Raw genomic sequence first — 121,896 nt, forward strand, 5'->3', positions numbered from 1 at the left:
GTAAACTCAATAATCAACACAGAACAAGCCTCCAGAACAGCTCCAGGGAAATAAGCCATCCCTCCTTCCTTGTCATTTTTGCTCTTTTCATTAAAAAATGCAGCTTCTTCTTACCTCTGCCACTGTAAAGATGTGCTTCTAAACAAATGCTCTGTTTAAGCAAGCCCTTGGAGATGAATGAAGGCTTCTGGGGACCCAAGGGCACACGGTGACAGGATGGGCTTTCTTCCCACGAGTGGCTTGCTGTAAAGCTTACCTCTAGCTCCACCTCCAGCCTAGGTGGAGAAGCACAGTCCTGGTAAAAGACACCATGTACTGGAAGATCTTGGCTATGATTCCAATTATGTCCTTTTTTATAAAGGCCCCATTTTATTTTTTTTAATTGTAGGTGTTTCAGGTATCTATTCTTTTTTTTTAATTTATTTATTATTTTTGGCTGCGTTGGGTCTTCGTTGCTGCATGCTGCCTTTTCTCTGGTTGTGGTAAGCAGGGCTACTCTTTGTTGTGATGCGTGGGCTTCTCATTGAGGTGGCTTCTCTTGTTGCGGAGCACGGGCTCTAGGCGCATGGGCTTCAGTAGTTGTGGCACGTGGGCTCAGTAGTTGCGGTGCACAGGCTTAGTTGGTCTGCAGCGTGTGGGATCTTCCCGGACCAGGGTTCGAACCCGTGTCCCCGGAATTGGCAGGCAGATTCTTAACCACTGCGCCACCAGGGAAGCCCAAAGGCCCCGTTTTTAAGGAATAAAAGACTCATGAGACCCCATTCTTTGGAGGGCTGCTAATGCTGCTCCCTCTCCAAGTGCAGCGCAGGTGGCCAAGCACAGGTCTTCAGAGATGGGCGTGCGGAGCGCCCCCCTCCAGCCTCCCCACCTCACTTCTCGCCAGTCCGCCCAAGCCTCCAACTGGTTCATCAACACCTCTCAGCATTCACAACACTTACTTCCCTTCGAGAAATTATAGAGTACAGCTTGATGGCAATTTTTGTGGCAAATTTAACAGAAGAGTATGAATGAGAATCACTCTTTAATTCCTAAAATCAAAAGGTCAGAGGTGCTAAAAGTCCTTATCGACTGAATGTCTGTGTCCCCTCAAAATTCCTATGCTGACATATAACCTCCAAAGGGATGGTTTTAGGGGGTGGGGCCTTTGGGAGGTGATTAGGTCATGAGGGTGGAGCCCTCATAAATGGGATTAGTGCCCTTATAAAAGAGACCCCAAAGAGCTTCTGTGAGAACACAGCTGTCTGTGAAGCAGGAGCAGGCCCTCACCGTACACCTGATGTGCTACAGCCTTGATCTTGGACTTCCACCTTCCAGAACTGTGAGAATCAATATCTGGTGTTTATAAGCCATTCAGTCTGCGGTATTTTGTTATAGCATCCCGAACGGACGAAGACAAATACTTATTGCTATTCAGATTAACAACTCACATGTGGTATCCCTGGGTTGGCAGTTTATTTTAAAAAAGCAACACCCCGGTTATCTTTTCTTCCTTGTCCATCATTTTTCTTAACAGAACAAGTTACAAAAAATTGGGGAGGGGGGGTATATTATCTTTGCAGACTGACATATTTGCAGAGGACTCATGAATAATAATGATGATTCAAAAGCTCCTAGGTTTACGCCTGAATCAAGCAAAGAGCAAAGGACAACATAAGAAGGAATTGTTTACAGCAATCTCATCGTACAACATTGATTATGACAGTGCAGTGGTTACAATTACGTTCATGATAGGATATTCCTTGCTCAAATACCAGACATGCTAAAATCACCAGGCTGCTTACAAACTGGAGGAATCAGTGCAAACAGTCATCTGAAGAGCAAAAACCAGAATCGGGAAGGCTTTTCTGGCAGTGAGATTCTGCCAGCGGCTTCCTCGCATGGGCCACCCTCACTTTGAGTCTTGATCTTTCTTTTCATCTAAGAGGGCGGAGCGGATCCCCAGCTTTTTCAGTTCTTCCACCAGGTCCCCATTCTGGTGCATCTGCAGAAGAATGTCACAGCCCCCCACGAACTCGCCGTTGAGGTACACTTGCGGGATGGTGGGCCAGTTGGAATAGTCTTTAATGCCTACGGGGAAAGAACATTTAAGCGTCATTTCAGTGGTCAAATACTTGTACGGCAAAATACGTTTCCCTGCTCCTAGGGACACGCCGTATCTCTTCCTGGCTCCCCATCCCTGGGGGACCGTGTATTTGCTACAGAGAGCATAAGCTTTAGGGTTGAATGGACCGCTGACTCTTCCAATTATAAACAGTGAGGCCTCCATCCTGTTTCCGCCCTCATCTCACAAAGTTTTTATGAGAATCAGGTTAAGTAAGGCTCTCATAAACTACCTGACACACAATCGACCCCGGATTAATGGCAGAGAACTTGACTGGTTAATGCAAGTGACACAAGATACACAAGGCTATACTCCCCATGCTTCTGCGGGCCACGTTTTCAGCAAAACAAACAAACGAAAGAAATGCCACTCCATTCCCAAATGGACTACTGAACATGGATCCGTGGATCCATCATGGTAACTCACTGGCACGCTGGGCAGCCCACACCTAATGTTTTCCGTGCCTTCTCCGCTGGTGAAGTTACAGACACTGAGTCATTGGCTTTCATCTTTAATAATTCTTTTACCCAAAGAAAAATCCCTCTCCTGTGGCTAAACTGTGGCCCTCGTCCTATTCAGCCCCTCACATGAGCTCTCCATGGCACAGCCGATCTGGCTCAGCACAGAACTCGCCAGGACTGAGTGAAATGAAGGAAAGGCCCAAAGCTCATGAAGGGCCACGTCCTGGGCCAGGCGCAGGGCCACGGGGTGAGTGAGACCCACTCCCTACCCTAAGAGACGATGGCTTTGCGAACACACCAAGATGAAGTACATTCAGGGACAGTGCAGCCATGGGATGATTCTGTTCAGTGCTGGGCCACGAGGATGATGGCTATGAAGGAAATGTGGTTTCAATCTTGAGGCAGAAAAGATCACTCTTTTCTAAATTCCTCCTTACCCTTTACTTCCTTTTCTACTCAGAGGTTGAGATGAAGTATACTTTTTTAAATGTACAAATAAACGAAACAGAAAAGTTAACAAATTCTTCAGGCAAAAGACAGTATGACACAAATTTTAGAAATCGGTCAAGTGGTGGTTTTTATCTAAACAAACTAAAAATACAAAACCTTCTTCTTGATGCCCTATCATTTATTATCAGATGAGTTTTACCAAATAAGATTACCAATATGAGTTATATTACAAATAACAGTCCCAAGATACCATGTGTTTTTCTCTTTTAAGTCACTGCTTTCTAAAAAACAGCGACTTTGCTGTAAACGACAGCACTAGAGGGGGCCCCCAGTAGAGAGCTTTATCTTTCTTCTGCAGGCAGACTTTATGGATAGAGAAATGGTTACAACGTTATAGGCCCTGAAAAGCTCACTTCTAAGCCACTCTGGGTTTCTGTTTAAAAAAAAATCAGCTAGAGGTTTGGAGGTTACCAATAAAGGGCAAATTCCATTAACCATCAGAATGTCTTTATACTTGAATACCCTGATGAATTCAAATTTTTTTTTTTTTTTTTGAATTCAAGTTTTTCATCACTCTGTTGTTTGGTGCTACATAAACAATTACTTAGCATGTAAGCTGTATGCTTTGGATTTTTTTTTTTAAACTCTATCCTCAAACACAAAGAGTCCATCAGAACTTAACTTTACATTTCCAATGACACATCTTTTTTTACTTTATGGTGGGGGGAGATTAAGAAACGTTTAGAATAAATATGAACTTTTTACTTCTTCTAAACTTTCTTAAATATCTGTTACATTTATGTACATGAACCATTTATCTGCACAATATTATATCTGGGGTTTTTTTTCCAATTAATAATACACTGCATTAAGCTTTCCATGGCAATGAATATCTACTGATTCTTTTGGTGAGTGCCTACAGTTTTTGAAACACACCAAAGGTGAAAACAAATTTGCTATCTGAGGGCCACCCAAAACCACATGTTTAATCCTAAAAAGTACAATTTTTTAAAATAAAATCTTTGTTGACTTGCTTTCATCAATCGTTTTTATGGTACTACACTCAACCAAAGCATTAGGCTTGTCCTATTTTATGGTAGCACACTCAACCAAAGCATTAGGCAACAACTAAACATTACGGTGTTGCAGACCATACGTCCCAACTATAAGGGAAGGAAGGAAATCCATCCTAACCACCAAAACTACCAAAATAAGTGGGCTTTCCACCATCCTGAACATCCAACATACAGTCACATGCAAGGGAGGCTAACTCCTTCCAAACCCCTTGGCCTGCGACTGTCCTAGTAACTTCAAGAACTCAGAAGAACCCACCTCAGAACACATGGCATTGTGACAGCAACCAAGGTGCCTACCAGCTGATAGTTTATCAAAATTAAACTTAACTACTTCTTTAATTTTTAGATTATCAAGTGTTACAGGCGGCTGTTGTCAAAGCAAAGCTCTGGCATCTCTCCTAAAAACGATGCCATTTTCCATGTTTAAAAAGTCTGATTACAAGTTTAAATATTTAAGGAAATACCCAATTGCTTCCTACAGAGTGAAGTGAGAAACTTCCAGTAAGACTACATTCATAAATTGAAAACTAAAACAAATTCTATCAATTCACAATTAATTGTTTAAACATGGCTAATTTTTCTCACCCTTTAAATTTTCAGTAACTGCAATATACAGTGATAATTCTTGTATGTATCACATGGAATAACTCAGAATCAGAGAGCAACTCTTGAAAATGAGAAAATCATACCCAAGAATGGATTTTAATGATAACCGTATTTTATAGATGACAAACTGCGATTCGGTTTGGGACAGAAAATGCTGACTGCCAAGTTATATAACAGGTAACACGAGGACAGGGAGTTAGGAGGCTGTCTTACAAAATCAGTTCCACATACACCTACTGTCCCACCAAAACAATGTAATGTTCCAAAGTATCAAGCCAGAGGGGAGAAAATGTTCTGGAAAATTCCCTTCCAGAACTTTCAAAAGGTACTTTTCAAAATTCATGACATTTCAGAACACTGGACCTCGTTCCTGGTTTGGACAATTATCATAAGAGCACCATGATTATAGTTTTCTTTGTTCCTGGTAGATTTTCAGTACACGAGCTTCAGAGTCTGATGCAGGTTGATGCCAGCTCCGCCACTTAACGAGGCTCTGTTCCTCGGGCAAGTCATGTCACCTCCTCCTGGAATCACATATTTCTCCATCTTCCTTAACTTAGAGAACGATGTTAGCACTGCTTGACAAAAAGTAAACCGCGGTGCCGAGAGGGACAAGGCGCTGGTTTAGGGGTCAGCAGACTGTGGCTTGTAAATACCACCTCAGATAAATCTGCTCACCTCTCAACTTGTTTCCTTTTCTGTAAAATGGAAATAACTCTATGCCTCACATATTTGTTATGAAGATTAAGTAAGATATAATTGGTGAAATGAATTAAGCTCCCACAGCGCCAGGTGCACTGTGGTTACTCTCTCCACATCAGTGTCCTCTACCCCACCCACCACAGGAATGCTTTCCTGACAATATACGCAATGGGGAAAACAGAGGGAAAGAATGTAGGAAAAATACCAGTGAAGTATGCCATGCAATAATAAAAATACCATTTACTGAGCTAAGGGTTCCTGAGTTTCATACTCTAAGTTTTTCACATATCTAATCTCATTTCATCTTTACAAAATTCCTACAAGGTATGTATAATTATCCCTATTTTACAGATGAAGAAATGAAGGCTCAGAGAGGTTAAATAACTTAACCAACGTCACAGTGCTGGCATACGGTGGAGACAGGATTTGAGTCCAGGTGTCTAGGAGTCCAAAGGCCAGGTTCTTGACCACCAGAGGTGGTCTCTGTTCAGGGGCTGGCATCTGTCAGCTGGCATCTGCCCCCCCCCCCGTGAGCCCCACCTGCACGACACATGGATCTGCAATCCATGGGACTGTTCCACATCTTTAACATTTATAGACACAAACGGCGTTAAGCCACAATTACCCTTTTGCAACTTGTTTTTTGACTAAGCATCGCCTTTTTTGAGATTCAGTCATATTAAATACATCTAGATCTAATTCTTTTTTTTTTTAATTTTTAAAATTTTTGGCTGCGTTGGGTCTTTGTTGCTGTGTGGCTTTCTCTAGTTGTGGAGAGCGGAGGCTACTCTTTGTTGCACTGCACGGGCTTCTCATTGCGGTGGCTTCTCTTGTTGCCAAGCATGGACTCTAGGCGTGCGGGCTTCAGCAGTTGCAGCCCATGGGCTCAGCAGTTGTGGCGTGCGGGCTTCAGTAGTTGTGACTCGCGGGATCTAGAGCACAGGCTCAGCAGTTGTGGTGCATGGGCCTAGTTGCTCCACAGCACGTGGAATCTTCCCAGACCAGGGATTGAACCTGCGTCCCCTGCATCGGTAGGTGGATTCTTAACCACTGCGCCACCAGAGAAGTCCCTAGATCTAATTCATTTTAACCACAATTTAGTTTTCCATCATATGACTAAGCTACAGCTGCTTTCTTCAGTCTGCTGCTAACAGACCAAGATCTGTTCTTGCCCACTTTTCATTATTACAAGGAACACCGCAGTGCTCCCCCTTACGCGCATCTCCCAGCTCACATGCAGGGGACGGTCTCTCTGGACAAAGGGGTGGCAAACTACAGCGTTCGGGCCGAAGCCGGTCCACATCCTTGTTTCTGTAAATAAAGTGTTACTGGAACTTCGCCCCGCTCATTCGTCTCTGTGTTCTCCCTGCCTGCTGTACACTGTAACAGCAAAGCTGAAGAGGTGTAACAGAGACCACCAGGCCCCCAAAGCCTAAACTTTTGCTCTCTGGCCCTTTACAAGCTTGTCGATCCCTGATGTAGCCTAAATACCCGCGACTGAAACAGCTGGGTGTTCAGCTCTGTTCACCTTCAACTTGACTGGGTACTGACAGTCACTCCTTCCAAGTGTGGGCACCACTTTATACCCCCATCTGCAGCATACAACCTGCCCACCAGACACCTACGCACACTTGTTACCTGATTTTTAATGCTTACCAACGTCATAGTTCTACTATTGCCTTAAATTCCTTGATAATGGAAAGGCTGGGAATACTTTCAAATGCTTAATAACCATTCAACAATAGGATGATGGGTATTCATTCAACAGACGCTGTTCCCGATTCGAGGAATACAGTGGTGATCTGAGTAGGCAGAAATTCCAGAGTGTCTATAATGTTTTTAAGAGCAGGGAAGAGAGTTTATGATAAAATGATAAATAAAAGAAGCATTTATTCATTCATTAAAACACGCATTGAAAGCTCGCTTTGCATAAGTATCACACACAGTGCTCAGGGAGTCGCAGAAGACACGTTCCCTGCTCTCAGGAGGGCACAATGCTATATACAGACATGCGTGATCTCAACTCTGTTAAAAAAAAAAAAAAAAAACTGTTAGAAACTAGATCCAAATGTTAATAATAATGGTTTATGGTTTATACGGAATTACAGGGGATTTTCATTTTCTTTAGATTTTCAGTGTTTTCCAAATTTCTCCCATGAGCACGTGTTACTTTTGCAACTGAAAGTAAAGATTAGTCTTTGTTAAGACCAAGAGCAGGATATGGTGACATCCATCCACCGTGACCCTATCCCTTTGTCTTGTGTGTGCTCCAGATTTTTAAAAAGGAACAAACCTTGAGGAAGGCCAAAACGCAAAGCTGCCTCAGTCAGCTTGGTTCTTTGGGTCTCAGGTCTCAGGCTGACACCTCTGTGCATCATAATCCCTGGACCCAGTGCCCAGAACTAGGAGACAGTGTCTGAGGGTCTTCTTCCAACTTGGGTCCTTTCTAAGACTCAGCCTGCTCTGGCACAAGAGAACAGGAAAGGCCAATTTTGCAGAAGCCCCTATCCTGTTACTAGAAGTGACCTTGGGTCTGGGAAAAGTTCACAGACGTATCTTTAGTTGGCGAAAGCAAGCATCAGACAGCCTGTCAGTCTCTCTTGGCAAACCTGAAGGTGTGGAGAGCAAAAAGGTGAAGAATCCTCATGTTTTACAGCCTCACCCTGGCTAAACTAATCCCCACTCTAATAACCTGCTTACACCACCCTGCCCTAGTCTAGAGGTTAATACTTACCCTAACGTTTACTTTTCTAGGCAACGAAAGACGTGTTATGTTCAATATATATGCAACACATTAACTTACTAAAAGTAATGGTCTGATGAAGCTCAATGGTTAAGAAATTTAAGGGTTAAACTCCTGTTGCTATTGTTTGAACACTTAAGAACAGAAGACTGGAAGTCAGATACATAAGTGCTCTCGGCAAACATTCTTATTCCTGCTGTTACTTTCAGATTACTGGCCATATTCCAGTATAGCCCATCTCTGGTCATATTTCAAAAAAATGTTTTAATTCAAGTATAGTTGATGTATGATGTTTCAGGTGTACAGCAAAGTGATTCAGTTATACCATCTCTGGTTGTATTAAACAGGAGAACAGAAATTCATAAACCAAAGACTCTCAAAACTTTAAGCTAAGCAAGGTATCAACAACACAACGTTTTACTAAGGACCACAGTGGCAATTTGCAAGCGGCCTGAGGCAAGGTCCCAGCAGAAAGATTACAGAGTAGTTTCTCCTATCTTATCTTTTAGGCAGAGACGCCACTGCTGCTGCATGAAGACGGCAGATCACCCTGTATGTGAAAAAAGCCAGCAACTGGAAGCATTCCAGTAGTCCAGGAAGGGAGAAGGATCATGGGGGCATAGCACATGGTAATACTACATATGCCTCCTGGTAACTCTAAGCTGCCTTCACTCCTTGTTTCCATCCACCAAAACCGAGAGTTCTATAAGGATTAGATTCCATGGAAAAGAATACTTTTAAAACCATAAAGTGCTAATAATAAAATAGCTACCATTTAATGGATGCCTTCTGAGTGCGAGATAAGAGGACAGGCACTTTCTAAAAGTTTTATTTTCCCTTTTTTCCTCACAAAACCTTTGCCAAGTGTGGTTTCATTATCCTCATATTATCAAAAAGGAAAATGCAGTCACGTGACTTGCTTCGGGTTGCACAGCTGACTGGCCAAAGGAGTCTAATCCAAAGCCCTTCCCTGACGCCAGCCTGTCGCATCTCTGTTGGAATGACTATGATTGACAACTTCAAATGCAGAAGAGCAAAATACAGAATTCTGAATGTAGACTACCATAGCACTTGATGCCCTAAAACACTTTTTAGAACACTGTCACTAAACAGCAGCAGGAAACTCAGGGAGAACTCAGTCACTGAAAGTCTGGAATGCCACCCTTCAGGGGGTACAGGCACGGTCCCCCCATGCCTCCGCCAACCCCACCCACCCCAGCCAAGGAGCAGACCCGGGTGTTCTGGCCTCTCTCTCCTCCCCCACTAAGATGAAATAGAAGAATGCAGGTAAGGTTCTCAGCAAGGCGCTCATCAGAAAAGATGCTGGTTAACTGTCAGGGCCCTCCACCCTCCCCTGTGGGCCACTGAAAAGTCACAGACACTACTGTGTCTGCCCCAGACCCTGACTGGCTCCTGGAGCTCCAAGCTTGAGTGAGCTAGGGCCCAGGAGTCATTCCTCGTCCCTCTCCCCACAAGCCTCTCCAATCCCTAGTCCTCACAAATCTCCCCCATCCTTGAGTATCTAAAAATAAATTTAATGTCTTTTTCTCCCACACCAGATCCCAACTAAGACCTGACCAAAAGCTGTGTCAACCGCTCCTGTAGCAGCAACAGACAACGGTCCCTGACACCCCGAGCCTTGAGGCACGACAGGCCAGCCTCTGACCCCCTAGCCTCAGACAAGGGCAACCTCGACCCTCCCCCCCGCCATCGACAGCACCTGCTCCTTACCCACGAGACAGGGCGGCCCCTCAAAGTGTCCCCAAAGTGCCTACCTCTTAACGGCTCTTCCTGTATCCCTCTCTGCCCACTTCCCCAGCCCTGCAGAGCAGGGAGTCACGCTGCTGACCACGCTCCTTGGATTCAGCCGAAGGGCACTGGCCCCGAAATGCCTTTTTCAGCTCCGAGTGAGGACCGGGGAACCGTTAGGACTTACTCCATTGCCCAAGTTGGCCCAGAGGCCCAGATCCTCGAGACCCAGTTCAAGTCGATCGTGCCCCCACCCCAGACCCGTGTGGAAGCTCGTGTCTGCACTCCCCTCGAGCCCCCAGACGGACCTTGCCCGACAGACCCTCGGCCCCGCAGAGTGGCCTCGGCCGGTCGCCCCCCAGCCCCGCCCCCGCCCCCGCCGCCAGCCGGCTCTGACCTTGCCGGAGCTGGGGGTCGTCCAGCACGTTGTAGGCCGCGTAGTCGCGGACGCCGTGCAGCCGCAGGATCTGCACCACGGCGTTGCTGAAGCCGCACTGGGGCTGCTCCGGCGTCCCCTTTAGGAAGACCACCACCCTGTCCTTCTTCACCAGCGCGTCCAGGTGCTCCGACGAGCCGCTGCCGCCCGAGCTCGCCGCCCGCACGCCCGGGCCCCGCAGGCCGCCGCCCGCGCCGCGGCCGCAGCGGAGCAGAGCCGCCGCCGCCCGGCCCAGGGACCCGCTCATCCCCGCACGCTGGCCGGAGCTCTCGACGGCCAGGGACCTGGGCTAGCCAGCCGAAGCCTTCCCGGGGCCCGGCCCGCGGAGGCCCGGCCCGCCCCCCGGAGGCCCTCATTGGACTGGCTCCGAACAGCTCTCCGTGATTGGAGAAACTTGGCCCTCAATTGCTGGATTCCACCAATCATGTTACTCGTCCCGCCCCGACAGGTTGGAGGCGGTCCTTACGCCTGAGCCGCATTTCATCGCCTTACCATTGGCCGCCGGCAACCGTTTTGTCAGTTGATTGGAGAGAGTGGATGTCCATCAGGGTCACGCTCCGAGGCAAGGGGAGGCGAAACGAGCGGGAAGACGGTTTCTCTCCGAAAGGTAGACGGGCCTGCTACGATGCTCCGGGAGGACTTGGGACAGGCGCTGGGCGGGGTTTCGCCGTTCCGCGGAACGCCGGGAAGGGGTCACTTCCAGATGAAGGTTCCGGTTCCGGTGCGGGCAGAGGCTGCGTTGCCACGGCAGCGCGGTTGGTTGGCCGCTGTTTCCTGCGTTCCGGGTGGTGGCTGGGCTGGAGCAGGCTTGGATCCGCCGTTCCAGGCTTAGGTGAGCTTCCAGGAGCTTTAGTAAGGCCGCGGCTGTTCGCGGCGGAAGCAGGGACTGCGCCGGGCTCTGGCGGCCAGGCCTGCCCGGGGCTACGGCGTCGGGGCCCGGGCCGTGTGTCGCAGTCCTCCTGTGGTCCCGCTGCCCCCGTGGGAGCAGAGGCCCAGACCCGTTCCCGTGGTTCCCGCCTCTGCAGCGCGATTATTCCACTAAAACAACTTCGATTTTTAAAGTTTGTAAAGAGCTCTTGTCTGTGTGATCGGGGCTTCGCTGACTTTCCAGCCGACCTAAGCCCCTGGGCCTGGGCCCAGGAAAGGTTTGTTGAATGGGGAACTAAGAAAGGAATTGGTTCGTTCGACAGACGTTTTCTGAGCAGCTGCTGCGTGCAAGGCACGGTGCCGGCGCGGGACCTGTGCCCAGAGCTTGAGAAATGAGAAGCAGGTACAAAGCAATGTGAGGGTAGAGAGGAGGGAAGGGAAGCCTCCCTAGGCCCACCGCTTTCTCTGTTCTCCGCTGTGCTTAGTACATCTTGACATATATTTATTAGCTTGTTTATTGACTTCCAGACTGTCAACTTCATTCACTGCTGTATCCTCAGTACGTAGAACAGTGCTTGGAACCTAGCAGGTGCTCACATTGGTGGAAAGAATGATCCCAGAAGAGCGGGGCTCAGTGAAATCGCCACGTGGTCTGTAGTCTTGGAGCGGTGCTGGGTTGGTGGTACCCTAGAGCACACCAGACTTGCAGAGAAAGCATTCTCCAGAGGAAGCTGAGGCATGGCTGCTCAAGGGACAGCAGTACCATGTGCAATTTTCCTCTGATAGTTTCCGAGTACTGTTGCCACGGTGATAATGGCTGTGCCATGTCATTATCTATCAACCGACAGTAAAAGAAGGTTTTGCAGTCAGATGTTGTTTAACAGATGGAGTGGTTTCTGTTGGACACTAAGTACTGCTACAAATTACTTTCTTTTTAAACCCTAAGTATTTTAAAAGTTGTGGCTGGAGGTGATCTGGTTCTGCTTTGGAGGTGCTCAAGTTTAAAAATCAGAAAATTAGTACATGTGCTGACAGCAAGTGAATCTTCCAAATAATCATTCACCACGAGACTTGAGGCCAGTAAGCTGAAAATAAACTCAAGACGTTACTCAGAAATGCTCCCCAGTGATGTATTTGTTTTATCCCCGTGGTTGTTATTGATGTTTGGTAGTTTTCTAATGTGGGACCCAAAATTGATCAGCTTCTTAAAGAGTCCTTTTTTTCCCCCCTCCAGAGTCATTGATTCCAGGTAAATCAGAGGAACAAACATCATACAGAAATATACAGGACAGTAATATACAGGAAGCGATGTGATGTCGAAGCTTAACTGTTGTTTCAAAAGTCCAGCATCTGGTGTACCTAACAGTAGGGGCTATATTGTTTGCAAAGTCACCTAACTTTTACTCATACTTATGTTCTGGTAAGTTTGTTTCAGTTTTTTTTAAAAATAAATATTGGCAGTTCGTTCCAGAAAACCTGAATTGTTTATTGCCTACTCTGAGCTGTCTCATTCTGCTCTTGTGTTGACTGGAATAGGAAGAAAAATTTGCAAACTTAATGATGTGAGGATCCGGAGACGTAGTGCTAGTCACGGGGAGTATCATGTCGCTTACCTAGTGGGTGATACTGGCTTTGCCAGTACAGTTGGCAGACATTTTATTAAATTGAGAATACAGCTGTCATTAAAGGTTAAGAGTAATCCTTGAGCAGGAAGAATACAAAGCCTACGTTTTCCAAATTTATAATAGAGTTGCTGTGTACAGTCGAGTATTATAAGGACGTCCACGAAATGCAAGGAAAGCAAGTCGGGGCTCTTTCAGGGAGCTAAGTGGGATGGCTTTGATAGTATCGATCAAGGCCAGGAAAACAGATCATGTATCTAGACCAAAGAAATTGAAACAATGCACCTAAATTTAAGTTTTTGATAAAGCAACCCAAAATGCAAAATGTTGAATGTGCTGAACATACTGCTTTCTGTCTTTGACTTAAAACCACTCATCAAGTGTTGGCACCAAACATCAGTGACTTAAAGAATCAAAGAAAATAGTGTTCAAAATATTTCTTCCAAAGCACCAACTTCTTATATATGATGTGGCATTTGAGTTATGAGCTTTCTCATTAGAAGTTCTGTAGTGAGAAAGTAAGATAAAAAATACACTTCTTAAACAGTTGTAAGAAATCTGCATTTATGCTCAAATGCATTTGGGTGTTTTGAACATGGAAGTCGCCATCTTTATCAGTTTGTGATCTCCCATGTGGACATTAATGGGGAGGTAGGGGTGGGAAGTACAGGAAACTTAGGAGAATCCTGGGATTTGGGGTCACAAAGTGTAATTAGACCCCAAACTAAATAATCATACCATGTAAACGTGCTGACTCAGGCATCCTAAAAATGTTTTTCTTCCCTGTGCTTATTTATAGATAAGGCTTTACTATATTTAGTTAAATTTCTCCTTTCTCCGCACTCCACCAAAAGCAAATTCACTGTTGAACCCATAATTAAAACCTTACAAATTTGAGATCATTTCTTCCTATATATCAGCTCTAAATGAAGAGTCAGGATTATTGAGCCTAAGATGAAATTTTATTTGAACACTTAGCATGTCAGTGTTTTTGTACCCTAACTTCAGTCCTAAAGGTCACGCTGCATTCTGACAGGGTGTGGTGATTGTGCATAGGACACATGACCCAGAAATGTCTCGGTCTGAGCTGGCCAGAGCATTCTGCGAGTGTCATTTTAAGGGAAAAGTGGCTGCAGGTGTTGCACAACGGGTTGAGCCACCAGACATTCTTGAGCTAAAATAGCATTTGAGACCCAGATTTCCGTAGACCCAAGCTGAAACTTGAGACCTTTCTCCGTGGTGCCCCTTAGCTATTCAGTAATTCTAGAGCACCACTGCAACCCTGGAATTAACTTGATTCCCTAAAAAATAATTGTAATGTGTGAGAAACTGAGGCAGTGCCCAGCCCCCTGAGAAAATATTTGCTAACCCGTAATGAAAAGATAGAAATGCCTTTGCAGGGACTTCCCCGGGGGCGCAGTGGTTAAGACTCCGCGCTCCCAATGCTGGGGACCCAGGTTCCATCCCTGGCCAGGGAAATAGATCCCATGTGCATGCCGCAACTAAGAGTTCGCATGCCACAACTGAGGAGCCCACCTGCCACAACTAAGACCCAGAGTAACCAAATAAATAAATATTAAAAAAAAAAAAGAAAAGAAAAGAAATGCCTTTGGGATCTTCACTACCTCTATCTGACAAGACAGCTGGGTTTATAAATACTTCTCTGGCCATGGGAGCGGCCTCAGTTTTGCTCATCGCAGGTTCTCACATCATGTGGGCTCAGCCTAGAGGCAGGAAGGGGGACCTTATTCGGGCCCCCTTCCACTCTATCACAAAGGTCCTGCTCTCCTCCTCTGGGTAAAATGAAGAGAAATGACGTCCTGTAAATTTAGTTCAGTCTAGAACACACTGTGGGAGATACAGGTGAAAATGAATTCCTGAAGAAGCACTTATGAAAAGCCTGGATGTCACAGCAGAGCCTGATTCTGTTCTGGGATTTGGACTGTAGAGGTGTGAGGCCTGGCTTCAGTCCTAAGCATCACTTACAAGCTCTTCTGGATTTTCCTTGGAATTCTCTGCCCCTTACATCTTCCCCTTACTGGATTTGTGAAAAATGTATTTGTGACATCTGCAAAAGGTAATGCCTATTTCAAGATGTCTTTATCTAAGGATTGCAGAGTTTTAATGAATCACTTTGTACTCTATTCCTCTGCTCCTAGACATTTACCCCCAGAATATTGGCATGCATGTGTAGTACAGCAAACTGGTTTTGTGTACATGAATTCATTTGAAACTTGCATTAGCCCTAGGATAATAGTTCTCTGGCATTTTGGTCCCTAAATTAAGTTCTCTTTTCACTATAAGATCCCACATGCTGCAGAGCAACTAAGCCCGTGCACCACAACTACTGAGCCTGCACCCTAGAGCCCGCGAGCCACAACTACTGGAGCCCGTGAGCCACAACTACTGAAGCCCGAACGCCTAGAGCCCGTGCTCCGCAACAAGGGAAGCCACCGCGGTGAGAAGCCCGTGCACAGCAACAAAGACCCAACTCAGCCAAAAATAAAAATAAATAAATAAATTTATATATTAAAAAAAAGAATGAACCAGAAGTAGAAAAAAAAAAAAGATTGTTAATAACATCTTTTTGACAGACTTGAGCACTTTGGGTTCCTCTTTTTACCTTCACAAGCACTTCTTAAATCTTACTGCGGAATCATAGCAAAGCCAGCAAGTCCCACAGAAAATTAAATATTCCTGAATTATCTCCAGGGTAAGTATGTATTGGATACAGATGTGATTTTTATGCTTTGTGAAACTAAACTGACAACAATTTCAATGCAAAACTCCAATGAAACAAATAATCCGTAGCTTTTCACTTCTGAAAGTTTCATTCTCTTTTGTCCCCATGCTGCTTTTTCTCAGTGAGGCCTGAAGTCCCTGGCTATATATAGGCTTTTAAAATGAGACATCTGCTGGACTTTGTTCTATTGAGAACTTTATTTCGAGGGAAAGAGCCCAAATCATATCTCCTGTCAGGTAATATTAAGAATTAAGTGGTAATCATAAAACATGTTAAGACTTAAGTAAAGTTGATAAAAGAATTGTTGACTTTTCCTCAGCTGTCTGTTTAGTGAAAAATTTTAATGTTTTGTGTTATGTTTCTTTTTTTTTTGCAAGCAGATAGATTCCATAATTCAAACTGTCATTACATTTCCAGCGACTTCTGAGAAGGTGCCCAGACCACAGAATTTAGAAAGCAAGGAGCCAGTACTGTTGTGTGTCACACTTGTTAGGAAGATTTATCTGTTGGCAGGAGTCTTGTGTCCCCCTCTGATAATCACTGAGCTTGCAGCCAGACGAACACTGAGAAAATTTTATTGTTTTCCTTTGAATGATGGCTAAGATGTATTGCCAAGGCCATAAATATTCTTTATGTTGATTCAGAATTTCATTTCGTACTTCAGCCTTTGAGCCTTAATAATTTCATGCTTCAAAATTAAATCTTGCTTTCATGGGAATCCACTGCTCTAGCCTACTTCAACAAAGTAGCTAGCAAAGGACCCCAGTTTCACGGATTGGGGGAGTGGGTTGGAAATTGGCTGACGTTAACTGTTCATTTTCCTTTGCAGGGAAAAAACTGGTGGATTTTAAAAAATATTTTTTCCTGCTCTTATGGCCAGAAAAATCTCACTTGCTAGTTCTAAACTTTACACTTTTTGCAAGTGTACTCTACTGAGATAGAATTAATTGATACCAAATTTCTGTGAGCCAGAGTTTTGAAGTTTTAATAAAAGACTATATTATAAACCAGTTACACTGTAAAAAAAAAATAAATAAATAAATAATAAAAGAAGGGAGGAGCATTCTGCATAGGCTGCACTTGCAAAATTGAGTCACCAAGAGAATTTTGTATCAAAAGGCTTGAGAAGGTGACATATTTGCAGGCTTTCTCCCCTCTCCAGACATCCAGTGATCTGCACTTAGTGTAACTCTAAGCACATATGTCAGTCCACTTGGTGAGCTATTCCCATTGGTTCATCTCTTCATACGGCTCAGCTGCAGCTCTGTGATGGTTCATGCATACTGCCGGCTGGTGGGGAACAGGGCCAATAATACCCTCCTACTTGAAGGGATTTTTGAATCCCTTCTTGAAAAATAACCCATCATCTTTTAAAATCATTCCATCTTTTGAGAAACTTGGAGCATTTCATAATGAGTCTCTGCCTTACCCCACAAGACAGGTAGGGGGCGCTAGTCTATCTTACTTAGGAAGCAGGGGCAGCAGCAGCCAATAAGTGCTGTCGCTGTCAGCGCACACAGTGTCTGGGAATTAATCAGCCAGCCGGTTTCTAGGAAGAGGCTCTCAGTTCCCATCCAAATCCTGTTCTTATTTTAGGGAATGGTTTACTCTCTCAGTTTTCTAATATTACAGCCACAACAGATTAGAAGCAGTAAATTTAAAAGGCTAACACTAAAAGCAGGAAGAAGCAATGACTAACAGGTTAACAGGAGATTTTTTAAATTGAGAAGCAGATATTTGGGGATTTTCCTCTTTTTTTTTTTTTTGAAAAGTCACATTCTGGAAGCGTTTGGTGTAAGCAGGGGCAAACATCCCTCACATGTCACAGTTCCTTGAGCATTAGAGCCCTGTGTAGTAATTCTAAATCATCCAGAAGAGGAAATGGTATTTCACGTGCTTTGGTTAAGTCAAGGAAGCGTAGTATATATTAGATTGTCAACAAAAATTATACAGACTCATGGCCTAAGGGGGTTGTGTTAAATAAATTTCAGAGGAATACTTTCTTCCCTCATTATGCCAGATAACAGAGTTTTATTCTACTTTTTCTGTTTTAATATTTTTATTTATTTATTTGGCTATGCCGGGTCTCAGTTGCGGCACTCAGGATCTTCGCTGAGGCATGCAGGATCTTTCGTTGCGGCACGTGGGATCTAGTTCCCTGACCAGGGATCGAACCCAGGCCCCCTGCATTGGGCGTGTGGAGTCTTAGCCCCTGGACCACCATGAAGTCCCTATTCTACTTCTGTTATGTGTCTCATATTAGTCCGTGATGAGCACTTAGAAATACTTAATACATTTAATTAGGTGGTGAGGTATTGAATAATATTGGCATAAAGCTGGGTTTTTCCAAACTGTATGAGTCAGTTTGGGCTTGAGAGCTCAGCTAACATCAGGCCTGGAGACAGCTGCCCATAAAGCAGTTCTGCAAACCCTGGGTACACAGTCATCAAAGCATATAACCACTGTGTGTCCTACCACTCAGCTGCATTTTACTGCTTTTGGGGACCAAGACCCTTCAGGGGTTTGTATGTATCACAGTTTAACTTTATGCCCCACCGCCCACTAGACCATCAGCTTCTAGTGCAACAGAACTCATTTCTTCACCCCGGGTCCTTAGCACTACGCCTGGCCCTTAGTATGTGCTCAATGCATAACTCCTGCATGGAGAACATGTGACATGGTAAGCGATACAGGACAGTATCTCAGAAACCCCAAATTGCATGAAACTCACAATACTGACCGCAGATGCCACAGGAGGGAGAGAAACATTTGGCCGTAGAGCTTGTGCTAAGCAGGACATGGAGTGGAGTAAGACACTCCCACTCCCCGGGACCTCACCATCTTATGATGAGGACAGACGCAAGAATGTCACTAAGTACTGCAGAGGGCTGAGGGTGTGGGCCCCAACACAGCGAGTCAGGGCCTCAGGGATCAGAGACAGTTGGTAGAGGGGCTGGTGTTTGAATTGAGTGTTGACGAAGAGGTAAAGAGCTGCTGTTTAAAAGGGAAGGACAAAAAAAAGAAAGAAAGGGAAGGACATTCCAGGGAGAGGAAACAGCCAGGGCAAAGGCACAAAGGCCCAGGCATGCTCTGGGGGCACACCAGGCCTTAGGATTTTGTCCTTGGGTTGAGAGAAGATCACAGAAAGAGTGTAAGCAGCAGAGTTCTTGAGAGATGGGCCTGGTAGGAACGTTGATGAATTGCAGGTGGCCCAGACTGACCGAGGAGGGCCAGTCCGGAGCCCGCTGTGAGATGGAACAATTCCCGGGCTCTGGCTTGTGTGCTATGGGTGAAGGGCACCAGTGCGAGCCACGTTCCATACTTCGAAGGTAGGATTGACAGCATCTGGTGACCTGCTGGATGTGGGGACGAGGCTGGGAAGGAGAGGGCAGGACTCAGGCTTACTCCCAGGTTCTGGCCTAGCCGCTAGAGCTCCTACTTGCTGAGGAATACGGAAATACAGGGGGAGGAGGAGGGAGGGTTGAAGGGGGGGGTGAGTCATGAGTTACTTCTGAACATTCTGAGTTTCCAGGAATCTGAGGGGCATCTATCTAAATCATTAAGTTATATCTGAAATATTGGAGGAGATGATTCAGATGATTGCTCTGGCAGGTCTGGACCTGATGGTAATAGAGATTCGGGCAGGGAGAGCAAGAAAAAGGAAAAACCAGGGATGAAAGCTGGGGGATGTGTGCAGTTAGGGAAGGACAGGCCTGAAGACTAGAAAGGAGGCAGGAGGAGAAATGAGCAAGCGCTTCCAGGAGAGAAGCTCCATCAGGGCTGTCAGAAGCTGCGAGAGAGGCCAGGTAAGGACCCAAGTGTCCTCTGGGTTTGGCAGTGGAGGTAAGCGAAGCATGGCTGTGGGCTGGGCAATGAGGGCGTTCCCCAACCTTGGGCAGCTCCCTGAACCTCTCAGAGTCTCTGGAACATGAAGGAGCTGGGCCAGTGAATTTATAGTGTCTTCAGGCTGCTATTTGTGGGTGTGCACCTGTGTTTCAGGCCATCTTAGAGTGTAAACTGAGCAGACAGGGTCCAGTCCTTTGCCCAGATTTGCCAGTGACAGAAACAAACATTTCAGCTTGGGTGATGAAACAGCCTTGATTGCTGAAGGAGGTGAATTAATCCCACTGGCGCAGCACCAGCGAGGACCTTTTAGATACCCAAGGACACAGGATGTGAGTGCTGCTTTCTCTCCTGTTCATGGGGGCTGCTTCTGTCTGCTGAGTACAGCTTTTGAAGAGCCAGGAGGTGCATGTGGTGGCACTTGCCGTTTTTCTCTGCACACCAACTCGGTAGCATCAAAGAAGAAAATGAGGATTAAAGTTCTTTAAGATTCCAGGCCAGGTGCCGGGGTCTCGCAGTGCAAGGACTTGTGGCAGTCAGTTCGAAAAGCGTTTGTGCCGCCTGTGTCTGGGGCCAGTCGTTTGCAGCAAGATTCTAAGGTTTGCTGGAAAGAAGCTCCTGCAGTGAAATGGCCTTCTCTGCTGGGGAAACACCAAGCATTGTCATCAAGAGCAACAGGTTTCATACAGGGGTGCGGATCTGTTTGACACAAGCCTCGCCAGTCCAGTAGCGGGGCCAGCCATGCCCCAAGTGTGGGTTTCCCCGGAGCAGAGCCCAGCCGGATTGCATGGTGATGGGGGTGGCACAAATGCCCTGCACAGTTCTGCTGCCCTAACTTGGGTGCAGAGCCCCCGCTGCCCGTCCTGGGCACCCTGCCTGTCACACTGAGCTTCTAATATTATCACATGTTCAGAACAGCCGAGCCTGCCGAAAGCAAGGAGAGAACATTTCAGCAGATTTCAAAAACATGTCTCCAGGGAGCGAAAACAAGAAAAGATTTCTCTTCCTCCTTAGTGGGGATGTCTTCCTTACCCACAGCCTCTTCCTGAGTTGGTCTGCCATGAACTTTGGTTGGCAAGCCTAGTCATTGGAGGGTTTCATTTCCCGTGATAGCACACATTTGCACAGAACTTCAAGTTCGTAGCACATTCTTACGGTCCTTATTCTCTGCGATCCTCATGACAGCTCCTACAGGGAACCCAGGGCACGAACTGGCCCCATTTTGTAGATGTGGAGGGGTGATGGCCCGCCCTGCACTCAGCCAGCTGGGGGATGCCTAGCCCCGGAGGCACCACGTCAGGAGATTTCCATCCAATGAGCTTTTCACTCTGCCACGCCTCCCCCCTCCCTGCGCCCCTCTCTCCCTCCACACCCCACCCACCCCTGGCTTCGCAACACTGACATTATCAAGGCTGCATCCAGGTTTCAAAACAAAATCAAACAAACAAATAAGCCGGGTTCCTAGTGTGCCCCGTGCCGTTGTTTAAGCCAAAACAGTGAAGCTGGAAGGCTGAGCAGCTGTCAAGGCTGTGGCAGAAGAGTAATCACACATCTCACGTGTTCAGCACCAAGGAAATCGCTGAGCGTGGCTGTGACTTCCCTGGTACAGAGCAGTTCAGAGAATTCAAAACCACAATCATCATCATCCGAGCTGAGCTCAGCCAGCCCTGCGTGTTTCATGGTACGTATGAAACTGAAGCTCTGATGTTTTTCTCACTGCATGTGCAGGTGATCAATGTAACTGCAGGGCTCAGCCCTGCTGTTTACACTCACTGATAGACACACACACACACACACACACACACACACACACAACAGACCTCCAGGCTGGTCCTCTTCATTATGTGCAGACTTTCTCTTCTGTTACTAAGGCTGGTGCTGTTCTTTGCAAAGTACTTCTAATTTCTCATCAGTAACCTTGACCCATAAGGAACTCATCACAATAATGAAGCCAGAGCTGTAATGTTTGGGGTTCAATGTGGCTCTGTGTAAAAATATAACCTAAGAAACAGATTGGAATCTAATCATGACCAGAAAATGGCCCTCCACTATTGCTACCAGGCAGACAGAAGGGGCAGTGATTATTAATAAAGAGTGTGGGCTGAAGCCAGAGTGCCTGGGTTTGTACCCCAGGGCAGTCATGTGATAGCTGTGTGATGATGAGCAAGTTATCACCCTCTCTGTTCCCTCATTTGTAAAATTAGATAATAGTAGCTACCTTGATGAGGACTAAATGAGTTAATATAAGTAAAGTCAGAGGACAGTGCTTGGCACATAGTAATCCCATAATAGATGTTAAATATCATTATTATTCTCCATCATTCAAGATGTAGCTCACATCTCACCTTATCCACAATGCCCTCCCCCAAACACTCGAGCCTTCACTCCTCTCCCGTTTCTGGATTCCACTAAGAGTCAATTCTGTACCGTGCTGTCTAGCATCTGATGACCTGCAGTGCTGTCTTGTTATTTCAATGTTATTTCAAATGTTTCAGTCTTAATGTTGCTTCCTCCATAGATTGTGAATTCCTGATGGTAGGAACCATGTAGTTTGCATTTGTTGAATTTCCACAACTCACAACTTCCTGGTCCTGGACATTTACTAGACACTTCAACATCCTTGGAGTGTGTTCATCACTATAAATAAATAGGAAAAAATCTGGTGGTGTGGTATTGTATACAGGTACTATAACTAACAGTTAAAACTTACAGTGTAATGACTTACCTTGAACCAAAAACCTGTACTAAATGTTTATAGCTGTTTTATTCACAGTAGAACCCAAGCTGAAAGCAATCTTGAGGTCCTTCAACAGGTAAATGGTTAGACAAACTATGATCCATCTATACTATGGAATACTTCTCAGCAATAAAGAGATATGAACTCTTGATACAGTGACAACCTGGATGAATCAGCAGTGAATTACACTGAGTGAAAGTAGCCAGTCCCAAAAGGTTACACATGATTCCAAGGTTATAAATTTTATATAACATCCTTGAAATGGCAGAAGTATAGAAATGAGAACAGGTTAATGGTTGCCAGGGGTTAAGGAGGGGATGAGGGCAGGAGGGAGAAGCAGCATGAGGGATCCTTGTGGTGATGGAAATACTCTGTATCTTAATGGCATCAGTGTCAATATCCTAGTTATGGTATTGTGCCAGCTACTCTTGCAAGATGCTACCATTGGTGGAAACAAGGTAAAAGGTACAGGGGACTCTCTCTGTATAATTTAATACAACTTCATAATCTACCATTATCTCACGTAATTTTTAAAAACCACTTAAGATGTTCCTTAAGCAAAAGCAGAGAGAATAGATTGGCTTGCCCACTGATGAGCGGAATATAGCAAGGCTCTTTCAGAAGGATTTTATTTTTTAGGAATAAAGATGGCGATTTTACCTTAACATTTTTATTTCTGTTATTACTTATTCCTTGGAGTATAATAATAGTAGTGTTTCATAGTCATGCTAAATGACATTATTATCCAGTACAATCAAGATTCACATTGTTTTTTCAATTGGGAGGAGTAACTTAGAGATGATCTTTTCCAATTCTCTCATTTCACAGATTCAGAGACTCAGAAGTGACCCAAAGTTACACAGCTAATTAGCAGCATTAACAAGGGCTAGAACCCAGTCAACCCAGGATCCAGTCCTGTGCTTCCGACGCACGTTATATTTTTATTTTATAAAAGCAGCACAATTCAGGAAGAGAAAGACAAATACCATATGATATCACTTATATGTGGAACCTAAAATATGATACAAATAATTTATCTACAAAACAGAAACAGACCCACAAGCATAAAGAACAGACTTGTGGTTGCCAAGGGGGGATGGGGGAGGGGTGGATTGGGAGTTTGGGATTACAGATGCAAACTGTTCCGTATAGAATGGATAAACAACAAGGTCCTACTGTATAGCACAGGGAACGATATTCAGTATCCTGTGATAAACCATGATGGAAAAGAATATGAAAAAGAATGTATATATATGTATAACTGAATCACCTTGCTGTACAGCAGAAATTAACACGTTGTAAATCAACTATACTTCAATAAAATTAATTTTTAAAAAAGCAGTATAATTCGCGTATGTAGAGGAATAGCCTGAATTACTCCAGTTACCGTGCTTAGTGCTTGAGATGACTGCCATCCAGCAGGGGTGCCCCTACTCAGTTACTGGGTGGCAGCTGCCAGTGGGGAAGGGAGCCGACTCAGAGAGGTTAACAAACCAGGCTGGTGGATCCGCTCACCCTACGAGCGCACAGTAGGACTGGAGGGGAAAAAGACAGACTAACACTAGGAGAATTGGCAAAGGAGGAAACAAAGAAAGAAGCAAACGAGAGCAGAGGCAGGATGAGAACCAGCTCTCCACGCCCAGATTGGGATATCTCCGATGAGGCGTCACAGAAATGGCTACCCCAGTGCAAGCTTTTCATCTGTGCTTAGCCAAGAGCACTGTGTAAGTCGTCACTAAGGGGGAAGCCAGGCTAGGGATGGAGAAATGGGAACATACATTTCCAGAACACCAATTACCACCCTTGGACCCTGGGCAGGGTCCCTCCTTCCTGCCCTCTTGCCTCAGTTTACCCATTCGCACACGAGGGGTTGAATTAGTCAGAAGAGCCATTCCAGCTTTCCTTGTTATCTTTCTGTAGAGACTGAACACACAAACAACTGAGAATCACACAAAATAAGACCTGAGGATTGCTGTTGAAGCTAGCTAGCCAAGGCAAATGTGAAACAGACCTAAATAACCTCCCCAGGCTTTTTAAATTGGCCCCTGCTTCCAGGGGAGTGGTGGTAGAGATGCTGGCCACAGGGAAGAGACGTGGAGAAAGAACAGAAAAAATTTCACTCTTGGGGAGACTTTTTGAACGTTGCACAAACAACCCCCGTCGCCAAATGAGTCAATTTCCAAATGGCATCATTTTAGGGCCTCCTTGTGGTTCCTTCTCTGGGCCACGTCTGAAAGGGAGGCTGGGTGGGGTTTCCTGTGCTCAGTTGCAGAGGTGACAGAGGGGCTCTCCCGCCTGCCTTTGCCAGAATGTTCTTTCCAGATAAGCTTTCATTTCCACTCCTTTCTGTAGCAGTGGGTAATGCTGAAGACGAATTGAAGTTTTTATAGCCTTCCTACTTGCAGACTCCCCCATTCTCCCGCATTGTTTATTCAACTTTTTTCCCTTCCATATGGATTTAGTGCTTGAGATGACTCTGCCATCCGGCAGGGGTGCCCCAACTCAGTCACTGGGTGGCAGCTGCCAGTGGGGAAGGCAGCCAACTCAGAGAGGTTGACAAACCAGGGTGGTGGATCCGCTCACCCTACAAGCACACAGTAGGACTGGAGGGGGAAAAGACAGACAAAAGACTGCCATAAAATGAACAAAAAGGAAGCTCCTGTTTTTATGTCAGTCTTAAGGAAAGCAATGGAGGACTATACTGAAAAGCACTAAGCCCTGTAAAGCTCAAGCTAATAATAATCATAAAACTAGTAACGTCTGCATGGTATTTTGCCGTTTATAAAATATTTTTATCCCATGTATTCTCACCTGTGAAACGTTATCGCTATCACCATTTAACGGATGGGAAAACCAAGGTTCTAAGAGGTTACCCGGCTTGCTAAGGTTCCCTCAGTCAAGCAGCAGAGCTGGGCCTGGGATTTGGGTCTCTCAGCTCTGACAGGTGCTCTGTAGTGAGAGGAACAGTCCATCTCTGTACCACACTACCCTGTTCAGGCTACAGCCCCTTGGACACAGAATCACTGCCCTGTGACCTCCTTTCGGGTGATCGTCCATGACTCATTCTTCTCCATATTCCCAGGGACTGGCACATGGTAGGTGCTCAGGAAATGATGAAAGACTGAATAGGGAATTCCCTGGCGGTCCAGTGGTTAGGACTCTGAGCTTCCACTGCTGGGGGCCCAGGTTCAATCCCTGGTTGGGGAACTAAGATCCCACAAGCCACATGGCTCAGCAAAAAAAAAAAAAAAAAGACTGAATAGCTGTCTGCCAGGAACCATAGTGATCCTGCTATCTCCAGAACAGTTCACGTGAGCTGGGTGTTCACAGTATCAGGCACAAAACCATTCAAGAGAGGTTGTTATTAGACCCATTTAACAGAAGAGGAAGCCAAAGTTGAGTAATGAGCTGAAAGTCGTTAACATGGGCAGTTTGGCACCAGAGTCTGAGCTCTTGACTCTCCACTGCATCAAACTGTCTCTCACTGCAGGAAACTGACTTGAAGGGCCTCACCCTTTCAGGAGCGTTGGTGGATCCGTCTTCATCCTCGTGCAAATCACCTGACCTGTTTCTGTCCTGAGAGAACTCATGAAACTTTTCTTAATTACCTGGGGGATCTTTGCAGAGATTTCACGAGCAGATACATGTGAAAGCATTTGGAAAAGCAAAGCACATTATCCAGATGCCCAGTGTTATAATAATTGTTGACCGCTGTCTGTACCTTCAGCTAGACTGCTGCAACCCCAAAGCCTGCAGCAGCGTATCAGCTGGAGTCAGGATGATAATGAGAAACATAACTGGACACCTAGAACAACCAAAGGGCAAAGGATGAAAGAGGCCCTTTGTGTGTATCTCCTCTGACCCTGTGAATAATTATAACTTAGTGAATGGGTTCTTTTTTTTTTTTTTTAGGCAGTATAATTCTTTATTTATTTTATTTTTTTTATTTTTGGCTGTGTTGGGTCTTCGTTTCTGTGCGAGGGCTTTCTCCAGTTGCGGCAAGCGGGGGCCGCTCTTCAACGCGGTGCGCGAGCCTCTCACTATCGCGGCCTCTCTTGTTGCGGAGCACAGGCTCCAGACGCGCAGGCTCAGTAGTTGCGGCTCACGGGGCCTAGTTTCTCCGCGGCATGTGGGATCTTCCCAGACCAGGGCTCGAACCCGTGTCCCCTGCATTAGCAGGCAGACTCTCAACCACTGCGCCACCAGGGAAGCCCAGTGAATGGGTTCTGAGTTAAGGGAGTGGGGCTGACACTCCGGCATTCGGCTCAGGCTAGGTCTACCCAGTGTTAACTCTGAGCTTTGGCATCCTTCTACGTTGCCCTCCATTTGGAAAACACACACACACACACACACACACACACACACACACACACACTATTACTATCTGGTCCTCCTTTACAATTTAATCTTTCTCTTAGGACGCTGATTTCTACACTGATTTATTCAACAAACATTGATAGAGGGTTGGCCAGCCTCACTAAGGAACCAAAGAGGAAAACACCCTCTGGGAAGCATTAGATTTGGGACATTTACTTAACTCTTCATCTGCAACATGGGCGTAGCCACACCTGAATTGTGAAGACTGGAGTCCACGTGGTACAGAGTTCTGCAAGTTGTATCCTACGTGAGCGGCTCTCATCCCCATCCAAAGGAGGCGGACCCGATCGTGCAAACCTGTGATTACTCGGACAAAGATCAGCGCTGAGGTGGGGGACAGTCCAAAGGCCTGAATGTGCTGGGAGCACGAAGGCAGAGGCAGATAAGATTTAGACTTTCTGCTGTAAGGTTAAAGACTTGGAGTCCCTGGATCTGGGGTTTGCGAACGCGTGGGAGGAAGTGTCCGCTGGGGGGCGGGTCGCGCGGGGAGACCGAAGGGGAGGCACATTCTAGCGCCTCGGGTTTGTAGGAGGTTGATTATGGGTGGGATTCACATTCCTCGTGACTCACCCCCCATCGCCTCCCCTCGGCATCCTGGGTGTCTCCCATCCGAGCCTGGGGCGCGAAGATCCCTCGCAAGGTGGCTCCTGGGACTGTGGGGTGGGAGGGGCCGGATGGGGCGCCCCCTCTGTCAGGCTGGCTGATAAGTGTCACTTCCTCCTTGGATTTCGCGCCTCCGGGAGGGGAGCCCCTGCCTTTGCCCCCATCTCGGCTCCCAGGGGGCAAGACCTCCCAGGCCCCCAGCCTCCTCCCCAAGGCTGGACGCACAGAGGAAGTCCGCAGATCGAACTTTCCCCCGGGGCGCGGCAGCTCCGCGCCATCCGCAAGGATGAGACCCGGGCGGAGGCAGGCGGGGGGCGGGGCTCGGGGCGGCTCCCGAGCCGGAGAGGGCAGCCCCGGGCGCGGGGCCTGGGGTGAGAGTGGGGACCCCCCCACGGCAGCGCTCCTTCCGCCCGCCGGACTGGGGCCGAGCCTCGGGGGCCTCCGCCGAGCGCGCGGAGCCCGGCGCGTCCCTCTCTCGCCCCGCCACCTTGGCGGGGCCTGGGGGCGGCTCCCTTGCCGGGTCCCCAGAGGACTGGGCGGGGCGGGGGCGAGTGTCCGTGTCCCGCCCCGGCCCCGCCCAGCCCGGAGCCTCTCCGGACGCAGGGAGGGGTAGGGCGGTTCGGCCCGGAGTGCCCGCGGCACCGCGCTCCTGCAAGCTCCCGGCCGGGTAAGTGGCGCGGGGCCGGGAGGCCGGGACGGGGACCGAGAGGGTCGGGTCCTAACCCCCCCGGCCCAGCCGTGGCGCGTCCCCCAGGGATCGGGGTCGCTGAAAGTCAAGGGGACCTGGGGAGGCGCGCCCGGCGCGGGGGCGGGGGACCGGGCGTGACAGCTGCGGGCGGGCGGGTATTTTTAGTTTAAACCCAACCATTTCCTGCCGCCTGAGAAATCCCCTAGCCTTTCTGCTCCCCAACCCTGCAGGTTCGGTCCCCAGGAAAAAGCCAGTAAGCCCCGGGCAGCGCGTCCCCGGAGGGCCGGGCGCCGCCTCCAATCTTCGCTCTGCCTCCGCTTGGGGCGAGCGGACCTGTCCCTGCGGGCTCGCGCCGCCGCGTGTCCCCGGACCGGGCGGTAGACGCCGGCAGGAATACCCGCTCCGGGCGACCACGAGCTCGCTCCGTAGTGCCTGAGAGAGCCCAGAGCCCACGGTAGGAAGAGGAAGTCGCACCCGCAGGCAGGATCAGTTTCCTTCAGAACCCCCGGCTGTGCAGCCTTGGGCAAGCTTCTCAGCCTCTCTGAGCCTCATGCCACATCTCTAAAGGAGGGGAGAGTGAGGGCAGAAATCTCTTGTGGGGCCTGAAGGAGCCCCACATGGATGCTGACTCCTCTTAGAATCTTCAGATCTTGACTCCAAACAGTGGATCTGGTGGACGTGGCCTGTTGGTCATCCCAGGAGCAGTGAGTGCCCAGCGCAGCCCACTGACCTCCGCTTCAAAACTCTAAGGCGGGGAACTCCAGCTGCGGTGGGGTGATAATAAATGTTATTGTTTTATCACTTTGGCCCTGAAGCTCTGGCCCAAGGCTGCCCTGGGACCCTCTCCCAAGTTCCTCCTGGCACTAATGAGGGGCCTTTTACAGCCAAGGACTGCCAGTGGGGGAGCCTGATGTGCCCGGAGCGGGGGCGGGGGGGGTGGGCATGCCTCATTTCACATGAAGGAGGGCAGGAGGAGACAGTGGGGAAAAGTGACTGTCCTCCCAGTAAAGGGAGCATGTCACAAAATCGCTGTCCTTCTGAGCTTGACAGGACAGCCTCCTTCATCCAGAGGAAACAGGTCCAGAGAGGGGGAGTGATTTGCCCAGAGCCACACAGCCAAAAACAGAACTTGACTCTTGAAGGGTCCAGCCCTGCCTCCTGCACAGCCGGGACAGCCAACAGCTATCAGAGGTCAGGAGCTGGGAGGCAGAGGGGGAGTGCACTGTGCCAACAGGCTGTTTTGCCCTGTTTCCTGTAACCATGCCCCAGCGGAGCTCTCTGACACGTGTGGGTCTGTGCATTCCTCAGGCAGACGGCCACAGCTGTGCCAAGCCTGCAGGCCCTGGGGCATCATTTGCAGCCAGAGAGGCCCCTTGGAGGGCAGCTGGAGGGGGTGTGGGCTGGGAGGGCTTATTTCTGGAACTCATTCCTCTCTTGCTGGGGCTCCTGAGGAGAGGACCTGAGGATTTGCTGGCGGCTCTGAGGGGAGTAGTGAGAATCTGGGCTCAGGTTTCTGCCCCAGGGTGCAGGCTGGCCTCCAGCCCATGCAGGCACCCTTCAGGGGAAGTTTGAGTTCCTTCTGTCTCCATGGGAACAAACCTCTAGCCCGGGTGTTTTGCATGTTTTCCCACAGCCAGGGACCTGTCCTTGCCTGGGTGGCCCCTCTGCCTTGTGATGCAGAAACCTGGGGCGGGGACTGTTGGGGGAACATGGCTTGGCTGCAGGGTGACCTCCATTCTGGGGAGGCAAGACCGGGCAGGCCCAGCACAACCTCCAAAGCGCCCTGGAGCCCCTGGGCGCCCAGTGGGCAGTAGGGCCTCCCGTATTGCTCAGCTGTTAGAAACGAGGGTGGATGTCAGACTAGCTGTTCCAGCCCTGCCTTAGCCTTTTCTCAGCTGTGTGATCGTGGAAACGTTACTTCACCTTTCAGGGCTTCAGTTTGCTTCCCCATGAGATGGGATGACCATACCGCCCGCTGAGACAATGAAATGGGACTTCCCTTCAACAGTGTTCCGTGCGGTGTCCGCCTCAGCACATGGGAGCAGGTGTCACAGTTTGGGGTGATGGGGTCTGGTTAGGACACCTGAGTACCCTCCCGCTCAGTTCCACCCTCTCCCCCTCTGTCTTGATGTCCCCATGTCTGTCAAATGGCGGGTGGCCTTGATCATCTCCCTCCGAGCTCTTCTGGCACTGGAAGCTGGTCCTTGACCCAGGCAGAGAGATTTGAGAGGCACCAGGAGGGGACTCCAGGGGACTCTGGGCTCTTAGGCAGCATTTCCTGTCTCTCACCTCCTAGGATTCTGACCGCAGGCAAGGCTGCCACTCCTGGCCCAGGGACAGATGAGGAGAGAGATTCAGAGGCCAGGAGTGGTGGAGTCAGGATTTGAACTCGGGGCTTTTTTTTTTCTTTCCTTTTCTTTCCTCCTTCCCCTTCCTCTTCTTCTTCCTCTTCTTCTTCTTCTTTTTAGTTGAAGTATATTTGATTTACAATGTTGTGTTAATTTTTGCTGTACGGCAAAGTGATTCAGTTATACATATATATGTATTCTTTTTTTTTTTAAATTTTATTTATTTATTTATTTATGTTTGGCTGCATTGGGTCTTTGTTGCTGTGTGCGGGCTTTCTCTAGTTGCGGTGAGCGGGGGCTACTCTTCGTTGCACTGTGTGGTCTTCTCATTGAGGTGGCTTCTCTTGTTGTGGAGCACGGGCTCTAGGCACGTGGGCTTTAGTAGTTGTGGCTCGCGGGCTCTAGAGCACAGGCTCAGTAGTTGCGGTGCACGGGCTTAGTTGCTTCGCGGCATGTGGGATCTTCCCGGGCCAGAGCTCGAACCCATGTCCCCCTGCATTGACAGGCGGATTCTTAACCACTGCACCACCAGGGAAGTTCTATATATATATTCTTTTTTTAATATTCTTTTCCATTATGGTTTATCATAGAATACTGAATATAGTTCTCTGTGCTATACAGTAGTACCTTGTTGTTTATCCATTCTATACATAATAGCTCACATCTCCTAACCCCAGCCTCCCACTCCATCCTTTCCCCAGCCCCCTCCCCCCGGCAACCACAAGTCTTGAACTCAGGGCTTTTGACTTGATGCTCTTCACTCTACCACACTGCCTGTCTCAGACAATACAAGGACAGTGTTATACGTCAATTATCAGGAGGACGGTACTGATGAGGCAGGATCCAATCAACGTTAAGACATTGGCATTTGCTGGAAGAAGTGGATTCCAAACTTTTTTTTTTTTTCCGTAATATCTAAAAGAAGCCCAGCTGGATCACAGAGAGAGGAACCTGGGAGGAGCTGATGGAAGTTGGGGAAGTGTCTGTCCACCCTCTCGGCCCCTACCCACCGGCCAAGGAATCTTTGCTTCAGGACTTAAGGATGAATTCCCTGGCAGTGAGCAGCTAGGAAGGAGATGGGGGGACGGACGGTCCTGGCAGCAGAAGGCTTGATTTTGTCATCATCAAAACAGAGTTAAGAGGCCCCAACACCTCCTGGTGGGGTTGCTGGGAGGATAAATGAGACAACTGGAGACAACACTCAGCAGAATGCCTGGCGTGGGGGGGACACACCAGAAAGAGGCGTTACCATGGTGTTATTATTACTAATCCTCCTAATGTCGTTGCAACAATGTAGTGTGGCCTGCACCTCTTGCCTGGATTTCTAGGCTGCACATTTGGCAAAGGGAATCCTAGCGTACCCAGAATACTTTGAAAGACTCAGGGGAAAGGCAGAGGCTGCTGAGGAAATTAGAAAGGTCAAAACACAAGCACACTAACGTGAGTTGACTAATCTGTATACATCTCATGTAATATATACATGAGATGTAAAATGGTGGCAAAAAGCAAGAAGGTGATTACCTTAAATAAAAGTCAAGTATCACCTTGGGCTGGGGGGAGAGGAGATTGGGCTTGAGAGGGTCATGGTCGGGGGGGCGGGGGTTATGAGGGAATTCACCTTGTAATTACTTGCGAGTACAGGTATGTTTCATGCATCCCTCTATACCTAGATCCTGTTTCACAAATTTAAGCAGGTTTAAAAAAAAAAAAGGCAAGGGAATGCTAATGCAAAATCAAGGTGGTCATCTTTGGTGGGGGAGAGGGTACGGGGTCAGCCTGCTCCATTCTCAGTGGGATCCACTCTTTCTGTGGGCTCGTGGGCATCATTTAAAAATATTTTCATGCTTCATCACTTGCAAATAAGAAACAAATACATATGCAATGTATATAATACGTAAACATAATACATATATAATGTAATACAATATATATTCCATTGTTTATATATCAAATCATACATACAAGTAAAATTAGAAGGTAATATAGAGCATTTTCACAAAGATCTCTTAGAAAATCACACTCTGCCCAGAGATTCAAATGTTAATCTGCCTGGGTTTAAAAAATAAAACAAACACAAATCCTGTTGTATAACAGACACATGGTTTCTCATTCAGTAGAAGTAATCTCCCTCTTCTGAAGTCATAACAAGAAAGTGACTTTCACACTCTACCATCTCAGATGGTCAACAGGATTCTTTAAAGTCCTGGCCTCATGATTTATGCTTCTGAAATCAGAAAATCCTGACGTATTTGAGCTGGGAGGAACCTCAGGTCCCCTGGACCCATCTGCCGGTTTTACCGCCGAGGGAATGCGAGGCACGCAGTTAGAGAAGACAGTTCGCTCTGTGCTGCTACTACTGACTCTCATCAGGACCCCACCCACCACACCTGTGCCGCTACTACTGCTAGTACTGCAAGGCAGGGAAACGGGTGGTATATCTGAGATTAAACTGATGCGATCGTTTCAATTTTAAAAAGTCAGAAGAGAGCTACAACAAGCGGTGACCACAGCACTTCCAGGACTTCCGTGGACAGAAACGTTACCGAAGGAAATATACAAGCAGTGCCTTTCCTCCTGGAAGCCCTCTTAGGGCTCCTCCTACTCTTTGCAGGGCACGCTTGATATATTTATAAGTTATCAAAGCAATTTCGTGCCATGGATGTGGTGATCCCCATTTTTCAGTTGGGGAAACAGGTTCAGAGAGGTTAACCGTCTTGCCCCAAATCACATGACAGGTAATTGATGAGGCAGGAGTTTCACCCCAGGGAGTACTAAAGAGACGAGAAACTGTTTTAAGTGTGCTGTGTGTGAGCACACCCTTCACTCCTCAGAAGCCAAAGCCCACAGCGGCCACTGGTTGAAGTCAAGAGTTTTATCTGAGATCTGGAAAGGGCTGAGCCCCTCCCAAGTGACATTTGCTGAAATAATGCAGCAGGGCTGACTCACTGGGGGAGCCTCTTTCCTTGTTGTTGCAAAGAGCTGGCCTTTCTGTGATGCTAGGAGGTGCCCTCATTCACAGACCTGTTTGACCTTCACCTGGGCTGGTCTCTGTTTCCTGCCCTTTAAAAAGGGAGGTTGGAATTCGGAGATCTCTAAGGTGCCTTGAAGTCTGAATGTTTCCTCTCATCCAAGAACCACAGCCTCACGGTAGGTGTTTGGGGACCTTCAGTCTGGCCGCTGCAGTCTGCCCCCCTGCCCCTCCCAAGAGGGGTCAGGTCACTTAATCGGGTGATTCCCTGCTTATCTGCCTCCAATGCGCCCACCGCCCCGCCCCCTTGCTCTAAGGATTAAGTCCCAAGCCTCCAGCCTACTGGGCTGGCATTTCATGCTTTCTACCGCTGGGCTACTTCCCGGTCCCACGAGGCGCCAGACTCATCCCGATCTTTCCCACCTCCAGACTGTGCTCCAGAGGTTACCTCTGCCCAGCTGTTACCTCCCCACCAACACCTGGCTAGACATCACCTCCTCCTAGAAGTCTTCCTCAACTACCCGGTCAGGGTTGGTGATTCTGTTTCCATGGTCTCCTTGCACTTTGCAAGTGATAGGTAGTTTTCAGTTTTCGTGTTGATTTCCTGCTAGATTATGACCTCCTGGAGGGCAGGCCTAGAGGATTATTTATTCTCACATCCCAACCAGAAAGAGCTTATTATTATTTTCATTATTATTATTTAGCGAAAAGGCTTTACGGTTTAAAACAGGATCTTACAAACTTGAGGGCAGCTGATACTCATACCACCCCTGAATGAAGCGGTCAGGGCACTTCCTAATAATTCCCAGGACACAGAGGAGAAAGGTGACCCGAGGCTGGGGAGAGAAGGTGTCACACGCCTTCTCTCCCTTTGTGGCCCTCTTCAGGGGACTTTCTCCTTGGAGAACCGTCCATCTTCCTGGACTCTCCGGGGGCTGGCCCTGGAACTCTGGACACATCTCTTGGCCTCTCTGGGACTCAGACCTGAAGTTTGTTCTCTCTCCTGTTCACGCCCAGCGTTTGCGCCGGGTCTTCCTTCTTGCTCCTTCCTCTGCATGAAGCGTGCCTCCCCCAGGCCTTTCCGTGGCTGCTCCTTCTTTTCTTGGAAATCTCACCTCACAGTCACAGCCTCCAGGGGGTCATCCTGCCCACCCAGTAATGCCCATCCCATCCCCTGCCCCTCTCTACTCTGTCCTTATCTCCCTGTTTTATTGTCTCTCTAGCACTTATCACTACCTGAAATTATCTTAGTTATTTATTTACAATCGAGTTTAGCTTCTGTCTCATCTACCTGAAAACTCCAGGAGGGTGAGATTGTTTTTCTGTCCCCAGAGCAGCCTGGCCGTTGTAGCTGCTCAACACGTATTTACGGAATGCAGGAACGAATGGATCAATGAATGAATGAAAGAATGTCTAAGCTGATGGGCTGGATGGGATGCCGTGAGCCCCCTTGCCTGGTTTATCGTGTCAGTTAACATCTGTTCAGCCCTTACTGAAGTTTCTCTGCATTTTCTCTCTTTATCTTCACAACTATTCCGTGACGTGTGCTCCGATAGTCCCGTTTACAGTGAGGTTAACTCAACTGTCCTCAGCTAGCTCGCAGTGAAGTTAAGAACTGAACTCAGACTATCTGATCCCAGAGCTCATGCAGGTCTACATTGGCCTTTCCATGCTGGGAGTGCACTGGGCAGGACGCGGTGAGTCAGACCGAGGACTCAGGCCTCCTTACCAGGCTTCTAGTTCTTTCTCTGCAATCCCCAAAGGCTCTCACACTGCTAGGCCATTCCTCAAAGGAAATCCTCTCTGTGTGGAAATCCTCTCTGTGTGTCATAGGGGTTCAGGAATGCCACGGGTTCCCCAGAGCTGGGGCCCACCCCGGGGCACCCTGCCCTGCACACACCCTTTGCTAGCTTGGACCCAAGGATCTCCACCTGCGGCTGGCTCACCAGCTGTCCGAACTCGGTGACCGCAAGCCGGTGGCTGTAGATTGGATGTGGGCCAGTTGGGGTTGCCAGGTTACATTCCTTTCCTCAGAGCCTGGCAACCATCGAGCCTGGTTTATGTAATTGGCCTATTTATCGGTTTGTTGATTTCAAACTCAACTTTGCTCAGAAATAATTTTAGAAAATGGATTTTTTAAAAAGTCCATCTTGTGGTGTCTCATCCCCATTTCCTTCTGGATAAAACCACCTGAAAGCTTAAGTCTTTGCTTGTTGCTGCTTGCTCCCTTGAGGAAGGGAGGGGAGGTCCCCATAAGTTCCTATATTTGTCCCCTATTGGAATCGGCTCCTGGCTGGAGCCAACTTTGCTTCGGGAGCCCTAGAGGCACACGTTTTGTGCCAGAGATCTGGGCCCTTCCGCCCTGGAAGCTGCTCTCCTTGGGCAGCCGCATTCCTTCAATGCGCTGACTGAGATGGACACGTCCCTGCCCTGGGTGGGAGCAGTCTGGTGGGGGGAGGTAGATGCTTTAAACAGACTGTCCCATCCCAGGGACTATGGCTCAGCTCCCAGGGAGCTGGGAGAGGCCCCATGATGGACCCTTTAATTTTGTCCTTTTGGGCCTCAGTTCCCTTCTTTGCAAAGTTGGGGGGGGGACACGTGCTACACTCTTCACCGGGCTTGGTATGTGTGAGCAGGTATCACAAGCCACAAAACCCCGCCTGGAGCTAAGGGATTGTTAAATGCTAGTTTAGCCCACAGAGCAAGGTGTCACCTGTCTTCCTATGCAAAGGACAGTTAGAACTTCTACTTTGCCTGATTTTTCTCTGCTCCTGGGCCTGAGGTGTGGAACCGGCAGCCTGGAATGGTGACATCAGACAGACCTGGGCTGAGACCCTGATTCTGCCACCTGCAGTGTGATCTTGGCAAGTCACATAAGCTCTATGGGCCTGGACAGCTCGCCGGTTCAGGGGGTCTGGTCACACCTTCCCTGCAGAGCTGGTGTGAGGGGCAGATGTGATCACAGGTTTACGAGGCATTCCCAGCTCCAAGCAGGTGCTTGGTCCCACTTCCGGTCTCTTCCTTCTCCAGCCTTCCCGAGCACTCCCTGTTCACCCGAGGCACTGTCTAGCTGGGAGGTGACTTTGGTGACAATTTGGGTCACTTGGAAGGGAGCTCGGCACTTCCGCCTGCCTCGGCCCCGGCACTGGCACTTGGTGGATCCAGCACAGCTGCTGGTGAGTCAGCCCAGGCTCAGGTGTTCTTGGCCGAGGCCCTTCCGGGGGGGGCGTGATGGGCTGGAGTCGACCCAGCCTAAGCCTGTCCCCTTCGGAGGACTCTTATTGGGGTACACAGGGTGCAGACCACATACCTCAGTCATTCGTTTCCTGCCCAAGGTCCCAGCCATCCCTAATGGCCAATGCAATTTTGTTCTTCCGTAGAATTAATTATGGGAGAAAAGTCAACGTCACCACTCCAGGCCCTATTGTCTGACTCCCAGTCCGGCCTTGGGGTCCCTTTCAATACAGCGAGGGAGCTTAAACTAGGTCAGAGCTCTGAGTTTGGACCAGGGGGCTACTAGTAGCTGACAGGATGACTGTGGTGCACTAACTGAGAGCACAGGTGACATAACTCCCTTCTGTCTTCCTCTCCATCTTCCTTCTTTTTAATCCTTCTGATTATCCTATGTTCTCATCATCACCTGGGCGCCGCCTTCGGCTAAAGGGTGAATCTCTGGACCTGGGACTGCTTATCTGTATTTTGTCAAAGCTCCCCGGGTGATTCTCGTGCACAGAGATGGTTGAGAAGCCCTGGATTTTGTGCAGAGACCATCTCCGTGTGGAGCTAATCTGGTCTGACCCCTCTCTGACACTCGCCCATCTCTCTCTATGGGCTGACCACCAGATAGAGATAAATAAGTGGTGTTTATATTCATTGCATTTATTCCTTTTGATGTTCTATACATGGCAATCGATCCTCACCCTGGCATTCTATTTAAGGTAAAAATAAAAGGTCTCCTCTTAAAATAAATTTAAGTTTCAACGGGTTGAATTTCTTACAAACGAATGAGAAAAAATAATAGTGCAGGCGTCCCCAGATGTGGCCCAAATCATGGATGTGATGAAGCACAAATGGCCAAAGTGTGTAAAAACGTGGAACTAGATGACTTCCAAGGGCCCCTCAAAGCCTGACATCCTGATGGATCCAAGGAGTGCTCACCATAGCTGCCCTTTAAACTCTCCAGAAGTGAAACAGAACTAGAATTTCAGGTGAACAAACCCTGCCTGACCCCAGCTGGCTTTTTCTGCTTGTGTCCCGGGGCACCTACCTATTATCACTGGAGAGTTGGCCTGTGTGCCTCCTTCCAGAGTGATTGTGAGGTTCCTGTTGTCTTTGAACTGTCTTCTAGGGATTCATGCCATGGCACCCCCTGGGGAGGGTGGAACCCAATCCAGGATCCAGGTATGATTCCGGTGCCGTCCTGAAGGGCATGGGTAGGTGGCCCCAACAATGTCCCTGACAGCGCTGGGAAGACCTCACCTTAATGACAAACACTACCTAAGTGTCTCTAAGTAAGGGGAACTCCGGAGGGAAAACTCTGCTGAAGACACGGCTCTCAGCATTTGGAAAACTTTGCCTGATCAGCCCGTTCTGGATATCAGGGACTGCATACTATTATATTTCCTGAAAGGAATAGTAACGAATCTTCTGGATTCCCAGACCTGGAAGAATGCTATGCTGATAGGTAGGGTTGGGGTGAGGTATTTCCCTTGAGCTGATAGAACAGAGGTCAGCAAACTTTTTCTGTAAAGGGACAGATGGTAAATATTTTTGGCTTCATGGACCATTTGGTCTCCAGCGCAATTATTCAGTTTTTCTATTGTATCTAGAAAGCAGCCATAGACACTTTGGAAATGAATGGGCGGGCTGTGTTCCGATAAAGCTACTTGGGGACACTGGAATTTGCATTGCATGTAATTTTCACCTGTCATGAAATATTACTCTTCTTTTGATTTTTTTCCAACCATTTAAAAATGAAAACATCACTCAGCTGGAGAGCTGTACAGGAACAGGCAGTGGGCCACGGTTCAGCAGTCCCCTGCTCTAGAAACCTTCTCTGCAGTGGAGGGTGGACCTTAAAGATGTGAGCAAATCACTGTTCTAATCATTTCAGTTCTTACAAATAGAGCTCTGAAACAGGTCTGAGTCTCGTGTCTGTTGGTTAAAATAGAATCTAGTGTTAGTTATTGTACTTAGTTCATTCATCAGCAAATATTAGGTCTAGTGGTGAAGAGGGAGGGAGAACACTGGTCCTGGGCTGGCTGTGGAACCTTGGGCAGATGGCTTAGCCTCTCTGAGTCTCAGTGCTTTCATCTGTAGAGGCAATAATAGTGCGACCGATCAAATCAATGAAATAATCAAGGCAAGACAGTTCACTTCTGGCACATAGCACACCCTTCACGAAGGCTAGCTATTTCCTCTCACTTCCATAGAGTTCAAGAGCACAGGGATATTTTATCCCTTTAGCCAGCAACCCTGCACAGTAGATCTTATTTAGCACTTTATGGAGAAAGAGGCCCAGAGAAGTTACAGAGCTTGTCCAAGGACACAAGCTAGTAATAAATGGTAGAGCTTGAAGGCTGTGACTTGAAAGACCTAGCTTTCTCTATGGGATGCCCTTGCAGACAGCCAGACAGGAGAATAAATCTAGTTTCTCTAGGGACTTGTGGAGGTGGTTAATTTAATGACCTTTTCGTCTAGAGCCAGGCTCTTATAACTCCTCCATGCTGTGCCTCAGATTCTTGGGGAGACCAGCATCATTTGGGGGACCTCACAGCCCTCTAGCAGTTTGGGGAGGCACCAGGCTGAGGGGTTTCTGTGAATATTTTAGGGGGAACTTTGTTGCTCTGCATGGAGCTCTGGTTTAGAAGCCCCAGCTTGGAAACAGGCATCTGGGCAAGATTTTAAGTTTTTCTGAGTCCTCCTGGGAGAGAACGTCTGTGGTGTGTGTCTCTGCAGGGCTAGTAGGGAGGGTTCTAGAAGACAGGATTTAAGGCAGCTGCTTTTGAATAATGGAATCATCAGCATCTTGGGAAATAAATAGCAGAGGTGGGTTCCTGACCAGTTTTATGCCTTGGTTTTCTCTTCTGTATAATGGAGATGGAAAAGTCGTCATTAGCTGCCTGTTTCTTGAGCCCAGCAGGTGTGTGTTGGACGCCTACAATGGTTCTCACTCTGAACGCACAAAGGAAGTCTGACCTTGGATAGGGGAGGCCTCGGGAGGTAAAGCTCAGACAAGGGAAACAGTGAAGGGACCAGAGAGCCTGCAGCAGCCTGGGAAGGTGGCCGAGCCAGTGTTTCCTGCGCCCCTGCACTTGTCTGAAGACTTAATCAGAGAAGGGAGGAACACGGGCATTAGACTCACCCATCGCTGTGCCCTCTGTTCCCACTCGGTTACCGGCGGAAAAGCTGCCCTGGACCCTGGCTGCTAAAAACCCAGCCCTCACCTGTGAGTGGCTGAAAGCTTGGCGGGGGAGGGGTGTTGGGAGGGGACATGAAGGTGGAAGTAAGTGTGACCAGCTGTTCCCAGTTTGCCCAAGACTGAGGGGTCTCCTGGGACACAGGACTTTTGGAGCTAAAACTGGGGAAGCCCCGGGCAAACCAAGACACTTGGGTCACCCTAGTTAGTCAGAGCCCTGCCATCCTGACCGTGGCACTGGGCAGTCTGGGTCACAATGGACAGTGTAAGAGGGGTCATCTGCCCCCTGAGCGTCGGTGCCCCCTCAGACTTGATTGCCCCTCCTCTGAGCTCCCAGCGCCCCTGTGCACGAAGAATCACTGGCTCTGCTGTCCCCCAAGTCTGTGAGCGTGTGAAGACAGAAACCACTCTGTCCTCTGACCAGCCTCTGCCTGTCCCTGAGCACAGAGCCGGTAGTAAATGCTGTAGGGTGAAGGAATGAGGGTTGAGGGTCTCCGCCTTCATTTCCTCCACGCTGGGGACAAATTACTCAGATGCCAGTTCATGCTTTGCTACTTTGCACATGCTGTTCCCTATCCTGCATGCCCTTCCCTCCCTTGGCAGTCTCTCACCACGCTGTGTCCCCTCTGAGCTGAACCTTAACTCTCTAACTGGCCTTCTCTGTTCATTCATCTTCCCCTCCCACCCCTGACATGATGAGCTCCTCAAGGGAAGGTCCCAGCTTAGTATTTTCTCTGCTGCACTTGGCACCTGTAAAGGTTTCTTGAACAAATGAGTGGCACTGAATATGTAGAGCAGCAATTCATTCATTCACTCACCAACTCCTTGCCGAGGGACTACCGCATGCCAGGCACTATTCTAGGGAGAGGGATGGGAGCAGTGGACACGACTGGCAAAAGTTTTGCTCTGATGGAACTTACATTCTAGAAGGTTCTAGAATCATCTAGCTTCAACAAGCAAGCAATAAGTAAACAGACCATATCCGAAGGTCACATGCCCTGGCCAGTTGCTGCCAGGCTGGAGGCTGCAGTTCCGTGGAGGGGAAGTGATTCAGGCCCAGCACATGTGGCTCCCCTCCTGTGGATGCAGAATGGACACACCTTCCCCTGGGTGGTGGCGGCCCTACTGTTGAGCGCGGTCAAGTCGGGGAGGGTGGCATTTGCCTTTCATGCAAATCTTGTAGGCCATCAGTCCTTGCAAGAAAATCCACTAAAGCTAGCATTGTGCTACAGGAGGGGAAAAACACATTTTAGGAGGTCATGTGGTATTTGTGCCGAGTGTGGGAGGCCCCGTGTGTCTGACCCCGGCCCCCGGGGCGGGAGTGCAAAGAATGGGGCTCACATGCTGACCGCCCCTCTCCCCCAGCTGCGTGGGTGACCTTGCTGGGCAGCAGCAGGAGGGCCATGGGCTCTGCTAAGGGATTGTTGGGGAGCCCAGGTTCCTCCGGGAGGAAAGGGATTAAACTCCCTCCCATCAGGGGGATGAGGTTGGTCAGCTTCCAAGCGCTGCACACAACAGTGAGGTATTGTCCGCTGGGACTGACGGGGAGCTCAGCCCTGGACACAGTCCCCTCCGGGAGGGAGGAGCGGAGTCCTGCAGGGCCAAGCGCCCCATGCCCCAGAAACACGCTGCTCCCCAGAGCCCCAGGTGGCATCTCCCTGCTGCCTGGGTGCTGGTAGCCCCTGGTCCTGAGGTCCAAGGGGCTTGGGTGGCACCTCTGTGTCTGCAAGGACGTGACTCACCCCTGCTGGTGACCCCCTCATGTTGACCCCCACCCTGGAGAGCAAGGAACAAGTCAGTCCCCAAGGCCGGTGCCCTTGGCTTCACACAGACACATCGTAAAACTGGCGTCTTGAAGCCTGAGAAGGAACTGGCATGTGCTAATTATAATCTGCACAGCCTGTTAACGATTGACCTCGGACTCCAGGGAGGTGAAGGCTCCTGGGGGAAGTCTTAGTGGTGCTCTGAGGTTTCCAGATATCAGGCACGGCATCGAGATAAGGAGGATGGACTCTTCTGGATGGCTCAGTGGATACCACCTTGCAGCTCCAGCAGAATGCGGACAGTTTTAAACCTCTTGGGCTCTGCTAGGGCACTGTTGGGGAGAACAAGGCAGCAGGATTACCTTCTGTATGACCTTGGGCAGGTCACTGAACCACTTTGGACCTTGATTTCTTTATATAAAGAAGACAATCATTCCTACTTAACAAGAGGTGAGAGACCTCAATAAGCTGTGTGTAAACACCTAACATGGGGACTGACACCTGGTACATGCTTAACAGTGTTAGTTCCCAGCCCGGTACGCCCTGAAAAATCCTGGAGGGCTCCCTGGAGGCGGTGGTTCCAGAACTGATGAATGAATGTGGGCAGGCAAAGAAGAGCACTGAGGGGGGAAGCCACATGGTATGTACAGGGAGCCCCAGGGAGCTCTGGCTCAGGAAGAGGAGGTGGGAGTCGGTGGGAGGTGAGGCTGCAGAGATAGATGGAGAAGGACTTCAACTGTCCTGGGATGCGTTGTGGACTTTCTCAGGTACGGGCCATGGAGCCTTGGAGGGATTAAGTCAGAAAGGCCTTTGACTCTGAACCCTAAGTGCCCCTTTCTGCCAAAAAGAGAGGACTCTGTTCCCTCTGCCTCCTCAAGACTCAGGGCCCAGGGCTCAGGCCCCAGGAAGAAGCACGCTGGGCCTGAGCCCCTGTGGCGACATGGGTCTCCCCAGGGGTTTGGCCAGTGCAGCCCTAAGAACTCCCTTGCTCCGAAAACTCCCATTTGGAACAAACCCTGCCTTCTTTAGGCTGTTCTTCTCACAGCTGGGGTGCCATTTATAAATGAAAGTGGGGTTCAGGTTGTTCTGTATCCTTTTATAAACCAAACCTGAAAACCATAGGAGGGTATTTTTCTTAGGTGAGAAGTAAAGCGTGCTGGGTTTTCTAGTCTGCCTTGATCCTGGTGATGCCACAGACCCAGGGTCAGCAAGATCCTGCCTGTGTGGGTCCTGTGGGTCCTGTAGGTCTGAAAGGCACGTCTTTGTATTGAGGGCCTACTGTACCCCAGGCTCAGCGCCAGGCCTTTGTTGTTTTTTTTGTTTTGTTTTGTTTTAAATTTAATTATTTATTTTTGGCCCTTTGTTTGTTTTAAGTTTATTTATTTATTTATTTATTTTTGGCCGCGTTGGGTCTTCATTGCGGTGTGCGGGCTTTCTCTAGTTGCGGTGGTTTCTCTCTTGTTGTGGAGTATGGGATCTAGGCGCGTGGGCTTCAGTAGTTGTGGCACGTGGGCTCAGTAGTTGTGGCACGTGGGCTCAGTAGTTGTGGCTCGCGGGCTCTAGAGCGCAGACTCAGTAGTTGTGGCGCACAGGCTTAGCTGCTCTGCAGCATGTGGGATCTTCCCGGACCAGGGCTCGAACCCGTGTCCCCTGCATTGGCAGGTGGATTCTTAACCACTGCGCCACCAGGGAAGCCCAGTGCCAGGCCTTTGTATGCTTGTTGGTGCCGTTGGTATCCTCACTTTACAAACAAGGAAACTGAGGAACAGAGAGGTTAATAAACTTGCCTGGGGTCACACAGCTAGTAGATAAAGAAGCCAGATTCAGTCCCATGCTGGCCATACTTCACGGACTACGTTTTCTGTACAGCATAATGTGAAAGCTGTGCTTCCTAATTCTAACTTATTTTAAAAAGTCGAATGGAACTGTGAAATCTCTTAATTTGTTATTAGAATGTATGCAGCCTTAAAGTACTTTAATTTTTAAAAAACTACTACTACCACCTTAAAGAAATTGATATTTTAAAAATGTGCCTATGATTCCAGTGCTCTTAGAGAACGTTCTATTTTTTCCTGTGTTCCTTTCAATCTTTATCTTTTTTCACACAACTTTTGTATAATTTGCACAGCAGGAGTTGGCAAACTGCAGCCCACAGCCCAAATGCCACATGATTTTGTAAACAAGGTTTTATTGGAATACCGCCATGCTCATCATTTACATACCGTCTATGGCTGTTTTCACGCTACAACTACAGATTTGAATAGTTATGACAGAGACCATCTGGCTTACAAAGCCTAAAATGTTTACTATCTGACCCATTCCAGAAAAAGTTTTCAACCCTTGGTCTAGAGGGCAAAGAGTTTTAATTGAAGTATAGTTGATTTACAATGTTGTGTTAGTTTCTGGTGTACAGCCAGGTGATTCATTATGCTTTTTCATATTCTTTTCCATTATAGTTTATTACACGATACTGAATAATAGTTCCCTGTGCTCTACAGTAGGACCTTGTTGATTATCTATTTTATATATAGTAGTTTGTATCTGCTAATCCCAAACTCCTAATTTATCCCTCTCCCCCCTTTCCTCTTTGGTAACCATAAGTTTGTTTTTTATGTCTGTGAGTCTGTTTCTATCTTGTAAGTCCATTTATGTCATATTTTAGAATCCTCATATAAGTGACATCACATGCTATTTGTCTTTCTCTGTCTGACTTACTTCACTTAGTATGATAATCTCTGGGTCCATCCATGTTGTTGCAGATGGCATGATTTCATTCTTTTTTATGGCTGAGTAGTATTCCACTGTATATGTGTGTGTGTGTGTGTGTGTGTGTGTGTGTGTATATATACCACATCTTCTTTATCCATTCATCTGTCGATGGACATCTAGGTTGCTTCCAAGTCTTGGCTATTATAAATAGTGTGCAGTGTGCTCTTTTTTCTCTTCAGACACAGCCTTATTCCATGGTGTTAATCATCACATTTCTCAGTGTAAATGACCCAGGATATTCCATGGGATGAATGTCATCAACTTTCCTTAACCATTTTCTTTTTGCCGGACAGTTAAGTGGCATCTTTTTTTTCTCAATATTTATCTAAAACACTTATATAGCACCTACTGGTTACCAGCACTGTTTACCAGTATAACTCACTTAATCAGATCAGTGATAAGAAGTTCATACTATTATTACTTCCATTTTACAGATGAGAAAGTGAAGTCAGAGGAGTTAAATCCACTTGGCTGAGGCCGCATTGTTTTTCAGCAGCAAAGTTAGGCCTGAATCTGCTCAGCCAGCTGGCTCTGGAGTCTACGCTCTTAGCAGCTGTTAGGAAGTGTCCTGGAAGAGGCAGGCCTTTGTGACCGTGACTGTGTGTGTGTGTGTGTGTGTGTGTGTGCGCGCGTGCGCGTGTGGTGAGGGGAGGGTGTCCAGTGCAGTGACTCACCAGGAGTGAGCCCCACCCTGCCCAGCCCAGCCTGACCACCCAACGTCACCCAGATTTGGTTAGTCTCTGGTCCTCCTTGTTACACACCAGGCAGCTACAGCCATGTGACCACATACTTTGTTTCTTTGTGGAAAACAGCCCTGAAAAGAAGGCCAGCTGCTGATGCTGAAGAGAAAAATGAATTCTCCCGGTCAGAAAAAGACCTCTTGGGCGGGATAATACAAGAGTAGATTAGGGCTCTGCTTTGTGGCCAGGGGGGTACAGATCTTGCTCAAATGTTAAATCAGTGATAAATTTGCAAATGTTCTAGTTGGACTGAGAAAAACAACAGCAAATATGTGACATAATTGTCCAGCTAAATGGAAATGATTAAGGAAAGTTTGTGACATCCACCCCAGGGAATATTCTGGGTCACTTACGAGGAGAAATGTTAATAACACCATGAGTCGGGTGTAGCACTAGTCAGGGGGCCTTTGGGAAGCCGATGAGACCTGCAGACCTTGCCAGGAGAGTAAGCATATACACAAGATGCTGCATGAGATTTCAGGAGGCTCAGGGAACCCTCATAGCCTAATCCAGGGGTCTTACCCATTGTCGGGGAGGGGGGCAGGTTAAAACCCCTGGTCCACAGAGACATTTTGGTTTTTTAAAATAAATTTATTTATTTTCGGCTGCGCTGGGTCTTTGTTGCTGTGCGCGGGCTTTCTCTAGTTGCGCTGAGCGGGGGGCTACTCTTCATTGCAGTGCAGATTGTCGTGGCTTCTCTTGTTGCGGAGCACGGGCTCTAGGCGCGCAGGCTTCAGTAGTTGTGGCACGCGGGCTCAGTAGTCGTGGCTCGTGGGCTCAGTAGTTGTGGCTCGTGGGTTCTAGAGCGCAGGCTCAGTAGTTGTGGCGCACGGGCTTAGTTGCTCCGTGGCATGTGGGATCTTCCCGGGCCAGGGCTCGAACCAGTGTCCCTTGCATTGGCAGGCGGATTCTTAATCACTGCGCCGCCAGGGAAGCCCTCACAGAGACATTTTGAAAAGTGAATTTAGTGAGTGCTACCCACGGGACACTTGTGAGGTGAGCTAGTGGATACCAGAAGGTCTCAGGTCAAGAAATGCCGTATTGTAGAGACTGGGGGTGGGGTGGAGGGTGTTGAGAAGACTCTGAACACTGTGCCCACCTTCCAGCAGAAGGAAGGGAGCCTGAGCTGTCAGGGGACCCAAGGGCGCAGGATCTGGTCGGTCCTGTTCACCTCTCTGATCTTCAGCACCAATCACAGCATCTGGGACAGAGCGGGCGTTGCAACAAGATCTGTCATTAAATGAATGAAGCGTCTCCCAAGCTCTGGAGCAGAGGGAAGTTGGGCCTGGTGTGGCTCTGGGTTAGAAGATGAGACGGGCCCCTCTCTCTGCCTGTTCACACGGGTCCTTAGAGGGCACGCCCTTCATCATCACCTGGCCTGGCGGCTGGGTGGAGTGAGAGGCACAGAGGGGGAGAAGCGAGGGTGAGCTGGATTCTTCTCGGCCGTCAGTTCCTGGAAACCCAGGTCGGGCCTCCACCGCCTGGTTGGTGCCCCATCTGGCCTGATTCATTTCGAGCCGTACGCTGAGGGGCCTGGCGTCACTGGGCCCATCGCAGTCCCGCCCAAACTGGGCACGCCTCTTAGCTAGTCCCCCATCTCAGGCACGCTCCCTGCAGAGGACTTGGCCTGGGCACCTCGTCAGTCTGACCTGCAGGGGTTCATCTCCCCCCCGCCCCCGGCCTCTGCATCAGTCGGGTATGGGATGGGACATCCTGTTCTGACTCAGAAAGGAACCCCCTTCTTTTGCCTTCCTGACTCACTTCCTCCTTTTGCTGGCCGTCTTGCAGCGTGGCACGGGCGCTGGAGCCCAGCAGACCTGGGCCTGCTCCTGACTCTGCGCCTCAGACCTGGGCAGGAGAGCTGGCCCCTCTGAGCCTCAGTTTCCCCATCTGTAAGGTGACGTGGTTGCCCCTGCCTTGGTGGTTGGTGGTAATGGATGCACCGCACCTGCCCAGCACCTGGCACCCAGCAGGTAACCTCATACATGGGAACTTTGGGTGACATTTTCCCCAACCCCCAGGGGCCTCCTTTGGCATACACAAGTTAAGACTTATGATGACCTTGACACTCACCCAGGGGAATCATAAGGTCACAGATGACCTGGGGTGGGGACAGGGTAGGAGCAGGCAGAACACTCGTTACCCACCAAACAGTGTTGGCTGGGGTGCGAGGCTGGGGGCTTTGCTGGGAGGGGGCCCATGGGACGAGCTTCAAGGGCAGACACCGTGGGGAGGAATGGCGGCTGCTCCCCACAGCTTATCAGATGTTTGCACGTTCAGTCAGCGGTTGAGAAAAGATCCCTGGACTTGAACTCTGGGTTCTTTGTGGAAGAGCAGGTTTCCAATAAAAAGAATGCCTTGGGGTTAAACGGCACTTTACAAAGCATTTCCTAGCAGGTGATGGAAGGTTCCAGGTTGCCTGGACCCTTTTCAGTGCAACATTGTTTCCAGACAATTGGTCAGGCGCTGCCCTCCTTGCCTGTGGGTCTGTCACTGATCAGAGCACGCCACTCCCTTGCTCACAGACCCTCGCTGGTTCCCTGGTGCCCACAGAGGGAAGTCAGTTTACTACCCCACCCCAAACCTGCACAATCCCCGGTCCACCCATGCACCCACCCCAGCCCTGGGCACCCACCCATTTCCCTTCTGTCTCTACAGACCTGCCTGTTCTACACATTTCGTATAAGTGGAACCATACAATATGTGGCCCTTTGTGATTGGCTTCTTTCATTTAGCATCATGTTTTGAAGGTTCTTACATGTTGTAACCGCATCACTACTTCATTCCTTTTTATTGCTGAGTAATATTCCATGGTATGGATGTAACATATTTTATTTATCCGTTCATAAGTTGACAGACATTTGGGTTGTTTCCACTTTTTCGGCTCTCATGAACATTTGTGTACAAGTTTTTGTGTGGACATATGTTCTCATTTCTCTTGAAATATACCTAGGATTGGAATCGCTGGATCATGTGGTGACTCTGTGTGTAATCATTTGAGGAGCTGCCAGGCTGGTTTTCAAAGCGCCTATCCTTTTTATATTCTCACCAGCAGCATAAGAGCGTTCCACTTTCTCCACATCTTCACCGATACTTTGCTATTGTCTGTTGTTTTGATTATAGCCATCCTTATGGATGTGAAGTGGCATCTCCTTTTGGTTTTAATTCGCATTTCCCTGATGGCTAAGGACGTTGAGCATCTTTTCATGTGCTTATTGGCTATTCGTAGGTACGTCGTCTTTGAAGAAATGTCTATTCAGATCTTTTGCCAATTTTATAGTTGGGTTTTTGTCTTTCTAGATTTAAGTCCCTTAGTGGGTAAATGATTTACAAAATTTTCTTCCATTCTGTGGGTTGTTGTTTCACTTTCTCGATGGCGTCCTTTGAAACACAAAAGTTTTTAATTTTGATAAAGTCCAGTTTATCTTTTTTTTTCTTTTGTTGCTTGTGCTTTTGGTGTCACATCTAAGAAATCAGTGCCTAATCCAAGGTCAGGAACATTTATGCCTATGTTTTCTTCTATGAGTTTTATAGTTTTGGCTCTTACAATTTGGCCTTTGATATATTTTGAGTTAATTTTTGTATATAGTGTCAGGTAGCGGTCCAAGTTCGTTCTTTTGCATGTGGATATCCAGTTGTCCCAGCACCATTTGTTAAAAAGACTATTCTTTTCCCATTAAATTGTCTTGGCACGCTTGTTGAAAATTAATTGTCTATAAATATGAGAGTCGATTGTTTCTTTTTTTTTTTAATTAGCACCTTTAATTATTATTTATTTATTTATTTATTTTTTTGGCTGTGTTGGGTCTTCGTTTCTGTGCGAGGGCTTCCTCTAGTTGCGGCAAGCGGGGGCCACTCCTCATTGCGGTGCACGGGCCTCTCACTATTGTGGCCTCTCTTGTTGTGGAGCACAAGCTCCAGACGCGCAGGCTCAGTTAGTTGTGGCTCACGGGCCTAGTTGCTCCGCGGCATGTGGGATCCTCCCAGACCAGGGCTCGAACCCATGTCCCCTGCATTAGCAGGCAGATTCTCAACCACTGCGCCACCAGGGAAGCCCCCAATTGTTTCTTATCTGTGGGTTATTTTGAAGAAATGTAATGCTTTCCTTCAGAGGCAGAGATGTTTTTATACCAAGATGAGTCCTGGCCAGAGCTCTGCCACTGAGCTGCTGCAAGATCTTGGGTGGGTCTCTAGCCTTCTCTAAGCCTCAGTCTCCCCATCTGTAAAATGGCACAGCTAGATAAGAGGATTCCCGAGAAGCGGTCTATTTGTTTTTGTTGTTTGTTTGTTTGTTTTTGTCCGAGTTGCACGGCATGTGGGATCTTAGTTCCCCGACCAGGGATCAAACCCGAGCCCCCTGCAGTGGAAGCACGGAGTCTTAGCCACTGGACCGCTGGGGAAGTCCTGGTCCAATTGTTACATGCGGAAATGTAGGGAGGTTTCCGCGGTACTTTTCACTGGCTCCTGGGGGTGTCCCATGAGGCCTAGCCCTGCAGCCTGAGATCTGGAGCCAGTCTGAAACCTGTGGGCAGTTTCAGGAACTCCCTACCCTGGCCTGGCCCCAGGGGAGCCAGCCCTGCTTTTCCAAGAATGTTAGTGCTGTGCTCACTTAGGAAGCAGCACCGCCATCCTCTTTCATGCTGGCTGTGCTCCAGGCCTGGGTATACAGAGCAGATGAGACACAGCCTCTGCCCTTGAGAGCAACAGTCTAATGGGAAGACAGACAGACACGTCAGCAACAATCGTGGAGCCGAGTGGCGTGTTCTGGTTGGCACTGTGTCCCAAGGGCTGCAGGTGCAGGGAGAGGGGGGCAGATGGCAAAACTCGGCTTTGCTGGTAGGGCCACAGGCCTGGCCCAAATGTGAACGCTTGCTCTGGGCAGTGTCTGAAGAACGGTCGGGTGAGCTGTGTAGTGTATTTCACAGCTCTTCCATGTGCCGTCCAGCAGCAGCTCCTTCTTAACTCGCATTTAACCAGCCCTAATGCACTGACCAGGCGACTACTGACCTCTTGTCTCCAGGCAAGGCGCTGTGGTTAAGGAAAAGGCTCTGGAGCCAAGCTGCCCGAGTTTCAATCCCTGCTTTGCATGCTTTGGGGAAAGTTATTTAACATGTCTGTGCTTTGCTTCCTTATCTTCTAATATGGGGTTTTATATTAGCACCTACCCGGTAGCCTATTTGTTTCTAAAGCGCTATAAAGTGCTTTAGGAACATGGCCTGGCACAAGGAGCCAGCTCTTATTAAGTTCTCTGGTTATTACAGGTTGGAATTGTAGCTTGGAACAGTGTAGCGCTGACCCCAGTTATGTTAGGCCCGCTACACAGTCGGTTATTATAGCCCATGGCTATTACATGGTGTGACATGGTAACATGGTACAATTAGCCTATAGGTTGCCTGAGGATCATTACAGTTCTGTGCCTTTGAATAAAGCAGAGCTCCTCGGCAGTGTATACGTCCCTTCCTAACAGCTGTTCTGTTAAAAAAAAAAAAAAAAGCCCGGAGGTGAATCGGTTGTGCCCCTTCCCTTCAAAACAATCTTCCCATTTAAAGCTCTGCCATCTCAGAGAGGAGGCAAGTCAGGCAGAAATTTTTGCTCTTATTTGACCAAAGAGGCTGGTGTTTGGAGCTGGTTAGTGGCAGAGCCTGCACTGGACACCATGCTCCCTAATTCCATTTTGGGGCCTGCTCTGCCCCCAACCCATGGCCTGAAGGAAGACTCTGATTTGGGGGTTAACAGAGTCTGTGCTGAAGTCTACCCTTCCCCCATCCCTGCCCTTCCCAAGTTTCCCTGAACCTTCAGCTTGTGTATATTGAGGACCAAATAAGGCTGGTAAGATGCTCCTTCTGGCTCCACACGTATTCCTTTTAATAAAAAAGACCAGGGAGTTCCCTGGTGGTCCAGTGTTTAGGACTCGGCGCTTTCATTGCCGGGACCTGGGTTCAATCCCTGGTCGGGGAACTAAGATCCCGCAAGCCACGGGGCATGGCCAAAAATAAATAAATTAATCAATTAATTAAATTTAAAAAAAAAGACCAGAACTAACAATTATCAAGTACTTACTAAATGCCAATGGGGGTAAATATTATTCTTTATATTTTCCAGATTTATCTATCCGCCCATGAACATTTGTGAGCACCTACTATGTGTCAGTGTCTGTCTCAGGTACCTTGATCAAGATAGCAGTGATCAAGATGGGCAGTTCACATTCAAATGCGAACAGCAGGCTGAGTTCAGTGGTGCTGGACTCCTGACTCGGAAGTTGTTGATTTCCGTCCTGGATGCTGGGAGACCCCATGGCAGCCACACGAGTTGTTGAGCAGACATCCAGGTCCCTACTGAACCAGGGACCCACAGGAGCATGGATAAGGGCCCCATGGCACCGCTCTTTGGGAGCTCTGAGAGCCCCACGCACACGTGAGGGACTCCATTTGTTTATCTGCTTTTACACACTCTTGGCTGTTGGTTCAAGGAGTCAGCTGGCAGCGCCCTCGGAACTGGGGCAGGTTCCAGTTGGCTGAGTGTCTCCGCATCACTCAACTCCTCACTCTCTTAGCCTCCAGCCTACCGGGCCCGCACTGAGCACGGTAGCCTTAAAGGAGGAGGTGCTTGGGAAGTGCTGAGCGCAGTCTGGAGCTTAGTAACTTGTCCTAAAGTACAAACGCAAAAGGCAATCAGGTGGTTCGCCGTGTGGGACTGCAAATTAAAACCACAATGAGATTTCATTACCCACTGGTTAAAAGGGCTAAGATTAAAAAGACTGATCATCGCGGGCCGTGTGGGAACGGGAACTCTCATCCACTGCTGGTGGGAATGAAAAGTGGTGTGGCTGCTTTGGAAGATAGTGTGGCAGTTTCTTAAAAATGTAAACATACACCTACCGTCTGATCCAGGCACTCCACTCCTAGGTATTTTTATTTTTTTTATTTTCTGTTTTTTTTGGCTGCGTTGGGTCTTCGTTGCTGCACATGGGCTTTCTCTAGTTGAGGCGAGCGGGGGCTGCTCTTCGTTGCAGTGCACGGACTTCTCACTGCGGTGGCTTCTCTTGTTGCAGAGCACGGGCTCTAGGCGCGCGGACTTCAGTAGTTGTGGCACACGGGCTTACTTGCTCTGAGTCATGTGAGATTTTCCCGGACCAGGGATCGAACCCGTGTCCCCTGCATTGGCAGGCAGATTCTTAACCACTGCGCCAGCAGGGAAGCCCCACTCCTAGGTATTTTTGCAAGAGAAATGAAAGTGTATGTCCATACACAAGTGTTCAGAGCAGCTTTATTTGTAATAGCCAAAAACTGTCCATCAGCGGGTCTCCGCATGCTATGGAATTTTACTCAGCAATGGAAAGGAATGGACCATTGATACAGGCAACAACATGGATGAATCTCAAACTAATTATGCTGAGTGAAAGAAGCCAGGACCACACCACTCGCCCCTATATATATATATATATATATATATATATATATATATATATAAAATTACATTTACGTAAAAATCTCCAGAAAATGCAAACTAACCTCTAGAGACAGTAAGCACATCAGTGGTTGACTGGGTCAGGGTGTGGGCAGGAGGGAAGGATTAGAAATGGAATCAGGAAACTTTTGGGGTAATGGGTGTGTTCATTATCTTGATTGGGGTGATGGTTTTGTAGGTATATATGTTAAAGCTTGTCGAACTCTACAGTTGAAATGTGTTTATTGTTTATCAATCTTACCCCCAAATAAACCTGTTAGAAACAAAGCCCACCCCATCTCCAATTAATCAGTAAGATGAATCTGACCCTGCCCTCCTTCAGAGAACTTGTTTGTGTCAACAGATATGCACAGCAAAGCATGAACCGTGAGGTCAAACTTCTGGGTTCCGTCTTGGATTCGTGGCTACTCACCTTGCCTCCCTAAACTCCAGTTTTCTCACTGTGGGATGGAACTGATAGTAGTACCTTCCTCCTGGGGTTGTTGGATGGAGAACATGGGAAAATTCAGAGTGCTTAGTAAACAGATAGTAAGTGGTAACATGCACAGGGTCCTGTGGGGTCCCAAGGAAGGGAGGAGCTTTTACTGTCGGGGGAAGGAAGCTGGAAAGGTTTCGCCTCTGAGTGAACTGAATCTTGAAAGGACAAGGAAGAGTCTGCTGGAAGGAGGTGTGTATTGGGGTAGGGGAGGCTCGCCAGGCAGAACTAAGCCGGGGAGGCAGCACTCAGACTCTAAGCTTCTAGAAACTTCAGCAGTGTGGTACAGCTGGCGTGCAGGGACCAGGGGCACCCTGGTGAGTCAGGGCTGTAGGTTAGGTGGGAGGCGCATCCTTGAGGGTCCCTGAGGATTCCCCTTCATCCTCCAGGCCAGGGTTTCTCAAACTGGGATATGAGGAGGATTTCTCCGGAGACCATGAGTTCTTTTTTTTTGGCTGCACGGAGCGGCATGTGGGATCCTAGTTCCTGGACGAGGGATCGAACTCGTGCCCCTTGCAATGGAAGTGCGGAGTCGTAACCACTGGACCTCCAGGGGAGCCCCAAGACCATGAGTTCTATGAGAAGTTTTGGAATTTTTATCTAATAAAGACAAACAAAAAAATAAAAACCCTATATCTTGATGCAATGCTTTTGAATACAAAGACGTTTTCATCTAGTAGAAAGCGCTCATTTCTGAAGTCCTTCTTGATAAGAGTGGTTCTGAAAGTATATTATTGTGCAGCCATAATTTTCTTTTCTTTTTTCTTTTTCTTTTTTCTTTTCACAGCCATATTTTCTTTAATTGAAGTATAGTAGATTTACAATGTTGGGTTAATTTCTGCTGTACAGCAAAGTGATTCAGTTATATATGTGCATTTTTTAATATTCCTTTCCATTATGGTTTATCTCAGGGTATAGAATATAGTTCCCTGTGCTATACAGTAGGGCCTTGTTGTTTATCCATTCTATATATAATAGTTTGCATCTGCTAACCCCAAACTCCCTCGGCCACCCTCCCTTCCTGGACAACCACAAGTCTGTTCTCTATGTCTGTGGGTCTGTTTTTGTTTCATAGATAGGTTCATTTGTGTTATATTTTAGATTCCACATATAAGTGATATATGATATTTGTCCTTTTCTGTCTGACATCACTTAGTATGATAATCTCTAGGTCCATCCATGTTGCTGCAAATGGCATTATTTCATTCTTTTTCATGGCTGAGTAATATTCCATTGCATATATAGATATACATATAGATATATGTACCACATCTTCTTTATCCATTCATCTGTCAAAGGACATTTACGTCTGTCCACGTGTTATTCAGGTTTGAGGGCCACAGGAGGTGTGTGTGTTCATTGCGGTTGAACCCGCTCCCTTGGGCTGTGGTGCAGACAGTCCAGGGAGGGGGCACTGGTTCCATGGGAGATGTTCAGGAAGGTAAGGCAGGTCTGGTGGGTTCAGGGGTGACGGTTGGAATCACCCCTCTGCAGGGAAGATTCCTACCTGAGGAGAAGGTATGAGGCACTGGGGGCTTGGCATGGGCCCCTGATTCCCAGGGCCAATAAGAGAGAGGCCTGGGGAGGAGGTGTGAGGACATCTGTCACTGCCATGCTGTCACGGAAGACGCTGCCTTGGGTCACTGGGGAAGGGAGGGGAGGGGAGGGAAGGCACAGGGACAAGGGGCCAACATCCCATCCTGGAAGCTCCACCCCCTTGTCCAGATCTTCTTCAGGGAGGGGCTTTGGAGGCTGGAGCAGAACCTGGGATGGGCCTTGCCACACGGCAGATGGAGTCCTCTCTGGTGGGACAAGACCTTGGAGAGTTCATCTACAGGGTACTTGGGAGTGCAGCTGGTGCTTTCACTGCCAAGGCATGGGGTTGGGCCACGACCCACAGTGTGAAAAACCAAAACCAACCTAAAGCTCCCGTTTCCGAATCAGAGGTAGTCTGGGCAGCGTTGATTGGTCTGCCCAGACTCACGCCTGCGGCCCGCAGCACTCGGTGTCCCACCCAGGCCTGGACTAGTCTGATGCCTTGCCCACTGCTGCTCTCTGACCCGCAGCTGACGGCCAGTCCCTGCCTCCCCGGCCTCTGATCGCCCCTGGCCACACTGCCAGCAGCCGGCTGGGACTACGTGGCCAGGGCTACTGGTAGGACGCTTCTCAGAACCCCCTCAGGGAGCCCTCCGCTTCGCGCCCTCTAATTGGCTGCCCTCCCAGCAGCCTGAGCCAATCACAGCTGGCCCGAGGAGCCAAGGCCCCGCACCTTGGAGCCACTTGCCTTGCCCAAGGGATGCCCCTGTCCTCTCTGGGAGGTCGGGCCTTCTGTACCCCATTCTCTTATAGTTGCACTTTGCATTCTCTCCCCCTCCCAGACATCCATATTTGACTGTGCTTTGCAAGGCCAGCGTTTCCCGGGTAGAAATCCTAGTGTCCTCCACACTGTGCCTTTTGACGGAGAGCTTGGCTTTAGTTAATTTCAGAGTGATTGGAAATGTTGTTTTATCGTCAGCTATCTGGGAAAGGAGGTGGGCCAGAGCACGGTGGGCTTTCACTACCAAATACCATTTGTCAGTGATGGCAAAGCTGGTTGAGAATTCCTCTCAGAGCACTTGTCTTGAAAGCAGTCCCCTTTGTGGGGACTCTTGGCCTGTCCCCTTTGTGGCTAGAATTGTAAAGTGGACCCCAGAACCCTGTTACTAAGCGGGGTATCTTGTATGAACATTTACAAGCCCATGGACAGAGGGTGGGTTGTGGTGCCCTGTAGTTTGTGTGGCTTTGGTTCAGTCCCTTAATCCCTCCAAGCCTGTGGTTATCTCTGACCGGATAAAGCCCAGTAATTGTTCCCAACTCCAGGTTCAGCAACCCTGGAGGGCTGTTGTAAGATTAAATAAGATGGTGTGAGAGTTCCTGGTCCAATGACCGATTAAGATGCTACGGAGGGTGCCGGTCCCTGCTTCTTACACACTTCGCTCTCAACCTCACCTTCTGTGGATGCCAGATAAGGGAGCGTGGCCCAGGACCATCCTGGTGCTCTGAACGATGCTCTGAGCTGCGGCTCCTCCGTAACATTATCTGCAATAAGTAAACAAAAAAGTGTTCCCAGGATCCACTTGGAATAGGCTTTGGGATTAAAAGCAGCTGCCCGCTTGGTTCCTGAAATCCCATCTGTGTATGGGAGAGCAGTGGGAATGAGTAAGGGTGGAAACTGTGTGTGGCAGAGCAGGAATGAGTCACAGGAAAGGCGAGCGTGTCACAGGAAAGGGAGTGTGCCCCGTGCCGGGGCTCTGTGTCCGTCTGTGGCGTGGGCCCCCGGCCAGGTTGGAGGGGCAAGCACGCTTGCCTGTAGGGCCTGCCGTGGGAGCTGGGGTTTACTTGGGTCTGGATCCTGAAGGTTCTGAGTTCTAGAGCAAAATGCCAGGGGGCGGCTGGGTTGGCAGAGGGCCAGGGTGTCTGAACACCGTAGGACTGAGGCGGCCCGGCCGCCGGGGCCTCAGTTTATTAAATTCAATTCTAGATTCTTGAGCAGAGCCCCAGGTTTACACCCTGCAGTCACCTTCCTGGAGCTTAGATGCTCATGGAAGACGACCCACAGGAGGCGTGGACGGCTCTTAGTGGGTTCTGGGGGGTACAGGCGGGGGCGTGGAAGCCGGGTAGCACCGTGGTGTTTAAGAACAAAGGCTCTGGACTCAGGCCATCCTGTGTTCCAGTTCTGCCCCCGATACTTAACATCCGTCTGACTCTGGGCAGTGTTCTTAGTATCATTGATCCTCAGTTTTCTCAGCCATAAAATAGGGATAAGTGTCTCATTGGTCTTTGTAGGATAAATGAGTTAATAGCTGTAAGCCCTTTATCATGGAGTCAGGCACGTACAGAATGCAAGATACACGTGGGCTGTTAGAATTATTATTGTTCATCATGGATCCACCACTTTCTGGCAGGCTATTCGCTTTACTGAGTCTCAGTTTCCATCCTCATAAAATGGTACTAATAATGTCAGCCACATAATTGTCACTCTTTGAACCTGACTTTGCCCCTCTCTTTGCTTGGGAGGGGTTTGGTGTCGTGTTTTAGGGGCATTCCCTAATGGGGTTTGGTTAGGTCTTAAGCAGGATTCTTGGAGTGTCTAGATCATTGAATGGCACGCGGTATTAGAGTGTTTGCACATTCCCAGAGAATGTTTTACGTTGTCTTTATGGTGTTGGAGGGGCTGGAGCAGGGAGCTGTCCCAACCTGGTCCTTATGGGGTGTCTGCCTCTCACCACTGGCACCACAGAGCCCAGTACGGCCCTCCATCCTGCAGCCTCAGCTTCCCAGGCCCAGGAAGGGGAAGGGAGAGGACGGAGGGCTCTAATCCCCCTGCCCCCAGGACACAGGGTTCTGAGCCCTGATTTGTTTCCCGTGGACTGCCCCTCAAGGTCAACCCGGCAAATGGTCAGTGTCAGTGCCAGTAACTTGTCCTTTGTCCTGCAAGGCTGGTCCCTCCCAGACCAAGTTGCAGCTTGGCCCATTGCTCAGGCAGCCCGGAATCAGGGCAAAGGGAGCTGGTGTCCTTCTCCATCTGCAGATGGGCAGCCTTCGCAGGCCTGGGCTGGGAGACCTTCCTTCCCGTCCCCTGGGTCACAGGAGGGTTGACCCCTGCGGGCTGCGTCGCTCAGGTTCCCCTGTGCTGGCCCAGGGATTTCGCCCACAGCAGCCTTTCCGCCCTGGCTGGGGTGACGCCTCCCTTGGGGCTCCGGTTCCCGCGGCTCAGAGGCTCCCAGCGCGGGTCTGGTATCACCACCTCCTTTGCCCCCTCCAGCCGAGGTGTGGAAGTAGCCAATCTCTGGGTTCCCTTTTGTCTCCTGGCAGCTTCTCAGCTCCTTCACCCCCAGGGAGCCGGGTCCCTCTGGTTCACAGCTGGACTCAGAGTGGATTCACTCTGCCTGGTTGAACCCTGTCCAATCAGAGCCACGGTCTTTGGGCTTTGGAATCTGACAGAACAAAGTTCAAATCTCAGTGCTGCCCTGACGGCCCTGTGCCCTGGACACTCCAGCCTCAGTGTTCTTGTCTGCGGTTGGGGAAGGTGACGGCAGCCCTGCCCACTGAGCGCTGGTCCTGAACAGGTGCCCGATGAACCCCCCCAGTATTCTAAGAGGAAGGTGCTGGTCGGTGTGGGGGGGAGGAAGTTCTTCTGAGGTCCCTCTGCTAATCAGCCGAAGCTCTCCACCTGAGAGGATGCCCCGCTGCCCTACCTCTGCCCGCTCCTGTGTGACCGACCCTCAGGGACCAAATGGATGACTTGTAGACAAGCGCTTAGCACGGACGTAGGCCTTTCATCATGGTGGAAATGGCAGCACCCTTTTCTCTTCCCTGGTTGGCTTTTTTTTTTTTTTTCCAAGTCTACATCACGTTTTCCAATCCCCTCCATCCAACCGCACACTGCTTTATGGCCCTTCTGCCTGCTTATTCACCCTGAGGCTTCCTTGTGACTCTAACTAAGCTCTCCCCTCTTGACTCGATGGCTCAGGCCTGGAGCTCAGTTTCTGGAACCTTCTTGGCCTCCCCTGAAGTACAGCCCCACAGTCCATTTCTGGGAGAGCTGTGTCCCGTGTCACCTACTGTGGACGCGTCGGTCTCACAGGCTGGTGCCTTTTCTCCCTGGGTCCATCTGAACACATGCTCTTTCTCGAGTCCGCTTCTCTGCTCCCTCATCTGCCCTGCCCTGGCTTGTCTGTCATCAAGGAAAAAAGATCATTTCTCTTCTGGCTGTCATTTGTGATAACCACATGGGACGCTGGAAACCAAGGCTGCTTCCTTTCTAACCATCTCCTCCAGCAGACCAGTGCCGGCCTGAACCAGAAAGGGCCTGCATCCTGTCTCTGGTTCCTCAGGGACAGCCCAGAGGCGCACCTGGAGCCCCAACTCCCTTGCTGCCTGCAGCAGCACCCCAGGGCTGCTACCCAAGAAGAGACTTGGAAATGGAAACAGCTTTTTAAAAAATGCCTGAGCACGTTTTTGGTTTTTTTTGCCAAAATGTTTGGAAAATGCATAGTTCCATTTTTTAAAAAATCTTGTGTCCACTCAACCAATCCAAGAAGGACAAACTCATGGACGGTGAGAATTCCCCCCTCCCTCCCAGAGAGGCGTGCCTGCCATGCTCGCTCCTGCAGCCTTCCCGCCTGGTCCTTGGCCTCGTGCAGCTGCCTGTGTCTGCAGTGACCCCCTCCCCCCACCCCGCTTCCACCCACCCCGTTGGCAAGGGCTTCCCTTCTGCATCCTCCCCAGCCAGGGTGGCTCGCCTGAACCTCAGAATCAATGTTGTCACCCCCACCTGAACCCATGTTGGCTCCCAATTGCCCCCAGGGACCAGCCCAGCCTCCTGGACATGGCTCTGGGGCTCTGATCTGACCCTTGCTTCCTTCATTGCCTACCCCCATCCTCAAGCTCCAGCCTCCCCATCCCCCAGTGTGTCGAGAGCCTCCCCAGTATCCCTGCAGCGCCTCCCACTCAGCTGGTGCTCCCCTCTCTCAAAGCTCACTTTGGCCCCCTCGCCGGACACGGAGCCCCATGGGCCAGAGCCTTACCTGGTTCGTCTCTGAATCCTGAGCACCCAGCAGCTGTTAAGATGCACAGATGCATTAGTCTATGGCTAGTAACCCCCATCCCTACCCTGCACCCACCTTTGGGATGGTGTGAGAGCCGCCGTCTGGATGCAGGTTTCTAAAGAAAGAGAGCCCTCTACCTGACCCCAGAGGAATTTGGGGTAAAAAAAGAACTGCTTCCAAGTATGGAACGTGTTCCAGGTGCTGGGTAGGAGGTTTTTTCATTAACCAAATCTAGGTGTTGTCCCCATGCTATGGTCTGAATATTTATGTCCCCTCAGAATTCACACATTGGAATCCTAACCCCCAGTGTGATGGTGTCAGGAGTTAGGGCATCTGGGAGGTGATTCTAATCCTGTTCTAACATGAGGGTGGAGCACTCATGAATGGGATTAGTGCCCTTATAAAAGAGACCCCACAGGGCTCCCTAACCCCTTCTTCCATGTGAAGATACAATGAGAAGTCTGCAACCAGGTCTCCCCTGACCGTGCTGGCACCCTGATCTCGGACTTCCAGCCCCCAGAACTGTGAAAAGTAAATTTCTGCTGTCTATAAGCCACCCGGTCTGTGATATTTTATTATAGCAGCCCAAACGGACTAGACCCCATTTCCAGGTGAGGAGATGGGGACTCAGAGAAGCTAAGTGACTGGCCAGATGTCACACAGCTAGCGAATAGCGGGCCCAAGACCACCAGGACCAATTATAAGTCCTTCTGGCCTCAACATCCGTCCAATCCCAGGACACATGCCTGTGGGTCACTTAGCCAGCTCACTTTGCCTGCTGGCCGCTGTGGCTCCCTGCAGCTGCTGGTTACAGCCTTGGAGCATCTACAACTGAAGTTGGCAAACTGTGGCCCGTAGGCCACATTTGGCTAGCAGTCTGTTTTGGTGCAGTGAATGTGAAATGGGTTTTACATTTTTTAAGGGCTGTAAAATCAAAGAAGAATATGCAACAGAGACTGTATATGGCCTGCAGAGTATATAGTTACTACCTGACCCTTTACAAAAAAAGTATGCCCCTCACTGTATAAAAGGTCCCCAGGACCGCCTCCTTTGGAGTTTCCATGTGGCCCTGGGAGGCTACTCACCTTGGCCTGCCTTAGAGGGGCCGCGATGCTGGAAGGGGTGCTCTGAACTGGCTGAGGAGGGGGGGGTCCGTGGGGAGAGAAGGGGACCAGGGCCCAGACCAGGCTGACAGTCTGAGGGCGGAGGCTGGTGCATAGACCCCAGCTGGCGTGGCTCACAGAGATCTCAGTAATATGGACCCTTCCAACCCACAACCTCAGAGACCCTCAGAGACCCTCTGTTCAACGCTCACAGTGTGCGGATGGGGAAACTGAGGCCCAGAGAGGCAGAGGCGTGCTCAGGGCAAATGTGCAGATTCCAAGCCCAGGGCTCTTTCTCCCACTTTCCCCGTCACATTTTGGAAGGCTTCCCACCCTGCTCAGCCCAGTACTGTGGGTCATTTCCTTGGCTTATTTGTTCCTTCAGTCGACATTAATGAAGGGCTGGTAACTTGACTCTCCAGCACCGGGGTGCAGAGGTGGAAAGGCAGCAGGAGAGGAGGGGGCCTGCCCAGAAAATATAGTTGGTGGTCGCGACGCTCTGGGGTTCCATGCGGGACAGCAGTGCTTGGGGGAGGGGGCTCGCTTCTAGAAGAGGGAACAGAGGTCACTGTCTTGGCTGTGTCAGAGAGGAGCTAAGAACTGCACATCTGCCCTGGGGTTGGCTGTGAGGGGGCACGGGAGGAAGCAAGGCTGGAAACAGGGTCACGCTCAGGGCTTGGGGGTCGGTCGGAAGACTGCCGCAACGTATCTTTTAAACAGGGCAGTGGTCAGCTGGATTTGTGTTTTACGAAACCCCCTCTGGTTCCCGCCCGGAGAAGGGATGGGAAGAGGGCCGGAAGCTTGTTGGAGTCGATTGAGGAAACGGAGGGAAATCCATGATGTTCCTGGTGAGGGATGTTAAGGAGGGATGACTTCCTGGTCCATAAACCAATTGTCAGTGGGCTTTTCTTGAGCTGCTCATTTGCTTTTTAACTTTAAACTTTTAAACTTGTGTAAGGAAGCAGGCTCTCCTTTCCATCAGTTGTGGATTCTAACCCAGGCCCATGGACAGACAGGGGGCTATGGATAGAATTGCTACTGACCTCTAACTGATGGCAGTTTCTTCAGTTATGCAGGAGGCAAAACAAAATCAAAGCCTACTCTGTTATTAGCAGTGGCTGTAACTTTGTCACATATATTTTTATGTTGCACTGCCGTCATTGTAGATTTCTTGAAATGTATTTTATGCCCATCAGTATTTCAAAATTCCAGTAGCTGTTAGACCCATTGTCATTAGATCTTGTGATTTAATGTGTTAGTAAGGTAGTGTGTGGTGTGTGGGGTGTGTGTGTGTGTGTGTGATGAATTCGATTTTTAGTATTTTGATAACTATGTTTTAATATGATTGGTTTCCTTTGTAATTCTTGCAGTTTATTCTCGGCATTTAAAGACTGTATTCCAAGAAGGGGTCCACAGTAAAAGTCCATCCCCCTCCCTTCAAATCCCCCACCCTGGTTTGCAGTTCATCCACCTGCAGCCTACACAGGCGTTCAATGTGCAGCTTCTCTTCTAGAAGCTTCTTGAGGCAGAGGTGGTGCCCACTTATTTGCTGCTGTGGTTGTAGCATCTGGCCTAGCTAGGAGCGCGTGTTTAATTCCTGTGTGTTTCACTGACCTGGAATGAAGTGGTTTGGTAGAACAGGCCAAGAGGCCCTGGTCTCTTGAACTCTGCCTGCAGCTTCACCAAGCTGACAGTTAGTGGTCCCCCATCCGAGGTTAGAAGCCCCCATCGGAGGCTGATCCGTGGGTCTGAGGTCCACCCGAGTCCCGCCCCACCCTGCCAGACCCCTAGTGTTCCATTTGAGTACCTTGGGGTCTCCAAACCATCACACCTCCCAGGCCCTGGGCATTTCCAACTGCAAGAAGGGTTCTGCACACCTCGCTGCCTTTGGGCGTTTAGAGCATCCGCCCCCCCCTCGGCATCCTGTCATCTGAAACTCTGGGAGCTAGTTTCTCTCCTCCCATTCATCGCTTTGTAAAAAATAAAAGCTGAGCTTTTGGAAGCCAATCAAGTCACACACTAGAGGAGAGAGATTAAAGCCACAATGAACCAATTTAAATGCCTGCACATTCTAATGTGCTTTTCAAACGAAGCATTCAAAGGCAGGGAGTGGCTGCAGGGAACGTATTAAGTTGTTAGAAAAACATCAAAACAGCTCCGGAAGAAAATTGGGAGACTGAGCTCTGAGGACCGAGGTCCCAGAGGGAAGCCCGCCCTGGGTCACCCACTCCCTTCCCCTCGCTGCTGGCGACCTTCCCCTCTCCCAGCGTGCGTCGTGCGGTCTGATGGCAGAGCTGCCAGTGCCAGGGGTAGAGGTGAGGGGCGGGATGCCCAGATTCCCAGTCAACGCCTGTTGCACAACCAACTGATGATTGAGAAAAAAGGGCCGACAAACAATTCAGCCAATGTTAAGAAATTATTTGGGTTTTTTAAATTTTAAAGTAACGATTGCCCTTTCTGGAAAATTCACAAAGTGCCTAAGAGGAAAAATAGGGAAGCAGAAAAACTTCCAACTGTGATTCCACCAACCAGACAGTGGTCCTTAACCACGTGGCCTCCAAAGACACCATGCCAGGAAAAGAGAGGCCCGAGGTCTTGTGGAATGCGTCTTCAGCCACTTGCCCACACCCCTCTCTCCGATTCGTCACATGGGCATTGGTTTTTGTTTGTTTGTTTGGACCACTTCACGTGGCTTGCGGGATCTTAGTTCCGTGACCAGGGATCAAACCCATGCCCCCTGCAATGGAAGCGTGGAGTCCTAACCACTGGACCGCCAGAGAAGTCCCTACATGGGCATCGTAATGGTGAGATTTCCCAGCCTTTTTCTAGGAGCATGGTTTTTCTGTGGTTGTTTTGTTTTGTTTTTATTAGCTGTAGAGCCGGGGCTACTAAGTATAAATTTTGTTGCATTTTTTTGATATTATCATTAGAGCCTAAGTATTCTCCATCACAAATTCATTTCAAGCCTACTTTTTATTGGCTGCATAATATTCTGAAGTGCAAGTGTGTGATACTTTCCTTAACTAATTTCCTATTGTTGGGCATTTGGGTTGTTCCTAGTTTTGTTTTGTTTTGCCTTTTTAACAAATGCCGTGGTTGGTTTTGGGTGCATGACACTTTATACCAACGCTGGGCTATTTCAGCATTGGCAGAGGGTTTACTCTGTGCTAGGCATTGTGGGAGATCGGAGGATAAACTAGACACAATCCTTTCACCTAAGATGCAGATATAAATAACTTTAATCCAAAGTCGGTTATAGTTGCCATAAGCAGACAACTAGAACCGAAATACAGAAGAGTTTTTCCTGGGCTTAATGGGATTTTAAGAAAGTTACATGAGAAAATCTGAGACCTTGTATCCGCAGCTAGAAGGTAAGGGAAAGAGAGGAGGGGACAGGATAGCAAAGGGGTTGGTTTAGCTGGGAGACCTATGCCAGGAGGCGGGCATCCTCGAAGGCAGTGGGTCTCAGCTCAGATGCTAGGTCAGTTGATTGTCAGTGGCTGCCAGGAGGTAGGTGGTGCGTAGCTCAGTGGAAACACTTAGCAACATCTGCCAGGGACCCAGGTTTGGTGGAGAAGTAGCCACAAGACACCTGGCTCACCGGGCCATCCCCAAACTGAAATATTAATTTCAGGTGAGGTTCAGGGGCTGGCGTCATCCTGGCCAATGCCCCAGAACTGTGTTTCTTAGGTTGAGGCTTTTTGATCCATTCAGATCAAGATTCAGTGTCTGTCACAGACATCTCAGCCTGTGTGTGTTTTAGGATCCACTTTTGGAGCAGTTTCCAACCAAAAAGACAGGAGAGAGTTGGCCCTGAGTGCCAAGCTAGCGTCAGAGGGGAGCAGGGAATCTGAGACAAAGAGAGTCTTTGCCAACCGGGCACCCTGGGCCCGCTCTCCCTGCCCAGCCCCCGGAGAGGCCAGACCTGTTTTCCTTCTCGGCCCATTTCCAGTCCTTTGGCTCCCTGACAAACACGATCGCCTCTGGCTGTGGCACCGAAGTCAGAGCATTGGAGCATCAGGAGGGTGTTGGGGGAGGAGCATGAACCCCATTCCCAGGGTCAGGCTCCCAGACCCTCGCCGCCATCAGCCATCAGCCGGCCTGGGCCTCTCCACAGCTCGCCTTCCCCCCGCCCTCCTCGCCTCCGCGTTCGCACCTGTGCGCCTGACCTCGTGTGGTCCTGTCTTCAGCCCCCGCAGGTGCCATGACTCAGCAGCCGCAGGAGGGCTTCGCCAGGAGCTTGGAGGACGCCCAGGAGTGGATGAAAGCTGTGCAGGAGCGGCTGCAGGTCAATGACAACACCCAGGGGCCCCGTGTGGCCCTGGAGGCCAGGCTGCGGGAGACCGAGGTATGCAGAGACCGTGGCCTTGATAACCCCGTGGCCTTGGCCCTGTCCCTCCCTCTCAGGCCTCAGGTTTCCCAACTGTTACACGGCAGAGCGGACTAGACGGGTGTTTCTCAAAATCTGATGTCTTTGAATCTCCTGGGGTTTAAGTGCAGATTCTGGTCCAGGAGCTGGGGGTGGACCCGAGATGTGACATTTCTGACGTGCTCTCGGTGACACCTTTGCTGGGGGTCCTAGGATCACGCTTTCATCGTAAGGGTCTGACTCTCCCATCCTGGAAGGGGGCACCGTGCAGCTGGATGGTCCCCACCCCCAGGTGGCCCAGGCCCTGCTTCCTGCCCCTTCTCTGCTGCTCTGCAGCTGAGGCCCCTCCCTTGGCTTTTATAGGGCTAGAGTCCAGCTCTACCCTGACCTGGCACAAGGCGGAGGCTCAGTGCTACCCTGACTGGAAGTGCCCATGCCCAGTGCCTGGCCCAGCATTGTGGTGCCCCCCCCACCTGAGGTCATCTGCTCCGGGCCAGGGCCCAGGGGGAAGAGCTCTAGACTAAGAGTCAGAGACCTGGGTTGTAGTCTCCACGCTGATCTAAAGTGCTGTGTGACCTCGGCCACATCTCTGTCCCTCTCTGGGCCTCAGTTTCCCATCTGTAAGTAACGCAGTTGACTTAACGTCTCTCAGGTCATATCCATTGGGATATTCCACAATTCTAATTTATCACCTGAATGGTTGCTATATTTAAGGGGAGGCTTACCTCTTCCTGCACAAACTGACCCCCCAACAGGCTAGAAATAGAGCTGACCCCACACCCACTTCCCTGTGTCTTGTCTTTTCTTTCTTTCTCTTTTTTTTCTTTTTTTGAGCTGTCTTATTGATTTTGCACATCTTATTGAAAATATCTAATGCTCTTTTTTGGAAGTGGACAGTTAAAATTAAGAATTGATATCACCTTTTCAGGGCCAACGGCTTAAGTGTCACCACACAGTATGAAGGAGGACCCAGGGTTTGCATTTTACAAGTGGGGAAACAGAGTCTTGGAGTGGTCTGGTGACTTGTTCAAGTTGAAAAGGTCTCTGGGGAGGACACTCCACCCTGGAATTCTGGTCTTCTGACTCCTCTTCAAATGTGCTTTCTGCTTTCCTACAGCGTTGTGTGCTTCTGTAAAATCGCGCCTGCCAGCGTCAGGGTGCAGGGTGTTCTGGTTTCTCAGGCTTTCTGTTTAGTAGAGCAGCTCACGGGACTAGAGAGAGGACAGGCTTTGGAGTCTGGAAGTCCTGGGTTCAAATCCCAGCTCTGCTTCTTGCTGGCCCTGTGACCCTGCTGGACCTCTCTTCACTTCCCTTCTAGAATGGGTGAAGCTCATTATGTCAGGGTGCTGACTTCAGGAGGGTGGCTCACCAGCTGCCTTGAGGAGGCTTTTGTGGCTGATGGATGTTAACATAGAGCAAGCCCTGTGCTACCTGTGAGGCTGGATGTAAATGACCTGAGGTGACAGTGACAGTGGCACCCTCTCTGTTCCCCTCCCGCCACCCCCAGGCCCCTCCAGTGTTTTCTGGCATTTCCTGTCATCCCAGTTGCCCTCAGGATAGTCCTTCTCAGTCCTTCATTGGTCGGACCCCAAAGGATCTGAGACCCTCCACTTTGAGTCACGTTTTCCGTCAGCCTCCCCTGTGCCAGGCCTCGAACCTTGGGATGCCAGGTGATGGTGCCTGGTCCCTGCCCTCAGGGAACTCCTCCCAGGTAGGCACAGGGACACCCGCTTGTCCCAGTGGGAAAGGTCCCCCATCCCTGCTCGGCCTCCCTCTTGGTGCGGCACCATCCTAGCACGTACCACCCTGGACCACTTGTCCTTTTATAGCAACCATGAACAGATACTTGAGGCAGCTGATGAGAGCCCTGCCCAGGGGACCATCACGGCAGAAAGGAGGGGTGACCACTCTTGAGTGGCCCGGTCAGAGGCTTCTCAACTGGACGGTGAAGTGAGTGGAGAACCCAGGGTACACGGGGAGCCCCGAGGAGGTCACATCCCCTGGTCCAGAGGGTCAAGAGAGGCCTCTGGGGACAAGGGTCTTTACTGCTGAGGCTTGAATGAGGAGGAGTTAGCCAGATTGGGGGATCCAGGGGGAGGGGAGGGGAGGGAAGGGGCTCCAGGCAGAGAGAACAGAATAGGAAAATCACTGGAGGTGGGCACAGCTGGGGGCACATGTGGGACACCCCCGATGTTGGTGTTGGGACAGCATCAACCATCAGGGAGAAGCAGGGGTCAGGGCCAGAGAGGTGGGGAGGGGTCAGTGGTTCCAGAGCCTGGAACAGGGAGCCAAGGAGGACCCCTCCTCTGTAACAGAGTGGGTGATGGGTTGGAGATTTGGAAGGTCAAGGGCAAGCCTGGTGAGGAGAGGAGTTGACAGCCAAAGCCCCTTCTCTTGTCAGTCTTGGCCTTTGTCATCATCGTCATTATTATTGTCACCAATATTCATTATCAAAAGATGACTCTGCCCGGTCACTGAGAGAAGGGAGCTGACATTCATTCAGCAACTATTATGTGCTCAAGCCTGTACTATCAGCTTTCATGTTTAGTTTCCCCAAAGCCCTGTGATTGTGGTGTACTGTCCCCACTTTTCAATAGTGAAATGGATCCCTAGACACAGTGACGGGCCAGAATGAAAGGAATGGATCTTGTCAGGGCTTGAACCCAGGGCTCAGTTCAGAGCATCACTGGCCGTCCCCGTGTGGGGTCCGGGGGCAGTGGAAGGGGTGAGGCACACCCGACGCTCGGGTTCAAGGCATCACGGGGACAGGCATGCACATAATCCAGCAGCCACACAAGTATGTACGAGGTGCCTCCCTAACATGGGTCTCATGAAATTATTCTCCTCCTCTAAAACCTTCCGTGGCTCCCCATTGCCCCCGAGAGAAAACCCAGCTTCACCTGGCATCAAACGTCCTCCACTACCTATCTGCCACAACCCTCTTCTCCAGCCTCAGCTTCCCCCTCCAGCCGACCTCCCAGGCACACATCCTCTCCCGTTGGCAGAAAACCTCCTAGATTTCCTATCACCAAACCTTTGTGCGTGCTGTTGCCTCTACTTGGAACGCCCTTTCGTTTGGGTCTGGGTGTGCATGTGAAATGAAACGTCGCCTTGTCCACGTGTCTTTCCTAACCCCTTCCCCCAGCCCCAAACCCAGCTCCTGACAGCCCTGCACAGCACTTGCTGTCTCAGCGTGCTAATCCCTTTGGACCTTGCACCATTTGCTGGCAGCTCATTATCCCCTGGTGGTGGGTCTGGCTTCATTAGGCGAAGGCAAGGGCGGCCCTTAGGAAGAGCTGTTGGCAAGGCCAAGGTGACTGGCTTCTGGAAGCCGAGGGAGCACTTCCATCAGGTGAGCCCTCAGGGATCTGGCCTGGAGCCTAGGTCAAGGGAGCCGTGTCCTGGGCGCCCCACCACCGTGCTCTCCTACGGGGCTCAGACCCACTCGTTTTCTGTGTGCTTTGATGTTTCAAAACCGATTTTGCAATAAGAAAACATTTCACCCTTGTCCTCTGGTGAAAGGGAGCAGCTAGAGCCTTCTCCACCTGCTGGTCCGTGGGACCTCCCCTGGCGTCTGGGGTCTCCCATGCGATCCCTCCACCAGCTCAGTGATGCACGTCCCAAGCGCCTGTTGGCTAGAGTGACCAGGATATGAGTTCTGATCCAACTCTGAAGCTTAGTCGCTGTGTGGCCAGGAGCGGGTCCCATGCCCTCCTGCCACCTCATTTTCCCAGCTGTAAAGTGCAGGAAGAACCCCCAGCAGGGGCAGTTCAAGAGAGGCCTCTGGGGACAAGTGACTTCACTGCTGAGGCTTGAATGAGGAGGAGTTAGCCAGGATGGGGATCCAGGGGGAGGGGAGGGAGGAGCCTGGGGGAGGAGGAGAGCTTGGGGTCTGGGGCCTCAGGCCTGGTTTCGAATCCCCGCTCTGGCTGTGGCACCTGAGGAGAGTTTCCAGTGCCTTCTGAACTTCAGCTTTGCTCCTGGGGAAAGTGCTAGTTGCCACCTTGCAGGAGGGTGGGAGGATTGAGGCCAATGACTTACTGGTGCACTTGGCAAAGTGCAGGGCACGCTGGCAGAGCCGGTGGAGAAGATTGTTTCTCGTGGTTTCGATGCAGGGACACCAGCCTGTGGACTCTCCCAGCCCACACCAGTGCCTGCAGCGGCTGGTCTCCCAGGTCGCAGCATCTTGTCTCGTTGCCCTCTGGTTCCCAGCCTCCTCGGCCCTGCACTTGGGGTCTAGGCCAGGCTGCTTCCTTACTGGTTTCCAAGCCTCTTTATGGTCAGAGACATGCCACATTTCCTAGGACTTGGCTTCCAAAATCCAGATGCCCTGAACACGCCGTGTTTTCCTAGCTTTGCTGGCTCAAATGTCTGCTCAGCACTGAGGCCCGGTGCCACCGCCACCTCCTCATAAGGCCTTCTTGGTTTGCCCACATCCCTCCTCAGAGCTCCAAGTTTGGGGTCTCTCATGGCTCTTTTACAGTCATCTGTGCTCTTGTCTGCAGACCCCCTTACAGCCTGCAAGCATCGGGCCACGTTTGTTTTCCTCCTGGATTCTAGTACCCAGCACAGTACTCAGCATAGTACTCAGCTCAGTACCCAGCACAGTACCCAACACAGTACTCAGCTCGGTACCCAGCGTAGTACTCAGCACAGTACTCGGCATATTACCCAGGACAGCGCCCATCTGGCCGTGACTGCGTTGAGGGAAAGCCCTGACTCACCACATTCCTCCAGCCTTCCTGACCTGCTTTCTCCTCCGCGCTGAGGTTTTCCCTCCACCCAACCCCCGCCTGACTTTTGCCCTCACTGGCTCCCTCGAACCAGAATTGCTTTGTGGCTGCAGTTCAGTGACCCCTTCCCAGCTGGCTCGTGTCCCTTGCCCAGCACTCCTGGACTGCGTGCTTGCTGGGGTGGGGCTGTAGAAGAACCACGCACCTGCCAAAGAGCGGAATCATCAGGGCAGAGAAGGAAGGTAGAATCTGCTTCTCGGAAGCTGGCTTTGCCAGCTCAGCCCTAGCCTCTGGTCCCACAGCAGACATGCCTCTGGTCGCTGATTTGGTTTTGGGGCAGGGGTTTCTGCTTCAGGCCAGGTGGGGCTCGTGTTCTGCCGGCCTTGGGACTGGCCAGCTCTCCTCTCTTTGCAGGGAAGCAACAGACTCACTCCCCTGCAAAGAGCGGTGGGTCCCCCCGTCTCCCGTGTTCCCCTGGTCCAGCCTGCGCCTCCCTGGCCAGGAATCAGGAGGGCAGAGGTCCAGAGGCCTAGAGGAGATCACACCATCAGGACCCTGGACTTTGGGAAGGGGCCCTTGTCCTCATGGGGACTTTTAGGCTTGGCTGGTTCCCTGTGAGTGTGGCAGAGAGAGATTGAATTTAGTTTCTTCCCCAAGCTGCTATGAATGAATGTCTCCCTTCATTCACGGAGCTGGATTCCGACTGAGGTTACATTGGGCAGCCCCTATAGAGGAGGCCTCACTAACTGCTGCAGAGAATTTTTCTGCAAAGCTAAGGTTTCTGTGGGTCCCCAGTGCCCCCACTGGTAAAATTGGAATCACCGTGGTGCCCATCTTGCCAGCTTGGGGATTGGGCATGGGGTCTACTCCACAACTCTAGGTGTCAGAGGCATCAGATCCTGAATTATTATTATTATTTCTAATCAAATTAAATCTCACTGGATGGCAAGAAATTCATCCTCAGCCACGCTGGGGGACCCCTGCTTCTGAGTGGTGTGAACTGTTCTGTGCAGAATCTTACTCAGCCCAGAACGTTCCACGGTGGCCCTGGATCTTTGGTCCACACTCGTCACTATGGTGCCTTTGTCTGCCACTTTGCTGCTCGCTGCTGAGCGGGACTTGGGGTCCCTGTTGGGCGCTTGCTGTCCCCATTACCTTCTAGGGTCCTGCAAGCCCTGCTGCTCGGCGCAGCTCCTGAACCCCAAACTAAAGCTCTTTTCCTCTCCTGGGGAATCTCCCTGCTCCTCCCTCTACCTGCCCCACGCCCCACTCAGAGCACAGAGACAGCCCTTGTAAGGAGGTTCTATAATCTCACTCTTTGATAGCACGTGTAGGCAGGGAAGTCCCTCTATACCAGGGGTCCCCAAGCCCTGGGCCGGGGACCGGTACCGGTGTGTGGCCTGTTAGGAGCCTGGCTGCACAGCAGGCGAACGAGCGAAGCTTCATCTCTGCTCCCCATCGCCCGCATGACGACCTGAACCATCCCCCGCCCTGCCACCACCTGTGGAAAAACTGTCTTCCACGAAACCGGTCCCTGGTGCCAAAAAGGTTGGGGACCGCTGCTCTATACTATCGTCATCATCATCGTTAACCACTCTCATATGAGGTAACAGAAAGGACTGGGACCACTGCCCATTTGCACGTGTTGGGGGAGGGTCTACATAACTGCTCAGTGGTTTATAAAGTACGCTAGCATATCAGTGTTCTAATTAATAGTGTTTTTGAAAAGTAATATTATAACCCTATGAGGTAGACAAAGCAGAGGTTGTTATCACCATCTCTGAGTGACTGAGTGACCTGCCTGGGACCACAGAGCTACCAGTGGGGCAGCATTGGACACGGCAGGAGCCCCTCCCCGACCCCACCCACAGAGAAGGCTCAGACGGGCCAGCCCACTGGGACATCAGTCTAAGAAAACTGACTGCCAGCCTTAGGGAGACAGGCTGGGGAACAGCTGGAGCTTTAGGCAAATGCTGTGCTGTCAGTAAATATGATCAGAAGGTAAGCAAAAGATAGTAGTAACAGTGAACAATTTTGGAGGGACGGAGGATGCAGTGTGGGCCAGGCCATGTGCTAATGTATCTCGCAATGTTACTGTAACCTTGGGTGGCGTAACCATTATCTTCCCCCATTTCATAGGCCTGGAGAGTTTAAGTACCATGACAAAGGTCACACAGGTAGTGGGGACTAGCCCTGGAATTGGAGTCTAATCTTGTTTTGACTGCAGAGACCAAGCTTTAGTTGCCAAAGAACTAGAATAATAACGGTGAATAATGACAACAGCTAATGTTACCAGATAATGTACTATTTGCCAGGCGTTGTGTATCAGCCTTGGTCCTCCAAGAAGCCAAGGCCAAGATGAGGTGAAATATGCAAGACGTTTAATAGGGAACCATCTGTGAGAGAAAATGGGACGGGAACCCGGGGAGGCTGGGAGGGGCACGGTCAGTCCAATGCAGGTCCGACCCTGAGTCCGGGAGAGCAGGGAGAATCTTGGGCTGCCGGGTGGTTCTCAGGGAGTTTGGCAAGGCCATGGGACATCCCGAATCAGTCACCCATCAGAGGAGCCCAGTGTCCTGTAGTAACGGGCCTGCCTTCATGTTCCTGTTTGGTCACTGGTGGGAACAGCTGAGGGAGCGAGGCCTTGGTGCCAAGTGCAAACTCAGAGATAATTCTGAGCCTCGGCTGGGGACCTGGGCCGAGCCCACTCCCTGCAGTGGGCCTGAGAGGCAGATTCTCATGGAGCCACACACTGGGACATGCACTTTACGTGCATTTTCTCAGTTAATTCTGAAAAAAAAAAAAAAAAAATCTGAGAGCTGAGTACTACTATACACCCACTTTACAGACAAGAAAACCAAGTCCAGGGAAGTAATGAAACTTTTCTGGGTTCACACAGCTGGAAACAGGCCCATCGGGGAAGGGAGGGCACTCCTATCATCAATCAGACAGCTCTGGGCGGTTCTGTGCTGATTAATCTCCATCGCTGCTCGCTCCCACCCCAGAGCCCTTAGCAGCCTGCCCAAGGTCCCAGGAGAAGGGGCAGGGGCTGCGATTCGAACCCCAGCTCCTCTGGTCTCAAAGTCCTGCCTCTTTCCGTGTCTTGCCACTGTCTTCCCAAGGCTCTGCCTGTTGGCGTGTTGTCTAACTCCTGGGAACTGGCTTTGTGTCCACAACAGAAAATATGCCAGCTAGAGCCAGAGGGCCGCATGAAGGTGGACATGGTGCTGCGGGCGGCCGAAGCCCTCCTGGCATGCTGCCGTGAGGACCAGAAGCCCGAGATCCTGGCCCGGCTGAGGGATGTCAAAGCCCAGTGGGAGGAGACGGTCACCTACATGACCCACTGTCACAGGTAGGGTGGCTGGGTACCTTTCCGGGCCTTTGTCTGCAGCTGCTGCCGACCCTCCGTGCCCACCACCACGCTGGCCTGGGGCCTCTGCCCAAGGGACATTTCTTCGGTCCTGGGATTACTGGGAACAGGATGCTCTCTTGGGATGTCAGTCAACCCTGCCTGCCTCTTTCTAATTATGATCAAGCTTAATAAGGACAATAGACAGCGGGAGCCCGTCGTGCTTTGCCAACAATTAATTCTTGGTAGACTTGCCGCGCGTGCATCCTCCAGCAGAACGGCCAAATGGCCCTGGGGGGTAAGAAGGCCTGTTGCCTTGCTAGCACTTTAGCCCAGATTCTCTGCTTGTACCAGGGAGCCAGGTCGGGGGTGGGGGCTTTGCCTGACCTGGGATCTCCTCTTGCTCTGCTGGTTACTTGCTGTGTGGCCTCGGGAAAGTTACTTGACCTCTGAGCCTCAGGCGCCTCATCTGGACAATAGGTATAATCAAGTGTTTCTCGCAGGTTGTTAGGAGGATGGCGGGGGATAGCAGATGTCAAGAGCCAGGCACAGCGCTTGGCACACAGGAGGTCCTCAGTGGGCAGGAACTGCCAGCATCTTCTCCGTCTTTATGAAACCAGAATGTTGAGTGGACCGGGGGGACTTTACACAGTGTTTTCTGCTTTTCAAACTCTTTCACTTGGAATTCCCAACCAGGTAGCTTGATGTTGGCTGGACCAATAGGGCCATCTCCACGTTACAGACGGGGAAACTGAGGCAGGTGCGGAGGCAGGGTAATGCAGCGAGTTCATGGCACGCTGGGACCCATGCGCAGGCCCCAGCCCTCTGTCCCCGCTGAGCGGTGACGAGCCCACAGATCCTACTGTACTCTGCAAACTAAGAGACACTCTCCCCGTGGCAGTCTTCTCGTGACTGCTAGCGGGCATCCATGTGGCAAGAGCCAGGGTGACTGTGTGTGGGGTCCCAACACCAGAGAGAAGCAACTGGGGGCATCGTCGTGCATCACTGATAGGAGTTTTGGGCTAGAATTTGGGGTCCTGGTGGCTAAGGGCATCAGCAGGCTGGGGGTTCTCAGAGCAGGTCTGGAATCTGAGCCACCCTGATCATTCGCCCCATGGAGCTTGTTTCCCAGACGGGAGGGTCTTGTGTATCTGGACTGGGGTGAGGCCCGAGAGGGTGTCCTTGTGCCCCCTCCCCCAGCCCCCCAGTACCGGGGAGGGGGCAGCGGCACGGCCTCCCCGCCCGTGAGCCTGGTGGGGGGATGCTCATGGCCGTGGCCTCTGCCTGCAGCCGAATCGAGTGGGTGTGGCTGCACTGGAGCGAGTACCTGCTGGCCCGGGATGAGTTCTACCGCTGGTTCCAGAAGATGACGGTGGTGCTCGAGCCCCCTGTGGAGCTGCAGCTGGGCCTGAAGGAGAAACGCTGGCAGCTGAGCCACGCCCAGGTGCTGCTGCACAACGTGGACCATCAGGCCGTGCTCCTGGACCGGCTGCTGGAGGAGGCGGCGTCCCTGTTCAGCAGGATCGGGGACCCCAGCGTGGACGAAGACGCGCAGGAGAAGATGAAGGCCGAGTACGACGCGGTGAAGACCAGAGCCCAGGTGGGTGAGGGCAGTGGGCTGTCTTCACCCCTTCATCCGTTCATCTGCTCCCATCTACCCATCCGCCACTCGTTTGCTCCCTCACCATCTCTCCATCCGTCTACCCAGCATCTACTATCCACCCACCCGACACCCACTGACCCGACACCCACTGACCCACCACCGTCCACCCATCTCCCCACCCTCCCATCCGTCTACCCACTCACCCATCTATCTCCCCTCTAAACTAACCACCAAATCTCTTATTTACTATCTACCCACTCACCACTCCATCCACTTACCTACCCATCCATCCACCCATCTCCCCACCCTTCTATCCATCTGTTTACTCACTCACCCATCTACCTCTCCACCAACCTAACTAGATCTCCTATTCCTCTCTCCAACCACTTAATCACCCACCCATCTATTCATGCACCTACTCGTCAACTCACCATGTACTCTTCACATACCCATGTACTCATCCATCTCTCCACTGTCTACTGCCCACCGTTTACCCCTTCATCCACTTACCTACTCACTATCTACTTGTCACCCATCTCTTATGCACTCACCCAAGCATTATATAACTACCTACCTGTCAATCTTCCACCCACCCATCCACCCACCCCTCCACCATCCACCCACCCATTGGCACATTATCTACTATCTGTATGGCCAGTGTTTCTCATGCTTGATACACATGTGGGTACTTCGTAAGTGTATGTTGACTGACTGACTGACTGATGGACTTTGAGGTTCACTTCCACCTGGCTCTCCTCCCCTCTCCCTCCCTCCCTCCTTCCTTCCTTCCCTCCCTCCTCCTGCCCTTTAGTCCTTCTCCTTTGCTTTCCTCCTCTTCTCTCTTTTGTCCTTGCCCCAATTCCTCTGCCCATTCTTTGTCCCCATCTCTCACCTCATTCTTGCCTTGGTTTAAACAGTCCATTGAGTTATTAAGTTCAATTTTGTTTCAAGAAATTCTATTTGGTTTTGTATTATGTCCCTCATTCATTTTTTCTTTCTTTCTTTTTTTTTTTTTAAATTTACTTATTTTATTTATTTATTTTTTGGTGCCTTGGGTCTTCGTTGCCACACGCAGGCTTTCTCTAGTTGCGGTGATTGAGGGCTACTCTTTGTTGCGGTGCGTGGGCTTCTCGTAGCGGTGGCTTCTCTTGTTGCAGAGCACAGGCTCTAGATGCGCAGGCTTCAGTAGTTGTGGCACGTGGGCTCAGCAGTTGTGGCTCGCGGGCTTCAGAGCGCAGGCTCAGTAGTTGTGGCGCACGGGCTTAGTTGCTCCGCGGCATGTGGGATCTTCCCGGACCAGGGCTCGAACCCGTGTCCCCTGCATTGGCAGACGGATTCTCAACCACTGCGCCACCAGGGAAGCCCCTCTTTTTTTCATTGTCCTTTTTCTCTTAAACTTTGCACTCCTCTCAGGTATGGAGTCTATCTGTAGTCATTTTAATCATACACGTTTTATAATCGTCAGGCTGCTCAAGTAGCTGAAGTTCCTGGCCTGATGCTGCCGTCTGTTGGGTCTCCTGACGTGGTGGATCGTTTCCTTGGAGACTTCGTAATTCTGAGCTGTGAGCTCATCCTATTTGGGGCCTTATCTGCAGAACCCCGTGGTTGGGCCTGGCCCTCAGAGAACTTGTGTTTTCTTCAGCCAGGCTGCCGTGGGAATTTACCTTCAGGATTCCTGTTGAATGTCCCTGAAATGTTTTGGGGGTTCTTAAATCAAGTGGGTTCTCTGCACTTGAACCCTAAGCCAAAATGATGCAAGAGGCTCCTGGCTCCATACTCTGAACGGTGACTATCTTTTCATTTGTCTTTTCAGCCAGAGCCCAGGCTGAAACACATATGCTTCTGCCTTGTATTGTGCTGGTGAGAAGGTTTTTTCTCTAGTTCACCCTTTGACAGAGGGGGAGTCCCCTGAGTATTCTGCCTTTTTGCCGTGGTCTCTGCCCGCCTGGGCCCAGAGTCTTACCTCCTCCTCCAACCTGAACATTAAACCCAAGAAGACGTCAAGCGCACATGTGAGTTTAGCATCTTGGTTTCCATAGCATCTTTGCATCTGGTCCACGGGATATCTCTTACCTCGGTGTGTGCGGTGCGTGCATGGTTCTGCATTTAAATGATGCTTGTTACATTTTATCCAGCATTTCTGGCTGGCTACGGTGGAAGGGTATTCAGCTCTCCCATGTTGCTGGAGGTGGAAGTCTCCTGGGTCCTTCAAGTTACGGGAAATGGTTCTATAATAAGCAGAGATCTGAGAAACCTTGAGTAGGAATAGGACGCTGGCCCCAGAATGCTTGGAAAGGGACCTGGGTTCCAGCCAGGCTCTGCTGCTTCCCAGCTGTGTGGCCTCGGGGCGCTCACCCTGCCTGGAACCAGGTTGTAGGACTGAATGAGTTTGCATGTGAGCTCTTTGAAATTGGCGAGCATTTCCCCAGCATAAAGGATGACTTGTGCTCTCAGTAGCAGTGAGAAGAAATAGCCACAACAGTGGTGTCTGCCATGCAGCAGGTGCTAGGAGCCCTTCATTGAATGAATGAGAACCCCGCCGCTGCAGCTGGGAGGCTCAGAGGACAGGCAGACGGGGTGGAGCTTGGCTCTCAGAGATGTAGCCGGTTGGCCCTCCCTCACCGCATCCAAGTGGCTAGAGCCTGCTTAACAGCAATTCTCTCTCCAGGTCTGCCCCACGGGCTCAGGCAGGGGAGGTGCCTGGCCCATGGCCTCCTTGCTCTGACTTTACAGGAAACAGGTGCTTGTGTCAATCAGCAGAGAGCGCCTCGTGCAGGAAATGGAAAGTGGTTTTGTGTGTGTGTGTGTGTGTGTACGTGTACACGCGTGTGTATGGAAGGGGCATGCCTGGGGCACCGGTGAGCACCAGTTCTAAGAAGTGATCACCTCAGAGATTCTCATCGTCCCTTCAGGGAACCCTCCCCTCACTGGATCCAAAAATTTATAGAAATCACAACTCTTATTGGCGAATGCTATCTTTTCCTAGTCTCTTCATGTCTTTGACCTCATTTGATCTTCCCAACCTTCTTATGTGATAAATAGAGGTGTGACTGGGCCCTTTTTTTTTTTTTTTGACTTAAAAAAATAATCTACAGATAAACAACAAGGTCCTATGGTATACCACAGAGAACTATATTCAGTATCCTGTGATAAACCATAATGGAAAAGAATATGAAAAAGAATGTGTATATCTATATAACTGAATCACTCTGCTCTATACAGAAGAAATTAACACAACATTGTAAATCAACTATACTTTAATAAAAAAAAAATAATAATCTAAGGGTCAGATACCACTGGCCCATCAGAAAGAACCGGAAGTCCTAGGCGACTCCTTTGGTGGACTCCTCCTTTGGTGGTTGCCCCGGGTCCTGGGTGAGTCGCTGCGCCTGTGTCCATCGGGGGAGAGCAGGGGCCGCCAGAGCTCCTGTGGGTCCAGCTCAGAAAGTGGAGGCAGTGGTACATGGGAGGTTTCGAGCCCCTGGATGAGGGAGCAGGTTGTTTCCAAGGGTTTTCCCGAGGCGCAGCCCAGCTGGCAGCATGCTGGGGGCAGGAGCCTGGGGGCTCTGCCTGTGATGGAGGGGTGGGGGGAAGTTGCCGCCCTGGCAGAAGCCCTCGGAGTTGCCAGATGGGCTGGTGAATTTTGACCTCAATGTGGAAACTGGGGGTGTGTGCAGGGTGACTGGACCCTATGAGAGAAGGCAGTTCAGTTTGGCCTTTTGAGCTGCTGGCTGAAGCTCACAGACCCTTGGTTTTCTCCTCCTGGCTGCCAGAGGTTTGGGAGCTCTGTTCTAACTCACAGGGAGCCTGGTTGGCTCTCAGGATGGGGTTGGGGGTAGGGGTGGTGAACGGGGAGCTGTTTCTTGTCTCTCCCAGAGCCGGCAGTAGAAGATTGAAAGGCGGTATGGGGGAGAGGCCAGGGCAGGCCCCTACAGAGCCTCTGAAGTTGTACTCAAACTGTCATGTGAATGTGCATTTTGCTGGAGAGAACAGTCATAGCTTCCAGATGATGCCATGACCTTCAGAAGACAGAAGCTACTGAGAGGGGCAAACTTCTATATCACCCTTAGCAAGGGTCCTCATTAGTAAAATAGAATATAGCTTCCCCAACATGAGCCTCCTGGGGCATACCCCATACTGGGCCTTCCAGCCCCAGACGAAAGGAAGACACTCTGGCTCCACTCTAAGCAGGATGAGGGACACTGCATGTCCAGTAGCCCTCAGAGATTCTTGGTGGCCCAGATGCCTCCTGGTCACCTGCTCTGTACATTTGATGAAGGTCTCACCTTGCACTGAAGTCAGACGAGAAAGCCACCCTGAGGCAGGCAACTGAAATCCTCCCACCCCAGTGAGAGTAGGAGAGCCATGCAGGGATCCCTAGAGGTCCAGGCGTATTCTCAGGGTGGGAAGGGTCCCTGGGATATTGTCTTAGTCTGCTCGGGTGGAAAGAACAGAATACTATAGACTCCGTGGCTTAAAAAACAGGAATTTGTTTCTCACAGTTCTGGAGGCTGGGAAGTTCGAACTCTAGGTGTCAGCAGATTTGGTTCCTGGTGAGGGGCCTCTTCTTGGCTTGAAGATGGCGGCCTTCTCGCTGTGTCCACACGGCGGAGAGGGAGGGTCAGCAAGCTCTCTGGTGTCTGTTCTTATAGGGGCACTTATCCCATTGTGAGAGCCCCACCCTCATGACCTCATATAACCCTGATCACCTCCCAAAGGCCCCGCCTCCAAATACCATCACATCGAGGGTTAGGGCTTCATCATGTGAATTTGGGGAGGACGCATCTCAGGCCATAGAAGATACTGTATGTATTACTATCTCAACTTTCACCAAGGAGAGCCCATTTCATTATTTCTCGTGCTGGTTAACAAGCCACTACTTATGCCTCTAAAAATCCAGTTTTGACTTCCAATATGTTAATTAGCAAGGCCTCTGGTGTTGATAGAGACAGGACCACAGAAGCACAGCGGGGGTCACCTCTGGACCGTATCCTTTGTGACCACCCCCTGAAGGGAGATTCTTGATCAGGAAAAGTGGACAAGCCCGGGAATGAGCAATGGCACAGCCAGCAGAAAGCAATTGAAAGTCAAGAATAGACAAAGCAGGCTGGTTGCCAGTAGGCGGGGCCTGCTTGTTTACTTTGCCTGATGGTTTTTAATCCAATGATTCTGTTTTCTGAAGGGCCAGGCAGATAGTAGCATCCTCCTCCTCCCTGCTTCCCTCTGTGACTGTGTTTGTTTGGCATCTCGGCCAGGAATCAGAGCCCTTCCTGCAGCCCTTTGCAGAGGTGCAAATCCAAGCCCGCCCTTGTTAATTGGTTGGGTTTTGACATTCCTGACAACTCTGCCCACACAGATGGTTTAATTGTTTGGTGTAACGAGAGGAGGTGGAGCCCTCTCCCATTTGTCACCCACATTCCTCCGACGTGCCCTGCCCGGCCGTGGCTGAATTGTGTTCTGTGATCTCGTTATGCCTGGCACAGAGTGCGGCTGGATGCCTGCCCTGCTCTGCCGCGTTCCTTTCCTAGCACGCCTGCTCACCATCACAGAGGCTTTTATTTACTCTGGATTTCCCCCAGTGCCAGCACCTCATTCTTCACACACACAGAGCTGCCAGCCGGCACTTTTATTGGAGAGTTTGCCTCACTACAACCTTTATCACCATCAGTGTCAACCGGGGGCCCAGCCCCTATTCTCTGCTTAGTATTCTTGACCCACTTTGTTTCAGAAATGAATCTTCCCATGGAGTGAGGAAGCTCGGGGAGGATTCTGGTGGATGCAAATAATCCTGCGGGGAGGGGGAGCCGGCAAGGGAAACGTGAGGGAGATGGTCACTGCGCCTTGGTCCACTTTCTGAATTCAAGCAGCCCCGTGTTTCCCATCTGTCAAGCGCTGATGTTGAAGCTCTGAGCCTTACTCCCATAAGTGAGAGGATTCTCAGCTCTTCACTGAAGGACTTGATCCTGTGCCTTGGTTTCCCCGTCTCTGAAATGGGGATATTTTCTCCTACTTGCCATGGGTGTTGCAAATGTTTAAATGAATTAGTGTTTCTAGGTTTGGTGAGGGGCTTCTCCACGGGAGGGGAAGGCACATACAAACAGCCAGGGAGGTTTTTCAAATCCACGTGTCTGTCTACCCTTCCCAGTTGAGAATTGTTGGCTTAGCCTCGTAGAAGGTCAGGACCCTCCTGAACATGGCCTGGCTCCATGGCTGAGAGCTGAGGTCAGCAAACCGCTGCCCGTAGGTTCAATCCAGCCCAATTCCTGACTTTTTTATGACCTGTAAACCAAAAATAGTTTTTATATTTTTCAATGGTTGGGGGAAAATTAAAAGCAGAATATTTCATGACGTGAAAATGATAGGAAATTCAAATTTCAGTGTCCATGATTCATTTGATTGGAATACAACCGTTCTTTATGTGTTTGCCTGTGGCTGCAACTTGTGAGCTACAACGTAAGTAGCACACAAGTGTTTGAGAAGTTGCAGCAGAAACCACATGGCAGGCAAAGCCCAGAATATCTACCATCTGCGAGAAAGAAAGATTCTGCCACCCCCTGGGCCTGAGCAGTGATTTTGGAGTCTGAGCTTGGCGTTTAAATCTTGTCTGCAAGAGTTATGTGACCTCCCAACACCCCTTTGGATACTTGCATAATGGGACAGTTTTGGGATCGTTGTGAAGATATTAAATAAGATAATGCTGGTCTATTTCCAGGTACATAGTAGGTGCTTACTAAATGAAGGTCCCCTGGTTCCTTTTTCTTGGCTCTCCTTGGAGAGATCCCTCCACCGGCAGACACCCCGCGCTTAATTACTTCTGGCCACTCAGGAAGCACTTAGTCTCAGAGCCTGCCCTGAGCGGGACCAGGGAGATGAAATCAACCCCCGTGTCCTTAGGGAGCGCTTGGTCCCCGCCAGATGACAATTCGGTAGAGAAGGCTGGGGGAGAGCCACAGCCTGGGGCAGTGGGCAAAGCTTCAGAGCAGGTGGGCCCTGGAGATGAGCATTGCCAGGTGGGCACCCCTCACTTGGTTGGGTGTGACAAGAGCACAGGGACACAGGTGACAGTAAACAGTGGCTCAGAGTTCTCAAGCTCTTACTAGCTGCCCGGTGCTGTTCTGGGGTTGTGCGAGCCCTGACTCACTTAATGCCCCACCACCCCGGTGAGGCAGCTCCTGTTATCAACCACACCATACGGAGGGGTTAATGACAAGCTCAAGGGGGACCAGGGTCAAGCCCCAGGCGGCGGGCTCCCAAGCCCAGGGTCCTGACCGCTGGTCTGCAGAGCCGCATCGTGGGGTCCTGCCCTGGACCACCAGGCTACAATGCTTGGACCTGGGCCTGGGGGCAGTGGGGAGCCGTGGAGGGGTTTAAAGAGATGGTGCTGTAATCAGGGGTGTGTTTTGAAAATCAGAATCTCTAGGCACACAGTAGGTCTTATAGCAGGACACTGTTATCTCCCCAAATGTCACCCACCCTCAGGACACCATCTTGCCCCTGTGTGGTTAGAGCTTCAGTGGGATTGTCTGAAAATAGAGGCAATTCCAACACATGCAGGCAAATCACCACACTCAGGGGGAAATGGGGGGCAGCCTGCTGTTTGCTCTCATACCCTGTGGACACAGTCGCAATGGAGCAGAGGTGCGTTGGCCCGGCCTTGCCTCCCAGGTTGGAATCTTGGTGCTTTCCTAGCCAGGTGACCTTGGGCAAGTCATTTCACTTTCTGTGCCTTGGTTTCCCCATCTGTCAGACTGGGATAATAATGGTACCACCTTATGGGGGTAGTCAGGAGCATTCAGTGAGATGATCTTGTACACAAAGTTCTTAGGGCAGTGCTACGGCACCTTGGTAAGTGCTCAAATGGTAATGTTATGTAGCTGTTACCACGGCCCCATCTTGAGTGCCATTCCTAGGACGTGGCAGGAAAAAAAGCCCACTGTGTGGTTGACAAGCCCAGTGCTGACATGTTTTGGTCTCCAAAGCCAAGAATTTCTTGGCTGATTGCTGATAAGGTAGAGAAGAATATGTGGGATCTTTGTGTCCAGCGAAAGGGCTGAGGGTCAGTTGCGTCCCACGCTCCCTACACACGTACACACACACACACACACACACACACACACACACACACACACACACAGATTCAGGCCTGGGAGGCCAGGGGAGGGGCGGCCCGGGCTGGAGACCTTTATGGCCGGTGCCTCTCCTCCCCTCCCACAGAACAGAGTGGACCTGCTGGAGCACGTGACCCAGGAGCACGAGCATTTCCAGGTGAGCGTGGACGAGTTCCAGCTGTGGCTGAAGGCGGTGGTGGAGCGCGTGCACGGCTGCATGGGGCGCAAGTGCCAGCTGAGCACCAAGGACCGTCTCTCGGCGCTGCAGGTAACCCCCGGCAAGCCTCTGCCAGAGTGGGGAGGGAGCGCTCATGGCTGGTGGGTCTCAGAGTTTATTTAATAGGATGGGGCTGGGGGGGGGTCCCAGGAGATACAAACATCCCTATACACAGACCCCACAAGAGAAGAAGCATGGGATGTGGTGTAGATCCCATGCTTGGGGCCTCCGCTGCTTTATGGAAATCTCTGAGCCAGCAGGGCATTTGGAAACCCAAGGCCACAGCAGCATGGTCTAGACCAGCTGCGCTCAAATGGGGGACACTTGTCCATGTCTGGAGACATTTTTGGTTGTCACAGTTGGGAGTGGAGGTGCTCCTGGCATCTAGTGGATGGAGGCCAGAGATGTTGCTAAACATCCTGCAGTGCCCAGGACAGCCCCCGACCACAAAGCATTGTCTGACCTCACGTGTCAATATGTGAAGGTAAGGAACCCTGGTGTAAGCATCAAACCTGCAGCGGGGAGAAGCTGGGTCCACTCTGGGCTTCCTGACTTGCTGTGATCTTGAACGAGCTTCCGACTCCCTCTGTAAAGTGAGTGGGTAGATTATCTTCAGTAATTCAAGGACCACTTTATAATTTTTGATACAGCTATACAGCACCTGTACCATTTATTTAATATTTGTATTTAAATTGACTCTCTTTTGAAAAAACCAATGAACAGTGACCACAAAATACCTTATATGACTTGTACAGTTTCCCCACTCTCTGAAAGTAGTGTTCCTATGAAACCGTTCATGAGCCGAAATGGTGTAAAGCAGAGAAGTGGGACTTCCCGGGCGGTCCAGTGGTTAAGGTTCTGTGCTTCCACTGCAGGGGGTGCGGGTTCGATCCCTGGTCGGGGAACTAAGATCCCGCATGCCGCACAGCATGGCCAAAAAATTAAAAAGAAAAACAAACAAACAAACAGAGAACAAGCAGAGAAGTAATGACCTTTTCTCGCAAAAGCTAAAATCCTCTTTGGATTTCTTTCAGGTAGCGAAAACAGGTACTAATGTAGGTCTTTTGTAAAAGCAAAGTGATATAAATTGAACTTTTGAAAAGTGTGGGTATCTGTAAAAGAATGTTCACAGCAACCTTATTCATAACAGCCCTAAACTGAAAACAACTCAGATTTTTATCAGCAGAGTATTGGATAAACACATCATAGAATAGAATATATGTACAAAGGCATATTAGTCGATAAAGAGGAATGAAGTTCTGATATACATGACAGCATAGAAGAATCTAAAAAACATTATGCTGAGTGAAAAAAGCCAGTTTTTAAAAAATAACATATTCTAAGATTTCAAATAGATGAAGTTCTAGAATCTTCTGGGATGTTAGAAATGCTCTATTTTGATAACAGTGTGGACTGCATGGGCATATATATTTCTCAAAACTCTTTGAACAGTAACACTTAAGATCTATATATAGATTTTCTCAACTTACAGTAGGGCTGCATCCCGATAAACCCATCGTAAGTTGAAAATATCATAAGTCGAAAATGCATTTAATACACCTAACCTACCAAACATCATAGCTTAGCCCAGCCTACCTTAAGCGTGCTCAGAATCATCTTCCATTAGCCTAAAATCATCTAACACAAAACCTGTTTTATAATAAAGTGTTGAATACCTCATGTAATTTATTGAATACCATAGTGAAAGTGAAAACTATGTTGGTTTACACTCTCTGCCACTGCCCAACATCACGAGAGAGCATCGTGCTGCATATCACTAGTCTGGGAAAAGATCAAAATTCAAAATGCAAAGTACAGTTTCTACTGAATGCATATTGCTCTCATTACCATCGTAAAAAAAATCAGAAATCATAAGTTGAACCATTTTTAGTCAAGGACAGTCTGTATTATACTCCATGTAAGTTGCACTTCAATAAAAAAGTGAAAAAAATATTTTGAAGGTATTTTAAATAAAAGACAAAAGTGTTTTTCAAAAATTTGTTTTAATATTAGAAGCCGATGAACACTGATTTAAAAAGAAATTTTATATCATTGTCATAAATGGAATACCAATACTCATTCATAATTAGTAGATAACCATACAAATAGATGTAATGAGGCCAAATGGGGTCGTTAGGTTCTATTTGCTCCATACTTGTGCCAGCTGAAAGCTTCAAGCCTGAGGCTGCCTCTGTCTTTGTTAGAAAAGCAAGATTAACAAATGTCAGAGAGTGTTAAAGACAGAGAAGTACCCAACAGAGACTTTCCCCTCACTTAATCAAACGGCTTGTAAATGACATGGTAAAGGAATTACATCCTGAATGTTATAAAGGCAGGCAGTCCACCCCTTGGAAAGGTGCCTTGGCTCTAGCCTGGGAATAGGAATTAGCATTTGGCATGATGTTCCCAGCGGTCCTGGAAAATGCAGCACATGTTTTCTTTTTCCCCTCGTGTTTTTTTCCCACCGCCTCCCTGCGTTAGGACATCGCCAGTGACTTTCCCAGGGGTGAGGAGTCTTTGAAGAGGCTGGAGGAGCAGGCCGTGGGGGTCATCCAGAACACCTCCCCTTGGGGTGCAGAGAAGATCACCAAAGAACTGGAGGAGATGCGGAATGTTCTGGAGAAGCTCCGTGCACTCTGGGAGGAGGAGGACGGGCGGCTGCAGGGCCTGCTCAAGTCCAGGGGAGCCTATGAGCAACAGAGGAGGCAGCTGGAGGCTGAGCTGGCAGAGTTCAGGAAGGGCCTTCAGAGGCTGGCGGAGGAGGACCTGGAACCCGCGGCCAAAGCGGGGACCGAGGACGAGCTGGTGGCCCGCTGGAGACTCTACTCGGTAAGCAGTGTTTGGCAAAGCCATGGCCCAGTCCAGGTGCCGTGTGTGCCTCGGGGCGTCCTCTGTGTAGTGGGAGGATCACGCTGTCTCAAGCACACTGGCTCTGGTTTGCCTGGATTTTTGATAATCTCAGTCGCCCGAGCATAGTAGACAAATTGGTTGTTTGTACCTATTTTCTGGATGAGGAAACTGAGGCCTGGAGAGATTTTTTTTTTTCCCCCCACCAACATCCCCAGCATCACATGATGAGTTGGTGGGTAAATAAGAGGTGGATCGGCTCCAAGTGTGCCATTCCCTTGCCTGATGGTAGGATGTGGGGAGCACTTTCTGAGCACAGAGCAGGGAGTGTTAGGTCAGAGGCAAGGCTCTCAGTGTAGAGAAGATGAGGAACAAACATAACCAGGCCTCTTAGGGGGCCCAGCACATGAATGCCCATCCTGGGGAGGGTGGGGGCATTCCATCCCAGACACGATGTCCCACCGGAGCACCTCCCCCTTCCCCACCCATGTGTACACTCACGAGAGGTCTGACTTGAGGACAGAGAGATTTTTCTTTTATTTATTTATTTATTTATTTATTTATTTATTTATTTTTGGCTGTGTTGGGTCTTCGTTTCTGCGCGAGGGCTTTCTCCAGTTGTGGCAAGCGGGGGCCACTCTTCATCGCGGTGCGTGGGCCTCTCACGGTCGCGGCCTCTCCCGTTGCGGAACACAGGCTCCAGATGCGCAGGCTCAGTAGTTGTGGCTCACGGGCTTAGTTGCTCCGCGGCATGTGGGATCTTCCCAGACCAGGGCTCGAACCCGTGTCCCCTGCATTGGCAGGCAGACTCCCAACCACTGCGCCACCAGGGAAGCCCCGAGAGATTTTTCAAATAAGGATTAACACCCTTCTCCAGTCCTTTATGTATTATATTAACTCAAAGGGCTAGCTTGTCAATTCCACTAGGGGAAATATCTAAAAGGAAAGCCCCCAGGTCCTACCTCCACTCCACATTGTTCTGTGTATTCCCTCTTCCTTCTAACGTTTGCTCGTATGCAGAAATACTTGTGTGTAGGTAGAAGCAAAGCATCCGTGCTCCTTAGCACCACTCAGCCTTGTAGGAGACCAGGTTCACTGCGATGATCAACTTTGTACAAAGGGAGTTGTTTCCCTTGTAGGATTGTCTGCCTTGGCATAGGGTAGGGGTGGTGTGGTGCAGTGGTGAAGGGCGGGGGCTTTCGGATCAGACTAACCCGGTTTGAGTCTTGGTTCCTCTGCTTGCCGACTGGCTGGCTTTGGGAGAATTACTTTTTTTTTTTTTTTTTTTTTGGCTACGCCGCTCGGCTTGCAGGATCCTTGTTCCCCCAACCACGGATTGAACCCCGGCCCTCGTTGGTGAAAGCGTGGAGTCCTAACCACTGGACCGTCAGGGAATTCCCGGGGAGAATTAGTTTAATCTCAGTTAAATGTGACATGGACGTGATGATAATAAGACCTGCCTTCCACATTCCTTATGAACGCGTGAAAACAAAAGTGCTTAGAACAGCAGCTGCCAATAGCATCGGGACTCAGGGAACATATGGCTCTTACCAGGAGTTCTAGGTGACGGCCAAGGTCAAAGCAAGCAAACTGGCAGGGGTGGAGTGTGGGGAGAGTAAGGCCTGGAAAGCCCTGCCAACAACCCCCTGTCCCGACAGCCACCTGGCCATGCCCGGCTATGCTTCAGGAAGCCTTTCCCGAGGCAGGAGGCTGACCACATCCCTACAGGTGCTGTCTGTCCCACCCGATTCAAGTGTCAATTATGACCAAGATATGACTAACCGGAAATCAATGAAGGGGAATTTCAGAACTTGTTAGATTTCTGTTCTTAAACTAGCATTTATGTAGTGAGAAGTGCGCCTTCTCTGTACTCGGTGCCTTGTCAAGCGGGGGTGGCCCCGTTTTACCACCGAGGGACCAGGACCGATCCAAGGCTGCGCAGCTGGGAAGGGCTGGAGGTGGGTTTCCAGGCCAGCCCGTGTCCTGCCAGAGCCGGTGCGCTTTCCACTCCCCCACCCTGCCTCCTACTGAGCATGGGACCAGCCAGAGTCAAGGTCAAGATCGAGCTCCACGTTTCCCGGGACAGCAGGAAAAGGCCGCATCCGAAGTACCTGAACATGGAGTGGAGTGGAGTGGTCGGGCGTGCTGGGTGGAAATATCCTCTTGCCGACAACAATAACTGGATTCACAGAGCATCTTTAGGTCCTTGTTTCCTTCATGCTGAAGAGACAGGTTAAGGGCCAGAGGGCCCGGCTCCAATGTCAGGTCCACCGTTTCCCAGCTCTGCAACTGTCAGAAAACTCTCGGCCAGAGTTTCCTTGTGTATAAAACGGGGACACAGAGAATTCCTGTCTCGGACCACGGCCAGGCTTCAGTGAATGGGACCACAGGGCACTCAGCACGTCATCACTGTTCCCTAAGTATTAGTTGTTTATATGATTAGGTGCTAGTACATGGCAGTGCTGTGAGGTAGGTGATGATAAAGAGAAAACCCAGCTCATGAAGAGCAAACGTGTTTGGGGTCACGGAGCGGGAGCGAGGGAGAGCAGGGGCTGAGCTCACGGGGCCCCTGTCCCTCCCCTGGGGGACCGTTTTCTCCCAGGCTGACCCACTGCCGCGGGATGTGCTCACCCCGCTGCACACACACCGCCATCCCGTCTCGGAAGCCCACCCGTCCCATCGGGTGTTGTCTGTTGCTGCAGGCCACGCGGGCGGCGCTGGCCGCGGAGGAGCCTCGGGGGGACCGGCTGCAGGCCCGGCTGCAGGAGCTCATCGTGTTCCCCCAGGACCCGCAGCCCCTCGCGGACAGTGTGGTCGCTGCCATCCAGGAGCACCAGAGGTACCGGGCGGGCCGGGGGAGGTCCTGGACCCCACGCTCAGCGCCTCTGCCCGTCTCACACCAGCTGCAGAGGGGGCTTGCACCCTCTTGCTGCCTGATAACAAATAGTTCTTGCTCCTATCAATGACTGGCCGTTATAGGGTCTCACTGGGCTCAGGTACTGACCCCTTTCCGAAGTATTTTACATTCTGCTCCCAGAAAGAGGCCTGAACTTTGCTTTTCTCCGTGCTATGTGGCCTCTTTGCTCATTTGCATCAAGTCTCCTTATGCAGCTTCGCACGGGGGATGGGTCCCCTGTGTAATGGTCCAAGGGGAGGGCTTTTCACTAGGCCAGCATTGTGCCCCGCTTGCTGACGGCGGTGCTGATGTAAGCACTGGACCTGACTTCAGACCAGCCTCTACCTCCCTGTCCGCCCATGGGTTCGGGCACGGCCAGGTCTCCAGCTTCTTAGCCCAGCAAAGACCAGCAGATCAAATATCCACTGGGCACAGTGTAAATTCAGAATCGGTACCTATTTTGATTACATGAGGCTCAGAGGGGTTTGGAATACAGCCCGACTGTCCCCGTCTCTGTAGCACTTCTCATCCTCCTGCCTGATGCAGGGGTTTTCCTCGAGAAGGAACTCGGGGACCTCCTGCCTTGCCAGGTGACTCTCACCCCACAGTGTGCACAGGCCCTACGTGTGTACATCCAGAACAAGGGCCTGGGTCCTCCACAAGGTGCTGAGGTGGCAGTGAGGCTGAATCTCCCATGCATAAAGCGGGCCGTGGGACGGGGTGGCCGAGGTCTCCCTCTCCTTCGTTGCTCTTGTGGAGGTGGCAGGTGCTGGTTATCTATGGCTGGGTGCTAGACGTTATATCTATACATATATATGTATATTTTTGGAAATGTAGTTGATTTACAATGTTTTGTTAGTTTCAGGTGTATAGCAAAATGATGCAGTTATACATATATATCGATTCTTTTTCAGATTCTTTTCCATTATAGGTTATTACAAGTTACGGATTATAGTTCCCTGTGCTATACAATGGACAGTGTATTGGAAAAATTATCTGTAGAAATTATTTGGGCCTAAAGTAATGGCATCCTACTCAAGAAAGTATTTTGTTTTGCTTCCGCGAGGTGCCTGGGGGCAGGCAGTACCAGCCTGGGGGCTCCATAATTCCTCTTCCAGGCTTGACTCTTTCCCTGGTCCAGAAGCTGGGCTGCAAGTCTATTCGAGGACTGGCTTACCTCCAGTGCCCTTTTATCTGGACAGCATAGGCCTCAGGGTCCCGTGGACAGCCCAGCAGTCTGTAGAATAGGAGAGTGCCCGCCCTGAGGGCAGCACAAGCCGGGCGCTCTGGGGTCTGGGCAGAGGCCTTGCTCCTGTACTGACCCGCTCTCTCCTCTCTCGGTTCCCCCTCCACGGTGCTCACAGCCTAAAGGCCAAGACCACCAGGCTGCGCAATGCCGCGGGCACGGACCTGTGGCAGCATTTCCAGCGGCCTCTGCAGGAACTGCAGCTGTGGAGGGCTCTGGCCCAGAGGCTCCTGGATGTCACCGCCAGCCTGCCAGACCTGCCCTCCATCCACACCTTCCTGCCGCAGATTGAGGTAAGCATGGTTCTGTCGGGAGGGCTGATGGGTGCAGCTGGGGGAGGCCACCAGCCAAGCATAGCATTTCAGCCTGTCCCCCGCAGGGACAGGCGTGTCTCTGGGTCCTCCAGATGCCTGGGTGGAGCCCACTGTACCCTGTCTGGTGAGTTCTAAGTGCACAGGAAATGTCAACACTTGTAGTTATCAACGACAAAAGTCACCGTCAGTTCTTGGGAAGAAGGTGAAGCCTGGTGCCTGGTGTAGCTCCAGGACTCTGCACTGATCTGCGCTCAGCCCTTCTGTTTAGGACCCTGCTTCAGGCGGTCCTCTGGTGGAAGCCTGAGCAGTGCTGAGAAAGAGCAGGATGTCAGGCCATTACCTTTACTGTGTGTCAATTGGGATGCATGTGACAAGTGACAGAAAACCTGACCAGTGGTGGCTTAAAACACAGAGATGGGACTTCCCTGGTGGCGCGGTGGTTAAGAATCCGCCTGCCAATGCAGGGGACACGAGTTCGAGCCCTGGTCCAGGAAGATCCCACATGCCGCGGAGCAACTAAGCCCGCGCGCCACAACTACTGAGCCTGCGCTCTAGAGCCTGTGAGCCACAACTACTGAGCCCGCATGCCACAACTACTGAAACCCACGTGCCTAGAGCCCCTGCTCCGCAACAAGAGAGGCCACTGCAATGAGAAACCCGTGCACTGCAACGAAGAGTAACCCCCGCTCACCTCAACTAGAGAAAGCTCACGCACAGCAACGAAGACCCAATGCAGCAAAAAAAATAAATAAATAAATAAATAAACAAACAAACACGGAGACTTTCAGGTCGTCCCAGAGCTGGCTTGATAGCTCAGCAGTATCTTCCAGGACCCAAGCTTTTCCCAGCTCTAAACCACGTCTGCCTTCATGGCCCCAAGGTGGGTGCCACCATTGCAAGTGTGCACCTCACTGTGTATTTGAGCTCATGCTGCATAGTTGTATATTCAGATATTTTCAGTTGACACATATGAGCTTTTTCTCAGCAGCCTTTAAAATGGTCCAATAAAGCCATCACTTTAAATGGCTGCAGAATATTCCATTTGGGGGCATGTCATTATTTTTTTAAAGTTTCCGCACTTAGATTGTTTAGGTTCTTTCCAGTTTTCATTGCCATAATTAACATATGTTGATTATCTATGTACATGGATTTTTGTTTCCATTTCTACCATTCTCCTCATTTTACTGATGAGAGACTGGGGCCAGGGAGAAGTTAGGGAGCTTGTTCAAGGTCAGGCTGCTCAAGAGAGCAGAGCTGGGGCCAGAATGGTGGGTTCTAGACTCTTGTCTCATGTTCTCATCCCTGTCTTCACTCTGGCTCCTGAAAATAGGTTTGTGAGGCATTCAGAACACTTATCATCAGTTGACTGTTGAGAAAAACAAGTGTCCCAGAGGGGAAGCCACTTGCTCGATGTGACACAGCCATTAAGTGACAGGGCTGGCTTTAACCCAGACCTGTCTAACTTTCCCCACCGTGTCACAACTATATTTCATCCTGTCCTTCCCACTAAGGCAGAAAGCAAACCGGGACCTCCTTGAAGCAGGAGAGAGGTCCTGTCTTTCTAGAGTGTGACCCAGGACTCCCAGTGCGGGAATTTCATGGAGCGGTGGGTTGGAACACTTGGGGCCAGGACTTTGGTTTATTCACGTTTGGACGCTGTTTGCTGGCTGGGAGTATGTCTTGCATCACTCCCACCGGCCCACCTGGGTGGGATGGATTTCACAGGCCAGGGCTCAAGCTGCCAGCCCTCTCTTTTCTTGACTCAGCTCCTGCATCTAGCCTCAGAGCAGCCTGTGGATCTGCAAAGCTCCAGCCGAAAGCTGGGCGTGGCTGGTGTATTAGTTCCCTGGGGCTGCTGTAACAAAGCACCAAAAACTGGTGGCTTAAAACAACAGAAATTCATTCTCTCAAAGTTCTGGAAGCTGGAAGTCCAAAGTCAAGGTGTCAGGAGGGCCTTGCTCTTTCCAGTGGCTCTAGGGGAGAATCCTCCTTTGCCTCTTCTAGCTTCTGGTGTTTGCTGGCAGTCGCTGGTGTTCACTGGCTTGTAGGTCCATCACTCTGATCCCCGTGTCTGTCATCACGTGACCATCTTCTCCCCATGGGTCTTCTTTTTTTTTTTTTTTTCACCATATCTTTTTTGAAGGACACAATTCAACACATAACAGTTGGTTAAATAATAATGGCTGAGAAGATCTGTCTTTTATCGTGTGTTCACTGTGGGTCCTGCACTATGTTAAATGCTTTTTAGGCATTTAAGCCTCACGGCAGCCCCGTGAACTAGGGTGTGTGATTACCCCTAATTTACCGATGAGGAAACCGAGGCTTGGAATTGCCCAAGTTCTCCCAGTTAGTATGGAATCCAAACTCATGATTGCAACTCCCCAGCCTGAATTCTTAACCCTCATGATATTGTGTCTGAGTCTGGTGAAAAGGGGGTGAAGGTGACTCCCTACAGCTGGAGGCTTGACCTCTGTGTAGCTAATTGCAAACCACACACCTGGGCTGGGGTCTTAGTTCTCCCTCTCCCAGCCCCGTGCCCAGCTCAGCATCTCTGTAACATCATCAGATATCAAATGGAAGGACTCTGGCCAGCTGAAGACCAAACCGCCGGCCTCCAGGGCCCCTGCGCCCTCAGCTAGAGAAGCAAGAGGTATTTGTCCCCAACAGCTTGTTCATCAGCAGGAGCCTGAAGCGGGGAACAAGTCTTTGGGGACAGGAAGAGTGCGTGTAGGCTGGGAATGTGGTCAAGGGAGGCTTCCTGGAGGAGGTGGGGCCTGGGCTGTGCAGAGTTCAGGCTGCCTGCTTAGGAGCCAGCTGCCCATTACACAGGGCTTCTGAGTCCCCTTTTCCTCCCCTCTCTGCCCGGTGAGCTCGCACACATCATGACTTCACTCAGGTGCCACCTCCTCTGGGAAGCCTTCCAGAATTTCCTGTGATCATGATCCCAGAGGCCCTTAGCCCCTTTGAAATGTCCCATACACCAACTGGGGGATGGCCCACTGCTGTCGGTGATAGAGGATCACTGAGTAGAGGATCAGACTGGTTAGTTTGGGGTTCGGCTGCAGTGTGGAGGGTCGATTTCGGGGGGCGGCTGGGAGGCAGCAGGCAGTCAGGAGCTTCTGGGGCTCAGGTGAGCAAGGCTGAGGGTGCACCACAGTCAGTGGTGGGGGACGGAGAGGGGACGGATTTCCGGGACACGTAGGAGGTAGAATTCTTGCTCAGGCTTTGGTAATAAGATGGATGTGGAGGTGAGAGAGGAATCAGATTGACCCTGACATTCAGGGCCTCCTACCGCCTTCCTGCCAGCCCGTTTCTCCTTACGTTCGCTGCTTCCTTGGAAACCAGCACCAAGGCCCAGCCTCCTGAGCAGGTGCAGCCAGAATAGGTGCGCTCCCGGCCCCATCTCCAGCTTCATCCTGCCCTGCGGTTCACGGAGGCCTTGTCTCCCCTAGGCGGCCCTGGCGGAAAGCTCCCGCCTGAAGGAGCAGCTGACGATGCTGCAGCTGAAGAAAGACCTGCTGGGCGGCATCTTTGGCCAGGAGAGAGCTACGGCCCTGCTGGAGCAGGTGGCAACTTCCGTGAGAGACAGAGACTTACTGCACAACCGGCTTCTGCAGAGAAAGAGCAAACTGCAGGTGAGCCCCGCTGGTGGCCCTCAGCCCTCGACCCGGCCCTCCAGGAAGGGCAGCCCTGCATCCTGACCCCAGCTCTGCCACTGGCCACCACGTGGTCCTGGGCATATCGCTTTGTCCCCCATGACCTCAGGTCCCTCATCTATCATCTGGGTAGGATTATGGCACAATCCTTCTCACCTGTCGGCCTCCCACCTCTGCCCCCGAATTCCCTTCTTCACTGATCAAGTCGAACTGTCTTCTGCAGAGAGAGCTGGGGACTGTCAGATAAGAAGACGCAGAGAAAAACACTTGTAAACTTTAAACCACTGGAGAGCTGGGAGCTAGTATTATTAGGGACACTTCTAAACGGCCACACGAAATCAAAGCATAACATGGGATGTTGTGGCCAGTTTCTTTTAGGTAACAAATGTTTGCTGAGCATCTAATAATGATGATGATGAAAGAGATGGTCTCTGGGGCACTGACCAGGGGCCTGGCACCTGCTAAGAGCATTACATCCCTGGTCTGATCTAATCCACAGCGCAAACATTTAGCAAACATTTGAGCGTTTGCAGGGCAAGTGGTCTCTGTTGCAGCTTCTCAACTCTGCCGCTGTAGCATGAAAGCAGCTGTAAATGAATGGGTGTGGCTGTGTTCCAATAAAACTTTATTTACAAACACAGGCCCCTGGTGGGACTTGGGGTGTGTGGTAGGGGATGTAGTTTGCCAGCCCCTGTTCTAGAGGCAGAACAACTGTTAGGTGAGGACACTACGGTCCTCAAGGAGGGGAGTCAAACACCCTCAAGGGCTCCAGGAAGGCTTCCTGGAGGGGGCGGCGCCTGAGTGAGTACGAGCCAGCCAGGAGAAGGCTGGAGATAGAGCAGCTAGTCTGTGCGTGTCAGGTTGTACCACAGGGAGCCTGAGAAGAAAGCTGATTTGTGTGCTGCCTGTTCTGTCTCCGCAGAGCTCACTCGCTCAACACAAAGATTTCGGAGCGGCTTTTGATCCCCTGCAGAGAAGGCTCTCAGACCTCCAAATCAGGGTCCACGCTGAGAATGGGCTTCAGCGGGACCTTCCTGGGAAACAGGCCCAGCTTTCGAGGTTGCAGGTAAGAGGTCTGTCGGGCCTGAGTGACCTCTACTCAGATACTCAGCTGTGCCTAGAAGCAGCCCCCTGCAGTAACAGTAACCAGCAAAGCAGCCAGCCCGAGCCAGATATTTAGACCCTCCCTTGAGAACTGACCTTTCATGTCAAATGAATCTCTGCTGATATACCTGTTGGTTCCTGGCCTCAGCAAGGCCTTTAGCACCTCCAAATGGCTGATTCTTGAGCCTAACAAAATGATAGGCTGTCCTTTTGCTTACTCCATGATTCCAAAGTCTAACATGAATATTTACTTTTAAAGTTGCTTCACTAAGTGTTCCTAATGAGTCCAGAGGCCTTCAGTTAAATAAATGATTTGGGGATTAGGAATAAATGTTTGAAAACACATGGACTGTACGTAGGCCGGTCATGAATAACTGTTGGCTGCATGAAGAGCTTGCCAGTTTTGAAAATGCACGTGAAACAATTATCTTTTTAAAACCCAGGCACAGCTCATACATACCTGGGAGTGTTCTTTGGAAGGTATTAAAAATGATGCATTTGGGGCTTTAAAACTAAAGCTGAGATGTGATTTTTCATATTAAGAGGTGCTCATCAAGTATGAGTCCAGACGTGAGTTTGTCCCCCAGAGACGCCTTCTGGTCTTCAGCAGTTTATTTTCATGGTGTCTCAGAATATTTTCATCTCATTTTTAAAATTCTCACCAGTCCTGAGAGTGGGCCCATCAGACAGCATATGGTGCAGCGGATGGAGAGGGGGAGTCCCACGGTCCCGGGACCCTCCCAGTCTCTCCCACTCGGAGCCCCCGCCCTGATCAGCCTAGACAAGGAGAAGCAGAAAGCGCGCTCCACTCGTTCCTTCCTCTCCTGCAGGGGCTACAGGAGGAGGGGCTGGACCTGGGGGTGCAGGTGGAGGCCATGAGGCCTCTCATCCAGGGGAACTCCCACCACCAGCACAGAATGGACAAGCTGTCCTCTGACCACCAGATCCTGCACCGGTCTCTGGAGGTAAGGGGCCAGCGGAGGGTCTGTGCTGTGACAGAGACATCTGACACTCCTGGGGACTTTCTCCCTCTTTTCTTCCTTCGTTCCTTCCAACCCTTCTTTTTCTTTCTCCCCTCCTGTCTTCCCTTCCTCATTCATTCAGGAGCACCTCAATTACTGAGCACCTCCTGTATGCCAGGCAGTGTTCTGGGCTCTAAGGATTGAGGCAGCACGAGCAGGACAGCCAAGGCCCCTGCTCTCCTGGGGTTAAGTTCTGGTGGGTAGATGGACAACGGAGTCAGCAACAAGTTAAGCACACCATTCCACGTGTGCCAGGAGGCCAAAGCACGGACCAGGCCGCACACACGCAGCAGTCCCCGGCACGTGTGCTGCGGTAATGCAGGGGACACGGATTCAAGCCCTGGTCTGGGAGGATCCCACATGCCGCAGAGCAACTGGGCCCGTGAGCCACAACTACTGAGCCTGCGCGTCTGGAGCCTGTGCTCCGCAACGAGAGGCCGCGACAGTGAGAGGCCCGCGCACCATGATGAAGAGTGGCCCCTGCTTGCCGCAACTAGAGAAAGCCCTCGCACAGAAACGAAGACCCAACACAGCCAAAAATAAATAAATAAATAAATAAATAAATTAGAAAAAAAAAAAGAGAGAAATAAAAGGAGAGTAATTATAATAAAATAATGCCTTATAATAACCTATAATGGAAAAGAATCTGAAAAAGAATATATATACATATATACATATATATGTACATATAACTGAATCACTTTGCTGTACACCTGAAACGTTGTAAATCAACTATACTTCAATTTAAAAGATAAATAAAATTTATTTTTAAATAAACCACTGGTGGCGCAGTGGTTAAGAATCCACCTGCCAATGCAGGGGACACAGGTTTGAGCGCTGGTCAGGGAAGATCCCACACGCTGAGGAGCAACTAAGCCCGTGCGCCACAACTACTGAGCCCGCGTGCCGCAACTACTGAAGCCCACACACCTAGAGCCCATGCTTCACGATAAGAGAAGCCACCGCAGTGAGAAGCCCGAGCACCGCAACAAAGAGTAGTCCCCGCTCGCCGCAACTAGAGAGAAAGCCCGCGCGCAGCAACAAAGACCCAGCGCAGCCAAAAATAAATAAATACATTAAAAGAAAAGAAAAAGCCTATGTCATAAAATAACCTTTTAGAAAAATAAAATAAAATAAAATAATGCCTTTTGATGAAGTAGGTGCTCCAAGAAGGCTACACCAAAGACACCGGAGGTGGTCAAAGTGCACTCGCTCTACTCAACAGCTACAAATGCCTCTAGTGATGAGAGTACTGGAGTAAGACTCTAAGCTCGGGTCACAATAAACAGGCTTTTCGCCTCTGTGGACATCAGTAGGACATGAGAAAACCTTGCGAGGTGTGGGGTAGCTCTGCATTGTTGGTCTTAATCGAGGCATAAGGTCTGGATGAATGCATTTAATTCCATTTAATAAATTAACAGCGTGTGGTCTCAAGGTTGGGGCCGGGGAAGTAGAGAAATAGGTAGGAACCACTGTCCTTGCTCTTCAGGGGCCTGCAGAGGCCACAGAAGCAGCAGACATCAGCTTTCATGCCTGCATCCAAATGATGAGCTAATGGATTGTTATAATAATTAGAAGTATTAGCTGAGCATCGCCAGGATTGCAAAATGGTGATATTCCATTTCTCTCATACTTCTTTCTTTATTGTTTAAATGCTTCTTCAAAGAAGTATTGCCCGTCTTTTATGATTTTGGTGCTCGGTGCTTTTTAAGTCTAGTGAGTTCTAATAAGTCCTTCCCCCATAGCCCAGGAGATCTTCCTGTCCCCCTGGGGGGCACATACTCCACTGAGCAAGGGGGGTGGCTATTGAAGGCATTGCGTCTGATTTTGGTGCACAGGGGATAGGAGGAGACGGTGGTAGCGACAGTGCAGGGAAGTCCCCAGCTTCTAGTGGCAGCCAGTGGTGTCAGCCAGTGCCTGGAATGCAGGAAGGCAGGCCCTACGGTGGCCCAGCAAAGAATCACAAGGACCTAAACTGAGAATCACAGCAGGAGAGGGGACCACAGACCCTGGGGTCTGACTGGCCTGTGGTGGGCTGAGAGGGAGGGGCTTCGAGGGTCTCAGGCTGGGTGACCAGGAGGACAGAGGATGGTTACTCTGCTGGATACAGCACCCACCTTTTGTGGAAACAGAGATGAACAAGGTCCCAGAGAGCTGAGCCATGATTGACTCAGGGGAGGGGAAACAAAGCAAGACCACTTTAAAGACTTTTTATCAAAGTATAATCATATACAGAAAAGTGAACATCTAAGTATGCAGCTCAATGCATTTGTAAAAACAAAAAATCTGCGTTACCAGCACCCAGATCACAACACAGAACAATACCTGTCCTCGTGCCCCCTCCAGTTGCTGCCTGACACCTGCAAGTAACCCTGACCTTCGACTTGGCATGGCATCGATTGGGTTTGCCTGATTTTATAAGTTACTTCAAATGAGTCAGACAGAATGTTTCATTTTGTTTCTGGCTTCTAGGTCTCTACATGATGGCTGTAAATCCATCCATAATGTTGCACTAGATTGTTGTGTAGATTGTTCATTCTGGCTGCTGCGGAGGTGAAATATTCCATCCTGTGAATGTACCTCAATGCATTTATCCATCTACCATTGACAGGCACTTGGGTAGTTTCCAGTCTGGGGCTCTCACAAGTAACAGCACACATGTGCCTTTTGGTGAAGATATGTTCACATCTGATGGGTTACATGCAGGAATGAAACGGTTGGGTCATAGGGATGCCAGTGTTGGGTTTTAGTAGATACAGACCTACGGTCTTCCCAAGTGGTTGTACCAGTTTACGCCCAAACCTGTGACGGACGAGAGCTCCCATTGCCCGCACCCTCACCCAGAGCTGGTACTTTCCATAAAAGTATGACAGGCTTATAGGCACTTTAAACCAGAGTTGGTCTTTCTGGGGTAAATTCCTTGCTCTGTGAAGAAGAGAAGACCAACCCCTCATGTTCTTGGCTGGGTGGGGAGCCCTGGGGGCCATCCTCCCCTGGGGCTCGGGCAGGGCTGAGGGTCCTGCAGGGTGGGGTCTCAGCCTGGGTCCCCCGGGGCTGTGCTGCAGGACCTTGTGGACACGTGCCAACAGAGCGTGCGGGAACATTGCACCTTCAGCCACGAGCTTCTGGAGCTGCGACAGTGGATCTCCGTGCTCACACAGAAGCTGGAGGCCCACCGCGGGGACACGGGCCCGTGGGATGCCCAGTCCCGAGAGGTCGAAGTCGAGGTAAGAGGGCTCTCCCCACAGAGAGATTCTGTCCCCTGCATCCCAAAAAAGCAGGTTTGGGGAGCCAGTGCTCTCATACTGGGGAGCAGAGACCCCCTCTCCCCAGGACCTTACTCTGTGTGTGTGTGTGTCCTTCAGAAGCTGCTGGACGAATTCCCGGGGAAGGAGGCGCAGCTGCCCCTGATTGAAGCGCACGGCCGGCTGGTGATGGAGAAGTCTTCTCCGGAGGGGGCTGCTGTGGTCCAGAAGGAGCTGCAGGAGCTGGTGGAGTCTTGGGGGGCCCTGAGGCTGCTGGGGGAAAGCCTGCTGAGGTGAGAGGGCGCCCGGCTCTGCGCCTGGACTCGGACAGCCCCCTTCCCAGCCAGGGAGAGCTCAGCCGCGCTCCTAGAACAGATGGCTGGGGTCTGTGTGCCAGGCGTGGCGCCAGCTGCCCCCGGGCATCTCCAGGCAATTCTAAGTAGAGGCACTAAGAGCAAGGAAATGCCTCAGCTTGGGAATTAGCCTCCAGCCCCTTCTGGCTTGGGCCTCACCTGCATCGATGGGTATATGCACCTTGATGACAGTAACGTGAGTCTCTAGCAGGAAACTGGAGATGCAGGTGCCCTGGGGAGGTTCTGACAAACCCGAAGGACAGGCATGGGCTTGTGAAGACCAGAAGTCGGCTCCCACAGCCTGGTGCCCTAATTCTGTTCCTTCTCCCGTGACCCGGGGAGTCCCCATCCCATCACCACGTTGACTGGGCTGATTTGTCTTCTCAGCCTCATCAGAAACCGGCAGCTGCAGAGGATGGAAGTGGATTCGGGGAAGAAAATGATTTTCACCAACAACATCCCCAAGACCGGGTTTCTCATCACCCCCACGGATCTTATTTCCCGACACCACCGTCAGGTGAGTCCGTCTAGTGGGGCTTCCGGGGAGGGACCAGATCCTGAGTGAATTGATGGTGGGAAGCTGTCTCCAGCAAAGTCCCTTCCCTGCCTGGGGCCACATGCTCAGCTCAGGACTGGACCATGTCCCATCTCAGGTGAGCCTGCCCGGTAGTGGCACAAGAGCTCCCTGTGCCACTGGACGAGGAACTCTGAGACCCCAGACCCAGGGGTCCCCACTAGGGAAGGTCCCAGGCATCCCTCGGGCAGACAGGCCCTCACCCTCAGAAACCCCGGCTGCTGCCTTTGCAGGGAGGAGTGTCGGAGTTGGAAGCTTCCTGCTGACCCCAGATGCAAAACTGAAAGCACACAAGATGGGTATTTTTTGTGCCCTAAACTGTATTTTGTAAAAAGAACTAACCTAACTACATTGTATCATCCATCCCTTCCCTTGACTGGCTTTAAAAAATGAAACCACATTGAAAAGAAATCCATTCCTTTTTCTTCAAAGACAACACGTCCGTTTAGTTGTTTTCCCATTCATTCTTTCATTTCCCCATCCAGAAGGCACTTCTGACTGTTACTATGTTCTGAGGGCTGTGCTTGGAGCTGGGACACAGCTGTCAATAAAACAGAGACACTTCCAACCCTCAGAGAACGTAGAATCCAGCACAGAGCTTTTCAGATTGTCATGTGCCGCCGGATCGTGTTAAAAGGCAGATTCTGATTCAGCAGGTCTGGGCTGGGGCCCGTCACTCTGCATTTCTACAAGCTCCCAGGCGATGCTTAGGCTGCTGGGCCTCGGAGCACATTTTGAGGAACAAGGAAATGGGAACCACAAGGCCATAGAATAAGGGTTTACAGAACATGCGTTTCTCGGAGGCAGAGGGGCCAGGTGCTATGGCAGCCTGTTGCAGAGTGATGGGACCTGGGGTAGCGAAGTCCTCCTGGGAGAAAGGAAATGTCGGGGGATCCTCACGGCTGAGTGAGAGTCAAGGAGAGGAGTGGAGGGGGTGCATCCCACGCAGAGGAGGCCACGTGTGCAAAGACCGAGGGAGAGAGCACCGGCGCCAGGGGCCGAGATGTCTGTTGGCTCTGGCTCAGAGGATGGGGCAGGTGGCACGGCTGCAGAGCCAGGCAGGGCCGGGATCTGAGGCTCTCAGGCCATGTCAAGGAGTGTGAGAGGCCACTAAAGTGTATAAGTGGGGCTCAGCTGAGTGGACTTGCATTTTAGATAGATCGCTCTGGCCGCATAGCCTGGAGGGGGACAAAAGCGGCAGACGGTGACCACTGTTATAGGCATCCTGGTAAGGGATGATACTGGCTGTCTCCAGGAGACCAGGGAGGCGACAGTGAGGAATGTCCTTGGCCCCTAAACATGGCCACATTGAGTAGAGATGCATTCCTCACCCCACCCCCGGCCCCTAGGTGTCTCTTATCACCGTTTGGGCATCCTCAGCTCCATCCCTCTGCTCAGATGGAATCCCCAGGACTTGTGGCTAGTGGACTGTTTTCAGAAACTCTCATGCATTGGTCATGCTGTGCCTTCCCGCAGGCAACTGTGCGACAGGAGGAGGAAGGCAGCTGTGAAGATTTCTCCCAGCTCCTGAGGAACTTCGAGCAGTGGTTGCAGGTGGATAATTCCAAGCTGGTTAGAATCATCGCCACGAGAACTGCCACCGCCACGGACCTGAGGACCAGAGAAACAAAGCTGCAGGTTTGTTCCCAAGGAAAGGCCCTGCTTCCGAAGGATTTGCCCCCAGAGATGTGCTTGTCGCCAGGGAGTTCTAAAAACAGGAGCACATACATAGCTCTTGAGCTGTTCTGGCTTGTGTATAAATAATAGTTTTAAAACTTTTTTGCCTCAGGGCTTCCCTGGTGGCTCAGTGGTTAAGAATCTGCCTGCCAATGCAGGGGACATGGGTTCGAGCCCTGGTCCGGGAAGATCCCACATGCCGCAGAGCAACTAAGCCCGCGCGCCACAACTACTGAAGCCCGCATGCCACAACTACTGAAGCCCACGCACCTAGAGCCCCGTGCTCTGCAACAAGAGAAGCCACCGCAATGAGAAACCCACGTGCAGCAACGAAGACCCAACGCAGCCAAAAATAAATAAATAAATTTGTAAAAAAAAAAAAAAAAAGAAGAGGAAAACTTTTTTGCTTCAGATATTTTAGAAGAACCATCCATTCATTCATCTGTTCATTCAGCCTACTGCTGTAGTCCCCAACTTGGAAAATATCACCACTAATCACAATTCTTTTATCAGTTAACTCTTGCTATGTAGCAAGCCATTCCAACAGTTTGTGGCTTAAGAGAACAACTGTTTATTTAATTCATGATTCTGAAGTTTGGCAGTTCAGACTGAGGTCAGCTGGGCAGCGCTTCTGATCTTGGCTGGGTGCCCTTGTTTGTAGCCCAGCAGGGCGGCTGTGCTCTGGAGGTTGGTGGGCTGTTCGAGACGCGCATGAGGTGCACCACACATCTCTTATCCTCGTGCAGGACAGCCTGGGCTCCCCAGAGCAGAGGCAGGGTCTGCGAGAGCGAGTGGGAGCCTGCAAGGCCTTTTCAGGCCTAGGCTAGAAACTGGCACCACATCGTTTCCCCTGCATTCTGTTGGACAAAGAAAGTCACAAGGCCAGCTCAGGTTCAAGGGCAGAGAAAATAGACTCCCCCTCTTGATGGGAAATATTGCAAAGTCATATTGCAAAAGGCGTGGATATGGCAGGGGGCTGGAGGGGTAATCCATCTACCACAAGTCTTTCTCCTTCTCCCACATCGAATTAGTCGCCAAGCCCTTCTTGATTCCATCTCCTGGGTTTTTGTTGTTTGTTTCCTCACTACCACTGTCTTCATCTAGGCGTTTATCATTTTGACCTTGACTATGACAATAGCCTCCAAGCTGGCCTCCCTCCTTCCTGTTGGGTCCTCATCTCAGTAATGGCTCATTCTGTAGCCAGAGTGACCGTTCAGAATCCTCAATATGACCTTGTCTTCCCCCAATGAAAACATTTCAGTATAGAGTTCAACCTCCCAAGTTTATCACACAGGGCCTTATTCTGTTGGCTGCCTCTCAAGTGAAATTTGATTGGCTCCTCCTTACCAACCAGGTGGGACCTCCTCGGCCATTTGGAAGGCACACATGACCCTGTCTTTCTCCCTCTAGGAGCTGGAGGCTCGGTTACCAGAAGGTCAGCGGCTCTTTGAAAACGTCCTTCGTCTCAGGCCAGCAAGGGGGTCCTCAGAAAAGCTGGAGGATCTGCGCTACCGATGGATGCTCTACAAGTCCAAACTAAAGGACTCCGGCCACCTGCTGGTAGGTGCTAAGGATGCACAGGTCCCAGGCCCTGGGGAGACATAGCTGGGCCCGCATCCACTCTGCCCCATGCCTCCACAGACCAGGCTGAGGGGACCACTCAGAGAGAGGAGACGGAGACTCATGGGTGCTAGGCGCTTGACTTACAATTTGTCATTTGGCCCTCCTGCCACCCAGTGAGGCTGGAGCTCCAATAACAACAGCTTTGCTACTTACCAACCTGAAACCGTGACGTGCCTCGTCCCATTCAGTGCTTACAGCAGCCCTCTGCCAGTGTAATTGCATCTCCAGCCTTCAGAGTGGGGCTGAGACTCTGAAGAGTTAAAAAACTCACCCAAGTCCACATGGCTAGGAAGGGGCAAAGCCAGCACCAAACACACCCTGGTGTTGGAGGCATGACAGTGGGAATGCCGGAGTGGGAGCTGCGGTCTAGGCCCCCTCCTCCACTAACCTGCTTTGTGACGCTGAGGAAGCACCTCCCCCCAGGCGCCCCCAGGTCTCACACAAAACAATAATAATAGCTAAACTCATAACAGCCTTTATTAAATGCTATGTCCTCATTACGGCCTTATAATGGAGGTATCGTTATTATTCCCTGAGAACTGATAGGGAAACTGAGGCACGGAGGTTAATCCAAGGACAGGGTGGGTGGCCTCCTGGAGCCCTTTAGGCCCTCAGACCCCAGACTCTGAGCTTTGGGGCTGCAGCTTTTCTGGCCCTGAAACAGCCCTGTCGGCCACTAGGTGTCACCCCAGCCCCAGCCAGGCCAGCATGCCTGTGGCCTTGGCCCAGGCCTTCCCAGACAGGATCCCACCTGGGCCCCAGGTGCGTTAAAAAGCTCATTAAATTGAATCACCTGCGGCTTCAGCCGGTCCAGACGACCAGAAGTTTTAAAGAAACACTCCCCTGACAAAATGAATATTCCATTACAGGCTCTGCTGGGCTTTAAGTTTCACTCACTTAACTTCTTTTTTTTTTTTCCCCTTTTCCTCTCCTTCCCTAAAATAACAGACGCAGAGTTCTCCAGGGGGGGAGCCGACTGGATTCCAAAAGGTACGGTGTCTGCCATCTCTTCCACACAGCTAGAGGGCAGGGCGTTTGGAGGGTTGGCGGGCCTGTGACGCTGGGGCAGGACCCCTGGGCTTTCTGGAAGGTTCCATGAGGTCTGAGGGACGTTTCTGGGGAATCGGCTCTGGGCTGCACTGTGCTGGGCCCCGGGGGTCCTTGCTCTCAGGGGTGCACAGAGTTCTCAGCTGCGACACGACACGGGAGGAGTGAGCAAGGACACTGCCGTGACAGCAGTCGTAAACTGGGACGGTCCCAGGAAACCTGGACCATTCCTGGTCACTGGACCTCGCGGCCACCTGAGTAGTAGACGGGCATCCGGGGGGGACAAAAGAGGAAGGGGTGAAGTGCTCAGAGCCCCTCCCGCGGGGCTTGCAGGCCAAAGCAACGACAGTTAACAGCAGTAATCATAGTAATAATGAGGAATAAGAATTATTACTGTAGATGCTACGTGTTGACCATCCAGTGTGTGCGAGGTTCTGTGCCAAATCGCGGTGAGGGCGTTTCACTTAACTGTCCCCTAGACACCCAGCAGGCATCGTTACCGCCATGTTACGCATGAGGAAAACAAGGCAAGGCAAGATCGGAGTGACATGTCCAGTCAAGGCCCACAGCTCCTGAGTGGCCTCTGGCCTCTGCCTCCTAAGCCCACACCTAACCATCCACACTGTGCCTTGGAGAAAGTATCCCTGGGGGCTGGAGGCTCTCCCCACTTCTGGAAGAGCCCAGTGTAAATTGGTGTCCCCAGTGCCACCTTTTCTGAGAGCACGCTTGTCCTGACGAGCGATGGCTCATGACGTGAGCCTGCAACACGCTCTGCTCCAAAGAGCCCCGGGGCCACGAGATCTCTCGGGCCCTGCAGTCTGTGTTCCCAGGGGCTCTGTCCACCTGGACTTCTTGGTCTCCAGCTGGTGTTCATGTCTCCACCTGTGGGACAGCAGGTGTCCCCGGGACCGGCTGGGGCTGTCACAAGACCAATGCTGTGCTCTGGGCCTGGCGTCCACCAGCTTTGCGGCCTTGGGCAAGTTGCTTTGACTCCTGGGGCTTACTTTCCCCATCTGTAAAATGGAACCATCAGTGCCGGCCTTATTTACTTCATGAACGAATTTTGAAGATCATGTGAACTGTTGTTCGTTCTTTAGAGGAGACCCGGAAGCTCTGGTTCCCCCCCTAATTTAGAAGAACAGAGGGCCTCCTCATGAAGTAGGGGAGCAGATCAGGAAGGCAGAGTGGCCCACACAGCCCAGCCTGTGACTCCTGGTGGCGCAGGGGGGCCCAGGGCCCGGCGTCCAGGCTGTCTCCAGCTCCTGCTCCTGAAGCCACTCTGGTTGGGAGCCCCCATCTATGTAGCTCCCAGGCCAGAGTCCAGGGGCAGTCATGTCTGGGTCCTGTGGTGCTTTTGAGTAGGGGGACGCCTGGCTGGCTGACACTGGCCCTCCAGTGCAGACTCAGGTCCCTGGCAGCCTGAAACCGGGTTCATGTGGAGTGTTCACAACCCTACGTTCACTGGCTGGCTCCTCATTCATTCATTCATTCGTTCATTTCACAGATATGTACTGAGCACTGACTTTGTACCAAGCACTGTTTTAGGTACTTGGGATAGCTCACCAGAGCAAAGGCCTGCTCGGGGAGTGCTGGGTGGAGGGTTTTGGGAGAGAGGCTCACACCCACAGCTGGTGTTGCCCGCCCGATGTCGAGTCTCTGGCCAGGGACCGCCGGAGGACAGCAGTGGCTTGAGGTCTTTACAGCTACAGGGTTGATCTTATCTATGACTGTCCCACGTTGGGCACAGTTTCGTGGGATATGCAAAGCAGGCAGGCTCTAAATGGCTAAAAAAAATCTGCTTATTCAGGCTTCATGTAAAAACAAATGGATGTGTGAAAGTTTGAGTTTGGTTCTGGCTGGCTTTTGAGCTCATGGGCCCCCTGTGAAGAAGCAAGCAGCTCGGAAGCCAATCTACAGAGGCCGTCTGGGGCTCCTTTATATGAGCTTGTTTCAGCACAGGTTTCTGGGTCCCACATCCAGAGTTTCTGATGCATTAGGTCTGGGGGGCCCTAGGATCTGCATTTCCATCGAGCTCCCAGGTGAGATGCTGCTGGCCTGGGGACCAGACTTTGAGAACCGCTGCCGTGCGCTCTGGATCTGAGTCCAGCATCCACCATTAGTGTGTGTGACCGTTGGCGAGTCACTTAACCAGGGTTTTCCAAGGAATAAAATGCGGGTCCGCTGAACTAATCGTTCTTATCATAAACCAGCAGATTCTTTTTTTTTTTTTAATATTTATTTATTTTATTATTTTTTTAACATCTTTATTGGAGTATATTTGCTTTACAATGGTGTGTTAGTTTCTGCTTTATAACAAAGTGAATCAGTTATACATATGTCCCCATATCCCCTCCCTCTTGCATCTCCCTCCCTCCCACCCTCCCTATCCCACCCCTCTAGGTGGTCACAGAGCACAGAGCTGATCTCCCTGTGCTATGCGGCTGCTTCCCACTAGCTATCTGTTTTACGTTTGGTAGTGTATATATGTCCATGCCACCCTCTCACTTTGTCACAGCTTACCCTTCCCCCTCCCCGTGTCCTCAAGTCCATTCTCTAGTAGGTCTGTGTCTTTATTCCCATCTTGCCCCTAGGTTCTTCATGACCATTTTTTTTTTTTTTCTTAATTGCCATGTAAATGAGGACCGAGGAGAGGTCTGCAGTCCCTGCCTCTGCTTCCCTTTCTGATGGCAGAGGGATAATGCCACTTCTGCGGGGAGCAGTGGGGGGCATCCTCCCGCTGGTGCGGCTCTGGTGTTGTTTGGCTGGGAGGGGTGCGCACATGCGTGTGTGGGGTTCTGCACATACACACGCAGGTCTGCACATACACACGCAGGTCTGCACATACACAAGCAGGTCTGACAGGTAGAAAATAGGTGCTGGTTTCCGAGGTTGTAATCTTGCCAACTTAAAAACATTCCATATACTATTTTTAGTCCAAAGGAAAGGGGGGAAAAAAAAACCAACCCTGCCCCAAAGCTAATTATTTATGAGCAGTTGGCTCTCCACACTTTTTTCTCTCTGCGCACCAAGCCACTGAAAGCTCCAGCTACGTCAGTGGCTTCAGCCTGCTTGTTTATATAAACAGAATAATTAAGCTTGATTAAATTTGCAGCTGCCTACACACTTGCCAGCTCAGTGCCACCGGATATGTCTGCTTGAAGCAATCAGACACATAAAATGTCATTGCTTTTCGAGCTGCTGTTGGGCTGTGAGTCGACTAAATTCCTGCATCGGTGCAGGGAAGCGGTCCTACCTGAGACAGCCTGTTAGCTGAGGAGCAGATTTGCCAATGCTTGCCTTTGCCGGCGTGAACTAGGCAGCGCCACACGCCCGTGTGCAGGCGTGGAGGGCAGATTCCTCCTGGGCCTCCCATGCTGTGGCCTCTGCGAGATGGGTCCAGATGGTGAGAGACTCGAGAGTGGCACTTTATTCACTTGCCCATATTTCACAGGTTTTAGACTCGTAATTATTCACATTTTCACCTCTCTGGAATGGGGGTGACCTATTACAATCTAGTTTTTCCAGCGAAGACTGGGACTTACTTTTTTCCGCCACCCGGGACACTTTCCACCTGAGATTTCTTTAAATTAAAATCTCTCCTTGGAGGTTGAGTTTTGTATTCCATTGGACCACACTGATTGTGTCAATTTAGATGACCCACCTCTGGGAGCTCTGGACTGAGGTTCAAATTCTCAGGGTAGACTTTATTTCCTGCCCGCACCCAGTGCCAAGATAAGACCTGGGATTTCCTTGCTTCCCCTTTCGGTGGGATGGGATTAACCCTCGGTTCCCTTGACCCTGAAGGCATAGCCCCATGTGGCCCCGGCATTACGTGGGATCTCCAATCAGACGCTCCGTCTTGGTTGTTGGGTCTTTTTCTTTCTTAGCGGTGTGTAAGATAGTGCTGCACCTTACATTCAGCATGGTAGAGCAGAAGAAATATTGTAAGACCAAATCTCAGAACTCACTAAATCTCTTAGTGAGTTTTCCACGTTAGGCAATAACTTTCTCTCACAATAGCTATGCTTTTTTTTTTCTTTTCATTTGTTAGTTCACTTTATTATTCATTCAATAGCTATGCTTTTAAAAAATCATCACTATTAACCGGAGTTCATAGTTAACATTAGGGTTCACTTTTTGTGTTGCACATTCTATGGGTTTTGACAAATGTGTGATGACATTGCCGTGCCATACAGAATGGTGTCACTGCCTTAACCGTCTCCCAGCTCTTCCTCTTTATCCCCCTCCCCTCCCCCAGAGCCCCAGCAACCACTGATCTTGTTACTTCTTTCACTTAGCAACATGCACTTGAGTTTCCTCACTGCCTTTCTGTGGCTGATATTTCATTTCCTTTTACACGGAATAACATTCCATTGTAGGGATGTACCGTTTACAGTCTTTTATAGCCTTTTTCCGCGGTCCAGGATCCAACCTAGGATCACACATTACATTCAGTCATCACACCTCTTTAGTTTCCTCTAAGCTGGGACCAGTCCTCAGTTTTTCTTGACCTTGACCTTCTTGAGTACAGGCCAGATATTCTGTAGAATGTCCCTCACTTTGGGTTTCCCCAGTGTTTCCTTGCTCTGCATTTCTGGAAGGCATATCCCAGAAGTGATGCTGTGTTCTTAGTGCATCTTATTGGGAGACATGTGATATTGATACACCCCCATATTGCTGATGCTGATTCTGATCACGTGATGAAGGTGGTGACTGCCAAATTTCTCGCCTGTGAAACTGCTCTCATTTCTTTTATAATTAATAAGAACCAACTGCTCAGAGACCCTGGAAATACAGCGCCTCTTTCTTACATGGTCACATCCACCGGGTTCTCCAGGGCCTCTTTCCCTCTCACGACTCACTCACTCCCCAGCAGTTCCTTCCTGCCGTGCCTTTGTTCCCCGACTCTAGGCCTTTCTCTCTCTCTGGTCCATCGCTGGTCTGGGTCTCCTTCTAGCTTCAGTCCCAAGGCCCAGGCCTGTGGGATGTTTACCCGGGAGACTCCTCGACTCAGCGTGTCTAAAGCTGACCTCCCTGTATTGCCTGTGTCCAGCCAAACCCCGGTCCCCCTATCAGCAAAGCATCCTCACTACCCAGTCTTCCAAGCTGGATGCCTCTGGGTCACCCTAGACCCTTACTGACCTTGGTTCTGTCCTAGACTCAAAAGAGCCTGGTCATGGATGGATCTCAGATGAGCAAAGATGAGGGAAGGAAGGGAAGGGAAGGGGGCCTTGTGTCCATACATCTGCTGCTGAATGGGGCTCTGTCCTCTCTTGAGTAATAATAAGGTCACCCACCTCCAAAAAGCCAGCTCAGACCGTCTCATCTTTATCCTCCCCAAAACCAAGCCAGGGGGCTGGAAAAACACAGTTCTGTAGCCTGACCATCTCACGCAGGGCTGGCCCATGGAGGAGATAACATTAACCCCGCCCCACCACAGCCTCTGCCCTTCTGTCCCTGGGTGGGAGCTCTCCGCCGCCTCTGAGCATGCCTGGGGAGTGAGTGTGGGCTCTAACGCAGTGCTTAGGCACCAAGAACTTAGTGACGCAGATATTCAAGGTGCTGTGAGCAGGGCCCAGCCCAAGATCTGTGATGTCCTGAGACTCCCTGTAGCAGTCAAGGAGACGCAGCCCCCTGCTGGGGGTTCTCGAGGAAAGCCAGTGGGAGCAAGCCAGCCAGCATGTGGCCTGGCATCTGTCAGAGGGACCTTCAGGGACTGAACTCATTAAGTGAGAGTCTAGTGAGGGGCATTGGTGCTGGTCCATCCTGAATAGCCAGAGAAAAGCTGGCCCCTGCCCATCACCTTGAGCTCTTGGCGCTGGCCTGGAAGCATCTTTGTGCTGGAGAATGAGACCGAACTAGCTCCTGGGAAAGACGCTGCAAGCCCAAGTGGTGTTGCCGTGGGACTTCCATACCCAGGGCCCTGGGTCAGGGTGGGACCAGCTTCAACAGAGGCCCAGGGGGACTTTTGTCATTGTTGCTGCTGTTACTTATGAGAAATGCCACATGGGATGGTGGGAAGATGCTGGCTGTGGAGCTGTGCTGGCAATTTGAGCCTGTCCATGTGACCTTGGGCCGGTTATTTCCTGTGGGCTCAGTTTCTTCCTCTGAGAAATGGGCACAGGGTACCTCCCAGAGCTGGGCAGGAGCTCAGGAAGCCCGTGAGTGAGGAGACGAGCTGAGCGCGGGGCTGGGGTGTGCTCAGTGTTGTTCATTAATGTGTGGAGCCCAGATGTTCTGGGGGAGCCATCAGGACGGCGTGGACAGTTCACAGACAGGTCAGTGAGTGTCTGCGTGGTCACACCACAGGCACTGAGGGAGGAGCAGGTGGCCAGATGCACAGGAAGGGAAAGAGCCTTTTATTCATTGTTTCATTCTTTCAGTAGATGTTTATTGCACATTGCTGAGCATACAGCAATGAACCAAGCTAATGTAGACCCTGCCTCCAAGGAGCCAAGGGGAACACAGACTTTAAGTGGTAACCCAAAGGAAAGGTATTGGTGCCATGAAAATGAGTAATGGGGCTTTTTTTGGTTTAGAGGCAGGGAAGGTTCCCCCGAGGAAGCGACTCACAGGTTGAGATTAGAATGATCAGTAGGAGATAACCAGATGCACTGGAGAAAGGAGGGAAATGGGTCTTCCAGCAGAAGGGATAACCTGTGCAAAGGCCCTGTGGCAGGAGGATGTGAGGGCCTTTAAGGGGCCAAGAGATGGCGTTTAGGGAGAGCAGTGTCTTCCTTTCTGATGGGGCTGAGGAGGTGGATAGTGTCTGATTCTTGGCCCCCCTGGGTGCAGGGGGAAGCTTAGGGGTCTAGTAGAAGCTGCCCATCTGCCCTGGGCAGTTGGAGGAGTAAAGGAATGAGTATTTGCCAAGGACCATTGGCATGTTGGCTCATCATTTGCATGTTGAGCATAAAATGCGTTGCCCTATTTATCCTTATGACTCTGGCAGGCAGGTGTCAGTCTCCCTTTGCCTTGACAGATGGAGGCACTGAGGCTCAGAGAGGCTGAGTGACCTGTCCTAGGCCACACAGCTGGGAAGTGACAGGGCCAGGGTTAGAACCCAGGACTCCAAGCCTTTTCTTTCCCCCACATCCTTTTTCATCAATGGCAGAAGATTAGATCACATTTACTGTGATAAACTCATCTTGCCTGAACTCCTCAAAACTGAAGAGTCTCAGGTTCGTGGGAGATATTGGAGAACTCAAGCAGTTAATCACCCTCCGCAGCATCACCTGTTTCCTCCCCACCACCATGTGCTATCAACGCTCTGCTTCCACACCCTAAGGAATGGGGAGCTTATCACTTCCCGAGGAAGTCCCTTCTCTCTTTGGATAGGTCTAACGGGGCAGAACACACGTAGTACTTTCTATGGGGAAACTGAGGCACAGAGAAGCTCCCAGATCTGGGAAGAGCTGAGATTGTCAATTTCTTTGTTGGCTTCTTAGACAGTAGTCCATGCCTATTTGTGTGTGTGTGCACACGCGCGCACGTTTGTTTTCTAAGCATTTGAGAATCGTATTAAAGTGTGTCTTCTATTTTAAAGGGCATTTTGGAATTCAGGTCCCTCAAAATGAAGATGTGAGCTCTGTGTGAATAGACATGGGGCCGGCAGCAGGACTCCTTGAAAAAGATCACCCCTTGTCAACACTTGTAAATGCAAACATGCTTTGGACCTTCAGAGTTGTTTTCCCCAGAGGATCGTGGCCAAGGCACAACTCCTCACTTAAATAAGCAAAGTGTTAGCTCTGAGAAAGGAGAGGCAAACAGGACCCTTAGACACAGATCTCCACTTGGGAGACCATTAATTACAGGTTTTCAGTTGTGGTGTGAACCCAGGCTAGGGGGGGCCTACATGTTGCCTCACCCTCTTTCCCTCTCCTGGGTGGGTCAGAGATTTGGAATCGGGCAAAGTCAACATGAAGTGTCAAAGGGTCAATTTAGAGCCCCCAGAGACTGAGGCATTGCTACATGAGTCGAGTAGGTGGGTAAGAGCACGTGGCAGCCAGGTCTGATCCAGCCTGGCAGCTGTGGGAAGATCCTGTCTCCTCTGTGGACATCGTTCAGCTATTTAAATGACTTATCACACACACACACACACACACACGCTCCTGAAGTCACTGCTGAGATAAATGCAGCCAGCAGTGCTTCTCCATTGTGTGGGTTATAAGAAGTCCATTGTGTGGGTTACAAAATCAGTGTCTAGGGCCTTTGGTGAGTGAGAACACCTGAAGTTGGAGGCATAGGGTCAAGTGTTATCAACCTGGAGGAGATAGTTGGGGCAGGAGAGTGGGTGAGATGACTCAGGTATGAGAGGTAGAGAGAGAGAAGTGCTCAGGTCAGAACCTCGCAGAAACACCTGCATAGTTCCTCTCAGCATTAGCCCCACCGCCGTCATCATCACTATCATCATCCTCATCCTCACCGTCATCATCAGTATCATTATCATCATCATCATTACTGTCCTCACCATCCTCATCATCATCATTATCACTATCATTATCATCACTTGACTTGGTACCCTGGAAAGTGAACCTTTGGTTCTTCAGGGAGCCAGTAGGTATATTCTATAATAATAGTACTAGTAATAAGAGCATATATACTTTTTTAAAAAAAAATTTATTTGTGTATTTATTTATTTACTTTGGCTGCGCCAGGTCTTAGTTGCGGCACGCGGGATCTTCGTCGCGGCATGCAGGCTTCTTAGTTGTGGCGTGTGGACTCTTAGACGTGGCGTGTGGACTCTTAGTTGCAGCACACGGGATCTTAGTTGCGGCATGCGGGATCTAGTTCCCCGACCAGGGATCAAACCCAGGCCCCCTGCATTGGGAGCATGGAGTCTTACCCACTGGAACACCAGGGAAGTCCCAAGAGCATATATACTTTTTAATTGGTGTGTAAATGTACTTTGTTTTGAGTCCTCACCACAACCTGGAAAATGGGGGTAGGTGTTTTATCCCCATTTTGCAGAGAAGGAAACTGAGGCTTAGAGAAGTTATTGACGTAGCTAGTGTGCGACAGAGTCTTCACTGGAGCCCAGTCGGCCAAGCTCCTGAGAACTGGGCCCCTGCCCTGCACCATGCTGTATCTTGACTGTGGGGCCTCCACTTTACTGGGTGGCCGGCTCTTGGCTCTGCATTCCCATGAAGTTGTAACTCAGCCAGTCCCTCTAGAATTTAGGAAATGTCCTTTGGCTGCTTTCATGGACGTCGCAGCAAAGAAACCCATTAGACGTTTGGACTTGTGAGATTGGCCTTCAGGTGATACTGAGGGTGTTGATGATGAAGATGTTGATGAGGAACAAGGAGAGGGAGGAAAAGAAGAAGAAAGAGGAAGAGGAGGAGGAGGTGAAGAAAGTGATGATGAAGAACACAGTGATGAACATGGTGGTGATGATGATGATAATGGTGATTATGGTGGTGACCATGATTTAGATGGTGATAATTTTTGTTTTCTTTTATTGTTATTTTTTCAAACCCTGTGTCAAGGGCTGATGTTCAGTAGATTGCAGCAAGGGAGCTGCTCTGCTACTTATGAAACCCTGACCCAGAAGTAGGTCATCTTCAAATGGTTTACATTCCCCATGAATGTGTCTTGTAATGGGTGAGGGGGCAGCCCCCTTTCCACCAGCACCCCTGTTTCCTGGGAAGAGGGGGGCTCCACACTGGGGCACGTGGCGGGGCCAGAGGGGAACTGGCTATCCGAGGCCAACTGGAGCCCTGCAGTGCCGCTGTATGGTTCTGCCTGTGCGGGATTCTGACTTAGAGGTCTTTAGTCATAATCCCACAGATGGTAGCTTCACCCCATTGGCCAAACACATGCACCAAAGATGGTGATCATAGTAATGATGCATAATAATAATGGCAGCAGCTTTGAGTACCTACTGTGTGCCAGGCTCTGTCTCATTGAATCCTCACAACAACTCTATCAGGTAGGTGCCATTATTCCCCCTATTTACAGATGGAAATCTGAAGTTTAGTGAGATTGAGTGACCTTCTTAAGATTCACACCCAGGACTCTTATAACCCGGCAAAGATTTATGTAATCATGGACAAAGCCTGTAACTTTTTTATCCTCTTCCTTTCTGAGTGGTTTGAGAAAACTAGAGATCTTTGTTGCCGGCAGAACTGACATTAGTCCCACTTCACAGATGGGAAAACTGAGGCCGATGCGGTTGGAGAGTCCACCCGGAGCCACTGCCGCTCCTGGGTCATCCCAGCCCTCTCCTCCCGAGCCCACTCTCATCCGGAGCCCACTCACATCTCCTGCTTTGGTTCTGCAGACCCAGCGGTGGCGAGGGCTCGGCTCCCTCTGCCGGAAGGTGTGCTGCGTGGCGCTCCCCCTGCAGCTGCTGCTGCTTCTCTTCCTGCTGCTGCTCTTCCTGCTTCCCGTCAGGGAAGAGGACCGCAGCTGCACGCTGGCCAACAACTTTGCCCGCTCCTTCACGCTCATGCTCCGCTACGACGGCCCCCCGCCCACCTAGCCCCCCGGTGGCGCTCGGGGGACTTTCTTCGCCAAACTTCCATGTGCCCCAGGCTCCTCCGGAGGATGCTGGGGAAACTGGAAAGAGGGGCAGGCCAGAGCCTGCCGGGCTGCATCCATGTAAATACTGTATTGATGTTCCCAGAACAAAATTACTTTTTCTACAGTGTTGTCTTTGTCTATTTATACTAAACATGTACTATGTGGGACTAGGAAATAATGCATAGCACTTTTATATGCTCTCTATGTAAATGCTCAGTATGTATGATTTCATATATGACCTCTATTTGTCTTTGGGAAAATTCCCAGCAGTGTTTTTGTCCAGTGGGATCTTGTGGCATTTTGGCCTTGGTCTGCAGTCAGCCCTGGAAAGCAGGAACAGTAACAGGTCGCTTTTATGGCCACCTCCTATCCAGAAGCCAAGCCTTACACCCAGATGTTCATGAAGAGGACTCTGAGATGTCAGCATAGAAGAACAACACAGGCCCTCACTCAGAGCCCAGTGACTCTTGCTTTAGGTACAATGAGGACAACCATGCTTGTCTGGTTTTTAGAATGACAGCAGATTAGATACTGTGGATTAGAAGCAGGAAGGGTGCTGACCCCAGTCAGGCTCAATGGCAGCAATGACAAGTGACAAGTGATGGAGTGAAATTAAGGGAGGAAACGATGAACTCCAACAAGCAGACCCAGAAGTAAGAAAGCACAGCAGAACGGGGACCTCAAGGAGCCCGAATAGCCCAGACCAGTGATGAAGGGCCTTGGTCGGGACAGTGCGTCTTCAGGGAATGGTTAGATCATGCCACGTGTTCTCCGCTCTGTTCAGGGAGAAAATGAAGGAGAGGAAGCTTATCGTTAAGCTTTCCACGCAGAGAATGATGAGCACATTGTGTGTGTAGCCCCCACCTGACAGTGCTGGGGAAGATGTGTTACCTCCGTTGCTCTTAAGCTGAGTTTTTCATCATCTACGACTCAGGCTGAAGCGACAGAGGGGAGCATCTGCCACGCCAGGGACCAGAGATCGAGGGTCCAAGGTAGAGAGTGGGGGTCCGCCGTGGAGCTCAGCCTCTCTGAAGGGCTCTCCATCCTCCTCCCAGAAGGGACTTTGGAGAGAGGTGGGTTCTGTGTCCCACACATGTGCCCACAAGGGACCCAGGGGCCAGGCGCCCCACCAGGCCCCCTCTGCAGGGGCTTGGCAATCGGGCCCATGAACCACCTGGGCCCTGAGGCTGGAAATACATCCCTTCCTCCCCAAGGAATTCTGGAATGGTTCCTAAGTGCTTCATCACTGGATCATATTTTCCCTAAATCAACACTAAATTTTCCTTTTTTAAAAAATGCTTAGTTCCCACTCTTTACAAATTGATTTTGTCTGTTCAGCTACGCATAGGAGACCAAGAGGGGATGCCTGAGGCCTTGGAAATCACAGTGTTATAGGCCAAGAAAGACCTTTAAACAGAGGGGAAACCGAAGACCCAAGAGGGTCCAGACCCCCAGCACGTGCCGCTCCCCCCTGCTCTCCGGAGCACACGGACCTGTCCTTTCTAGCGCAAGCCCAGCCCCAGCACAGCGCTCAGCGCAGGGACCCAGGCGTCCCTGTAACTAGGAAGAGCTGGACATCCACAGGGCAGGAAAACAGTGTCACCGAGAGCTGACTCAGAAAGCACACTTTTCTCCAGATATTCAGAAACCAAGCCACAAAGCCGTTCTCCACAGGCGATCGCTTTACTGGAAAATCAGGGACTGTGTGAACCAAGACCTCAGGCCCAGGCAGCTGAGCCCAGATGCCCACTGGGTTGCGTTGGTCCAGCCCAAGAAGGTCAGCGCTGTGGCCAGGGCCTTTGAACATCTCCTCTCCCACTCTCCCACTTCACAGCGAGCAGGCAGCGGCCCAGAGAGGGGAAGCAACTTACCCACAGCCACACAGCAAGAGGTGGCCAAGGCCAGAGCTGAGCCTGGTCACCGCTACTCCCAGGCGGCGCCCTGCTCGCTGTCGCCCTATCCCCCCACCCCCATCCGTAACTTCAGAAAGAAAAGGCTCGAAGGATGTGAACACAGTTGTGTCCTGCGTGTGGGCTCGGGGGAGAAGTGTAATGTGTGGGCTGGTGGGTGGGAGTGTCTGCATATATTTTTTAAACTTTGACAATGATGCCATAGAGCTTGTTTGCATAACTTTTTTTAAAAAGAGAATTGATATTTTCATTACTTTCACATAAATGCGGTTCCGATATGATATAACCATCATTTACTGGTGCTTTTCAAGTGTCATCTCTTGCTTAAAGTGGGTGCAGACAACTGTGATTTTTATGACTTTCTAAATTCCTGAGCACCAACCTCGAAGAGCTTTAACGTGCCTTTTGAGAAGGGTGTCGCAGTGGGACCATCGTGTGTTTATTTTTCCTCTGTCCCCCAGAGTGAGAGAGATGGTAAGAAGTGTGAACATCACTGCCCAGCCCAGGGGTGTGTGCGTGCGTGTGTGTGTGTGTGAGAGAGAGACAGAGACAGAGAGAGACAGAGAGAGAGAGAGGAGAGAGACAGAGGAAGGGGGAGGGGGAGGGGAGGAGGAAGGGAGAAACACAGGTGAGCCTGACCAAAGCTGCTGTGACCCTCCTTAGCTGTCTCTCGCTCCCCTGATGAGGGACACCCCTCCCCCAGGGTGGCCACGTCTGGGGCGGTGGGGAGATGGGGAGAGGTCCCTGCTTGCTCTGTGGATCCCGAGATGCCAGCGGCTTCCTTTGAAGTCTGTTATCTGAGTGTCTCTCACTGGTGGCAGCACAGTGACCCCCAGCAAGCCTCTTGTGTTCCCAGCCCAGTCGGGATTGCACCCTAATTCCCTCTCTCATGGGAACTCAGCTAGTGGAGTGACGGCTCCCCCTGCTTCTCTCACCCCAGTAGGATTGTCACCCGTCTGGGTCAGCAACAGAGGAGAGGTGGTCAGGCCATGAGCTGTGAGCACAGGCCCAGCATTAAATACATGGGCCCTACTTTTCAGGAGCTTTCCCAGAAGCCCCACCCAGACACTTCTGTCGACATCTAATTGGTCAGAACTGTGTCACATGGTTCCTCTGCATCTCTCAGGCGTCTGGAAACACATCCTCCAACAAAATGGGCATCTCTTAGCGAAAAGGAGGGGTAGAGTGGATTGGGATGGCACTTAGGTGTCTCGGCCCCAGTCATCCTGACCCTCCGTGTCTTGGTCTCCTGCTCTGTCAGCAGAATTTGGGGGGCGTTCATCATTGAGGGGTGAAAATGACCTTCCACCACTGCCCCCCACCTGCCTCCCCAGGTGACGGGGGTCCCTGAGTTTTTCAAGTCCCTCTCCCTCCCCAAGGTGTCACAGCCATTCCCTCCACACTCAGGACACTTCTAGGTCCACCTTCTTGCAAGACTTGGGAACAGGTAAATAAACCAAAATAAATCCAGTGCCCTTCTTGGCCAGAGTGTGTGCAGGGGCACCCCCCCACGCGCCACCCCGTCCTGGCCGTGTAGGCTCAGGGATAAGCTTTTTAACACTTGTGTGTCTGCATCCAGCCCAGGAAATTTATAGTTGCTTTAATTTCTTCTGGAGCATGAGTTACTCCTGGGTGCAAATCCTGGAAAGAGTGGCTCTCTTGAGCGTTTCCAGGCTGCCCCCCTTCCCCCCATTTTCCAGCAAACTGCTGAGGCCTGGAAAGGGAACGTGGGAGGACACAGCCATGGGTGGCTCCCAGCGTCCGACTGACGGAGCCTCCTGACGGAGCCTCCGGCAGAGGAGCGGATTCAAAGGATTTAAATCATCATTTCTCCCTCGGTTTCAATTACAAGAGAAAGGCCTTCTATTCGTCAAAGTAAGCAAAAGGGGGAATTCATTTTTAAAAGGAAATTAGAAAGACAAAAGCTCATGGTTTATAAACAGATCTTAAATCAGAGCACCCAGAGCCTGAAAGAACAGTCAGCCAATTCAGCATCCTCCAATGCCTGCCTTTTGGTTGTCATAGTAATGTGACAGCTGCTTACAGGTTGGTACCCAACCAGCTTGCCCAGACAGGGGACAGTAATCATACAGAGCAACCTCAGTTTCCCCAAGGGTCCCAGGCTTCCTTTCAGGAATGCTTACTTCTACGCTCAGCAACCAGAGCACAGGGTGGAAGCCCCTCTTCCTATTCTGATGGAAATGGGAGGGAAGAAACAAACTGAGGACCCGCCAGATGGCCCTGACTCCTTCCAAAACCCTCGCCATGGAATCCTGGTCTTGTTTTTAGATGCTGAAACCAGAGCACAGAGAGGGTTAGCAACCTGCCTAAAAGCAACCAGCTTGTGAGTGAGTGGTTGATTTGGGACTTGTACCCCGGGATGATGGGCTCCAGGCCTCTCCGTGGAACTTCAGCCTCAGCTACTTTTCTTTCCTTGGCAGGCCTGGGCTGCTGCTACTTTGGCAGCCGGTTAGCTAGTTGAGGGTAATGTTCCAGAGGAGGGGTTGCAGGGCTTCTCTCTGATGCCCACTCCCCCAGAGAGCTGACAACACCAGGGTGATGTGCCTGGGGGCAGACACAGGGTGCTTACCATCCCCTGGAAAAACAGAAATAGACCTCCTCTTGCAGGGCAGCTGGAGGGCAGAGTTGGCTTTGGGATGTCGCTGCCTGTAGAACAGTTCTGATTTCTTCCACTGGAGAAAAAAAGAGGCATTTCTCTCCAGAGGCAGTGGCCTTGCATGTTCTAGAGTTTTACAGGCGAGGAAGAAGTGGACAGAGGAAGTTTTGTGTGAATGTGGTGTGTGTGTGTGTGTGTGTGTGTGTACATGTATATGTGCATGTGTGCATGTGAACTGCGTGTTCATCTCCACCCAGAAGCACAGCTACGCAGCCCTTGTTTCCAGCCCTGGGCTTCCGGGCAACAGATATCACCAGCCTGTGGTCTCTGGGAACCTCAGGGTGACCATGCTGCACCCAGGATGTTTCCCCTGATTCCGGCATTTTATGCCTCTTATGGAAGCAACTGGTTGTTCCCCCTGCTGTTCTCCACACAAAGGGAAGGTCAGCTGACCCCCGAGATCTCTGCCATCTGGAAACTCCCTCAGGCTGGTTTGGAAACGATGCCCTCTCTTTTTCTCTGGCTGGCATACAACCTGCTCTTAGAGGAGGACTTAGCTAAGTGGGTCCTAATTTGCCCATTTCTCTCTTGCTCTGTGTGTCTGTGTGTTTTAGAAACCACTGATGTTCAAAGATGCTAAAAACCCAGGAAATGATCATTTAACAGCTTGCGGATAAACATATCTTGGTTTCTGTACATTTTTCTGCTCTCAACCGCTATTTCTTAAAACATTTATAATCTAAATATATGTGAATGTGCAATTACTAGCTCTACATTCTCTTTTCATTTATGTTTGATTTTGTAGGACTCCACTGAGGTAGTGTCAGCTTTTATTCTTTTCATTTGCTTATTTATATTCATACATGTTTTCTTTCAGAAAATGTTTAAGGCAAGATTTGAATGTATACATGCTCAGCACAATAATTGTGAGGGTAGAAATAACCTGTTTATTGATGTACACAATCTATTTTTAACCAATAAATGGATTGGCTAGTTTTAAAAGATCCCTCCAGAATCAAGAAAGAGAGAGAGAGGGAGAGGGAGGGAGGGAGGAAGGAAAAAAGGAAGGAAGGAAGGAAGGGAGAAAGGAAGAAAGAAAGGAAGGAAGAAAGAAACTAGTGATGTTCACAGAATTTGTTGAGCACCTAAGGTACCAGAAGCAGGAAAAATGGCAAGTTTCCAGCTTTGGAGGAATGACCACTTTCCCCTCCATTTCAAGTCCAAAAGACCAGCCCTCTCATCCCAAAGCAGGTGAGCCTGGTGGATTGGTTAGTTTGTCTCGTCACCCCTCTAAAGGGAGGGCTCAGGAACCAGAAGGCACCACACTTCCTCAGAACCCCACCTGGAGGCTTCCCTGCCTCCCTGCAGTCTATCTACCGTCAGTCAAGTCCACAGAGGCCAAGTCAGCCCATCTTTGCTCTTGAAGACCTGGTGACACTAACCTAGTACTGACCAGCTAGCTATTCATGTTGGCTGGACTGGTCTGGTTAATGCACGGTGAGCCAGGCGAGGGCATGGTGGAGAGTGTGTGTGTGTGTGTGTGTGTGTGTGTGTGTCTGTGTGTGTATGTTGATGCTGTGTCCGTGGGCTTTGTTGTCAAAAGCAAAGTGAATTTTTGTCATTGTTTAAAATGTTCTATTATGTAAACAGTAGACACAGGGACCATATCCACTCCCATCGTATTATTTGTGATTGTAAAACACATTTGCAATAAGTTAAGCTTTCTGGGAAGGCAAGCAGAGTGGGAGCCAAATGACTGTCTTGGAACGTGTGTGTATTATCTTGGTTCATATCAAGTCCAAAGCCGGCCGAGAGCCTTCCCTGCCTTCCCTGCTCGGGAGGGAGGGACTCTAGTTTCTTGTCAGTGCTGTGTTTTAAAGTCACGTGAAGTTTTCATCCCCTTTCTGTTGTTCAAGTTGGAAATAGCCATGTTCTCAAAGATGGTTTGACGTTTTTGCTATTGCTTTATGTTTTCTAAAACGTATCTACTTTATGTTTGGAAATAAAAATCTCTATTTTGGCCTATGAAACATTGTGTGGTTTGGAAGTTCTTTTTCTGAGGGAAAAGGGTTTGTCTGAAGAGATTATAAGCAGAAAGATGCCATGTGGCTAAGGCCGACTCGTTAAATTCTGACTTCCGGGCAGAACGGAGGCCCGGTTTTTTCAGGGGTTGAACTCAAGGCAATTGTGTCTCTCAATCCAATGTGAGCATCAAATCACCTGGGAAGCATCTTCATAAATTTTGCCAGCATCGCCCCAGACCTCCTGGGTCACAGTCTCAGGGGTGAGGGCAGGCCAAGCAAATCTTGGAAATTCCAAAATGCGTTCTGAGTAGAGAGGTGGCCCCGGACAGATCCAGGCAGCAGGGAGGTAACAGGAGGCCCGTCTGACACTTTGCTCCCACACCCCTCCCCAGA

General features: G+C 50.4%; 2 protein-coding genes, 1 long non-coding RNA gene and 1 other non-coding gene across 11 annotated transcripts; 3 read left to right on the forward strand and 1 right to left on the reverse strand.

The window, feature by feature from the left end:
* Positions 1–1,430: 1,430 nt before the first annotated feature.
* On the reverse strand, positions 1,431–10,619 carry GLRX5 (glutaredoxin 5). Its single transcript, XM_068541002.1, has 2 exons — positions 10,286–10,619; positions 1,431–2,067 (listed from the first exon to the last, which is right to left on the reverse strand). The coding sequence occupies exons 1-2, from the start codon at positions 10,569–10,571 to the stop codon at positions 1,889–1,891; spliced, it is 465 nt and encodes a 154-aa protein (XP_068397103.1). The 5' UTR covers positions 10,572–10,619; the 3' UTR covers positions 1,431–1,888.
* A 399-nt stretch (positions 10,620–11,018) lies between these two features.
* On the forward strand, positions 11,019–16,195 carry LOC137762724 (uncharacterized). Of its 2 annotated transcripts, XR_011073613.1 has the most exons (4): positions 11,019–11,156; positions 12,426–12,611; positions 15,118–15,526; positions 15,679–16,195. It is a non-coding gene; the product is annotated as an uncharacterized lncRNA (long non-coding RNA). The 2 variants fall into 2 exon arrangements; XR_011073611.1 differs by having other exon boundaries at positions 11,022–11,156; positions 15,118–16,195.
* LOC137752573 (small Cajal body-specific RNA 13) lies at positions 11,841–12,115 on the forward strand. The gene has a single exon (XR_011071200.1). It is a non-coding gene; the product is annotated as a small Cajal body-specific RNA 13 (non-coding RNA).
* Positions 16,196–27,601: 11,406 nt separating the features above from the next.
* On the forward strand, positions 27,602–121,496 carry SYNE3 (spectrin repeat containing nuclear envelope family member 3). Of its 7 annotated transcripts, none has more exons than XM_068541069.1 (19): positions 27,722–27,783; positions 46,599–46,783; positions 64,636–64,793; positions 72,727–72,899; positions 74,187–74,496; positions 82,714–82,875; positions 85,306–85,653; positions 88,374–88,510; positions 89,932–90,106; positions 93,580–93,762; positions 94,706–94,849; positions 95,718–95,852; positions 98,975–99,136; positions 99,275–99,447; positions 99,895–100,024; positions 101,558–101,719; positions 103,169–103,318; positions 104,330–104,371; positions 114,711–121,496. In XM_068541069.1, exons 2-19 carry the CDS (start codon positions 46,744–46,746, stop codon positions 114,909–114,911), a joined length of 2,985 nt encoding a protein of 994 aa, XP_068397170.1. In that variant the 5' UTR covers positions 27,722–27,783; positions 46,599–46,743; the 3' UTR covers positions 114,912–121,496. The 7 variants fall into 7 exon arrangements, with proteins under 7 accessions (XP_068397180.1, XP_068397170.1, XP_068397126.1 ...); XM_068541025.1 differs by lacking the exon at positions 27,722–27,783 and adding an exon at positions 28,820–28,995; XM_068541033.1 differs by lacking the exon at positions 27,722–27,783 and adding an exon at positions 28,820–28,995 and having other exon boundaries at positions 99,278–99,447.
* Positions 121,497–121,896: the final 400 nt, after the last annotated feature.

Source organism: Eschrichtius robustus, chromosome 1 (genome assembly GCF_028021215.1).
Source record: "Eschrichtius robustus isolate mEscRob2 chromosome 1, mEscRob2.pri, whole genome shotgun sequence".
Classification (NCBI taxonomy): domain Eukaryota; kingdom Metazoa; phylum Chordata; class Mammalia; order Artiodactyla; family Eschrichtiidae; genus Eschrichtius; species Eschrichtius robustus.

Coding starts and splice junctions, on each gene's coding strand:
- SYNE3 (XM_068541025.1), top strand. CDS start 28,820: ATGTCACAAAATCGCTGTCCTTCTGAGCTTGACAGGACAGCCTCCTTC. Junction 94,850..95,717: donor CCCAGCTTTCGAGGTTGCAG/GTAAGAGGTCTG, acceptor CCTCTCCTGCAG/GGGCTACAGGAGGAGGGGCT. Junction 99,448..99,894: donor CTGGGGGAAAGCCTGCTGAG/GTGAGAGGGCGC, acceptor TTGTCTTCTCAG/CCTCATCAGAAACCGGCAGC.
- GLRX5 (XM_068541002.1), bottom strand. CDS start 10,571: ATGAGCGGGTCCCTGGGCCGGGCGGCGGCGGCTCTGCTCCGCTGCGGC. Junction 2,068..10,285: donor CGACCCCCAGCTCCGGCAAG/GTCAGAGCCGGC, acceptor CTTTCCCCGTAG/GCATTAAAGACTATTCCAAC.